The sequence below is a fragment of the Elgaria multicarinata genome, chromosome 19, assembly GCF_023053635.1.
Source record: "Elgaria multicarinata webbii isolate HBS135686 ecotype San Diego chromosome 19, rElgMul1.1.pri, whole genome shotgun sequence".
NCBI lineage: Eukaryota > Metazoa > Chordata > Lepidosauria > Squamata > Anguidae > Elgaria > Elgaria multicarinata.
The window spans coordinates 2,332,272-2,476,450 of record NC_086189.1 but is presented as its reverse complement, the minus strand read 5'-3'; the positions used below and the strand labels follow the sequence as shown (position 1 = coordinate 2,476,450).

General features: G+C 44.9%; 5 protein-coding genes across 5 annotated transcripts in view; 2 read left to right on the top strand and 3 right to left on the bottom strand.

The window, feature by feature from the left end:
* BSPRY (B-box and SPRY domain containing) overlaps window positions 1-6,217 on the top strand; it is a 7,945-nt gene extending 1,728 nt beyond the window's left edge. Inside the window, 5 exon segments of the mRNA XM_063144951.1 lie at window positions 1,997-2,227; window positions 3,161-3,186; window positions 4,486-4,610; window positions 5,540-5,828; window positions 5,830-6,217. Of these exon segments, the coding sequence (XP_063001021.1) occupies window positions 1,997-2,227; window positions 3,161-3,186; window positions 4,486-4,610; window positions 5,540-5,828; window positions 5,830-6,049 (891 nt within the window). The 3' untranslated portion in view covers window positions 6,050-6,217.
* A 2,636-nt stretch (window positions 6,218-8,853) lies between these two features.
* Window positions 8,854-9,750, bottom strand: HDHD3 (haloacid dehalogenase like hydrolase domain containing 3). Its single transcript, XM_063144635.1, has one exon. The coding sequence runs from the start codon at window positions 9,659-9,661 to the stop codon at window positions 8,939-8,941; it is 723 nt and encodes a 240-aa protein (XP_063000705.1). The 5' UTR covers window positions 9,662-9,750; the 3' UTR covers window positions 8,854-8,938.
* Window positions 9,751-30,657: 20,907 nt separating this feature from the next.
* ALAD (aminolevulinate dehydratase) lies at window positions 30,658-43,342 on the bottom strand. The gene is made up of 12 exons (XM_063144461.1): window positions 43,263-43,342; window positions 40,477-40,613; window positions 40,075-40,125; window positions 37,193-37,289; window positions 36,913-37,048; window positions 36,136-36,219; window positions 35,570-35,658; window positions 35,083-35,138; window positions 34,643-34,730; window positions 32,802-32,888; window positions 32,554-32,683; window positions 30,658-32,072 (listed from the first exon to the last, which is right to left on the bottom strand). The coding sequence occupies exons 2-12, from the start codon at window positions 40,587-40,589 to the stop codon at window positions 32,005-32,007; spliced, it is 999 nt and encodes a 332-aa protein (XP_063000531.1). The 5' UTR covers window positions 40,590-40,613; window positions 43,263-43,342; the 3' UTR covers window positions 30,658-32,004.
* A 4,017-nt stretch (window positions 43,343-47,359) lies between these two features.
* Window positions 47,360-55,717, bottom strand: POLE3 (DNA polymerase epsilon 3, accessory subunit). Its single transcript, XM_063144471.1, has 5 exons — window positions 55,621-55,717; window positions 54,387-54,461; window positions 53,178-53,263; window positions 52,183-52,301; window positions 47,360-48,195 (listed from the first exon to the last, which is right to left on the bottom strand). Exons 2-5 carry the CDS (start codon window positions 54,450-54,452, stop codon window positions 48,014-48,016), a joined length of 453 nt encoding a protein of 150 aa, XP_063000541.1. The 5' UTR covers window positions 54,453-54,461; window positions 55,621-55,717; the 3' UTR covers window positions 47,360-48,013.
* Window positions 55,718-55,845: 128 nt separating this feature from the next.
* On the top strand, window positions 55,846-126,615 carry C19H9orf43 (chromosome 19 C9orf43 homolog). Its single transcript, XM_063144637.1, has 12 exons — window positions 55,846-56,052; window positions 58,830-59,007; window positions 60,249-60,429; window positions 70,824-70,923; window positions 86,224-86,357; window positions 86,944-87,022; window positions 92,892-92,983; window positions 93,369-93,582; window positions 96,451-96,511; window positions 96,617-96,732; window positions 125,763-125,874; window positions 126,306-126,615. Exons 2-12 carry the CDS (start codon window positions 58,845-58,847, stop codon window positions 126,575-126,577), a joined length of 1,524 nt encoding a protein of 507 aa, XP_063000707.1. The 5' UTR covers window positions 55,846-56,052; window positions 58,830-58,844; the 3' UTR covers window positions 126,578-126,615.
* The last annotated feature ends 17,564 nt before the right edge of the window (window positions 126,616-144,179 follow it).

Here is a 144,179-nt window from a genome sequence, read left to right as displayed (position 1 = left end):
TTGCATATGGTCACCCTAGCCATATGGAAAGGAGAACAAGGCTCCTGCATCTTTAACAGTTGCATAGAAAAGGGAATTTCAGCAGGTGTCATTTGTATACATGCAAGCACCTGGTAAAATTCCATCTTCATCACAACAGTGAAAGCTGCAGGAGCTATACTAGAGTGACCACATTTAAAAGAGGGCAGGGCTCCTGCAGCTTTCACTGTTGTGATGAAGAGGGAATTTCACCAGGTTCTCAATATATACAAATGACACCTGCTGAAATTCCCTTTTCTATGCAACTGTTAAAGATACAGGAGCCCTGTCCTCTCCATATGGCTAGGGTGACCATATGAAAAGGAGGACAGGGCCCATGTATCTTTAACAGTGGGAACCCCACTATTGCGGCCTTGCTTCTGGGTGGAGCCGAGGGCTCAATTGAAACCCGGGCTTGCCGCCGATGGACCAGGTAAGTCGCGCCCCCCACCCTGGTCCCCGCTGCCATGCCTGGGCCTGCTGCCGCGGCAGCAGCTCCAGTCAAGCCCCCCCTTACCTTATCTGTCAAGGATGAGCACAGCCCCCCCCACTTACCTTATCTGTCGGGGATGAGACCCCCACTTACCTTATCTCTCCCTGCTTCTCCCCCCCCTCCCTCCAGGGAATCTGACGCTGATGCTCATGCGTTAACTTATCAGATTCCCCATAGGGAAACATGGGGATTTTTAAAAAAGGATTAAAAATTGATGGAATGGTCTTTTGAAAAAATAAAGGCCATTCCATCAATGGGGAATATAGGGCAATGCAATCCTACTAATGGATTGCATGGGGAGGCTTCCAATTTGGCGCTATAAGTGCGCAAAAAAAATGGTCGCCAACCTGGAAGTATGTCTGAACACTTTGAAACAGACATGCTTCCCCCCTTTTGTCCTTTGAACTCCCATCCAGCCCTCAATATTTCACCAATCTTCCTGAAACGCACAAGGTATGTAAAACCAGCATTTCTTTCTGGCAGTACTGCGTTTCAGAAAGATTGCTGAAATATTTTTCATTTTAGGCTGCTAGGTTGACCCACCCCCCAGTAACTCCATTTAACATGGTGGAATGCTCGTTTTACTGACCATCCTTAACTACAGGGAACATAACTGTGTTCCCTGTAATGTCACAGTAGCCTGGCAGTGCTCCCCATGCCTTTAACAGCTGATCTGCAAATAGAACTGCAACAGGTGCAGCTTGAACTAGTTGTGCTACAGGTGATGCTGCTATTAGAAATATGGATCTCTTCCCTTTGAGTCTCTCAGGTTGCCGATTCAAACTGGCCCTCCATTTGGAAATAAGTCTGGCTAAATTTCCCATTGGAATCCCACCCCTGGACACTTTGGCTAACTTTGAGAGAGACTTCTTGCCCTCACCCACCTGGTTCCTATGGCTATAAGAACAGACTGATGCATAGAAATCTAACTGGTGGGCAGAAGCTGGCGATGGGCAGCTGGCTCATTTCTGGGGGATCCCCCAGTAAAAGCAGGTTGCTGGGATCCTTGCAAACACTGCTGTGCCCGGTGGGTCTTGAGCAAAAGGAACCAGCAAAAATCTGATAAAGTGTGTCAGTTTAGGAACACCAAACAGTTTAGGCAGAAGGAATTGTGTATGTTTAAACCGTGTGGGTGGACTAGGGCTGTCCCTCTCAAAAAGGAACTCAATCATGCGAGGATGAAGCCAGACTGTCTCCTCGCTTGGTGTGATTGCAGCTTTTGAAATCTTTGAATTTCCCACAGGAAGTTTAATTTGGGACAAGTGGAGCCCTGATGGGTGTCAACCCCCAGGAAAGGCAGTTGCTTGCTTGCCTGCAAGAGGTCCTTGATCCAGTCCCCAGCAGCATCTCCAGGGGGTGGGGAGCGGTGTTAAGGAGGCCCCTTCTCAGCCTGAGACCTGGGAGGCCATTGTGCATTAGGCAGGACTGGGCCAGGTTGACAAAGTTTGATGCTTATAGTGCAGCTTTCATCTTATACATGGTCAGAGTACAGCCAGCAATGCCCGTGAGGTCCTGATCCAGCGCCTGAACCTCGTGAGGAGCGTGTGTGAGAGCGAGGAACAGCAGCTGCTGGAGGTGGCACACACTGAGGAGGAGCGTGCCCATCAAAACCTGCTAACCCAGCAGGTCCACTGGAGCGAGTTGCTGCAGAAACTGGATTCCCTCCGGACTTACTTGGTGGCTATGATCACCACCACAGATGACCACAGCCTCGTGGTAAGGACTGGAGGTTTGTTGCAAGCGGTGGCTCATTCAGCGGTGGCTTTGACCCACTGCAGGCTGATTATCTTATCTCTGTTGTGGAAGGGGCTGCAGTGGAGCAATTTGTTTAGGGAAGGGGGTGTCTTTAGCAGAGGGGGCTACAGCAGCCTTGTTTATTGGGACCATTAGTCTTAGGTAAGATTGCTGTACCATTGTTCTGCAAGTAGAGCAGCTCTGCAACAACCTAAGAATTCAGTACAATAGCAGCAAAAGTAATAATTTCACTAATATCAGTTGTAAAACAATACAGTCTAAAAGCTGCAACTAACTTGGAACAGCAGCAAGATTATCATATTTTGCAAAGGTTTTCATGCCAGCTTAAGAGGTGGGGAGGGGGCTGCAGAAGGATTGCAGGCACCTGCTCCAGTTAGGCAGAGCACCTCGTCCAAGGCTGATGTGTCTGTTGCCCATTTGGTGTCAACCAAGGTTTACTCAGCTAATTCCAAACTTGGTTTCAGATCCTGGTTAGTGGTAATGCTGGCTAACGTTGGTGCAGATGGGATGATTAAGTGTGGTTAGGCGCAGGGGGAGGGAATGGCACTTCTGCATCGGTCTTCCACTTCCTGCCCTGCTTGTACTGAGATGTGCTATGTGCAAACCTTGAGATTGCCTGCTTAGTCAGAGCATTGTTGCCTCTTGTCTTCTCTCCAGGCTCTCAGGAAGCGTGATAGGATCTTCCTCATCACCTTCAAACCACTCCACTTTGAACTGGAGATCCCAGGATTTAACTGGGACTCTTCTGTCGGCAAAGCAGGTGCTCTCAGCCTGAGCTCTGAGCCCTCCTGCGATTTGCTGGGGCTTTCCAAGGGATCGACACCCACTTTGCACACGTAATGCTAAGCTGCCAGGTCTTCATCTTTTGTAACTGTCTCTCTCTTTTGGGTCTAGCAAGCAGAGGAGGAAATATTTGAGAGGTGAGTCCTAGAGTGGATTGATCTTTGGTCCCTTCGCCAGGCTGCACATGTTCTGCTTCCACCTTCTGCCCCTGCAGGCCCCACGAACGTAAGAAGAGCAAGAGCTGGTAGTGAAGTCAGCGTTTGACTCTGTGCCTTGTAAACAACTGGGGTGCTGTGGGGGCTGAGAGCGACTCGGGAAATTGCCCCATGCCGGGTGCCTGAGTGTTGCTCGCAACCTCTTTGCCCTTGCCCTATCTGCGGTCTGGGTGTAATATTGTTGACCTACCTTAGAAGGCCATGATCACTGCGGTCAATATGCCTTAGTCCTTAGAGAAGGTGTTGCATAGAATACCAGGTACCCAAAGATCCACTAAACATGTGTAATGTTTCAGGTTTTATAACTTGAATGAAGAGGGGCAGATTACAATCACTCTAGAGACAAATAATATATTACAAAGTTAACTTTAAAAAAGTTTAGGGAATAATAACATGAAGAACACAATACAATCAACGATATCTAATTCTCTTTTTAACCTGCAGTTCTCTGTGAAGTGCAGTGTTAGGTTTATTGGTCTAATAACAGTTGTTTATTCTCTGGTTGATTGTCACTCCGTGTGAAGGTGCACTCTTCACTAAATTGCAGACTGTCTCTCTTTCTCACGATGCTGCCAATTTCTCTTTTCTTTTTCTCTTTCAACTCACTCTTTCTGCCTCCTCTCTTTTCAGCTCTCTTTTTCTCTTCTACTCTTCTCTTCAACCGACATTTTGCGCTCTCTTCATTCTATTCTATGTTTTATTTATTTATTTATTTAAGGATTTTTATGCCGCCATTCAGCCAAAAAAAGGCTCTCACGGCGGCTTACAAAAGTATTTCTTGACAGTCCCTGCCCACAGGCTTACAATCTAAAAGACATGACACAAAAGGAAAGGGGATTGGGAGGGAGGAGGAGGAGGGGGAAAAGGAAAGCAAATTCAGGCACTACAATCTTAGTTGGAAAGTTCAGCAGTTACAGGTGACAGCAGGAGGGAGGGGGCTCTCAGCTGGAGCTGGACCCAGGCACGGTGGAGAGGTGCCTGGCTGCTGCTTCCTCCCTCACTGGTGGCCTCTGCAGAGACAGTTGGTAGCAGGAGGGAGGGGGCTCTCAGCTGGAGCTGGACCCAGGCACAGTGGAGAGGTGCCTGGCTGCTGCTTCCTCCCTCACTGGTGGCCTCTGCAGAGACAGTTGGTTCCTCCCACTTTACTCTAAAAACAAGCATTACACATGATTTTCTCCATAAAACGCTAAGCCTGGTTGTGTCTGTTGTTGCATTGACTAGGACAGAGGAAGCAGAGGGCATCTTGATGCCACAGGAATCGGAGAGGCTAAACTTTAATTCACGGTGCATCCAGAGTCCATTGCTGAGCCGGTTATGGGCTGCAGCTGTTCTCTGCTGGGCCTCAGGTCAGTGTTGGGTCCAGCGCTGTTGTCTGAACGCCCTCCACCACCCAGCCTCTGCAGCTTCACCCCAAGCTCTCAATGCACACCCAAGGTGGAACTTTGCAGAAAGTGGAATCTGGGATATCAAAACATTTACATGTGGCTTTTAAATTTTGATTTAAATATTGAAGGCAAATGACTTTCCTCAGGTGACATCCCTTTTTAGGTTGCATTCCTAGGGACGCTTACTATGGAGTAAGCCCCAAGGAACATAGTGGGATTACTTCTGCGTAAAGAGCCATAGGATTGCACTGCTTGTTGGCTTGTGCATTGACCCGCTTTGTGAGTCGGTTCTGAGTCCCAGGTGATGCCCAGCCCTTGCAAGGAGGCCTGGGGGAGGAAGGCTCTTCTCTGACCAGAAGGCCCCGGGGATCCCGTGCTGCTGCTGCTGCCCGTCCGAGCAGAGCTAGAGGCACCATCGGTCTGATTCAGCTGCAGGTGCCACTTCCTAGGCTCAGTGGTGCCGAAGCGAAGAGCAGACTGTGATGAGGGTGGGCAGGTGGAGGCCGACACGACCCCTGTCTGCAAGAGTGAAGGGAAGGCCTCTTCTCATGGGGCTCTTTCTCAAGCGTTCGTATTTTTAAAAGTAACAAATGCTAGTTTCAAAATCTGTTGGATTTATGGGAGGTGCTTAACCCTAACCCTGATCAAAATGAGCGTCAGGCTGCAAGCCATCCATGCTTTCCTGTGAGACTGACATAGGAATTGCACTGTTAGTTGGTTAATCAGTTGATTGACTTAATGTTGGAGCCCTTTTTACTGAAGACAATACAAAATACCAGCTGGCAAATATTTCACACTCTGGCATCAAAATGACTAGTTGGGGCCCTGATCCCTGCTGAAACCTCTCTGCTGGGCATGCGCTAACCGATTTGTTTTTTCCACCTGCACAGATGAAGTCCACGTTGACGAGAAAACCATCAACCCCCTCTTGGTGCTCTCGGAAGACAAGAGAACATTGACCTTCAGCCCCAAGAAAGACAGGACTACTCTGGATGGCCCTGCGAGGTTTGACCACTGGCCCAACGCCTTGGCGACAGAATCCTTCTGCGCCGGCATTCATGCCTGGAGAGTCGGCGTGGCCAAAAGCTGCGCTTACAAATTGGGGGTCTCATACTCCTCTCTGCAGCGTAAGGGCTCAGGCCCTGAAGCCCGCCTGGGTTGCAACCCTGTCTCCTGGGTTCGATAAGGAGTTCCAGTTTTCACATAACGACCACCATCAGACGGTGCAGCTGCTCAAGTGCCCGGCAGAAATTGGGGTCCTGGTTGACTTGGACGCAGGAGAGCTGTTGTTTTACGACCCCGAATCCTGTGCTGTTCTCTACACACACCATGAAGCCTTCACCAGCCCCATCTACCCGGCCTTGGCTGTGGCGGATCAAAGTATTTCTCTGATGTGGTGAGAGTGAGACCTGGCTGGTGTGTGGGGAGTCCCATCAGGGTGCATTTCTCTTCTTAAAGCTGCAAAGCTGTTATTTCCTAAAAATGCACAGGGCCGAATTATCCTACAGAGTAATAGATGGCATTATGGTTCCTTACAATTCAGTACACCACACATCTCACCTGATATGTTGAGAAATCCTCTTTCATGTGCAATCCTTCTCTCTCGGGGTGGATAGCTCGCTCTGGAGTAGAGTGATTGCCTGTATGGGTTTTATGTCTGCGCATGTGTCAGCATCAGGAATTAGTTTGCTAAGAAGGACCTCCAGTGCATGGCAGTGATTGACTGATAAAGACTTGTGAGAACTGATTTAGCAATACTACCACAAGTCTGTTGAAAAAGGACAAGCATGGGGGGAAAGGAGAATAGCCAGTGCTAAGACAAAAGATAATTCTGCACTCAGGAAAGACAGATTTTGCATTATGTAAATATAGCAAATAGGCATACAAATCTTGATTTGTCATAATTTAATTTGGAGTTCTTATTTCATATTGTTCTAGTTTTTGTAGCCATTACGAAGGGCCAGGAGTCCCACTCCTAACCACTGAAAATCACTACAGCACATACCTTTGCACCAATATGGGCTAGAAACTTGTTTACAAAAATATATGAGATTTTTAGGAAGTTGGATTCTGCACTTTTTTCTCTTGTTTACCTGCTGAAGCATGGGACATACATAATTCTCGGCAAGATCAGTTCAAGAGCGGACCAGTCAGCATCTAAAACATATGCTAAATTAAATGACTCACATGTTAACAAAACTGGCCAGGAAATGGGGCAGAAGTTCAGGGTCAGAGCTGCCATTGAGGTGGGCACATTCACACTACTCACCATTTCAAGTGTCTTGTTGGTCCTGGGAATAATGGTGTGTCTAGAGCAGTGTAAAGACTCCACAATGGAGGTGTGATGTGTTAGCAAGAGGCAATGTGGCACAGTGGTTAGATGGCATCAGGGTAGGACTGGGGAGAACAGATTTCAAATCCTCCCCTCCTTTACCCAGTTACAGTCTCTCAGCCTGGGCTGGCCTACTTTTCTTCACGAGGGTTGGCGTGAGGCTAAAACAGGTGTGCGTGTGGGGTATACAGCTTAGAGCTAGGTGGAGGTAGGATGGGACAGAACTAGCATCAATAAAAAAGCAAACAGCAGAGAATCCTTCCCAACAAGCTTGTTTAGTGCTGCAAACATTTTCTGAAAAATAGGCCCAAGTGTGAGGCTGGGACCCCTAAGTTTAATAAAGGCAGCCTTTCCTTCCTGGGGTGATGCTGGCTTCTTCCTGCTGTGTGGGTACAGTTCTGGGGTATACCATCCACCTGTACTTTGGAATCAGATTCCCTAACCCTGCTGGCCATCTTCTTTGGCCTGCTAATGACCTCACTGCCTCTTTTAGGTTCATTTCCATTCCCCCACCCTGTGATGGAAGACCCGTGTTCAAGTCCTACCACCACCTGTTGCATGGACTTGTGGTGTGGCCCTGGGCAGGCCCTTCCCCACCTCCTGCTTCCACCACGTTGGCAAACTGGGAGAGCTTTTATGGGAAGTACCGAATTTCTTCGATTCTAAGATGCCATCAATTGTAAGACGCACTCTAATTTTAGTACCACCAACAGAAAAAAAGCTTTGATTCTAAGAAATAATAAACGCACCCGCGATTCTAAGACGCACCCCATTTTCAGAGATGTTTATATGGGAAAAAACGTGCATCTTAGAATCAAAAAAATATGGTATTACTGCCAGGAACCACTTTGCAAGCTAACCAATAAGTGTTTATTTAAATGAAAATTGTATTTCCCTGTGGAGAACACAAATTCTGTGGGGAAGAAGAAGGACCGAGGGGACAGGAGCAGGCAGAAGTAACATCGGGGCCTGCTCCTGCTGGACTCTTCCCCCCCCCCCCCCCACATGGCAAACTGCCATCTTGGCCCTGTGGGGAAGAAGAAGGACCGAGGGGACAGGAGCAGGCAGAAGTAACATCGGGGCCTGCTCCTGCTGGACTCTTCCCCCCCCCCCCCACAGGGCAAACTGCCATCTTGGCCCTGTGGGGAAGAAGAAGGACCGAGGGGACAGGAGCAGGCAGAAGTAACATCGGGGCCTGCTCCTGCTGGACTCTTCCCCCCCCCCCAGGGCAAACTGCCATCTTGGCCCTGTGGGGAAGAAGAAGGACCGAGGGGACAGGAGCAGGCAGAAGTAACATCGGGGCCTGCTCCTGCTGGACTCTTCCCCCCCCACACAGGGCAAACTGCCATCTTGGCCCTGTGGGGAAGAAGAAGGACCGAGGGGACAGGAGCAGGCAGAAGTAACATCGGGGCCTGCTCCTGCTGGACACTCTCTCTCTCTCTCTCTCTCTCTCTCCTCCCTCCCTCCTTCCTTGACTCCTTTTCCTTGTGTGTCATGTCTTTATTAGATTGTAAGCCTGAGGGCAGGGACTGTCTTTTTTGCTAAGTGTAAGCTGCTCCGAGAGCCTTTTTTGGCTGAGGAGCGGGGTATAAGTATGATAAATAAATAAATAAATAAATAAATAAATTCTGCTATACTGGATCCATTTTTCTACCATGATGCAGGCATAAGGTTTCCCTTCTCTTTCCCTGCATCTCTCCAGCAAGACATTTAGAGCTGTACCACATGCTGCAAGTGTGTGTGCAGGAAATCGGGGTGTGTGGGTGATTAAATTTCATTTTAATGCTCTTCCAAGGGCCCGGTCCTTTCTCCCTGATATGGTAGCTTTCTTTATGCACGGAGGCTGTATTTTGTTGTGATTGTTTTAATGTAAAACCCCTCCCTGCAACACCATAAGTGGATCTGTCAAGAAACAACCAGCCAGTGAGCTTGCAGAGCTCTAATCAAAGTCCTTCTCTTAGCCTTTCTCTATAAGAGACAGCAGGTGCGGAAGAGATGCCAGGACGTGCTCTTTTGGCACCTCCGCATCCCACTCAGCAGGCTGGCCAGCTGTCTTAACGAGGAAGCTGTGCATTCCTGCCTGCCTTGCAGCCCTGTAGTCATTCACGTAGTGGTCCCCCACGTGTGCAGCCAGCCAGGGGGGTACACCAGAGATGCGGAGGGCTTCCAGGAAAATTCGCCTGTCTGGCTTGGCAAAACCCACCTCTTCAGAGCTCAAGACAAACTCAAAGTGCTGCTGGAGTTTGCACTGGGTCAGAATCTCCAGCAGCCTCCGGTCAAAGTTGGAGACCACGGCCAGGGAGATGCCCAACTGGCAGCACTGCTGGAGTGTCTCACTGGCCCCTGGGAGCAGCTCCCAGTTGCGGGCACTGCTGTAATCCTGGTAGAGCTTCTCTGCAATGGGCCGGAGGACACTGTCATCGTGGACTCCGGAGAGACGGAAGGTCTCCATGACTACGTGCAACCACCACTGCTTGGAGCTGAGGCCTTGCTCTAGGCCATAGTTGGGCAAATGCTGGCATTGGACCTTGTAGGCCTGAGAGAAAGATTGAGTAAGCACTTCGACTGGCACGTGGAGGCCATGGGCCCGGGCCTCAGCAGAATAGCTCTCACCCACTGGGAGCCGGAGGCGAAGAAGGGTGTCCTTCATGTCCCACGTCAGAAGTCGGAGCCTCAGCATCACGTTGGCAAAGTGGTCAGTTGACGCACACCTGGAAGGAGGAAGCCAGGATGAGGAAAGGAAGCAAGGGCTCCACCTCCCTCTGTTTATTGACTTATTTACTCAGTTTGCTCTATTGACCCATCCCCAGTCGAGCAATTGACTCCATTCTAGCAGCTCGGTCTGCGTTGTACCACCAGAGCTGTGATGTGGTTTCTCTACAAGCTGTGGGGGGGAATGGCCCTTTGTAGCCTTGCTCTGCACCAAGAAAGAGGATTTTGCTCGGCAGGATGGGCACTCTCACAGAGGTGCCCAGCTTAAAGCCCCTTGAATCTTTGCCAAGATATTAGCATTCAAAAACGGTGAAATGCAAATGAGAACTGCAATCTTTCACCAGACCGGTTTACGTTGCACAGGCCACTTCTGTGGGGGGTGTTAATAATTGCTTAATGACAAACCCATGACGGTTTCAGATGACAGAACACAATGAGGAGGCTACATCCGGGGAGACCGATTTTGATTGATTTAAAAGATTTTGAATCTTGCCTTTCAGCCAAAGCTTCCAATACTAAAAATATACAACATTAAATTTAAATCACTTGAACCTTAACAAAAAAATAAAAGCAGAAAATCGGGCAAGAATTTCTCCTACAGAAAGTGGAGGAAGGAACTAGAGGATCGGCAATCCTTGACTTGATATTAACCAATGGGGATGACTTAGTGGATAAAGTGGCAGTTACGGGAACTCTGGGGGAAAGTGACCACATCATACTTGAATTCTTGATTATGAAGGAGACAAAAGTTGAGTGTAGCCATACACATACTCTGGATTTTAGGAAAGCTGATTTTAATAAACTCAGAACCATGATAAGTAAGGCCCCATGGCAAGTGAGCCTAATGAGAAAAGGAGTGCAGGATGGGTGGGAGTATTTAAAAAAGGAAATTTTAAAGGCACAGTTACAAACAATTCCAACGAGAAAAGATAGAAGACAACAGAGGAAACCAATGTGGCTCCACAAAAAGCTTAGAGATGACCTGAAAACAAAAAGGGATACATATAGGAAGTGGAAGGAAGGCCAGGCTACAAAAGAAGAGTACAGACAGGTGGCGCAGAAGTGCCGAAATGGCGTCAGGAAGGCTAAAGCTCAGAATGAGCTGAGATTAGCGAGGGATGCTAAAAGCAATAAAAAGGCTTTCTTCAGATATGTGAGTAGTAAAAGACAGAGGAAAGAAATGGTGGTTCAACTGCTTAATGAGGATGGCAAATTCATAGAATCATAGAATCATAGAATAGCAGAGTTGGAAGGGGCCTACAAGGCCATCGAGTCCAACCCCCTGCTCAATGCAGGAATCCACCCTAAAGCATCCCTGACAGATGCTTGTCCAGCTGCCTCTTGAAGGCCTCTAGTGTGGGAGAGCCCACAACCTCCCTAGGTAGCTGATTCCACCGTCGCACTGCTCTAACAGTCAGGAAGTTTTTACTGATGTCCAGCCGGAATCTGGCTTCCTTTAACTTGAGCCCGTTATTCCATGTCCTGCTCTCTGGGAGGATCGAGAAGAGATCCTGGCCCTCCTCTGTGTGACAAGCTTTTAAGTATTTGAAGAGTGCTCTCATGTCTCCCCTCAATCTTCTCTTCTCCAAGCTAAACAGGCCCAGTTCTTTCAGTCTCTCTAATTTTTTTTTTTGTTAATGTTTTTTTATTTTCTACATTACTTAAACATATATTACAATAATTAAAAAAAAAGAAAACATCAAACAACTGATACATGCATATTGAATAAACGTTGAATACATATATGTTGAATAGATATTACCTATATATTATCATACTACAACGTAATCATTCTTAACATAAAAGTGCACCCCCCACCTCGGGATCTATTCCTGATTCCAAAATCTTATCATTTCTTCTACTGGTGGTTTCCCACTTCCCTTAGTAAACACAAATATTAGGAACTGTTTCCAGATTCCTTCAAACTCATTTATTTTAGTTATACCTTTTCTCCACTTAATATTACAAGTCAGTTTATCATTAATAGCTATATCCCACACTTCTTTATACCATTCTTCAATAAAATATTCCCCTTGAATCTTCCAGTTCCTAGCTACCATCAATCGTGCTGCAGTCAGCAAACTCGATATCAGCTCTTTAGTTTCTTTTCCACATTTTACATCTTCAAATAGTGACAGTAATGCAATCTTTGGTGTTTGTTCTATTTTCATTCCCACTATTTCTTCAATTTCTAAAAACACCATCTTCCATAATCTTTGTACATATTTGCATTCCCACCACATATGTAAATACGTTCCTTTTCCCCCACAACCTCTCCAACAATTTGCTGAATGCTGATCATTTATCTTATTCAATCTTATCGGGGTTAGGTACCACCTCCACAAAATTTTAAAATAATTCTCCTTTATTCTCACTGACATACTTCTCAACACTCTTTGTTTCCATAGTCCCTCCCAACTCTGTCGCCCTATTTGTACCTTCAAATCTGTCTCCCATACCATTTTCCCTATACTATCCTTTAACTCCTTTTCCAACGGTATTTTATATATTTCACTCATTAATCCTTTTAAAACTATACTACCTCCTTTACCTTTTTCCTTATTTACTATTAACTCTTCAAACTTCGTCAACCCTCTGCAAACTCTATTATCTTTAATCCACTTTTTATTCCATTGTTCTAATTGCCCATACTCTAACCAAAATAATTTTTTCTCCTTTAACAAATTTTCCATATCTTCTCTTGTTTTTATATCTCTTAACCAATCCTTTAATTTCATTTTATTTTTCTCTTTTAATATTTTACTTAATCTACCCTTCAGATCCTCTGGGAAATTCTTTAACATTATTACTGGTGCTAAGGGAGAGTTGCTCGGAAGCAGCTTCCCTTTAAATTTACTCCAAATTTCCCATTGAGTCCTCAGGAGTGGATTATCTATACTTCCAACCCACTTTCTCCCCCCTTCCTTAAAAAAGACATTTTCCAAACTCATCTCTACATTACTTGTAGTATTTTCTTCCATCCAATGTAAATCTCCTTCTCCTATAATTGCTTCTACAATATGTCTTAATCTATTTGCTACATAGTATAATGTTATATTTGGGAGACCTAATCCACCCTTTTTTTGGCTTAGATACCAATTATTCTTATTTACCCTCGCTTTCTTTTCTCCATTACAATATTTATTAATAATATTTTGCCAACTTTTTATCTCAGTTTCTGAAATTTTTATTGGTAACATCCTAAACACAAAATTAATTTTAGCTAAAATCTTCATTTTTATTAATGCTATTCTTCCAAACCAAGATAAATTTAATCTTTTATATTTTCCAATTTTTCTAATACCTCTTTCTTTAACCTTATTAAATTCTCCTTTTCTAAATCCTCTAGGTTTTTTGTGAGTTTAATTCCCAAATATTTAATCTCCTCCTTAACTCTCATTTCTATTCCTTTATGTTCCCATTCCTTTTCTTCTTTCTTAGTATAATTAAACAACATCATCTCTGATTTAGACCAATTTATTCTTAACCCTGTAACTTCTTCAAATTCCCTCAATTGATATTTAATTCTTTCTATTTTTCTTATTGGGTTCCTAATAGTCAATAAGGTGTCATCCGCAAACATATTCAACTTTATTTCCCTTACCTCTCCAATTCCTTCTATCTCTTCATCATCCCTTAATGCATTCGCCAATACTTCCATAACCATTTCAAACAGGACCGGGGAGAGCGGACATCCTTGTCTTGTACCTCTGGCTAGTCGTATCTTTTCGGTGAGTCCATCGTTTACCACCACTACAGCTGTATTTTGGGAATATAACTGTTCTATTATATTTTTAAATTTATTTCCAAATCCCATTTTATCTACAATAATCTTTAATGCCTGCCAGCTCACACAATCAAAAGCTTTAAAAATATCTAATGCCAAAATTCCTGCCTTGGTATTTGACTTTTTTATTACATTTATTACATTTAAAACTCTTCCCACTAAACTATGCATCTGCCTTCCTGCCACAAATCCACATTGATCTTCTCCTATATATTCTGATATAAATTTAAACCTTTAGCCATAATAGATGAAAAATTTTTGGCATCCTGATTTATTAGTGAGATAGGTCTATAAGAATCAGGACTAGTCAAATCTTTATCTGGTTTTGGAATTAATATTATCAATGAATGTTCCCATGATTCAGGTATCTTCTCTCCTAATAATATAGCATTATAAAAATTCACTAATTTCGGGACTAAAAATTCTTTAAAAACTTTATAGTATTCTGATCCTAAACCATCTGCTCCAGGTGATTTACCAACTTTCAAATTGACGATTACATCTTCAACTTCTCTTTGAGTTATCACCTTCTCCATTTGCTCTTTATGTACTGTTTTTATTTCCTTCTTTATAAACCTTCCGATATATTCCTCCACCTTCTCTTGTTGAATTTCTTTACCGTTATATAATTCCTGATAAAATTTCTGAAAATTTTTTATTTTATCTTTTATTGTATGGCAATAATTCCCTCGATTATCCTTCAATGCTTCTATCCCATTTCTCCCTTTTTCTTTTTGTGTGAGTCTGGCAAGCAATCTCGAATTCCTATTGCTATTTTCAAAATATTCCCTTTTCATATATATTAAATTTTTTTGAACCTCCTCCAAATTTAAATTTTCTAATTGCTTCTTCTTAGCTTGTATTTCTACTAATTTATATTTATTCTTACCTTGCCAATATTCTTCCTCCAAACTTCTAATTTCTGTCTCAAGCTTTTCCTGCTCTGCATGGTGTTGTCTTTTTAAACTGCACATTTCTCTAATACAAATTCCTCTAACTACAGCCTTCATGGTGTCCCAAACGATTGACCCAACTGTTCCTCCCTTTTCATTAATTTCCCATGACTCCGACAATTCCTTCTGAATTTTTTCTACCACTTTATTATATTTCAATATTTTTGTATTCAATTTCCATCTATACGCCTCTTTATATTTCTTCTTAACTGCAAATTCTAAACTTAACAAAGCGTGATCAGTTACCTTTATTACCTGCATGTCCATTTTACAAACCTTTGTTGCAAAATCTTTTGAGACAAAAATATGATCTATCCTGGAGTATGTATGATGAACTGGGGAAAAATATGAAAACCCAGGCTTAACCCCGTTAAGTAAACGCCAAGAATCTAAATAATCATTTTCTTTCACTAATTTATTCAAGATAGTTATATTAATCCTCTTTTCAACATTAGTGGGGTTCGACCTGTCCCATCTATTATCCATAACCATATTAAAGTCCCCAGCTAAAATAACATACCCCTCCTTAAATTCTTCTATTTCTTTAAATAATTTTATAAAAAACTCTCTATGTCTCTCATTTGGGGCATACACATTAATTAACGTATATGCCTTTCCTTCAATTTTACCTTTTATCATAAGATATCTACCACTTTCATCCTTTTTTATGTTTTCTAATATAAATCCACTTTTTTTTAAAATCAAAGTGGCCACTCCATTTTTTTTGAAGTCCCTAACGACTTTTCATAATAAGCTAGCCACTTTAATTTTATCATATTCGCATTCTCGAAGCCTTGATGTGTTTCTTGCAATATTATAATATCAGATCCTTCTTTATTAAACATTTGTTCTATTCTCCTCCTTTTCACGACTGCCCCCAAACCTTTAACATTGAGTGTTGATACTTTTATCCTTTTATCCATATTCACCCTTTTGGAGTCTCTTTCGATCCCTTGTGCTCAAAAACTCAAATTTACATACATAAAAACATGAACTCCATACTACACCCCCCTTTCAGTCTCTCTTCATAGGGCTTTGTTTCTAGACCTCTGATCATCCTGGTTGCCCTCTTCTGAACACGCTCCAGCTTGTCTGCGTCCTTCTTGAATTGTGGAGCCCAGAACTGGACGCAATACTCTAGATGAGGCCTAACCAGGGCCGAATAGAGAGGAACCAGTACCTCACGTGATTTGGAAGCTATACTTCTATTAATGCAGCCCAAAATAGCATTTGCCTTTCTTGCAGCCATATCGCACTGTTGGCTCATATTCAGCTTGTGATCTACAACAATTCCAAGATCTTTCTCGTTTGTAGTATTGCTGAGCCAAGTGTCCCCCATCTTGTAACTGTGCCTTTGGTTTCTATTCCCTAAATGTAGAACTTGGCATTTATCCCTATTAAATTTCATTCTGTTGTTTTCAGCCCAGCACTCCAGCCTATCAAGATCACTTTGAAGTTTGTTTCTGTCTTCCAGGGTATTAGCTATCCCACCCAATTTTGTGTCATCTGCAAATTTGATCAGCGTTCCCTGCACCTCCTCGTCCAAATCATTAATAAAAATGTTGAAGAGCACTGGGCCCAGGACTGAGCCCTGCGGCACCCCACTCGTTGCCTCTCCCCAGTTTGAGAAGGTTCCATTGATAAGTACTCTTTGAGTCCGATTCTGTAGCCAACTGTGGATCCACCTAATAGTTGTTCCATCTAGCCCACTTTTAGCTAGTTTGTTAATCAGAATGTCACGTGGTACTTTGTCAAAAGCTTTGCTGAAGTCAAGATATATGACATCCACAGCATTCCCACAGTCCACAAGGGAGGTTATCCTATCAAAAAATGAGATCAAATTAGTCTGACAGGATTTGTTCCTGACAAATCCATGTTGGCTTCTAGTAATCACTGCATTGATTTCAAGGTGTTTACAGATTGACTTCTTTATAATCTGCTCCAGAATTTTCCCAGGGATGGATGTCAGACTGACTGGTCTGTAGTTCCCAGGTTCCTCCTTTTTGCCCTTTTTGAAGATAGGGACAACGTTAGCCCTCCTCCAGTCGTCCGGCACCTCACCCGTCTTCCATGATTTTGCAAAGATAATAAACAAAGGTTCTGAGAGTTCTTCCGCTAGCTCCTTCATTACTCTTGGATGCAGTTCATCGGGCCCTGGAGATTTGAACTCATTCAAGGAAATTAGGTGTTCTTTGACCATTTGTTTATCAATCTCAAACTGCAATCCTGCCCCCTCAACTTCTGCTTCACTTTTTCCAGGGCGGTCATAGAACCGCTTTTGGGAGAAGACCGAGGCAAAGTAGGAATTGAGCACTTCAGACTTTTGTTTGTCGTCTGTTATCAATTTGCCATTCTCATTAAGCAGTTGAACCACCATTTATTTCCTCTGCCTTTTACTACTCACGTATCTGAAGAAAGCCTTTTTATTGCTTTTAGCAACCCTCGCTAATCTCAGCTCATTCACAGCTTTAGCCTTCCTGACGCCATTTCGGCACTTCTGCGCCACCTGTCTGTACTCTTCTTTTGTAGCCTGGCCTTCCTTCCACTTCCTATATGTATCCCTTTTTGTTTTCAGTTCATCAATAAGCTTTTTGTGGAGCCACATTGGTTTCCTCTGTTGTCTTCTATCTTTTCTCCTTGTTGGAATTGTTTGTAACTGTGCCTTTAAAATTTCATTTTTTAGATACTCCCACCCATCCTGCACTCCTTTTCTTTTTAGGCTTCCTTGCCACGGGACCTTACTTATTATAGTTCTGAGTTTATTAAAATCAGCTTTCCTAAAATCCAGAGTACGTGTATGGCTATGCTCGACTTTTGTCTCCTTCATAATCAAGAATTCAAGTATGACGTGGTCACTTTCCCCCAGAGTTCCTGTAACTGCCACTTTATCCACTAAGTCATCCCTATTGGTCAATAACAAGTCAAGGATTGCCGATCCTCTAGTTCCTTCCTCCACTTTCTGTAGGAGAAAGTTATCACCCATACATGTCAGGAATTTCTTGGAAGGGCCGCTTTTGGCAGTAATGGTCTCCCAACAGATATCAGGGTAATTGAAGTCCCCCATCACTACTACATCACACTTCCTTGAAACACTGGCAATTTGTTTCTCAAAAGTTTCGTCCTCGTCTTCTCCTTGATTGGGTGGTCGGTAGTAGACTCCGATTATCATATTCTTTTTATTCCTAGCCTCATTTATTTTAATCCAGACGCTCTCAACGGGGCTCCCAATCTCATCCGCCTGTAGTTCTGTGCAGGGATAGATATTTTTAACATATAGTGCAACTCCACCTCCCTTTCTATTTCTTTTGTTCTTTTTGAACAAGTTATATCCTTCAATTGCTATATTCCAGTCATGGGAGTCATCCCACCAAGTTTCAGTTATACCTACCAAGTCGTATTTGCCTTCATGTAATAAGAGTTCAAGTTCATTCTGTTTGTTTCCCATGCTCTGGGCATTAGTATATAGACATCGAAGACCATGTGTTTTATAGTCTGGCTTTGTTCCTACCTTGTTGCAGACACTATTTTGGGACTCTGTTAGAGCTGTTCTCTGTACTGTGGTGCATTGGCCTTCATCCATTGTTGCCTCAAAATTTACGTCTCCCACCCCCGCAAGATTCAGTTTAAAGCCCTCCTGATGAAGTTCTTCATGCTGTGGCCGAACTCATTCTTTCCAGCCCTTGTGAGGTGCAACCCATCCCTTGCCAGCAGTCCATGTTCCAAGTAGCGTAGCCCGTGGTCCCAGAATCCAAAACTCTCACGACGGCACCACCTTCGAAGCCAGTCGTTCATCCGGAGTATTTTTCTTTCCCTTTCTAATCCTCTTCCAAGAACCGGGAGGATGGATAAGAAAACTACCTGGGCCCCAAAGTTCTTCAGTTTCCTTCCCAGAACTTCAAAGTCTGAAATGATTTCTTCGTAGCTCTGCTTGGCGACATCATTTGTTCCCACATGGATGAGAAGAAAGGGGTATGTGTCCGTGGGCTTTATGAGCTTCGGTAACCCTTCAGTCACATCTCTAATCTGTGCTCCAGGGAGACAGCACACATGGCGAGTCCATGGGTCTTCACGACATACTTGGGTTTCAATCTCACGCAGCAGGGAGTCTCCCACAACGACTACTTATTTATTTATTTATTTATTTATTACATTTCTATACCGCCCAACAGCCGAAGCTCTCTGGGCGGTTCACTACTCTTCGCTTCTTCTTGGTTGACCTACCTTCTGTCTCTTGGTCACTGTTGCATGGTGTCTCCTGTACTTCTTCCTCTGCAAACTGTCCTTCAGTCTCATTCTCCAGAAGCTGAAAGCGGTTGCTTAACTGCAATGGCTCCACCGGTGCAGAACGCCCTCTAATTCCTCCTCTCCTAACTGTCACTCTTTTCCAGGGAGTTTCCTCTTCATTGGCTTTCCTCCCCTCAGCATACTCCACTTCTGCTTCAGCTGGCTGTTGTTCTTCAACCTCATGTGCTTCTTGTTGCTGTTGCAGTTCCACCGTTCGGTCTAAGAACTCCTCGACTTCTCTTATTCCTTGGAGGGTGGACACTCGCTGCTCAAGTCCTCTCACTTTTTCTTCCAAAAGTGCCACCAGCTTGCACTTGTTGCAGGTATACGCCATGTTGAGCTCAGGCAGAAACACGAACATTGCACACCCTTTGCAGGTCACCACCTCTAGGGACTCCTTTCCATCCATATTGTCGATTTCTGCTTTGTTTTCTCCTTTTTGATTATAGTGGAATTGCCTTTGCTTTGTTGTGTCCTCTCTGAAGGTACACAACTATATGAGGATGTCTTAAGGGAAAGTAATCTTTTGGGTTTTTTTTTTTCGCTTTTGTTTGGTGGTGTTTTGTGGGGGGGTTTTCTCTTTATGTTTTTCTTTTTTTCCCCCACCTCTTTTTTTTTTTTTTTTAGAGGCCTCCCCTGCCGAACTCCCCCTGTCAAACTCCTGTTTGCTCTTCCTGTTAGCTCGCTCCCTGGGAATCTGGCTTACTTTTATAGCTCCTACTTGAGCTGGGCCAGCTGCTCTTCCCTGCTTCTGCTTAGCTCCAAGTCAGGAACCAGAATGATAACAGATTGATAACAGATGACAAAGAAAAGGCTGAAGTGCTCAATTCCTACTTTGCCTCAGTCTTCTCCCAAAAGCGGGTCTATGACTCCCCTGGAAAAAGTGAAGCAGAAGTTGAGGGGGCAGGATTGAAGTTTGAGATTGATAAACAAATGGTCAAAGAACACCTAATTTCCTTGAATGAGTTCAAATCTCCAGGGCCTGATGAACTGCATCCTAATGAAGGAGCTAGCGGAAGAACTCTCAGAACCTTTGTCTATTATCTTTGCAAAATCATGGAAGACGGGTGAGGTGCCGGATGACTGGAGGAGGGCTAACATTGTCCCTATCTTCAAAAAGGGCAAAAAGGAGGAACCTAGGAACTACAGACCAGTCAGTCTGACATCTATCCCTGGAAAAATTCTGAAGCAGATTATAAAGAAGTCAATCTGTAAACACCCTGAAATCAATGCAGTGATTACTAGAAGCCAACATGGATTTGTCAGGAACAAATCCTGTCAGACTAATTTGATCTAATTTTTTGATTGGGTAACCTCCCTTGTGGACTGTGGGAATACTGTGGACATAATATATCTTGACTTCAGCAAAGCTTTTGACAAAGTGCCCCTTGATATTCTGATTAACAAACTAGCTAAAAGTGGGCTAGATGGAAGAACTATTAGGTGGATTCACAGTTGGCTACAGAATTGGTCTCAAAGAGTACTTATCAATCATAGACTCATAGAATAGCAGAGTTGGAAGGGGCCTACAAGGCCATCGAGTCCAACCCCCTGCTCAATGCAGGAATCCACCCTAAAGCATCCCCGAAAGATGCTTGTCCAGCTGCCTCTTGAAGGCCTCTAGTGTGGGAACCTTCTCAAACTGGGAAGAGGCAACGAGTGGGGTACCGCAGGGCTCAGTCCTGGGCCCAGTGCTCTTCAACATTTTTATTAATTGTTTGGATGAGGAGGTGCTGGGAATGCTTATCAAATTTGCAGATGACACAAAATTGGGTGGGATTACTAATACCCTGAAAGACAGAAACAAACTTCAAAGTGATCTTGATAGGCTGAAAACAACAGAATGAAATTTAATTGGGATAAATGCCAAGTTCTACATTTAGGAAATAGAAACCAAATGCACAGTTACAATAGTAGTCGTTGTGGGAGACTCCCTGCTGCGTGGGATTGAAACCCAAGTATGTCGTGAAGACCCATGGACTCGCCAGGTGTGCTGTCTCCCTGGAGCACAGATTAGAGATGTGACTGAAGGGTTACCGAAGCTCATAAAGCCCACGGACACATACCCCTTTCTTCTCATCCATGTGGGAACAAATGATGTCGCCAAGCAGAGCTACGAAGAAATCATTTCAGACTTTGAAGTTCTGGGAAGTAAACTGAAGAACTTTGGGGCCCAGGTAGTTTTCTCATCCATCCTCCTGGTTCTTGGAAGAGGATTAGAAAGGGAAAGAAAAATACTCCGGATTAACGACTGGCTTCGAAGGTGGTGCCGTCGTGAGAGTTTTGGATTCTGGGACCACGGGCTACGCTACTTGGAACATGGACTGCTGGCAAGGGATGGGTTGCACCTCACAAGGGCTGGAAAGAATGAGTTCGGCCACAGCTTGAAGAACTTCATCAGGAGGGCTTTAAACTGAATCTTACGTAGGTGGGAGACGTAAATTTTGAGGCAACAATGGATGAAGGCCAATGCACCACAGTACAGAGAACAGCTCTAACAGAGTCCCAAAATAGTGTCTGCAACAAGGTAGGAACAAAGCCAGACTATAAAACACATGGTCTTCGATGTCTATATACTAATGCCCAGAGCATGGGAAACAAACAGAATGAACTTGAACTCTTATTACATGAAGGCAAATACGACTTGATAGGTATAACTGAAACTTGGTGGGATGACTCCCATGACTGGAATATAACAATTGAAGGATATAACTTGTTCAAAAAGAACAGAAGAAATAGAAAGGGAGGTGGAGTTGCACTATATGTTAAAAATACCTATCCCTGCACAGAACTACAGGCGGATGAGATTGGGAGCCCCGTTGAGAGCGTCTGGATTAAAATAAATGGGGCTAGGAATAAAAAGAATATGATAATCGGAGTCTACTACCGACCACCCAATCAAGGAGAAGACGAGGACGAAACTTTTGAGAAACAAATTGCCAGTGTTTCAAGGAAGTGTGATGTAGTAGTGATGGGGGACTTCAATTACCCTGATATCTGTTGGGAGTCCATTACTGCCAAAAGCGGCCCTTCCAAGAAATTCCTGACATGTATGGGTGATAACTTTCTCCTACAGAAAGTGGTGGAAGGAACTAGAGGATCGGCAATCCTTGACTTGTTATTGACCAATAGGGATGACTTAGTGGAAAAAGTGGCAGTTACGGGAACTCTGGGGGAAAGTGACCACGTCATACTTGAATTCTTGATTATGAAGGAGACAAAAGTCGAGCGTAGCCATACACGTACTCTGGATTTTAGGAAAGCTGATTTTAATAAACTCAGAACTATAATAAGTAAGGTCCCGTGGCAAGGGAGCCTAAAGAGAAAAGGAGTGCAGGATGGGTGGGAGTATCTAAAAAATGAAATTTTAAAGGCACAGTTACAAACAATTCCAACAAGGAGAAAAGATAGAAGACAACAGAGGAAACCAATGTGGCTCCACAAAAAGCTTATTGATGAACTGAAAACAAAAAGGGATACATATAGGAAGTGGAAGGAAGGCCAGGCTACAAAAGAAGAGTACAGACAGGTGGCGCAGAAGTGCCGAAATGGCGTCAGGAAGGCTAAAGCTGAGAATGAGCTGAGGTTAGCGAGGGATGCTAAAAGCAATAAAAAGGCTTTCTTCAGATACGTGAGTAGTAAAAGACAGAGGAAAGAAATGGTGGTTCAACTGCTTAATGAGGATGGCAAATTGATAACAGACGACAAAGAAAAGGCTGAAGTGCTCAATTCCTACTTTGCCTCGGTCTTCTTCCAAAAGCGGGTCTATGACCCCCCCTGGAAAAAGTGAAGCAGACGTTGAGGGGGCAGGATTGCAGTTTGAGATTGATAAACAAAGGTCAAAGAACACCTAATTTCCTTGAATGAGTTCAAATCTCCAGGGCCCGATGAACTGCATCCAAGAGTAATGAAGGAGCTAGCGGAAGAACTCTCAGAACCTTTGTTTATTATCTTTGCAAAATCATGGAAGACGGGTGAGGTGCCGGACGACTGGAGGAGGGCTAACGTTGTCCCTATCTTCAAAAAGGGCAAAAAGGAGGAACCTGGGAACTACAGACCAGTCAGTCTGACATCCATCCCTGGGAAAATTCTGGAGCAGATTATAAAGAAGTCAATCTGTAAACACCTTGAAATCAATGCAGTGATTAATAGAAGCCAACATGGATTTGTCAAGAACAAATCCTGTCAGACTAATTTGATCTCATTTTTTGATAGGATAACCTCCCTTGTGGACTGTGGGAATCCTGTGGATATCATATATCTTGACTTCAGCAAAGCTTTTGACAAAGTACCACATGACATTCTGATTAACAAACTAGCTAAAAGTGGGCTAGATGGAACAACTATTAGGTGGATCCACAGTTGGCTACAGAATCGGACTCAAAGAGTACTTATCAATGGAACCTTCTCATACTGGGGAGAGGCAACGTGTGGGGTGCCGCAGGGCTCAGTCCTGGGCCCAGTGCTCTTCAACATTTTTATTAATGATTTGGACGAGGAGGTGCAGGGAACGCTGATCAAATTTGCAGATGACACAAAATTGGGTGGGATAGCTAATACCCTGGAAGACAGAAACAAACTTCAAAGTGATCTTGATAGGCTGGAGTGCTGGGCTGAAAACAACAGAATGAAATTTAATAGCGATAAATGCCAAGTTCTACATTTAGGGAATAGAAACCAAATGCACAGTTACAAGATGGGGAACACTTGGCTCAGCAATACTACAAACGAGAAAGATCTTGGAATTGTTGTAGATCACAAGCTAAATATGAGCCAACAGTGCGATATGGCTGCAAGAAAGGCCAATGCTATTTTGGGCTGCATTAATAGAAGTATAGCTTCCAAATCACGTGAGGTACTGGTTCCTCTCTATTCGGCCCTGGTTAGGCCTCATCTAGAGTATTGCGTCCAGTTCTGGGCTCCACAATTCAAGGACGCAGACAAGCTGGAGCGTGTTCAGAAGAGGGCAACCAAGATGATCAGGGGTCTAGAAACAAAGCCCTATGAAGAGAGACTGAAAGAACTGGGCATGTTTAGCCTGGAGAAGAGAAGATTGAGGGGAGACATGATAGCACTCTTCAAATACTTAAAAGGTTGTCACACAGAGGAGGGCCAGGATCTCTTCTCGATCCTCCCAGAGAGCAGGACACGGAATAACGGGCTCAAGTTAAAGGAAGCCAGATTCCGGCTGGACATCAGGAAAAACTTCCTGACTGTTAGAGCAGTGCGACGGTGAAATCAGCTACCTAGGGAGGTTGTGGGCTCTCCCACACTAGAGGCATTCAAGAGGCAGCTGGACAACCATCTGTCAGGGATGCTTTAGGGTGGATTCCTGCATTGAGCAGGGGGTTGGACTCGATGGCCTTGTAGGCCCCTTCCAACTCTGCTATTCTATGATTCTAAGATGGGGGATACTTGGGTCAGCAACACTACAAACTAGAAGGATCTTGGAGTTGTTGTAGATCACAAGCTGAATATGAGCCAACAGTGCGATGCGGCTGCAAGAAAGGCCAATGCTATTTTGGGCTGCATTAATAGAAGTATAGCTTCCAAATCACGTGAGGTACTGGTTCCTCTCTATTCTGCCCAAATTAGGCCTCATCTAGAGTATTGCGTCCAGTTCTGGGCTCCACAATTCAAGAAGGACGCAGACAAGCTGGAGCGTGTTCAGAGGAGGGCAACCAGGATGATCAGGGGTCTGGAAACAAAGCCCTATGAAGAGAGACTGAAAGAACTGGGCATGTTTAGCCTGGAGAAGAGAAGATTGAGGGGAGACATGATAGCACTCTTCAAATACTTAAAAGGTTGTCACACAGAGAAAGGCCAGGATCTCTTCTCGATCCTCCCAGAATGCAGGACATGGAATAACAGGCTCAAGTTAAAGGAAGCCAGATTCCGGCTGGACATAGAGCAGTACAACAATGGAATCAGTTACCTAGGGAGGTTGTGGGCTCTCCCACACTAGAGGCCTTCAAGAGGCAGCTGGACAACCATCTGTCAGGGATGCTTTAGGGTAGATTCCGGCATTGAGCAGGGGGTTGGACTCAATGGCCTTGTAGGCCCCTTCCAAGTCTGCTATTCTATGATTCTAAACCAAAGCTTGAGTGCATAAAGTTCTCTTCGCCTGTCACAGAAAATTTAGAGTCAGCACTGGTTGAGCATCTTCAGAGAGGATTCCACAGCCAGGAGACCACAACTGAAAAGTCCCCCTCCTCAGTTCCTCCTGAAGGTGGTGACAACCAGAGCAGGGCTTCAACCACAGGCTAGGAAGAGAGGCTGGGTCCACATGGGAGCAGGTGCAGGCTTCCCAACCTCCAGATGGACTACAACTCCCAGCATGCTTGAACATTGGCCATGCTAGCTGGGACAGATGGAAGTTGTAGACCAAAACATCTGGAGGGCACCAGGTTGGGGCATATATCCAGGGCCTTGCTGAATCAGTACTCCACCACCACCACCTCAGTGTCTGAGGTGGCTTGGGTCCTCTGTGAAGTGCCACAGAGGTCAATGAGCCTAGAAGGAGCCTGGCGGAGGTCAGGTTTCTATTGAAAACAGGGTTGAGAAAAGCAGTGTAGTAACATGTAGCACAAATAATAAAACCTGAGCCAAATGTATTTTGACACATTCTTCATCAGCAGAATTTCATGAGTAACATCAGATGTATAAAAACTAAAAAGAGCATTTCCAAAAGAAAAACAATACATTCAAATAAGCAAACATGACAATAGGATGTTTGTTTGTGTTACTAGTAGATTTTGTAATGAAGGATCTTGAATGTAGTTTTTGGTTGGATAGGTTTTTGGGAAGGAATATTTGGTGCCTTTTGCCCTTTCCAGGTTTCTCAGAGTACTTTCTTATGCACGACTTCTCTGAAGTAAGCTTATTCCCTGGTCAATGGCTGCAGTCCTGGGGCGGAAGAGCGGAAAGGGAGCATACTGTGGCAGAGGGTCACGGGGGAAGCTTCACCCCGCTTCCCAGGAAGAACACAGATTTGAGGGGGAGACCAACCCGACCCCCACCCATCAGCCAGAGAAGGAGCCATTGCAGAAAGCTCACTCGCCCACCCCCTACCCCAGGCAAGGGAACAAGAGCCACCCATTCCAACAAGCACACCAGGAAGGGGACATCAGCCTGGCCCAAAGAGCATTTCATGGTGCCTTGGCCTGGGAAAGCAAATCTCACTTGGGTTCCTCTCCCCTCCAAGCCCCTTCCTTTGCACATCCTGCCGTTTTGCTGCCTGAGTCTGATGGCCACTCTCTTTCTATGGACGTGAGCTGCTTTGGGAGACAGTAATTATCAGTAATTCTGTACAGCATCATGAAAACTTGATGGCGCTATATAAATAAATAATAAAGAGTGGGAGAAAATTGCAGTGCAGTGCACAAATAAATAGTAACAACAGGATTGCAGCATAAATGTGTTTACGCCAGGGACATTTCAGGTCTCCTGCAATAGATCCTGAGCCCTCCTGCTCTCCGTCCAGACAGGCCACAGCAGATTAATGAATATTCCTTTCCACACTTGAGGCAGCCAAACCAGTTGGGCAGAAGGGCGAGGCGAGGCAGGGGCCTCAGCGTTGGCACAGGGATGAAGTTGCACAAGCAACCCACCAAACCAGTCACTCTCCTGCTCCAGGCACTGCCAGTTGCATGGCTGTGGCAGGGATGGGAGGGCAGCACCTCCCAGCCCGAGATCCCTGGTTCCATTACCATCTGGAGCAGCTCCCAGCTTCCCACCTTGGCCAACTGGATGCCTCCAGGGAAGGGGGTGGCAGCGGCAGGCCTGAGCTGCCCTTGGCTGAGCAGGGAGATTCCAGTCTGGGGCCCATGGCCAATTCCAGATTCCTCCATGGATCTGCATGAGAGAGACTGAATCCACATTGAGCACCCTGGCTCCATGGTTCACAGCTAGCTAGAAAGGGGCTCCTGCTCACGCTGGCAGGCGTCTCGAGGGGGCGCCTGCCTGGCTCTGTCCTGGGCCCGGTATTCATTTCTCTTTTATTCATTCATGGTATTTACAGGCTGCCCTCAGAGCAGCTCCAAAGTAGAAATGACACCATTTAAAATGCAGTAACAATAAAAGTATAAATACAGCAAACAATAGTCACAGAGAGGAAAAACAACGGAAAGCCAAGGATCCCTGCACTCACTTTGAGAGCATTACTATCTATTTATTTCAGAATCTCGATATACCACCTCAAATCACAGAGCAGTGTACAAAACGCATTAAAGCACTAAGTAAAACAAAAGGCTAGGCACTGAAACCAACAAAGAGTTGGGCGTGTGGGGGGGGGCGGTGTTAAGAGTGACCCCCCCCTTAGGGGCCACCGCGGAAAAGGGCCTGCCCCTTGGTGTCCCTCAGGCGGGGACCAGAGCTTGTTACCTAAACATTAGGACACATACAGTGGTGCCCCTGGCCACGTGCAGAGTGCCTGCCCTCTTCTTCAGACTTCATCCTCGGGATTCAGCGAGCAGTGAAGACGCCTAGCAAAGCCAGAACTGCACCAGGCCTCGGAGCCAGAAAAGTGCCTCTGCGCATGTGCACGGGAGTAGCGGAGTAGCAATACGCACGGCGTGCTGGTGTATGCACGTGTGAAAGGGCAAGAGGGGAGAATGGAGGGCCGCCTAGGAGGTGGGGACGCGTCGTCCTTACCTATTCATCAAGATCTGGACTGAGTGGGCATGCTCGGTTCAGCGGAGCATGCTCAGTGAGTGCCTGTGAAGCCAATTCCGCCCTCGCTCTGATCGCAAATGCTCCGACCGAATTGTTGCCAACTTCAAGGATTGTGTTCTGCGCCTTTAACAGCAGCGAGGCAGGCAAAAGTTCTTTAGGTGCACCTCTGCATATCCATGAAGGGGAATTTTTTTTTTGCACGTCAAAACGCATTTTACTCATTTAAAAGGTTTTATTAGCAGCCTTAAATGTTCTGGGCGGTTCGCGAAGGAGCATTAAAATGCAATCACGGCTTGATTTGAGGCCTGGAGGCGACACCAAATAATTCAAGGACTGGGTTTTCCTGAGGATGCGCAGAGTGTGTTTTCCTCGACTGATGTTCCCCACGCCCCCAAACTGCCAGGATTCCTGTCTCTTTAAGGGCCGCATGTCAGCCAGAAATACAACAGGCAAAGCATCCCATCTCAAGACGCAGAGGCACTGAGATGGAAAACTAGGTCCGCGACGTTTCTGCCTCTTGGGGAGCTGTTCGAAGCCCTGGCTGGTGGGCTGGTTCTAGGAGGTATCCTGCCGCACTTCCAAAAATGTAACAATCCTCCCTCCTGCCAAAGTGTTTTCAGTAGGGCTGTGCACAGACACCCACCCACCCCGCCCCCAATCTGCTTCGGATCCCAATCCGCAACTTCCGGATGGGGTCCGCTTTACTCCACTTCAATCCGCCAGTAGTCCGCTTCGCTTCACTGCAGAGCTCCAGATCCAAACCAGAGCTCCGTTTCCACCTCCCCCCCCCCATAGACTTGCATTGCAATCCAAATGCCTATAACTTTTTTTCTGTAAATGTTAGAAACCTCAAAATCGGCGCTATGAGAGCTTATCCAAGTATCCACCTTCATGCCCAGTTGGAAGTTAATCCGAGGCTCTAGTGATTTTGGGGGGATTTTTGAAATCCCTCACCTCATTTTCAGAAATCCAAATATCTCGGGGATTTTTAAAGCTAAATGGACAGCTAAATAGGCTTTCCTTATTCATGGCCATTTGAAATGAAATCCGCACATGCCATGAATTGGGTAGTATTTAAAGACAAACCTTATGAATCTTCTTCCAAACTTCAAAAATTTACTTGGAACTTCACAAAGTGTAAGCAGGGTGAGCGCAGGAAGGACTAACGCCCTGAGTCAGAGCAAAACACACACAAACCGTCCCTGTGAGGCAGGCACAGAAGAGGAGAGGCAGCAGCAGGCGGGGGTTATGCCCTGGCCTGAAGCACTGGGAGCAAGCATGCAAGCAGCTTGTGGGGTTGATCCACACAGCCCATCTACATCTCCAGGCACCAGGAGGGCAGAGAGGTGCTACACACACGCCATAGATCTATGGGGAAGTAAGTCCCAGGCAGCAGATCCCAATATCCCACGACAACAGCACCCAGGCAGAGGCAGCAGACATTTCTGGGGGCACAAGTAAGTGAGCCAAATTGATTCCACTTTCCAGGCCATCAAAGCCAGTAATGCAAACCAGCCCTTTGAGGCGGGAACAGCACAGAGATGCCTTTTGCATCCCATAACTAATAGGGAGTTAGGAGGATAAGAGTAAACCTTTGTCTTCCTTGCTTCAGAGTTGATTGACTGCACTGTGATCACATAGCCATTAGTAAACAATATTAATAATAGCAGTACTAGTAATATTAATAATAATAAAAAATAAGATGTTGAACCACAATGAAAGCCTGCCTGACTTCACCGAAGAGGGAAAGCCAGGAGAGCTTTGGCTATGGGGTGGTATATAAATTTAATTAATAAATAAATAAACACAGCAGGGGTGGAATTTAAAGCAGCAGTGTTGCTGAATCACAAGACATTTTTTTTAAAGGCTATGTCTGTCTTTTACCAGTAAGAGGAAAGTGGATGTGCCCAGGGGGAGGGGGAACTGTGCTAATTTGACTGGTGCTGTCTAGGTACCAGTCTTTCAGAAGCTACCGCACACTTCAACTCATGACAGGCATATTAGCTTCACTGGCTAATCTTTGGAGGGTTCTGATGACCCTCCAAGGGCAGGACTGGGCACTGGGCATGTCCACATGCCCTATGGACATCATCCCCTTGCACCACATCTATTCAGTTGTTCACCAAGGTTAGGGTGGGTAGCAGTGCGGGGTTTCCGATCTATTATTTATTTACTTAGTATATGATTTAAGGCTGTGTTTGTGCGTTTGGTGGGGCTACTGCTTCAAAAAATACTGGAAAAAGTCTGTTCAGACAAAGAAAAAAAAGTTACCTAGTATCCCAAGTTACTAAGTATCCCATTTTGCTTATTCCCCCCCTCCAACATTGGGATTGGAGGATGCTTCATCAGGTGATCACGACTAGGAGTTGAATCTGCCTCTCATCGCTTAAAAAAAACCCTTACCCCCTCCCGCTTTAAGCCATTCTAAACAAATTAATAGCAAGCAAATCGCAGGACGAAAAAGTCTGAACATCTCCACAAAATGATCCCCAACCACCACTCTCTAAGCACAGCAAGTTTCAGGGATGTGGGTTTCAAAACAAAAAAGTTATATGCTAATCTTTTCCGCAATGCAATCCTATGGGGAAAAATATCCAAAATGGCAGGCGGAGCGCTTCACGAAGAGGATCGATTCGCTTATGGCCGCTTCTCTTCGCAATGCTTCGCTAGCCCCCCCCCCGACTTGCTTCTCCTCTGCCTATAACACAGGTGAAGCTCCCCGCTTTGCTATTGCTCCTCCGAACCGAAGAGAAAGCGGATCACAGCCCTACTTTTCAGATCTTCCAATTTCTACTTCCATTGTGACGCAATAGATTGGTGGGGGCATGAGGAAATGTTGCTCAAATCCCCACTGAATTAGAAAGCTCCCGTACCAGCCTGATGTGCCTCCGAGGGCTGCTGTGAAGACAAAATGAGGGCACCTTGGGGCAAGTGTTGGATGAAAATAAGCACCGTTTCTGCTGCACAGCACTTCAAAGATTATGGGCTGTCTTCTAATCTGCACAGGCTCTTGGGCCTACTACACACACAGCTCTTCCCTGCCCATGGAAGGGGGCAGTTCATCCATTTATCAAAGCCACTCAGAAAGGATAAACTGGAAGAGATGAGCAGCTTTCTCATTTCCACACACAAGCCAGCAGCTGCCCTCCAGCCCACACAGCACTTCTACTACCCAGCCTCACATTCCTACCACCCCCACTGGAAAGTCCCCATTCCTCCTGTAGTCAGAAAATATATATATACATATATGGATCTTATATGAAATCATTTCATTTTCAGAAAATATTAAGACTTTTATTCTATATCCAGAAGGCTGGAGTTTGGCTCCTTCAAAGGGCAGGGCTTCAAGAATTCTCATTTCCTCAGCAAAAATGAAGTGTTGGTTTAAAGGAAGGCAGCCAGGCAGCCGAGGAGGGCTTGGGAAAAACCATGAAGATGCAAGGATAGAAGTTTCGGCCCCAGGAGGTGTAAATCTGGTAAACTTCCAACTTCACATGTCAAAATTGAAAGGGTTGCCACCCTTTTTAACAGACTCTGTTGCTGTGCCATTATGAGCAGTTTGATACAAAAAGTGGTGATAGAGACAAACATTACATCATGAAATCCTTCATCAGTTTCCCATGTACCAAGCACAGTAGTAGACCAGAACACGTTTTTCCCTGCGCAGCTGGCAATCCAAAATGTCTCAACTCCCCCAGTGTTGCAGTCTACTGCATGGCGTGGTGATGAACTAGCGCACTAAAGACAGGGTGATGCCTGACTTTCTTCCTGCGCAGGCTAAGGGGCCCACCTGAGTCTTTCCCAGTGAGAGAAGCCAACTACTAGAGGATTGCCACTTTTGTTTTAAACTGGTCTTGCTTTAGTGGCATTTAAAGGCAAGCTGACATGCAGAACTCAAATGAAGCTGGGCCCAAGCGTGGAAAGAAGTGAGACCTTTGCCTAATTCTTGCATCAAGCTCATACTCAACGCCGTAAGAGCCAGACCCGTATTTTAAAAATACTAACCTACTTGAAAAGAGCTCATCATTTAAAAACAGGGTTCTCCCCAAACCCTTCCCCCACCCCCAGCAGGGCTCCTGCACCCTTAACAGCTGCATGACCTGTAAAAACCCCCCAACATTCCCAGCATGGAAATATAGCAATCGGAAAAGATTTACACCTCTTTAAAATTTAGACTGCACTGTTTCTGTGACTGCATCCGCGTTACACAGGTTGTATGTAGCCTTATGGGTACCAGAGAAGCTTTCACAGTCACGGCTGGCCACTAGCAATACTACAGCTGGAGTGGGCAGCTCTGGGCTTTCTTGTAGCAAAGAATGCGAACAATTTCTTGGCTGCAAGATCTTTAGAGAAACCACCCAAGGTTTAAAAAGTGTCCCAGTAAAGACAGCATGCAAGTTGCAGCCCCAGGCTGAAGATTCAATAAGCACCTTCCTTGAAAAGGGGCTGGTCCATCAGGGGCATTTAAAAAAGGCGGGAGAGGGAGGGGCATCAGTTTGAACAAGGGCCATGATGCTAGAGCCCCTAACGGCCCCCTGGACACATTCCACTGCTTTCCAGCCTCTTCCGGAGTTTCTTCTGCCTTTCCTCATTCCCAAGCAAAGCATACACACCTCACGCCCTGTCTGCCTTCAGCCACTGCAGGAGCTGAGGCACATAGTACGTAATGATGATGTCTGCCCCTGCAAAAGAAGTATTTTTATGCCACTCCAAAAGGTACATTTTTTTAGTGCCCTGACCTTTTATTTTCATATCCCTGCCCTGACTTAAGAAGACTTTTTCTTGCCTCCCACATTTTTTTTTAGACCTTTAATATTGCTTTCATTCCCTCTGTTTATTCCTTGTATTCCATCTTCCCCTCCACTTTTCCTTTATTCTCGGTCTTCTTCCTCTTGCTTTAAGTTGCACCACCATTTCTGAACAGGCCATATTTTTATTGCCCATCCAGAACTAAGCATATTTAATTTAGCTACTTCAGTACAATCCGATGAAGCCCTGAAGGCCGTGGGTGGAGCGTTTCAAGGCCTGTGTAGCATCTGTGATGCCAGCAACACGGAAGAGAATGAATCCATCAGCACAAATGGAAACACCCCTTTGTCACCAGGGTCACTGTGGCGCTGCAGCCCACCCCCACCCCTCCACCTATACTCCTTCCTTGCTCACCTGCTCGCCTGAACCCAGCCATGACCTCCATCACCACAGCCTTCAGGTCAAAGGCCCCAGCTTGTGCTCCGTGCCACAGCATGGCAAACTCTCCTGAGACGTGGTAGATGGCCAGCGGGTGGTGGGGATGCTGAAAAACACCCCTGGCCCATTAATACTTTGACCAGGGCAGGTTTTCGTTGCTCTGCTGCTGCTGAGCAGCTGCAAAGGGCAGACAATGCCACCCCCACCCCATTCTGGCAGCTTACTTTGTCCTTCACTTCCCGCACAAGGTCAAGGTAGGGCATTCCCGGCTTCACCATCAGCATGTCTGCTCCTTCCCGCACGTCCCGGTCCTGCAGGGTGAGAAAACACAGAACAAAAAAACATGGTAGGCTATGAGCAGAGAAAAGGAAACCAGCTGCCTTGGACACCCAGCCCAGTATCGGTCTCCTTTGAGTGGCTCCTCCAGGTCCACGTTGGGGAAGGGGGGCTCTTTCTGGTCACCTGCACCCAGATCCTTTCATCTGGAGATGCTGCTGCCATCCTCACTGGAACCAGAGGCTGAACTGCTCCGCTATGGCGCCTGCCCTCGAAGTGCAGCAACAGCATTGGCACATGAGAAAGACTTTGCTCAAGCAACTCACAGTGGAACACCCATTGCCTGGCTCCCAGGCATGTGGCCCTGTGGACCTGGCCACCTGCTGGTTACTTTCTGGGGATGGACACTGAAAAGATTCTGACTTCTTTGTTGCCCTGCCCGCTTGGGCCCATGCCCAGGATGTTGGGTGGTGCAGAGTTGCACCAACATTTCCTTATTACTGGGTAAAAGGAGGGGAACCCAGTGTCCTATACCTGAAAAATCCCACAGACCCTCAGTATCGCTCCCAAGCCATAGCTGAAGCCCGTTCCTGTTAAAATGCATCTTCACTATCTATTTCTTTTGGTGTGACTCAACTGGTCACTTATGGTGAACAAGAATCACCTGTGGGTGACCAGGCAGAGCATCTCTCTCTACGAAGAGCTCTGGCTGGAGCAGACCAAAGGGAGTCCCGAGGCCTGCAGGCATCAGCTACCTCCACTCTTGCCACCCCCACCCCCAGCATCTGGTATTCAGCGGTATCCTGCTCCTGGACCTGGAAGTTGCAGCTTGCCATTGTTGATTTGAATGTTTTTATGCTGCTCAGGGATAAAAACCATGTCATCCTCACGGAGAACTTTCTGTTACGGAGTGGACTAAAAGTGTAACAAAATAAAGGCAGCTCTCAGAGTTGTAATATCAAGTACGAGAAAACAAAGCCACCACCATGTACTGACTCAAACATAGACCAGCCAGCCACAACAAACATCCTACAAAGTAACAAGCGGGGGCCGTTTAACAGCCCAGCCCAGCAAGCATCAGAGCCGCTTGTCTCTCTCCAACCCTTTGGCTCTGGGCAAGTCAGGCCAGGAGGCTCTTGGGAGAGCGGCTTGCTTGGGCTGGCTGAGGCCAGACCACCTTTGGCAAGCTGTGCGTAAGGTGACAGAGGCTGGGACAGAACTGCTGGCTTCACCCCTGGGACTGTCAGCTCCAGGCCCAAAGAAAGCAAGGCTCTCAGGAGAGGAGTGCAGGCGCGTCGCATCAGACCTACTCCAATGGCCTTTCCCCCCCCCCCACAGAAGTTTTCCAGGGCCACTGCCAGAGTTGCTGCAAGTGGAAATCCCACGGATCCCGTAATGTGTAAAGCATGTGCTCCACCGCAACAGTTTTTCAGACTCCCGCTGAAGAGCCCACAAAGGCCTGGTCCTGCCACCACAGCACTGGCTCCTCAGTGGGGCAGGCCAGAAGTGGGGAGGGAAGGAAAGAGAGACAGGGCCCTTTCAAGGTTGCAGGAGCCGAGCCAGTGACCCCTGGCCAGCAGGCTCAGCCTTAATCTCCAATCCCAGACATGCTAAATCCACTAAGAGGATCTCTGTTCTGTGCCGCAGGGTGGAGGATTTCCATGGGCTCCCTGGCACCCCAGAGCACCAGGCCCTCCCCCTCGGCTGCTTCCACTGCTGTAAGCCAAGAGGACTCGGGAGGGAGGACAGGCCTCCCTTCTCAGGTGGAACAGGGCCAGGCAGGACTTACCACTGCCCGCAGAGCCAGCCCCCGAGATCCTGGAGGGAGCTGGTAACACCGCCGGTCTCCAAACGCAGGCTTGGACAAGGCTGCATCCCTAGAGAAACCAGAGAGACAGGAGGACATTATAAGAAGGCGAGACTCGCTCGGGAGCTTTTGCATGATGTCTTCTCCACAGCCTTGTCTCCCAGGACTGTGGAGACAGGCAAGCAGGCAGGCGAAGGACGACTGAGGCCTTGCTTACACCCTCGAGACTCAGAGCTCGTCCTAGCTGGGAAGATCCAATGGCCCTCGTCTCCCAGCTGCCGCCCCCTGCCCATCCCCAACCTGAGGCTGACCACCCAAGGTCAGCAACTCAGGCCAGGTGCTGCATCACTGCCCAGCTCACAAGGCCATTCAGAGACCCTCCTTGCCCGGAGGCCTGGAAGAGCCAACTGGACCCTCCTCACCTGAAAGGGCCGTAGAAGCAGGAAGCAAACTTCGCGCTGTAGCTCATGACCGACACCTGCAGATGCAAGAAAGAGGTGAGGGGCGCCAGGCTTGGCTGAGGCTTGGAAGGCCCACCAGGCTCCTGGGGTGGGTTTCTTAAAAGATTCACATGGGGAGGGGGGCTGCAAACCCTCCCTTGACGTTGAAAATGCCACGGGTCACGCGGCCACAATGCAGCCCCATCAAGGCAGGAGAAAGTAGGTGCTCAAAGGGCTCCATGCCACAGGATGGCTGGCAAGAGGGGGAGGCGCAAGCTGGCCTGGCAATGACACCACAACTGTGACGAAGAGTCAACTGCAGGACGGCTGTGGGGAGGCCACGTTCACGGACACCCCTGCAGAGAAAGGCATTCCAGGGGCTCTACGAGGGTCTGGCATGAAGCTTGGGGGAGTTCATTTGGTGGCCTCAAAATGACACCGCCACCTCCTCCTCCTCCTCCTCACCCACCTTATTGCCCAGGTCGTTGGAGATGAGGGCCTCCTTGATTGCTCGGATGCGCCCGTCCATCATATCTGAGGGGGCCACGATGTGGCAGCCTGGAGGAAGGTGACACCGGTGGGGGGTCAGGTCACGTGGCAGAGGACAGTGGAGGGCAGGTGAGCAGGCAGCCATTTGCTGTCTCGCGGCCTGCAGGCCATGCTCAAAACCCCAGGAAGCTGCCCAGTCCCAACAGGCTGAGCCAAGCAATGCATGAGCAGCCCTGTGCCACTGGATCCGTCCACAACTGAGTCCCTGCAGCCCATCATCCTGCCTCTCCCAGTGGCCGCCACATACAGAGGCCCCACATGGGACTTCAGAGCCTTACTGAGGTGCCACCACTGACAGCCGCTCGGAGACACCTAGCCCTCTTTTTCAAAAAGCCGCCTCAGCCAAGGGGCATCTTGTAGCAGCGACTTCCATAATCTAATTCTGCACCGTGCAGCAGAGATGCCCTTTCTTTGGTCAGCTGCTCATCAGTTTAGCTTCACTGGATACTCCAGCAGGATGGTGGCCCAGCAAGGATCGCCGCTCACCTGCCTTGGCGTAGGCCAGCGCCACCTCAGCTAGCCTCTGGCAGCTGGCCTCATTCTGGAGGGTCCCATCTCGCTGCAGGATGCCTGGAACAGGAAGGACAACAGTCAAAACGCAAAGGGCCACTGGCACATCATCACCAAACTCAGGAGGGATTCATTCCGACACTGGTGTTTGCTCTTTCCCACCCAGTCCCAAATCCAGGGTTCCAGCTAGGCCTCTTTGAACCAAATGCAAGAACAAGGTAACCCCCAATTGCCCATGCAATATGTGGGCTTGTTACTAGGCCATTTCCACATGCTGGAAAAAAATAAAAACAAGCTTCTAGTCCTTAAGAACGTTCAGAACAGCCATGTCAAATTGGACCAAAGGCCTCTCTAGTCCAGCATTCTGTTCATACAGTGGCCAGCCAGCTGCCTGTGGGAAGCCCACAAGCTGGAAAGGAGCACAAGGGCACCCTCCGTCATGTTTCCCAGGAGCTGCCATACAGAAGCAGCCCACCTCCAATACTGGAGGCAATATAGAGCCATCAGGACTAGTAGCCACTGACAGCCTTATCAAAATGTGCATGGGAAATACCCTAGAAGCCAGGGCCAGGCATAAAGCTGGGCCAGGACTGCCAGGGGTCAGGAGGTTGGACAGGCCTCGGGCCTTCCCCAGGACCGACAACTTCTGCAGAATAGGGCTATCTGTAGCATGTAAGATACACTGCAGACTCAAAGGGTGCGTGTGTGAAGAATTCCCATAGCTCATCTGTGCCCTCGCCCAGCAGGACTTACCACAGTGTCCGTGGGAGGTGTACGGGCACAGACAGATGTCACAGGCTGTCAATAGCGCAGGGAACACAGAGCGGATCGTCTGGACAGCTTGGATCACTGGTGTGTCTTTCGCGTCGGCTGCAGAGCCACGGTCGTCCTGTGGAGCGGGGAAGAGAGAGAAACTAACCTCTGGTCTGGCAAAAGCCACAGTGGGAGCTGGAACAAGACTGTGGCTCAGCAGCAGAGTGCATGTTTCGTCCACAGAAGGCCCCAGGATTGAGTCACCCCACCCCTTCCGCACCTTGACAGCATTGCTTGGGACCCCAAAAATCAGCACGCACTTCAGTCCATCGGCCACCAGGGGGCGCAGCATCTCCTCCAGTTTGTTGATGCCATACCTGGGAGAGGGGAGGGCCATGAGCAGAGCAGAGAAGAGCGGGGGTGGGGAGGTCAGGAGGCATTAGGAACTGGCCACAGGTAAGGGACCCAACAGAAAGCCAAAAACTCACAGGGTGGCCTGCATCAAACCAGCCGCCTTCCCCAACCTGGTACCCTCCAGGTATTTTAGACTTCAATTCCTATCATCCCCAGCCAGCATGGCCAATGGCCAGGAGCGCTGGATGTTGTAGTCCAAAATGACTCCAGGCAAAATGCCTCTAATCCATCACCCTGCTTCCCACAGACGCCAAACAGAGGCCCCCAGGGAGCCCACAAGAGGACTGGGAGGGGGCAAACCCACCCCCCGCTCTTTCCCTCCATCACCTGATATTCAGAGGTATGCTGCTTCTGTGTGTGGAAGTCTCTACTTCATATTGATTAGACACGATGGCCCATCCAGTCAGCAAATCCAGCCTGCCACAGTGGGCTACTGGTTGCCTCCTAATCCCCTCTATTTGTTAGGAAGTAGAAGAGGGCTGTAGAATCTTTTCCAGGTCAAGGCAAGCCAAGGGCCCAACTCAGGGAGTGCCCTGTCCTATCTGACACCCCAGTCGGTGGGCTGGGACCTTCCCAAGCACATTATCTCCCATCTCCAAGACGCAGCCTGCCACAACAGGGCCTTTATCTCAGGAGCTCTCACGGAGAAGACAGTGATGCCCAGCAGCTCCACCCATAAGGAATCCTTTATCTTGCAGGCCTCAGAGGAAAAGCCCCGGACAGGGCCCAGTGGAAAGGCAGCTGGCAACCTTGGGGTGTTACACACACACACACACAAGTTCAAACTTCTCATGATGCTCAACATGTCTTTCCACCCTCCACACACACAGCCCGACTGGGATTCTCATTCTCTTTAAAAAATCAAAAACAGAAACAGAACCCTAAGAGCACGCTTGGAGGGTGAGATTTGGATCATTGTATGGGGGGAAAGGGAAGCTAAACCCTGTCCCAACGAAAATCCCACCCACCCCAGAAGCTTTTAAAATTGCTTTATGGAGTAATTTTCAATGGATTGAAAATAATGCGGGAGGAAACAGTGAAGCCACCTGCTCACCCCCGCAGTACGGCATTCCTGATCTGGATTTCTCTCCACCGTAAAAAAAAAGAAAAAAAAAAGCCTGCTGCTAGTTTAAAAGAGAGAGAGAGAATATGAATCCCAGAGACACAATTCAGAGATCTGCTTGGCATCACATTCAAGCCCTGGGAAAACAAGGCCATTTCACCTATGCCACCAAGCATAACCCTCTCCATAGATTTAGAAATGAAAGCAAACTCCCAACTGGATCTTGACCTTCTCCATTCTGCTCCTACCCAAAGGACAAAGACCCTGCCCCCCGCTCCACCACCAGCACCACTTTCTCCAGCTCACGTCACAACCCGATCAGCTCCCCCATCCTGAATGACGCACCCCAAATCTACTCATTGCCCAACATAGGTGTATGCAGCACATTTCATTACGGTGTGCACTCAGGGATTTATTCATTTTTAAAAGGTGAACATTTATTGAATTCTTAATCATAAAGGACATTATTTTTATTCATTTATTTGTTAAACACTGTAGACACTGATGCCCTACTCCGTGTTCAGCTTGACTGACCATGGGAGGCCCATTGCAGATGGGGTGGGGGGGCTTGTGGTAACACTGGCCAGAGGAAAGTCTCACAAGGTGTTACTAGCTTTCAGAGGCCCTCCTCCTGGCCACTTTAAAATGCGGCTCCCAGCAGAATGATTCCTTTTTACTCCAGCTTCTGGGAGTAACGGCACGCTGTCAGGGGTGGTGGCAGCAGAGAAGCTGGAGGGCTGTCCCCACTGCGCCTGGATCCCCGTGGCTCCCTACTCAACGACCCTCTCAATTTGGTGTTTATTGCTTGAGACATTAGGGTGTGCCTAGGCACGCCCAGCACATCCTTTGCGCACACCTATGTTGCCCAACCAATCTTAAAAGCCTGAGGAATGAAAAAACTCTGTTGGGGCTGCAGTGAGGCTTGAAAGGAAGAAAGCAGGTAGCAGGGGGCTGGTCAGAGGGACACGTCAATGTTACTGGCCCCTACTGGACCTGGCTTAGTCGCTTGCGTCTCTTCATGAACCCCGGCTATGGCCAGGGTTAGTTGTGCATTTAACTAAACTGGAGAAAGAACAAGATGGCCCTTCAATGGGCATTAATGGCTAGGACATGCTTGCTTGCTCGCTGGTGGCTCCTAGCCCCTGAACACTCCTACCAGCCAAACTGGGGCTGAAACCAGTCTTTAGCAGGTGATAGGGGGTGGGTGGGCAGAGGAACAGAGAGAAACAGTTCTGAATTGGATTATAGCCAATGAAAGAGGCAGAAATCTACATTTTGCAGCTCACTGCAATAACAAGCCCAGCATGCATGCTTTGGGAAGTTGGTGGTGTTTTTACAGAGTGGAGCTCCTTCCTGCTTTTGCAGATTTGTAAGCAGAAGGACAACCAGAAGTAAAGGGGCCCAGTCAAAGGGTGCAAAGACTTCCTACTGCTCAAGGAAACTGGGCAGTCACAAAAAGACAGCATTGGGAAGCATGGGAGGAAGCTGTGTGGAAACCACCCACTCCCCACTCACACGAAGAGGCCTTGCCTTTGAAACCCCAGGGCCAGAGCTCCAGAGCATAGCAGAAGGACTCCATCTCCAGTGGCATCTACAAGCAAGGGGTTCTCTAGAAAGGGCTCCTTTTCCAGAAAGCCCTTGCACCAGTCAGCACTGGTCAGGATAAGATCAAGATGATCCCTTACCGGGCTTGGCCAGGGAGGCTGGCGATGGGCTCCACGGCATCCGGGCTGTCTCTGGAAGAGTTGAGAGATGAGGGAAGTGTCAAAGGAGCCTGGCACAAGGGGGATGCTGCTGGCAGAGGCTGAAAGCGAGGCACTGAGGAGCCAAAACCGGTAGCCCAGCAGAGCCAGAGGCAGGCAGGTGGGCTTGGAGCCAGGGAAAAGGAGCCTGACCACACAGCCCCCACAGGAACTCAGGCGGAACGGGCTGTGGTGGGCAGGACGGGACAGGATCCCTGCCTGCAATGCTCTAGCACTGGGGATCTAAAGCTGAGCCCGTCAAGGCCAGATCTTGCCTCCCACCATGGATGACCAGGCGCCTCCGGGAAGCCTCCATGCAGGACCTGAAGGCAGGAAGACACTCACGTGACAAAGATGGGGTAGACGAGATGGCTGGGGTCCAAGGCGGCAGCTGTTGCCTGCCAGGAACGAAGCACAGGGTGGAAATAGCCGCTGTGCAAGAGAGACTCCATCTGCATCGTACAGCCTCTCACGTCTTCACCCTGAGAGAAGAGACATACACAGGCAGCAGCTTTTAGAAGAGCCCTCTCAAAAGGCCCAGGGCGTTTCCACATTGTTGGCTTGTGTTCCGCTGAGGAATCCCGGGCGCCTCCCATGGAGACTTCTCACAGCGCAAAGGCTTCTGGGACACACCCCTGAGCGTGCACCATTGTGCGTGGGGTGCTGGCCCTGTGTGGACATTTGGGACTCCCCCAAACTCTCCCTTGCAGCAACACAGAGAGGAGATGGGCAGCCGCGGGTAGGAAAGTTAGCCCTCCATTGCTGGTCTCCATGGGAGGAGGCCCCTGAGGAGTGCTGTGTAGAAGCCACTGCTAAAGAGATAAGAGTCACTCTCCGGCTCCCAAAATTGTACAAACAATAGGGAACAATAGTGGCTCTAGGACTGTGCAGAGGGCTTTCCCCTCACTGCTGAGAGAGTATCCCCAGCATTCAGGGTTGAGATTCAATCCAGACAAGGTGGAGGTACTGTTAGTGGGTGGTTCACTTGTCTGGCTAGGTGATGTTCGCCCTGTTCTGGATGGGGTTGCACTCCCCCTACAGGATCGGGTTCATAGTTTGGGGATGCTCTTAGATCCAGTATTGTCACTTGAGGCACAGGTGAACTCAGTGGCAAAGAGCACCTTTTATCAGCTTAGGCTGATATACCAACTGCGCCCTTATCTGAACAGAGATAGCCTAGCTACAGTTATTCATGCTCTTGTCTGGATTACTGCAATGCATTATACGTGGGGCTGCCTTTGAAAATGGTCCTGAAACTTCAGCTGGTACAAAACAGGGCAGCACATTTGCTAACAGGGACTGGCCAGGGAGACCACATCATGCCAGTCTGTTTCCAGCTTCATTGGTTGTCAGTCCAGGTCCGGGTCCGATTCAAAGTGCTGGTATTAACATTTAAAGCCCTAAAAGGCTTGGGGCCAGGCTATCTAAAGGAATGCCGCCTCCCATATGTACCTGCCTGGACCCGAAGGTCATCCTCAGGGGTCCTTCTGTGTGAGCCCCTGCCAAAGGAAGTGAGGCTGGTGGCTACCAGGAGGAGGGCCTTCTCTGCTGTGGCACCCCGGCTGTGGAATGAGCTCCCTAAGGAAGTTCGCCTTGCACCTACACTATAGTCTTTCAGACGCAATAATATGCTTATTCTCTAAGCATTTTAACAGTCTATTAACTTAATTTTAACTTTGCTGTTTTAATTTTTTATTTTAAACCTGTATTAAATTCTGCATTGTTGCTCGATTTTATCTGGGTTGTGTTTTTATACTGTATTTTATATTATGCTTTTAGTTTGTGTTGTTTTTTGAACGGTTTCCATTGTTTTAATTTTTGTACACTGCCCAGAGGCTATTGGGCAGTATAAAAGTGCAATAAATAAATAAATTTAGAAGAGATGTCCTGGGGTGTGCGTGCAGCAAGACCCTGACCAGTCCAGCTCAAAGGCCCTTGGCTGGACAAGCCCCCCCCCCCCCCCCGCACATCTATCACCCTGAGAAGGGGATGCCCCCATCAGAGTAAAGAGCAGGCCAACCTAAATGGGCCGGTGCTAATTAGAGATGTTCAGGCTGAAGCCCTGGGGGCTTTAATTTAGAGGAAATTAGCAATGGCCAATTACTGGGGAAGGGGGCTTGTATCCCCCCCCCCGCCGCCCCATGATGCTGCATGCAAGACAGGGCTTAATTCCAGAACCTGTGCTCTGCAGTAGGGCTCAGTTCACACCACTGTAACAGCTCTTTTAAGCATGTGTAGAGTGCTCCCCCCACCTCCTTGCACTGAGTAGTCACTCTAGACATGCCCGACAGAAGGCACAAGAGCTGCCAAAGGAAAGAAGGAAGGAAGGGATCCCTTCAAGGCACCTTTGAGGCCTGGTGACTTAGGAAGTCAACCTCTGCCCTCGACCCTCCCCTGCCGCTGCCGCCACGGGGACTTTGGCCAAGAAGGACACGGAGCGGCTCCTTACGCGCTGAGAGCCGCAGAACGACCGGCGCGGGAACAGACGAGGCAGTGAACTCCCCCCTGCCCACCCCCGGCGGCAACGGGAGGTGGTGGCGGCGGCAGCCCCGGCGCCGGGGCACTCAGGGTGTTTGGGCTCCTCCGCCCGGGAAGTGGGCGGCGGGGCGGCTCCCAGGCATCAGCCGGGCGGCCGGCGCTGGGGGAGGCGCCCGACCGGCCGCCCCATGGAGCCAAAGCCGCCCCCAGGCAGCCCCGCCGGGCGCGCGGCCAGGGCGGAGGACCCCGGCGTCTCCTTCTCTGGAGGCCGAGTGCGGGCCCAGCCGGGGGCGATAGGCCGGGCAGCTGGAGCGCTGCGCCGCCGCTCCCCCGAAGAAAGTCCGCCAAGCTCCGCCGCAAGCGATGGAGAGGGTCGGGGGGCGCCACCGCCTCTGCCGCCCAAGTCCCGCCCCCCTAAATTCAAACTGGGGAAGAGGGCAGGAAATTGGGGGTACGAGGAAGAGGCGCTCCAAATCCTTCGCCGCCTGCGCCCCCCAAGCCCGTAGCGCGAGGGAGGGAGGAGCCGCGGCGTTTCCCTTGGGGGATCCCACCCGGAGCACGTGCGGCGTGGGGGGAGGACCGGGGCCACCCCCTGCCTCCGCCGGGCACGGGGGCACCGCCGCCCTCCAGCCGCCGGAAGGCCTCCGACTCACCGCTGGCGCCGACGCTCTCGCTCACCGTGAGCTCGCACGGCCGAAGGAGCAGCAGGCAGTTTAGCAGGAGGCCGCTTCCCCAGCAGCCCCGCCCCTCATCTGCATGGCCACGCCCTTCCGCCCCCGCGAGATATCTTAGCTTACAACCCTGCGGGAGATGCACTCTGTATCTGCTCAGAGGGACACTTATTTGAATTTATCGTCACGTTTTCCCTCTGCAAAGCTCAGGCAGGGTACAGCCCTGTGAGGTAGGTGAAGGCTTTGAAAGAGGGAGAAGTCTAAGGCTACCAGCGAGCTGCATGGCTGAGGGGATTCGAACCCACATCTGCCTGGGCTTCTTTTGCCCTTGCTTCAGATGTCTGGGAGATCCAGGACAAATAAAATGAAGTACTTCTTCATACAGCACATAGTTAAATTATGGAACTCACTACCACAAGATGTAGTGATGGCCACCAATCTGGATGGATTTAAAAGGGGATTGGATAAATTTATGGAGGCAAAGACTATCAATGGCTACTAGCTCTGATCATTGTGTGCTACCTCCAGTATTCGAGGCAATAAGCCTGTGTGCACCAGTTGCTAGGGAACATGGGTGTGAGAGTGCTGTTGCACCATACCCTGCTTGTTCATCCCTGGCCGATGGCTGGTTGGCCACTGTGCAAACAAAGTGCTGGACTAGATGGACCCTTGGTCTGATCCAGCATGGCTGTTCTTATGTTCTTATGTCCTAGGCTTCGAGCAGAGCCATGAAGAGTTCTGCCATTTGCCTTGCTTGTATGTTTAATGGATTGCTACATTGCAAGCAGCTTTGAACATGGTAGTTGATAGAAAGATGGGCTATTGATTAACTGAGCTCTGCCAAAAAACTAGATATTGGAGCCATCCCATGGGCCTCATAAAAGGGAGAGAGAAATTCACAGTAGCTATTGCAGCCATAAGGCTAGATCTAGAATCCTTGGACCAGAGGGGAAGGCCCCACGCTCATGGCCTACCTCTAGGTAGCCTACAAAAAATGTGCATGAACAGACAGGCCAGTAGTTTAGTCTCTCTATCCATCACAACTTTTGGGACCTGGAGGACTAGTCTCACTAGCAACCAAAGGTCTAACATAAACTTGTGTTCATTTGTCTTTAGCCATGGGGATTGTATTTCCCAAATGCATTCAGGTTCAGCTCCCTTGGCTGTCTGGGCAGCAGAGTGTCTCTGAGCACATACAGAGTACCTTTGCTTTCTAACATCCCCTCCAAAGATGGGTGACAAGCTCTCAGGAACATCATATGCAAAGCTGCTTCAGCCACCAGACTCCACGCAGTCACTTCAGCTTTCAGGAGAACCTGTACATACAAATCTATGGGCCCCGCCATGGCTATTCAGAGCACCAGTTTGCCACCTGTTAGAACACCTCCTGTTCACAAAAGCGTCTCCTCTGCCTAAGATACACCAATGACATCTTGATCACCTGGACTGGCCAAAAGAGCTTCCACTAGGTCTCTCCCCAACCTTCAACCTGCGCCTCAGCCAGCCCGCTTTCTGGACACTACCATGCAACATAACGGGCACCACCTTAAATGGTAAACCTATTGATGGTGCGCGCGCACACACACACACATTTGCCTAGGTATACAATCAGAACCCATCATGCATCCATTGTCTATATCCAAATCCCACAATGCAATCACCTGTTCTGATTCACCGGATAGTCTTGAAACGTAAGGATTTTAAATCAGGCGTTTCTCAGACTGCAGCACCCACCCAGTGAAGAAGCAAATTGGCAAGGTTTTCTTGAGTCTTCACAGGCTTTATTCTGGGCTTCTCTCTTTAGTCTGGCCAAGACTGATGGCCCAGCTGACCTTTGAGATGTGGCTTGTTCTTCACTGTTGACTATCTCAACTGCAACCTAATTAGCAGGCTGGCTATTTCCTCAAGGCTAAATTTGAACTATGGCACTTATGCTTTGTGTAAGTCCACTAAACCAAGGGGCATTCACATAGGGCTGAGCTGCATGAAGGGGGGCATCTTTTACGGCCACATGGTTTTGTAATGCAGTCATGAGGCCAAGTTGCAGTGCCAGGGCATCTAAATCTGCACAGGCACAACACTCTCACTTGGGTTTTGGCTCTTACAATCTTTCTCATGGGCCCGGTGTTTTGAACATTCCGCCACAATAGCAATATATCACAAATGCAAAACGAGGTGTATCATGGGGAATCCAAAGCAAATGTCTCACTAATTACTTCTAATGGACTGGATTGCACAGTCATCCTTTTTGCGTAATTGGGACAGTTGGGATTTTTAAATTATGGTTTATTGGTTAACTTGTCACTGGCAGGTAGTTTTCTTATAAAGGTGTTATAGAAATGTGCCATAAATAAATTAGAGGCAGGGTAAGCCTAGCTACAGAAGCCTATTCTGAACACCAGGCTTCACCTAACATAGGGTGACCCTATGAAAAGGAGGACAGGGCTCCTGTATCTTTAACAGTTGTATTGAAAAGGGAATTTCAGCAGGTGTCATTTGTATCTAAAATTCCCTCTTCATCACAACAGTTAAAGCTGGTCACTCTACCTAATATCACATAAAGCAACAGTGCTCCTGGGCATGTGCAAATGGCTCCGAATGCAAAAAAGAACAAACAGCCAGCCTTAAGACTTCTGCAGTTATATGGAGCACAGTCCTCAGATCTGGCCTTGGTCTCTTCGTTTAAGTTAAGCGACAAACACACGTGTACCTCTTTTCAAATGCTGATGGCTAATGCTAATGGAGCAACAGACCATGTTCAAATTCTCTGGCCAGCACATCATGTGCTCTGAAGCCAGACATTCCCCTTACCCAAGCTCAATTGCATTACAAGCTCAGGTGAGGCAAAAGGCCAGTGAAAGTACCAGTCACTTTCACCATCTCTTCCCACGCACTGCGCTCATCCCATCTCATCCCCCACCCCCAGGCAAATGTTGCTTCAGCTGCAGAGCTGGCTGGCTAGCTTCCTATCAGCTCCCACTCAGGCTCAAAGTTGGGGTCAGGATGGAATTTTCACCTGTCCTCAATCAGAAAACACCTCCCTTTAGCAAAGGTCCTGGATATTTTGACATTGCTTATGATCTATAGGCACATTTAAAAAGTCCACCCACTCTTAATGGCACACAAGATTGATCTTTGAGGCAGGTGGTGAAGTTCCTTGCCTTATTGGCAAGGCACTTTTTAAGAGCTGCTCCACCCTGCCTTTTGCGTGTTCCTAATACTTGGATCATGCAGTGAAACTGGTTGGAAAAAGTTAAGTACAGACAGGATTTTGTAACGCATAGTTAACATATGTAATTAAGTTCTACAAGGTATCCACTGATTTAGATGACTTTTTTAAAAAATCAGAGAAGGCCCATCAAGAGCTCTTAGCCATAGCAACTAAAAGGATCTTCTAGGTACAGGAACAGTATACTGCTGAGTAAAAGATTCTGATGACGCATCACAGGGGTTTTCTGCAGGTATGTAGCTGAGAAGTGAGATGCTGGACTAGATGGACTCTGGGCCTGATCAAGGTTTCTCCCCCACCCCCTTTTAAAAAACCAACAAAAAAACCATTCCTGTTTTTATATTCTTCAGCATGCCTAAATTAGATAGTATGCCCCCCATTACATTATTGAGTGTGGGGGGTTGGGAGAGAGAAGTCATTTCTAACAAGCAGTCTCCCTGGCCCCTCCCTGCATTTTAAGAGGAGAAAGACAAATCCATGAGAGGACTGTTCCAGCCTATTTTAATTGCATTTTAGTTCAAATTGGTTTCCTTTGACTTAGCATTTCCTCCCCATGCCAAAATTTAAAATATAATTTCTAAACAGGGATTTGTTCTTCAGCTTACGTTACGCTGTAAAACACAATGAGTCTTTAATAAGGACCGAGCCAACCAGCAAGAGTCCCAAACCCTTCATTTCAAATGTAATTTTGGCACTCTTGCACCCCCACCTCAAGTGTCAAAGGTACTCTCTGCAACCTAAACATTAGTGGTCTAGCAGTGGTTTGAAGGCTGCTCACTCTATAGACATGTGACTGGAACAAAGATTACCCCATCCCACGGTGTATAAACTGGTCAAGACCCTAAGCAGGTTTGCATGTATGTGTTTTTTAATGAAATTCTGCTAAATTGAGTGCTTAAGAAGAACAAAAAGACACACTTTGGACATCTAAGTACCCTCAAAATTGAAGCAGAAATTGAGAGAACCACCAGAGCGAGAGGAAAGATGAACTCTGAGTGAAACTAAACAGCCTCCTCATATTAAAAGAGAAGTCACCACTGGAGTGAAGGAAACCAAAGAGCAAAGGCGTGTACAAGCCAAGAACCGCCTCACTACTCTCTTACACAAATTCTCTTCCCTGTTGACAGCTATACTTTACACCCCAAATCTGAACAGGACCAGCCAGGGGTGCACCAAAGTTGACCTCAGCCACTGTTAGCCAAGCCAGCTCATTTCATTTATGTCCATTTCATCTAGTTGAGTGGGCATCTTGAGATTTCACCTTTTCTCCCCCCAATACCAAAGGCACTACAGTTAATAAGCTTCCTGGGACATTTTAGAAGGAAGGGTGGGGACTTTTGCAGCATCACAGGCAATTTGTTCCAATTGGGGGGAATTCAGCTTTGCACTGACAGCCTGATATTTTCATTGGGGTGCCTCAAGCGCCAACATCACACTTTGCTGCGGAAAGAGAGGCAGCAGCATTTCCTTCCATGCGCAAAGTATGCCCAGGCCTAGCAGCAGCTCAACTATCCACCTCCTCTTCCTCCTCCTCCTCTTCATTTTGTTCCTCCTCTTCCATCCTTTCCTCTTCCTCATTCTCATCCTCTCGGTTCTTGTCGGGATCTTCAGACTCTTCCTTCTTGTCTTTATCTTTTTTCTTTAGCTCCAAAGCTCCCCGTTTGCCTTTCTGCTCCCACCTGTAAGCTAGAAGAACAAGCACACATCAGAGTTAGACTATGATCAACTTTGTTGTCACCCCATAGACAGGGTTCAGTGTCCTTGGGCCCATCGCCAAGTCCTGCCTGCAGCCCAAGATGCCAGCCCCTCCACCACCACATACCCCAGGCCAATCTTCCTGGGCTTGGGCCAGAAATGGAGGTCAACCAGCCAGTGATGAGGGTGCAAACATGCTCTTTAACGGCAGGTGTCAGTAAATCCAGGCTGGGTCTGTGTGCTGCCATCAAGTGAGCAGCCAGGGCACACAGTGCAAGGAGAGAAGAGCAGCCTCCAAGAAAGGAGAGGTGAGCAAACTGCATCATCGTTACTGAAGTGGTCCCCTGCCTCTGTCCCAAAACAGGGTAAACAAATTAACAGTGCAACCCTACAGGTGCTCATTCAAAAGTAACTCCCCCTCACTATGGCCAAAGGGACTGACTCCCAGGCCTTCATCGCTCTGCAAGCACTTCCAGCCCAACCATCCAAACCCATTGTAAAGTTAGCCCTGAAATGCAATTAAATTCAGTATCAATCTGCTGTAGAAAATGTTTTTGTCTAGTGTAGAATCTTGTTTTTCTAAACGAGAAGAGAAAGAACTGTTACAGCACAGAGCTCAGAATGTCAGACCAAGGTGAGATGAGGAGACCAAGGTTAAACCATTGCTCAGCTATCAAGCTCTTTGGGTGACCTAGCATGCCTCACAGGGATGTTGTGAAGGTAACAGGGACAGAAAGTAATGTTGAATTGTTTGGGAAAATATGAGATATAACTGTAATAAGTATTTTTAGAGGCTCACGGTCCATCTCCGTGATCTCCTGCCAAAGGAAGTGAGGTAGATGGCTACTAGGAGGAGGGCCTTTTCTGCTGTGGCACCCCAGCTTTGAAAATGAGCTCCCTAGAGAGGTTTCTCTGACACCAATGTTATACTCTTTCCGGAAACAGGTGAGGAGCTTTTTTATTTTCCCAGTATTTTAGCAATTTACTGTGCTAGTCTTTTAATTCTGCTATTTTAAATCTCTGCATTTTTGCTCTGTTTTATTCTGGTTGTGCAGACCAGTCAGTCTGACATCCATCCCTAAGAAAATTTTGAAGCAGATTATAAAGAAGTCAGTCTGTAAGCACCTTGAAAATAATGCAGTGATTACTAGAAGCCACCATGGATTTGTCCAGAACAAATCCTGTCAGACTGATTTGATCTCATTTTTTTTAATTGGGTAACCTCCCTTGTGGACTGTGGGAATGCTGTGGACATCATATATCTTGACTTCAGCAAAGCTTTTGACAAAGTGCCCCATGATATTCTGATTAACAAACTAGCTAAAAGTGGGCTAGATGGAATAACTATTAGGTAGATCCACAGTTGGCTACAGATTCGGACTCAAAGAGTGCTTATCATCGGTACCTTCTCAAACTGGGGGGAGGTAACGAGTAGGGTACCGCAGGGCTCAGTCCTGGGCCCAGTGCTCTTCAACATTTTTATTAATGATTTGGACAAGGAGGTGCAGGGAACGCTTATCAAATTTGCAGATGACACAAAATTGGGTGGGATAGCTAATATCCTGGAAGAGAGAAACGAACTTCAAAGTGATCTTGATAGGCTGGAGTGCTGGGCTGAAAACAACAGAATGAAATTTAATAGGGATAAATGCCAAATTCTACACCTAGGAAAAACAAACCAAATGCACAGTTACAAGACGGGGGATACTTGGCTCAGCAATACTACAAGCGAAAAGGATCATGGAATTGTTGTAGATCACAAGCTGAATATGAGCCAACAGTGTGCTGTGGCTGCAAGAAAAGCAAATGCTGTTTTGGGCTGCATTAATAGAAATATAGCTTCCAAATCATGTGAGGTACTTGGCAGTGGTTAGGCCTCATCTTGAGTATTGCGTCCAGTTCTCGGCACCACACTTCAAGAAGGATGCAGACAAGGGCAACGAGGATGATCAGGGGTCTGGAAACAAAGCCCTATGAGGAGAGACTGAAAGAACTTGGATATATTTAGCCTTGAGAAGAGAAGGCTGAGTGGAGACATGATAGCACTCTTCAAATACGTGAAAGGTTGTCACACAGAGGAGGGCCAGGATCTCTTCTGGCTCATTCTAGAGTGCAGGACACAAAATAAGGGGTTCAAGTTAGAGGAAGCCAGATTCCAACTGGATATCAGGAAAAATTTCTTGTGTTAGAGCACTACGAAAATGGAACCATTCAAGAAGTAGCTGGACAGCCATCTGTCAGGTATGCTTTAAGGTAGATTCCTGCAATCAGCAGGGGGTTGGACTTGATGGCCTTATAGGCCCCTTCCAACTCTACTATTCTATGATTCTATTTTGTATTGTGGTTTTATGATTTCCTATTATATTTTACGCTATATTTATTTATTTTATTTTATTTTATTACATTTATATACCGCCCCACAGCCGAAGCTCTCTAGGCGGTTTACAACAATTAAAAATAGTAAACATTAAAAGTATACAAACATTTAAAAAACATAAAAACAGTATAAAAACTACAGTATTTATGGTTTTAACTTTTGTGTACCGCCCAAAGAGCTTCAGCTATTGGGTGGTATAGAAATGAAATGAATAAATTTTGTTCTTGGGATAGAGTTTGAATACAAAGCTCCTTGAATAGAGGTTATATAAACAGTAAAGTTTAGTGAAACATTTAGGGAGCCTTATATTGGAAGAATAACTAACTCATCCAAAGTATTCAATGGTCAAAGTGTCCAACTTTACTTGGAGAAGTTCAACCTAGACTTTTGCTCTGCCAGCATAGTCATGTCTTGACCTTGAAGAAATCATGATCTCTCAGCCCAAGTTCTCCAGCTGTAATCATCATCCTATTATACTAACAGCAAACCCTTCATCTGAGTGTGGATCTTTATGTAGCCCAAATGGCACCATGTGTACCAAAGAGGGAGGTATCAGCAGGTTCTGGGAGGTTTGCAGTAGCACAAGGAAGTGTCACAGTAGCACCTTCCTTAGGCTGGAGTCAGAGAATAGGTTGGTACGGGAATTAACAATAGTTTCAAAAGGCTCAGCTTGTTGTGATATAAGCCAATTTCTTTTATCCTCTTGTCATCTCCCAAGTACATGTTACAGACTTTTGAAACAATTCAAACAGTTGCAAAACCTGTTCACCAGAAGTTAAAGTGGGATGAGTTTATGCCTTATAAGCAGTGATTCCTCATCTGAACTCTGGGGAGAAAGGATTGCCCATCCCCATCTCTGTTAGATACTGAATACTGCTTATGTCTTGCTTGCGCAACAACAGCCAAGGCGAGCAATGCATTGTAAAACAATGTAAGCACTATGTATATTTCTCACATATGCTTGCCACTAGTTCCACATAGATCTCACCAAAGGAACATGGAAAATTGCCAAAGATGGAAAGTGGTCTTGTGAATCTACCCTTACTTAGTTCTAATGGACCTGCACTATATATAAGTACCTATTGCAGCTGATTTATTGTTGCTTGAAAAAGACGAAGTGTTTCAGCTGCATGCAGCTAGACATGTAGAATTTGCAGAAATGTTGAAGCCATGTGGGGAGAGGGAGGTGAATGACACCTTTAAGGATGCACAAGTCACCTTGCTCTTTTGTTGCAATACATAAGAGTCTGCATTCTGTATGAACGTGGAGAGGTGGGAAGGAGAAGAATGAGTTTATTCTGGCTATGATATTTATGTATATGTATATTTACAAATAAAATAAAAAATAAGAGGCAATGAGCAAAATGCAAACTTGTATTTTTTTCTTGCAATAGGGAGTTAGCATGTGGCTTTAGCTTCAGGAGGGGGGAGAGCTTCAAAGCCCAAAGAGGGAATGGGGCCTTGCCAGAGGGTGCCCACTGACACTCTGTCGCTCACAAACACCTGGAGCTGGCCCTGTATTGCAAGATGAAAGAGCCAGGGCTAAACAGGTCAAAGCAAATCCATTTTCTAGGGCAGCCCAGAAATCACAGGGATGTTACCTTCTAATGATTCCTTTAAAGGGCCTACGAATCGCTGGAACTCCATCTCCTCCATGGCTGAGAGAACATCTCCAGCATTCAGTGTTTTCCTCTTCCCCTTCATTGCAAAATTATTGGCGCTAATCAAGGAGACAGAGGCAAAGGAAAAGCAAGTGAAATTTATTCCACATCAACACTGAAAATCTTCCCCTACTGTATTTTGCCCCAGGAAAATGTCTTGAGTTCTAAACACACACACACACACACACACACACACACACACCTTGATTACTAGCAATATGAAAGGAAACCAGATCAGTCTAGCTGGACAGTTACAAAGCTGTAACTACTATCTACTTTTTCTTTCAGGTGACTATTCCTAGAAAGCACAATATTAAAACTATTTTTGCTGAAAGTTGTATGTTAATATTTTCAGCAACTTTTAAAAAAACTTTTTAAAAAACTTTAAAAAGTTTTTTTTAACTTTTTCTTACCACTTAAGGATGTGTGTGCTATGGAGCTATCCCATCTTAAACATTAAAATGGCATACTTGTTCATTTTATTTTACTCAATGCAAGTCAAAGAAACATGCTAAACTTGGTTGGGCATTAGAAATTTGGAGATTTCAGGGCATGGGCGGGGGGGGGGGGGGAATCAACTTGCAACCAGGACAGAGGCTGATGCAGATGTAGCATTGCCCCCAGTTCTGGTCGCAAGCTGATTTTTAAAATAAATAAATATCTGAGCAGGATTCTTATCAATGCCATATAAATTACAGCTCAATGTGGAAAACATCAGCAGGCTAGGTTATACAATTGTGAAGGGAGAGTCTGGGGATCTATTATATTGTGTAGGCTGACATAATACTAACTTTTTTCAACAAAAATGCTACTCAATAGAAGTACAAACGTACCACTAGTAAAAGGCCAAGACGGGAGAGTAAAAATTGTTAAAGTCTAGTTAGGTCTGCAAGACAACTTCCAGATTTCCAGATCTTGCCAGCGATGACACTCACCATGATGTGGCATACAGCACAAACACACTAGCAGCTCGAGATATTGCACTCCGGGCTTCTTTGGAAATGTTCACTCCATCAGGAAGCTTGTGGGGGAGAGATGCACATTAGCCCGGGTAGAGATGTAAAATTTCCGGAAATTTTGAAGCCATGGAAAAAAACGGCTTTTTTCCGGGGGAAATGGAAATTTTCAGAAAAATTAAAATAATGCAATATTAGCACTTTTTACAGAGTCACTTTGCTACTTTAGTAACATAAAATGTAATTATGTCCAAGTTGGTTTGGCATAAAATTATTACATTTGATATATTAAAAGTACAGTGTATTCAAACAATTATTACAAATTTAACTATTTTACTTTTTAAACTTTTTTTGGTAACAAATGGAGCTATAAGCTCCTGAACTGTTAGGAACCTCTTTGGTTCTGCCAGTTTATGAGGAGCAGGCAAAAACATCATTTTTTTTTAAAAAAGAAGAAACCACCAACATTAGTAACAAAGTTTTTTTTATTTCCGCTAGTCCTCCAGTGTCAAGACATAAAGCACCCATTTCCATAAAAAGAACTGAGAAAAAAGGGGGAACCAAGATTCAATGAATATGCATGAAATTTAATCAGACTCATTTTCTGACCTATAGCTATCACTATTAGTTTCAGTCTCTGCTTCAATGGCAGTGTCCCCTAGAGGCAGAAATGCATCTTGCTCTTGCATTTGAGAGTTGTAGTCTCAGTTTGCAGCTCAGGACTTGCTTGTCCTTGGTGCACAGACATTGTAATAATCTGATACCGTACACTTTTTAGAAATCATTTGGAGAAGTAAATATCTGAACAGCTTGTCTTAAACATTTTATTCATCACGCTAAAATAAAACATCCCATAATCCGTTTTTTCTTTATTTTTTTCAATTTTTCCCGTTTTTCGGAAAAACCCATTTCCCCCCTGAATTTTTCAGGTTTTTTTCCCCAGGCCTTCACATCTCTAAGCCTGGGAAAATACAGAGACTTTGATCCTTAGAATTTCCTGCATAGTGATCCGCCCTTAACGCTTTTCTGTCCAACTGCCATTTAAGCCACCACTGGCATTGCACTTCTAACACTACCCAAGATGGCCTCTCTTTCTCTCTCTTTTGCACAAAGATGACTGTCAGGTGTCCCTGGCTTCACAGAATGGAAGGATCCACAGCATACATACCCCCCCATCCCCTTACTCACTGCTTCCTTGATGATGCGGGTTATGACAGCATTGGGTAGGTTCAGGTCTTCCGGCCGTTCAGCCATCGTGTGCACCTGGAGTCAAGAGCGGAAGAAAGGTTAAATGATAACAGACCATTCTGAGAAGCCCTATACAAGACACAAAGGACACACTAAAGGATCAGCTGCCACCCTTTGCTTGCGGGGGGTGGGGTGGGGTTCTGCAGCCTCTGGTGGGTGTACTTTTAAGCTTAAGCCTAATATGGATGCATTAGTGCTGCACCCGATCCATTTACTGCAAGCGACCAAAGCGATCCATTATTCCTCACCTTTTCCCCAACCTTTCACTGACAAAAGGGGTTGTCATCCTTTAAAATCCATTTTTTTCTATCCATGTTCATTTTTTAAAGTTTCACTTGTTTCATTTTATTTTCCATTTGTTTGAATTTGCATTTGTTACTTTTCAATCCAGTTCAGTGGGAAAACCAGCCAGCCACTCTCAAATCACATGCAAATATTACATTTTTATACCGCCCAATAGTATAAATATTACATTGTGAACTGCCCAGAAGATCTCTGGGCAGTTCACAAAAGTTGACTATCTGCTCCCCCAGACAGCCTGGACACCCCTCCCTTTTGAGAAGCACTTTCCATCGCAGTTGCCTGAACGAAACAGAGTTTTCCAGTACCAATGACACCGCCCTCCTGTCCTCCCCGCCCCGAGCCCGTGGTGTGAACTGTAAGCAGCTACCCAGGCCTTTTCTTCAATGCAAAACCGTGGATCCAGGGAAAAGCAGCGCCAGCCTGCAAATGGAGCTCCTGGGAGGAGGGGAAGTGCCCCCGGTAAAGGAGAAAGGCAGGGGGCAGGTTTTCTCAGGGCTGTCCTGAGGGTGGAAATGGGTTGGAGGAGTGGGCGAGAGAAACCGTGTATTCCAGCCTGAGCGACCGGGTTAGAAAGGGGGGGAGAGAAGGGGCTGCTCGTCTAATGCAGCTCATGGAAGGTGAGGAAGCCCCTCCCTCCGCCTTGAGAGAAGAGAAAGAAGGAGCCTCTGAACATACACAAAAGGCACCCTGGGAGAACCAACAAAACCTTGCGAACGCTGGGGGGGGGGGGCGTTTCTTCTTCCTCCTCCCTGCCTCCGAAATGCCCCACGTTTAGAGGGTACTGAGGGACCCCTCCGAGCATGCACAGAGTGCCCTCCTTCCCCCGGATGGGGAAGCGAGAAGAAAGAGAGTCGCGTCGCCCAACTCTCACTGTTCTGTGTCCGCCTGGGCCGGGCCCGTCTCTCGGTCCCTCGAAAGGCGCGCGAAGGCACGCGAGTGGCTGCTTGGCCTTAGCGTCCCGCTCGGCCCCGCCCACGGCGCCTGCCCCAACATGCCCCGCGCGAGCCTAGTCCAAGGGACACACTTCCGGTCCCTCCTCTTCCTCCTGCTCGCGAAGACAGACATATGCGGGGCGCATCCCAGCGCTCAGGGCTGTTCTAGGCCGGCGCGGGAGAAGGCAGAGGCAAACGGAGGGCTCCTCGCGCGCTACCGTTACGGCCTCCCTCTATGAATTCTACGACACGTTTAGCGTCATAGCGCGGTGCACTCTGGGAAGAGGGAGAAATCACTGCGGGGAGGGCGGGAGCGCGAGCAGAGCGGCAGGCGTTGCATAGCAACCCACGTCGGCACGGCCTAGGCTGAGGTGGGCGTGAGGCCGTTTATGATGTCTCTGTCCATGAGGGAATTTCGACCCGAACCCCAACCCTCCCCCGCTACTCCTTCTCTTCACGGCGCCCCGGAACCTTTCCTCATAGACTCCCGGCCCTTAATTAAAATGAAGTGGTTCGGAAGAGTGTCCCAACATGCACAGAGTGCTTCCGGTCCTCCACTCAATTTAACATTTGAAAATGCGGGCGGGGCCCCTGTTGTTATTTACAAATTCTTTCCTTACCTCTAGTTTTTGAAAATCAGCATTTATGTATTATATTTTCATTCTTTCCTTGTCTGTTTGTGTGTGACTGTCGTCTCCTGCCTTTCCGTATAAAATGTTCCATTACTCCTTTCTTTCCTGCCCTCAATATAAAGTATTTCCCGGAGTGGTTCATGGCTACAGCATCCTCCTTAATTTATTACTAAATTAAATGTATAACCCCCACACGCATTTCTAGCCCAGAAGCTCAGGGTACAATACATGGTCTCTCTTGCCCAGCCCTTTAACTCATTTTCACCCTCACAACAGCCCTACGAGGGATCCGAATGATTAGGCTGAGAGACCGGCTCATGGGAGTCACGCCAAAAGCCTCTGTGTGTGTGTTAGAGCTGGGTCTCCCCAGTCCTGGTCCCAACCCTCTAACCAGTGATTCTTGAGTGGGGCTATGTACACATCTTGTGGGGTGTTAGGGATTTTAAGTGGCGCCTTCTGCCCTCTTGCAAAGGCTTATGACAGGCTGTGGAGGATGGTTGTTGTCTCCTAACATCGGGGCCTGCTCCTGCTGGACTCTTCCCCCCCCCCCCACAGGGCAAACTGCCATCTTGGCCCTGTGGGGAAGAAGAAGGACCGAGGGGACAGGAGCAGGCAGAAGTAACATCGGGGCCTGCTCCTGCTGGACTCTTCCCCCCCCCCCCCACAGGGCAAACTGCCATCTTGGCCCTGTGGGGAAGAAGAAGGACCGAGGGGACAGGAGCAGGCAGAAGTAACATCGGGGCCTGCTCCTGCTGGACTCTCTCTCTCTCTCTCCTCCCTCCCTCCTTGACTCCTTTTCCTTGTGTGTCATGTCTTTATTAGATTGTAAGCCTGAGGGCAGGGACTGTCTTTTTTGCTAAGTGTAAGCCGCTCCGAGAGCCTTTTTTGCTGAGGAGCGGGGTATAAGTATGATAAATAAATAATAAATAATTGTCTCCTGCCTTCCCCACCTTGAAGATAAAATTCCAGTGCCTTGATTTCTCTGCCAGGCCTTAAAAAAGAGGTGCAGAGCAAAGACAACCAAACAGGAATGCCAAGAACACCCCTAAATAAGACTCCTCCATGTAATGAGTTTCAAGAACAAAAACAAGATAAGGGGCAAAGAGAGGGAACAGCAAAAAAAACCAAAAAAACAAGTTCCAATCTGTATCAAATACACAACGGAGAATTAATGGAGAACCTTTTTCAAATTATGGTCTTCCAGAACTTGCTGCCTCATATTCCATCTTTCCCTTCCTCTACAAAATTCATAATGTTAAAATTAAAAAGTGCTATGATACTATTGTGTATTTGGTGGGTAGCAGAGGGTTGCAGGTTAAGTACCATGGCTCTAACTACTGCTGGCTTTCATAATGATATTGTGACACAAATACTCAAAATTTAGAACATTAAATAAAAACTAGCAGCAGTAAACATCAACACAGGCTAACTGGTAAGACAATAATCCTTAACCTCTAAAAGTGTGTGGGAGGAGAGATAGTTTGTTACGTGTATTTTTAAAATATATCAAGGATGGCTACCTCCAAGAAGCTCAGGGTAGCATGCATGGATTTTCCCCATCTACAAACAAATACACACACACTTTTATCCTCACAACAAAGGGCCAAGTTGGAAACCACCCCCACCACCCCCACACACAGGGCTAATGGTCATCTTGACCCTGGGGAGAATAAGGAGCAGTTGGTCTGCCCTCCATTGGGAGATGAGAGGGGGGAAGCAAGGCCTTCCTCTCAGTCCTGCTAAACAGTCTCCTTAATTTCTTTTTCCCCATACCCTTTTCCTCCTATGCCATGTCTTTTTTTTTTTTTAGAATGTAAGCCTGAGGGCAGGGACGGTCTTCTTTACTGTTTTATTGTAAGCCACTCCTGGAGCCTTTTTGGCTGAGGTGCGGGATAAAAATACTCTAAATAAATTAATAATAATAATAACCTTGTGATGTAGGTTGGGCCAGGGTGAGGAGCCAGATCCCTAGAATGTGGGAGAGGGTGGTCTGCTTCTTCCACACCACATATCCAGCAGATGTTGTGATTTACAGGCAAGGCCTTCAGTCCTAGTATACCTTGTTTCAGAAAGCTAGGCACACCATGGGCACCAGTGACTACCGTGCTCCCTTCAGCTCACTTAAAAAGTAATATTTGTAAGGCTTGGTTCTTACCAGACTGCAGAGGGGGTCCCACGTAGAAAATCTCCTTACAAAAAATCCTTTGTGTCTGAATATACTGTATATGTGTATACACGTATATATGTATATCATGTCATGGTTTTTTTTTAATGAGGACTGTTCTGTCACGTGAAGCTCCGCCTGCAGTCTGAAGTGGTAAAGTTTAGTCAAGAGTTTCCCACTGTGCCCTAAGAGTTTTTAAGTTGATATTCATCCCTTGAATTGTGTCCAGAAAGAACAAAGAGCTAGCACAGTTCTAACCAGCACTGGAGCAGTTACTGATCAGTTATCCTATCCCTCCAGGAAATTATTTTCAATTATTACTGTGTCTTATTGCTTGCATCCCTTAATCCAGGAAGTTGCTGCCAGGATGGTGACCGTTAGTGCAGGTCAGTGGGATGAGACCATTTGTAATATGGTTGCTTGCCAACACCCACCCTGCTGGGAGGCGATGCGGAGGATTGAAAGTGGGCATCCCCGAATCCTGTTAAGAGCCCTTGATTCCTCTGAGAAAGATTCCTCGGAATCCGAAGGTAAGCAGCCGTTCTGTTGAAAAAGAAACACCTGCTTGCAGGATGCCCTCATCTTCCAGTAGCAGTCAGTTGCAGAGCCACTTAGCCTGAACCCTACAGCAGTTGCAAACATGTTCAGCGTAGATGCAAAAATAAACAGGAGGTATTGGGAATGGAGGTATTTGGGAAACAGCTCATGTAAGTGTAGGGATAATGTGGTAAAGAGCGCTCGGCAGTACCGTAGCTGTTGCTGATGTGTCTGTTACACAAATGCTTGCCATTCTTTTACCTCCTGCTGTCTTTTACCTCCTCCATTGGATCTGTGGGGTGGGATGCTTCCAAGGAAGGTTGCTCTTTCCTGCACCACAGAGGCCCAAAATGGGCAGATGCACCACTTACATTGGTCAAGGGAGAAGGCAGCTCCATCAACACCCCTCCTGGTGAGAAGGTGGAATATACATCTGTTAAATAAAACATGAGGTTTTATTTTGAAAAATATTGACCTTTGTAGGACCTGGCAGATTAAGAGTGCAGCTTGGGAGAATGTTGAGGTAACAGGTGGGACCCAAGGTTTGATCAAATTTGGTATTTACTGCCAAATACACAAGGTTTGATCAAATTTGGTATTTACTGCTTTTATAGCAGTATTGATTACCTGGCAGTGTATAATTTTATTGCTTAAACCAGTAAAATACTAGCCTGTTGGAGACATGACAGACACTATAATCATACCCGCCTAGGCTTCTGTGGTTAGTAATTATTACACCTGGGTGATTGGACAGGGAAACTTTATCCCATCCTTCCTCCAAGGGTCACAGGGCAGCATACCTGACCACTTCCACTTCTCCTTGCTGCAACCTTGTGAGATAGGTTCCAGTGAGCTTCATAGCTGAGTAGGGATTTGAACTTGGGTCTCCCTAATCCTAATTGATGTATCAGCTGTTGTTAGTTTTTGCTTTGTGTTTGGGCAGCAGCACCAATGACAAACTAGCTGTGTTTCAAAACCTCTTGGTACTTATGTTTTAGAGAGGTACTTAGGAATAGCAGGCATGATTCTCATTGTGGCTTTCCTCTGTCACTCAAAAGGGAGATTTTTCTTAAACTGTTTATTCATTGCATGGGAAGAATTAGGAGCAAATAGAAGCAAGTTTAAAAAGAGGGTTTTGCGATGATACTTGAAACAGATACAAGCAATGGCTCCCCTTCTTTCTATGGCTAGAGAACTGTTCTTTGTGTTTTACAGTCATTTTTCCACATTTCAGATGAACTGCCAACACTGAAGATCCTGAACCTTCCCCTCAATTATTCTCAGAGAGAGAGGTTCAAATGTGTTGAAAGTTTTGGTTCCATCTCCAAGACCATCTCCAGTATCAAAGATGCTAAAAGTTATTTTTCGAATACTACCTTGAATGATACTGTGATGCACCCCATCTCAGTAATGAGGTCAGTCAATTTAGATCTCATACATATGTGCTTCTGGAAATGCAGATGGGGTATTTATTATTTAATAAATCCTTTTGTGCTGTTGCACAATAACTCTCTCAATAAATTAGATCCTGTTTGCAGAGCCCTCTGAATACCTTTTGGTGCCTGAGGCACCCCTTCATACACCTACACACACACATGCACACCTAGGAAGCTTGTCTGCATAAACACCATTGAAACAAACTCAAGTGCAAAAACAGGGTAAAAAGGATCTCTCTAAACTGTGAGAATGGGTGTCCAAATGGCAAATGTTGTTCAATGTAAGCAAACATAAAGTAATGCACATTGGGGCAAAAAATCCCAACTTCAGGTATAACCTGATGGGATCTGAGCTATCTGTGACCAACCAAGAAAGAAATCTTAGGGTTGTGGTGGACAGCTCAATAAAAACATCAACCCTGCTGTAAAAAAAAGACAAACTCTTTGTTAGGCACAATTAGGAAAGAATTAAAAATAAAACTGCCAATATTGTAGTGCCCTTATACAAATCTATAGTGTGATCACACTTGGAATGCTGTGTACAGTTCTCATCACTGCACCTAAAAAAGGATATTGTAGAGTTAGTAAAAGTGCGGAAAAGGTCAATTAAAATGATTTAAGGGGCTGGAATAATTCTCCTATGAGTAAAGGTTAAACAGATGGGACTATTTAGCTTGGAAAAAAGGCAAGGAAGGGGAGACATGACAGAGGTGTACAAAATTATGTATAGTGTGGAGAATGTGGATAGGGAGACATTTTTCTCCCTCTCATAATACTAGAACTCAATGAGGTCATTCCAAGAGGCTGATTGATGGTAGATTTAGGATAGGTAAAATGAAGTACTTTAAAAGAGGATTGGACAAATTCATGGAGAAAAGGTATCGATGGTATGCAGAACTTTCCAACTGCCTCCTAGCGGACTCAGGTCCCCAGCAAAGAGCCATCCCACTCCAAGCTGCAACAACTTTTGGGGACTGGGAACGTAAAAGGCAGGCTCCCACTACCTAGGATACTGTCCATCTGATCCAGCCAGGAGAGGAAGCACTGCAAAGCAAGTGGCCAATCAGCGGCTGCTGTTTACTACCTTGTGGGGGTTTACCTGGTCTAAGGAACTTTCCAACTGCCTCCTAGCAGATTCAGGTCCCCAGCAAAGAGCCATCCCACCCCCAGCTGAGAGAGGGTGCAACAACAGGGTTTGGCTGTCCCCAAACTTTCCCCCAACTCAAATAACCTGAATGGCCCTGGCAACAGAAACCCTGGGTTGAAATTGCTACTGGTGAACACCAGGTCAATTAACTGGAAAACAACTGCTATCCAAGATATGCTGACCCGTCCTGAATCACAGAGACCTGGTTGGATGAAGCTGGGGGAGTTAGCCTTTGGGGGCGGGAAGGTGGAGTGACAAGGTGCCCTGTTCCACAGTCTGCAGTGTCCGAACGTGTGTATCTGAAGATGAATGCCCGGGACAGAATAGGGATTGTTGAACCTTGCTGTTCAACGTTATCTCTTCCTGAGCTAGCCAGGGTAGTCTCAGGGTTGGTGCTGGAGTCCACCCAGCTTGTTGTTCTGGGGGATTTCAATATTCATGCTGAGGCTGCCCTGCTGGGAGTGGCTCAGGACTTCATGTCCGCCATGACAACCATGGGTCTGTCCCAAATATTATCTGCTGCTGGGCACACTTTGGACCTTGTTTTCTGTGTTGGATGGGGTGACAGATCTGAGAGTGGAGGGACTTTCTATAGTTCCATTTGTTAAGTATATGAAAAGAAATACTTGCTTAGTCATTAAAATTGTGTGTGTATGGCTATCTCAGGGTTAAACAGAGAAAGACTATCTGTGGGTAATTACCTTGAGATAGAGGCTGTTCTGGGAACCTTGCCAAGATTCTAAGTTAGCCTCATCACAGCTGTATGTAATGTAGATAAGAATTGTGTAAGATGTGTATATAGTTTCTCACTTGTGTAAAATGGAAATGATCACTGCTTACTGATCACTGCTCTATGATCACTGCTCTCTGTGCATGCCTCAGTGTGCTGATCTGAACTGATCTGAATTGAACTGCACAGAAGCCTGAAGGAAATAAACCAGCTCTGCTGTGTAAGACCTGTGTGATGTGTGTTTGTTTCTGAGCACAAACAGAGTTCCAGAAGGAGAAAAGTTCTGGCAATAACCCAACAAAGGTTATGGGCCCAGTCCAGTCCAGGAAGCCTACGCCAGCCTAACCCAGGCAGAAGAACTAGAACTTGGTGGGAACGGTGCAGTATCAGAACCAGAACCAGGAGTCTGCTAAAACAGAAAACTGTTGATGAAGGAAGACATCAAGCTAAAGCCAGTGCTGCAAAGTGAGGAAAAATCTCAGTCGGCTGACTCTGAGGAGGACTCTGAGCAGGAGGACGGTGAGATACAAATTCCTAAAGCAGAGGGAATGGCAGGAGCTAATATGTCTGGTTTGCATCAATTGTTGGAAAAGCTGAATGACTCTAACTATGCATTATGGTCTTACAAAATGCAAATGTATCTGATTCAGGCTGAACTGTGGTATGTAGTCACAGAGGATCCACCAGATAGAGCAAATCCACAGAATGCTAAATGGTTTAAGGATGATGCAGAAGCAATGGCAGTTATTGCATTAGCTGTGGAAGACTCTCAAATTTCCTTCATTCAGTTTTTGAATACATCAAAAGAGTGCTGGAATGCGCTACAAGCTGTATATCAAAGAGAAACAGCGGGCAGTAAAATAATTCTAACCCGGAAGCTGTATGGAATGAAGCTGAAACCAGGGGAGTCTATGTCAAACCATTTGAAAAGCATGAGAGAAATCTTCAATCAACTCAGGGCACGAGGGATGGAGTTTACAACTATACACCAAGTCTATGTGATTTTGTCAAGTCTTGATTCATCGTATGACGCGGTTGTCACCATGATGGAAAGTCAAGAGGAGAAAAATTTAACCCTCGAGTATGTAGCTGGAAAACTACTGGAAACCTATGAAAGAAGACAAGCTTCAAAACAACAGAGCCTTAAACTTCCTGTGGCTGAATTTCAACAAAGCCATAAATCTTCTGATGTGGTGGCTGCATTAAAGGCAAGGAAATGCTTTAATTGTGGTTCCACAGAACATTTATGGCGGGATTGCAACAACAACAAGAAGAAAAAGCAGTCGACAGCAAAGTGGAGAGAAGAAAACAACATGAATGAAGCTGAATCAACAAAGAAGTGTCTTCTAGCAAGAGTCAAAGAGACAATGAATCCTTGGTTTTTGGACTCTGGGGCTTCAATAAGTATGGCAAAAGACAAACTTTCATTTGTTACCTTGGAAACTTCTACTTCAGAGCAAAAGTGTGTTACCCTTGCAAATGGAACAAAAATCCAGATTTGTGGTGTGGGTAATGTATATTTTGATTGTCTGGGAGTTGAACTACAAAGTGTTTTATATGTACCAGAATTAGAAACAAACCTTCTAAGTGTGTTTCAGTTAACAGAAATGGGATATGAGGTTTGTTTTACTGAAGAAAATTGTACTATAAAACAGGGAAACAAGGTGTGTGTGCAGGGAATAATGAAAGATTCTTTGTATGTGATTAATACTTGTACAAAAAATGAAGTTGTAGCCAGCAAAGTCACAACAAAAACAATAGCCAATTGCAAACCACACCAAGAGTGTATCCATTTAACTCATAAAAGGTTTGGTCACGCCAACTATAAAACAATTTCTAAGATTCCAGAATTGTGTGAAGGGGTGAAAATCAAACCATGTTCTAACTATGTAGAATGTAATGTATGCAGTGAAACCAAGTGTCATAAGTCAAACATTCCAAAACATAGTGAGAAAACAACAAAAAGAATTTTTGAATTAATTCATGCAGATCTTGCAGGTCCTTTTGAGACAAGTCAAGGAGGAAACAGATTTTTCTTGTCTATTGTTGATGATTACAGTAGATTTGGATTTGTGTATGTGTTAAAACAGAAGAGTGAAACTTTTGGAAAGTTCAAAGCGTTTGTTAAGTGGAGTAAAAATAGATTTAAAGAACCTATAGCTAATCTAAGAACGGACCGGGGAGGTGAATTTCTTAGCAACCAATTTAAAAAATTCCTCAGTGATGAAGGTATACAACATGACCTTACTGCTCCATATTCACCATTTCAAAATGGAGTTGCAGAAAGGAAAAACAGAACCTTGCAGAACATGTTAAGAGCTCTATTGAAAGAGTCAGGATTGTCTAACCTGTTCTGGGCAGAAGCTTTGTCCACCTCAAATTATTTGTTAAACAGGCTTTACCACTCTGTACATGAAAAAACCCCATATGAAATGTTTTACAAAAGAAAACCTAGAGTGTCACATATACGGGTTTTTGGAAGTAAATGTTTTGCTCATGTTCAGAAAGAAAACAGACCAGGAAAATTAGCTCAAAGAGTTTTGGAATGTAAACTGTTGGGATATGATACACAAACAAAAGGCTATCGTTTGTGGTCTCCATATCACAAAAGTGTAATTGTGAGCAGAGATGTAGTTTTTCATGAACAAATGCAGGAAACAAAACAGTATGTAAGTTTGCCTGTGGAACAGAAAGCTGTAGAAATAGAAGAAATTCCTGAACAATCTCAGCAAGAGAGGGAGGGGGAAGAAACTGTAGAGGAGGAAACTATGCCTGTAACTATGCCAAGACGATCAGAAAGGGAACGCAAAGCTCCAATTCGTTACTCAGATGAATACCAAAGCAAACAGGTTTCTCATAGAGCTTTACTAATAGCCTATGAACCTACTTCATTTGAGGAAATTCAGGAAATGGAACCTACAGAAGCTCAGGGCTGGCATGAAGCAATGTCAGAGGAAATCAGAGCAATGGAAAAAAATGAAACGTGGGAGCTAGTACCTTTACCTGAAGGTCGTAAAGCTATTAACAGTAAATGGGTATTCAAAGTAAAACAAAATGAGGAAGGACAGGTGGAACGTTCAATGGTAAAACACAAAGAGATGCTTTTAAAGCTGGGTCTCAGATTGTAACACAATTTAAACAACATGCGCAAGAGGAGGACTGTTAAGTATATGAAAAGAAATACTTGCTTAGTCATTAAAATTGTGTGTGTATGGCTATCTCAGGGTTAAACAGAGAAAGACTATCTGTGGGTAATTACCTTGAGATAGAGGCTGTTCTGGGAACCTTGCCAAGATTCTAAGTTAGCCTCATCACAGCTGTATGTAATGTAGATAAGAATTGTGTAAGATGTGTATATAGTTTCTCACTTGTGTAAAATGGAAATGATCACTGCTTACTGATCACTGCTCTATGATCACTGCTCTCTGTGCATGCCTCAGTGTGCTGATCTGAACTGATCTGAATTGAACTGCACAGAAGCCTGAAGGAAATAAACCAGCTCTGCTGTGTAAGACCTGTGTGATGTGTGTTTGTTTCTGAGCACAAACAGAGTTCCAGAAGGAGAAAAGTTCTGGCAATAACCCAACACCATTGTCATGGATAGATCACTACCTGGTGGGGTTTAGACTTGCTGGCACTCAAAACCTCTGCAGGGGTGGAGACCCGATTAAGATGGTCTGCTTCAGGAGGCTTGTGGATCCGAACGGTTTCCTGATGGCTCTTGGGGATTTTCTTGTTGCCTCAGCAGGTGATTCTGTCGAAGCCCTAGTTGATCTCTGGAATGGAGAAATGGCCAGGGTGGTGGACACGATTGCTCCTAAGCGTCCTCTCTCACGATGTGGAGCCACATCAGCCCCCTCCTTTTCCAATGCACTAGCAGCAACGAAACAAGTTTTACAGTGGCTCCATTCCTTCCTGGAGGGGTGGTGGTGCTGGGGGACCCCCATTTGACTCCTTGAACATTGGCCTGTGGAGTCCCACAGGGCTCTGTTTTGTCCCCCATGCTATTTAACATATACAAGAAACCATTGGTTGTCCAGAGTTTTGGGGTGCGGTGCCACCAGTACGCTGATGACACCCAACTCTACTCCTTTCTACCCAATTCCAAGGAAGCAGTTTCTGTGCTAAACCGGTGTCTGTTGGCAGTAGAGGATTGGATGAGGGCGAACAAATTGAAGCTTAATCCAGACAAGACAGAGGTGCTCCTGGTCAATTGAAAGGCAGATCAAGGAATAGGGATATAGCTTATTGTGCTGAATGGGGTTACACTCCCATTGAACGCACCGGTCTGCAGCTTGGGTGTACTTCTGGATTCAGCCCTGAGCCTGGATGCCCAGGTTTCGGTGGTGGCCAGGAGTGCATTTGCACAGTTAAAGCTAGTGCACCAGCTGCACCCATTCCTAGAGATGTCGGACCTGGCCACAGTGACACATGCCTTAGTTACAGCCCGATGCTCTACGTGGGGCTGCCTTTAAAGAGTGTTCAGAAACTTTCAGCTGGTTCAAAGAGCTGCAGCCAGATTGTTGACCAGGGCTGGTTACAGGGAGCAGACAACTCCCCTGTTAAAACAGCTCCACTGGCTTCCAGTCTGTTTCCAGGCACAATTCAAAGTGCTGGTTATGACCTATAAAGCCCTATATGGCTCGGGTCCAGGTTATCTGAAAGACCGTATTCTCCCTTATGAGCCTGCACGTGTTTTGAGATCTTCTGGAGAAGCCCTTCTTTCAGTCTCACCATCTTCACAGGCACACCTGGTGGGAACATGGGAGAGGGCCTTCTCGGTGGCTGCTCCAGTGCTGTGGAACTCTCTTCCCGGGTAAGCTAGACTGGCTTCCTCCTTGATGTGCTTTCGGAAGCAGGCAAAAACTTCTTTGTTCTGGCAGGCCTTCGGTGAATAATCTGGGCCTCCGTCTATGCTAAGGACTTATAAAATTGTCATGTATTATAATACTACTACTACTAATAATAATAATAATAATAATATAATATTTATTTATTTCTTACCCGCCTCTCCCTTTGGATCAAGGCGGTGAACAACATTAGTACAGAATCAATACATCTTAAAAATTCTTGATTTTACATTGATCTGGATAGGCCTGCCGGAAAAGGACCCAAACCATTTAGGGCTTTAAAGGTAATAACCAACACTTTGTACTTTGCCTGGAAACTAATTGGCAGCCAGTGGAGTGACTTAATGTTGGGTTAATATGCTCACCAGACCAACCTGGCTGCCATATTTTGAACTAGTTGAAGTTTCCGAACTAGGTACAATGGTAGCCCTATGTAGAGCGCATTGCAGAAGTCAAGCCTTGAGGTTACCAGCGCGTGCACTACTGTCTTTAGGTCTTCCGACTCTAAGAAGGGGCGCAACTGGCGTATCAGCCGAAGCTGATAGTAGGCACTCTTGGCCGTCGCATCTATCTGGGCTGTCATTTGGAGCGACGGATCCAGGAGCACCCCCAAACTGCGAACACAGTCTTTCAGGGGGAGTGTAGCCCCATCCAGACCTGGTTGACACATCTCAGAGCCCTTGACAGCAAGCACCTCTGTTTTGTCTGGATTCAGCTTCAGTTTGTTTTCCCTCATCCAGCCCATTACCGCCTCCAAGTATTAATTCAGAGGAGACACACTATCCTTTGCTGATGCTGTTATTGAAGGCATAGAGAAATATATTTTGGTGTCATCAGCATACTGATAGCACCCCGCCCCATGCCTCTGGATGATCTCTCCCAGCGGTTTCATGTAGATGTTAAACAGCATTGGGGATAGGATGGCACCTTGTGGTACGCCATACAACGTACCACAATCCTTTTTTGAGGAGCAACTATCCCCAAGCATCACCATCTGGAATCTACCTGAGAGGTAGGACCGGAACCACCGGAGCACAGTGACCCCGATTCCCAAACCCCTCAGGCATTCCAGAAGGATACCATGGTTGATGGTATCGAAAGCTGTTGAAAGGTCCAAAAGTACCAGCAGGGACACATTCCTTCTGTCAATACTTATGCAGAGATCGTCCACTAAGGCGATCATAGCTGTCTCAACTCCGTATCCTGCCCTAAAGCCAGTTTGATGGGTCTAGATAATCTGTATCATCCAAGACTGCTTGGAGTTGGAAGGCAACTGCCCTCTCAACCACCTTTACCAAAAATGGAAGATTTTATACCAGTCTGTAATTATTAAGGTCCAGGGGGTCCAGGGAGGGCTTTTTGAGAAGTGGCCGTACCACTGCTTCTTTTAAACATGGTGGAAAACTCCCCTCCCTGAGAGATAAATTAATAATATGTTGTAGTTGTAGTCTAACTGCATCTCCTCCCTGGGCGACCAGCCAAGAAAGACAGGGAGCAAGAGGACAAGTTGTCTTCCTTACTCATCCAAGCAGCTTGTCCACATCATCAGTACTCACCAACTGAAACTGATCCAGTGTAATCCTACTCACGGAGTTGTTGGACACTTCATCTTCAGCTTCTCTTATAACAATGGCATCTAAATTGGCTCTTATCTGAAAGATTTTATCTGTGAAATGATCATTAAATGCATCACAGCGAACTACTGAAGGTTTTAAAACTGAGTTCAGGGGAGGAGGTGCCTGAATTAGACCCCTCACCACCCTGAACAGTTCTGCTGGACACGAATTCGCAGATGCAATGCGGTCAGAGAAGAAAGCCTTCTTCGCTGCACGTATTCCCACCCCATAGGAACAAAGATGTTCTCTAAGACGTGCCTTGTCGGATATGAGACGGGTTTTCTACCATCGTGCTCCAGCCGTCGACCTTCCCGCTTCAACTTCCTGAGATCTTCTGTGTACCAAGGTGCCCGATTGGAAGCAGGTCGGAGAGGACGTTTGGGAACAATCGTGTCGATAGCCCTAGCTAGGTCTTGATTCCATCTATTGACCAGGGCTTCAACAGGATCGTCGACAATACCAGCCATAGCACCCTCTAAGGCTTTCTGGAATCCAAGAGGATCCATCAGCCTTCGAGGGCGGACCATCTTAATAGGTCCGCCACCCCTGCAGGGGCGGATGGTAGCCATGATATTAACCCTGACTAGAAAATGGTCTGTCCATGACAACACAGAGGTATTTATCACCTTCGCCCACAGATCTGTCTGTTCGGAACTAAAAACAGCATCGAGGGTGCGACCTGCTGAATGTGTGGGTCCAGAGACAAATTGGGATAGGCCCATGTTTGTCATGGATGCCATGAACTCCCGAGCTGCACCTGACAAACCACTCCCAAATGGGATGTTGAAGTCACCCAGGACCAAAAGCCTGGGCGACTCCAACTCCGACACCAGTTCCGTGAGCTTGGCCAGGGAGTCTGATAGGCAGCGGGGTGGCTGGTACACCAACAGAATCCCCAGTCTATTCCTGGTCTTTAGACTCAGGTACACACACTCAATGTGATTCAATTCCCGGACAGGAAGTCTGGTCAGGTTGAGATTATCCTTATAGACCACAGCTACTCTGCCCCCACCCACCCCGCCCACTTTTCCTCACCTGCTTGATAACACAGTACCCAGCTGGGAGGGCCTGGGCCCATGTTGGGCCACTGTCATCTCCCAGCCAGATCTCTGTGAAACATGCCAGGTCGGCCTCCTCATCTGTGAGGAGACCATAAATTGTATTTGTTTTGTTTTTAACTGACCCAGCATTGCATAGGAGCAAGGAGAGGTTCTGTGGGTGGCTTGGTTCGTTCCCCAAGTTCCCCAGAGTGGCAGGGCGACCAGAAGGAAAGATGGGTGTTAAATATCTATCTCTCCTTCCCCTGTAATGGCACTTCGCCCTGCCATCACCATATCTCCCTTTGCCCTGCACAACTTGTATTGTTGCCTCCTTTCCATTATACATTATACATCTACAATAACATCACAATAGCAAATTAACAAGAGTACAAGATTACACAATTAACAGGGAAATTAACAGTTAGTTAGCTCAATTTTAAATGTTTAATGTTTTAATATTGTAATATATTTAATATATTTTTAACTTTTGTATATTTCTTTTCATAGGTTTTAAAATGTATATGTTTTAAATTTTGTAAGGCCGCCTTGAGGCCCAGTATTGGGCAAAAGGCGGGATACAAATAAATATCATCATCATCATTATCATCATCCTGATGACTATGTGTTACCTCCAGTATCAGAAACAGTAAGCCTATATACACCATTTGCTGGAGAACATGGGTGGGAGGGTGCTATTGCACTCATGTCCTGTTTGTGGATTTCCTATGGGCAGCTGGTTGGCCACTGTGTGAACAGAATGCTATAGACCCTTGGTTTGATCCATCATCAGAGCTCTTCTTATGTTCTTGGGATACATTTAAGCCAGGCTTGTGCTGTTGAACTTGAGGGATTCCCAACCATATTAATAAATGTTCATGGGCATAACTCCTATAGTAGTGACTAGTTATTAGACTGAAGTGCCTTGCCTTGCCTTGCCCATGGCCTCTTGGCCCTTTCCAATGTAGTTTTCAGTCTGTGTGTACATTCCAGTTCCGAACGGAATCCCTTCCCAGGACTGAACTCCAGGATGGATTCTCAGACTCCTCACTTCACACCGCTAAGTTTCACCTGCTTGAGGCAAGCTGAGAAGGTAAGTGAGTTCAATGAATTGTTAGGAAGTGGGGATGGGTGTAACTCTTGATCATCCCAAAATTGTCAATAATTCCTCTCTTAGCCTTCAAGGAATAACCCTGCCATATTCTGTGGTTTTCATTCCCCCACCCCCAATGGTAATCATTCAATTCCCCAAAGGAAATATAAGGTGGCTAAAGCTCATCAAAACAGCAATGAAATCTTAGTGAAACTCATAAATGGGGCTTGAGGGTCCTGCTGGCTTTGTTTTCCTGCCTGTTGGTCATTTTAACAACCACTAAAAATACTTCCAGGAAGAGGCTGTTTCCCACCCTACCCCCACCAGTTATTTGGTGATCTGAGGTTGCCTCCACTTTAGGGCTCTTTAGTGTTGCTGAGACATTGCTTTTCCACAGTCAATTGGAAGCCAAATTTGTGGTAAATAACTGGCAAGGAGTCCAACTGCATGAAGATGAGGCATCCCAAACAGGCGGCCCCGTCCTGGTTTTTATTAAGAACTAAGTGGTTACATTTCTTGTGTACAAGCTATGATTGGTTGTTAAGTACAGCATGTTAAATGCATGATTACCTCGTGCACAGGAGGTGTTGGTTAGTGTGTGTTCAGCATGAATATACCATATAAGGGTTAAGGAAATACGTGATCATAGCATAGTGTCTTCAATACTGTATTGTATTCTGTGGCTTTTGCGTCAGCACATTCCAAGGCATGGCCAGCAAGTGCCAAGACGTTTCTTAGCAAGGCTTTATCTTAAAACTGTTATCCTTGTGTTCCAGCACATCTCAGTATGGTATGCCAATACTGAATGTGTGCCAGAGAGGGATAACAATTTCCCCTACAAAATTAATATGGCTATTCCACAAGGCACTTCATTGTATTCCTCATAACAATCCCAGTAGTGCCCTTCCCCATGGGCAAGATCCAAATATATGTTTGCAACCGGCCATTGGGTTGTAATAATAATAATATACCCGCCTCTCCCTCTGGATTGAGGCAAGGTGCAACACAAATAAAAACTCCATAAAATACATACAACTAATTGAAACGTTTAAAACCAGTGCATCATTAAAAGCAGCACACCATTAAAAAGACATCTTAAAATTCAACTGGGTAGGCCAGTAAAGATCAGTCTTTATGGCTTTCTTAAATTCTGGAAGACTGTTAAGTTGACGATGTTGTTGTTTTCTCTTTCCCCATTCCCTCTACCTGGCCCTTTAATTAATAATAGCCTGGTAGTTTCCAGGCACAAATCGTGCTTTGATTAGCTATTTTCTGTTCGCAAACTATTGGGTTTTAAATTTATTTTTCATTATTATTGCAGTTATTCAGTGAACTTCTTAATGATTCATATTTTAATTGCCTTTAAGTTGCAGATCAATAGATTAAAATGTACATCGAACAAAAGTGGTTTTCATTGATTAATGAACTAATGTTCATTACTTGGACAGCAACTTGTAGTGCTGTTGAAGCTGAATCCAGACAAGACGGAGGTGCTTGCTGTCAAAGGCCACAACCTGGGTTTGGAGATGTGTCAACCAGTTCTGGATGGGGTTACACTCACCCTGTAAGACTGTGTTCGCAGCTTGGGGGTGCTTCTGGATCCATCACTTCAAATGACAGCTCAGATAGATGCGACGCCCAGGAGTGCCTACTATCTGCTTCAGCTGATATGCCAGCTGTACCCCTTCCTAGAGTTGGAAGACCTAAAGATGGTAGTGCACACGCTGGTAACTTTGAGGCTCAACTTCTGCAATGCGCTCTACATAGGGCTACCTTTGTGCCTAGTCCGGAAACTTCAATTAGTTCAAAATATGGCAGCCAGTTTGGTCACTGGTACACCTAGGAGTGACCACATTACACCAGTTTTAAAATCTCTTCACTGGCTGCCAATTAGTTTCCGGGCAAAGTATAAAATGTTGGTTATTACCTTTAAAGCCCTACATGGTTTGGGTCCATGCTACCTGCAGGATCGCCTTCTCTGTACAATCTGCACTGCACACTCAGGTCCTCTGGGAAGAATCTATTTCAAACTGCCAAAATTAGGCTGACAAGTATTACCCAGAGGACCGTCTCTTCTGCTGCACCCAAACTGTGGAATGGCCTGCTGGACTTGTCAACTTAACAGTCTCTTAGCATTTAAGAAAGCTATAAAGACTGATCTATTCCGGCAGGCCTATGGAATTTTAGGATGTTAGGATGTTTTAATAATGTATACTATGTTTTTAATTCAGTTTTATGTATTTTATACTTGTTCCCCGCCTCGATTCAGACAGAGAGGCGAGTAAGAAATAAATTTATTGTTGTTGTAATTTCTTCGTCGTGATCTCTATGCATCACACATATGGGCTCTGCGCCTGCGCGAAGCCCCGCTTCGGGAATTTTCTATAACTAAGAGCCATTTTGGGCAGGAACCCCTCTGCACATGCGCAGTAGATGGGGAGGGGTTCCCACCCAGATTCCCCAGTTCTTCTTCGACCGTCATCATGACAGCCTCATCGGGACCATCTCTGTAAAACAAACAAACAAATAGCTAAGACTTACCTCCTTTTTTCATCTTATATTTCCTCTCTTTCACTCCTTTCAGCCTTCTCTTCTCTATAAAAATAAATAAAAATCCTTTTACCTCATCCTTCACTGTCTTACTCTACTCTGGTCCGCGTGGGCCCCAAGTCCCCATTTAAAAAGTGTGCCCATTGCGGCACAAAGCTCCCGCCCTCGGACGGACACAATTTTTGTGTCATCTGCCTCAGAGAGGGACATAAAGTAGACATCTGTCCCCATTGCCAGGCCTTTTCAAAGCTCACAAGGTGGCATAGAGCGGATAAACTGCGGGCCGAGCTGTGGGAGAGGGCACTTGCAGCAGTAGATAAACCTGCTACGGCTTCACAAAACGAGCCTTTAGTGCCTCCAGCTCCTGTCGAGACATCAACAAGTCGGGCTGACAGACCCCACCAGGATATCCCTGCAACGCCAGGGCGATCCCTAACTGCCTCGGTAGCAAAGATGCTATCTAAAAAGGCAAGGACGCCGAAATCCTCTGAAAACGCAAAGCACAAGAAGAAGACCAAATCGTGCAATAAACACGACGCTCATAAAAGCAAGGCATCGACGTCAACAGCATTACCGATGTCCGATACAGCACCATTATCGACAATACAACCGACACCAATATCAACCGCCCAGCTGGCTTCGGTGATCGACCCGATAACGACCGCATCATTATCGAAGGGTGAAATTAGAGACACTGCATCCCTTCGTAGCAGGGACCCAATACGTCTACCTAGAGGATCGAGCAGAAGCTCGCCTTCAAGACACTTACCTGCTATTGACGAACGCAGACCCGAATATCGACGATTGATTACCGCCACTCTCCTGACTCAATCCACTCCATCAACACTCGATATCAAGAATCTGACCGTTACTACTATCAAAGAGACTATCACTCTAGATCTCCTGTAAGGGATTGGGAAAGACAATCACAATGGTCCCTTCCACCAAGACCTACTTATTATTATGGAGATTGGCATGACATCCAGGATCGATATCAATGTCACACTCGAGCGTCACCACCTCGACGTCGACAAACTTCGGCAACGATTACGACCCCTCAAAGAACCGTTGAAGCACAACCAGCTCAAACAGTCAGCCTACCAATAGATAATATACCTCACTCAATTCAACGTGAGGAAACAACACTTCCTAATTCACAGCAAACTGAGGAAATTCAAACCATCCAGATCCCTTCTGCCCCCCAATCGGTGGAAGACTACTGCTCAGATTCTGCATCTTGTACCTCAGCGGCCCCATCGATACCATCCCCTGACTCGATAGTGGAGGCACAGGGCTCTGTTTCTCCATCTGAAGGACTAGGACACTTTGCCGACCTCATCCAAAGAATGGCACAAGCATTAGGAATAGAAACAAGACAAACTATAGAGAAGTTAGTAGACCCTGTCTTTGATGCTATATACACAGAGGCAACAACTCCAGTCACTATTCTCTTTCTACCAACTTTAACAAGAGCAGTAAAAGACTCCTGGAAAGACCCCGCAGCATTTCAACCATCATCAAAGCGCCTCGACAATATGTATAGGGTTTTGAATAAGGATGTGGAATTTCTCTTCACGCACCCCCAACCAAACTCAATAATAGTGGAATCCGCAGAGGGCCGCTCACACAGAGTGCACACTGCATCAGTGGACAAGGAGGGTCGACGTCTAGACCTAATGGGATGTAGATTTTATTCAACAGCATCCCTAAGCCTAAAGGTATCGAACTACCAGGCTAAGATGTATAGATACCAACTTTTCCTGTGGGACAAGATGATGTCACTATGTGACAACTTGGGAGACGACCAGAGGGAGTTAGCTAGAGTTTTCCACGCCGAAGCCACCAAAATGGCACACCAGCAGATAGCCACAGGAAAAAACCCGGCAGACTGCGGAGCAAAAACCATGGTGGGAGCAGTGGCTATGAGGAGACATGCTTGGCTGAGATCGGCGGGTCTATCACAAGAAGCCAGAACCCTCATCGAGAGCCTTCCCTTTGATGGCACAGACCTCTTTAACTCCACAAGTGATGAGGCTATGGACACTGTCCAGAAGGCTAGGGTTACAGCAAGGAAGATGGGGATAGGTGCAACCCAATAACAACAATTCAAGCCTAGAAGATGGTACAGGCAACCAGGGACCAGCACAGTAAGATACCAACCTGATAGGCAACATTTCAAACAACCATCGCTACCTCAGCAGGGAAAAAGACAATTTCCGACGTCGAAACCCAGGTTTCAACACCGTAAACCGGACTATCCGCAAAATCGACGCCTTTGACTCCCCTACTCTAAACAACTTGAGCACCCCCTTTGGCGACCGCCTCTCGATATCGAAAGAGGCTTGGAACCGAATTACCTCAGACAAGTGGGTGCTCTCCATCATCGAAAGAGGTTACAGAATAGAATTTGATTCCTTACCACCCTTGGGAGTCCTAAAAAGAACTACACCATCCCTACCACTCCAACAAGAGGTCCGTTCACTACTAAAGAAGGGAGCAATACAATCAGTACCGAAACAACAACTAATAGAGGGATTTTACTCCCACTATTTCACTGTCCCGAAGACCGATGGAGGCATTCGTCCCATATTAGACCTACAAGACGTAATCACCTTTATTCCACCAAGAAAGTTTCGTATGGTCTCCCTTCCCACAATACTACCACTGCTCACAGAGAAGTCATGGTTCGCCTCCATCGACCTAAAAGACGCTTATTTCCATATAGCCATTCATCACGACAGCCAACGCTACCTGCGCTTCGCCATCGGCAATCAAGCCTTCCAATTCCGAGTACTACCCTTCGGACTTTCGACAGCTCCCAGGGTATTCACAAAGTGTATTGCGGCCACCTGAGGTGGGTTTGCGCCCACCTGAGAAACCGGGGGATACAGATCCATCCTTACATAGACAATTGGCTTTTGGTAGCAAATGTGAAACATACCCTTCAACAACATATACATTATGTACGCGACCTCATGCTGCAACTAGGACTCCTAATAAATGCAAAGAAATCAATTCTCTGTCCAACCAGAACTATAAAGTTCGTAGGGGCAATCTTGGATTCACAAACCACCAAAGCATTCCTGCCTGTAGACAGGGCTCTTGTCATCCAGAACCTAGCAAGGGATATCATGAAACAACAAATAACAGCTTATACAATACAAAGACTACTAGGATTGATGGCATCCACAACCATGGTTGTTCCTTTTGCAAGGCTCAAAATGAGACGATTGCAGCTCTGGTTCAACAAGTTCTTCAACCCTTTACAGAACGCCAGACGTATCCTCCTCACCCTGCCATCAAATGTCACCAAATCCCTGAAGTGGTGGACGATCCGTCACAATCTAATGAAGGGAATACCTTTCACACCTTTGATGCCAACCAAGTCGATCACGACGGATGCTTCATGCAATGGATGGGGGGCTCATCTCGATTGTTTAACGGTGCAGGGACTCTGGTCAATGAAAGAAAAGAAAGCGCACATCAACTACCTCGAATTACTAGCAGTCCAAAAAGCACTCAAAGCGTTCGAGACAGAAATATACAGCTGCCATGTCCAAGTGACTTCAGACAACACGACAGTCGTGTTCTACCTCAACAAACAAGGGGGAACGAAATCCACACCTTTAATAAAACTTACCATACACATATGGGAGTGGTGCATTTGACACGGAGTATTCATCACCGCAGTTCATATAGCGGGATTAGACAACACACTAGCGGACACCCTCAGCAGGCATGCATCGATAGTCCACGAATGGAGAATCCACCCCATGGTCATCAGGAAAGTGTTCCACCTCTGGGGACAACCAGAAATAGATCTTTTTGCAACGGAGGACAACACAGTGTGCAACCGATTCTGCAGCAGGGCGGGAATAGGAAGGAGATCATTAGGAGATGCATTTCTCCACAAGTGGAACCACTCCTTCCTGTACATATTCCCCCTCTTTCCTCTAATAATGAGGATACTAGCCAAGATTATTCAGGACAACGCAGATTGCATAATCCTAACACCCTGGTGGCCCAGACAGAATTGGTTCGCGACACTGCTAAACAGGTCGCAAGGTCTCTACATGAGACTGCCAATGAGACGGGACCTTCTGTTCCAACATCGAGGTCGGATATGTCATCCAGACCTAGACACTCTACACATGACCGCATGGAGACTAACCCCTCAATAGCGGACAATGCTTTGACGGTCCAGATCCAAACGGTTTTGGATGCAGCGCTGAAACCGTCGACACGGATAAACTATAATAGGAAATGGTCTACATTTACTGCCTTTGCATCTGAACGAGGGTTTTCACCCTCAAGCTGCCCTGTTCATCAAATCTTGTCCTTTTTATTAGTTCTAGTTGACAGGGGCCTGAAAGTTTCCTCTTTAAAGGTATATTTGGCAGCTATTTCTTTCTTTCATGACTATGTTGATGGATTTAGAGTTTTTTCCCATCCTACAGTTAAGCGGTTTTTAAAGGGCTTAGTGAATTTAAACCCACCAGTAAGGATTTTTTCACCATCGTGGAGTCTATCAGTAGTTCTACATGCACTCTCAATGGCACCTTTCGAACCATTGGCAACCACTGACTTGCGTCTCCTCACGTTAAAAATGGTATTTCGAGTGGCAATGACGTCTGCAAGACGCGCAAGTGTACTATGTGCACTAAGAATAGATGAACCTTACCTGGTTTTCCACCTTGATAAGGTGGTACTTCGTCCAGATATTCAATTTTTGCCAAAAGTTGTCTCTAGTTTCCATGTTAACCAAGACATCATCCTACCAACTTTCTTTCCCTCCCCTTCTTCTCCCTTGGAAAAGACGTTACATTCTCTAGATGTTAGAAGGGCTTTGGCTTTCTACGAGGATCGCACTGCTCACTTTCGCCAATCGCAGCGTCTTTTTCTGTGTCATGGACAGAACAAGAGGGGCCTACCAGTGTCACCTCAGAGACTCTCTTCGTGGCTGGTACAATGTATTATTCTGGCCTACCAGCTACAGAAATTGGAACCCCTGACGTCAGTCAAAGGGCATTCCACTAGAGCTGTCTCCACATCATCTGCCTTTCACCGTGGCATCATTGTCCCAGAGATATGCAAGGCAGCTACGTGGGCTCGACCAATGACGTTTGTGTCACACTACAAACTAGACATCAGGTCGAGATCTGACTACTCCTTTGGCAGGGCAGTACTGTCATCCATATTCACCTAAGGACACCAAACCTCCTCCGGTGAGTAAAGCTTGCTAATTGCCCATATGTGTGATGCACAGAGACCACGAAGAAGGACAGGTTGCTTACCTGTAACTGTGGTTCTTCGAGTGGTCATCTGTGCAGTCACACAACTCACCCACCATACTCCCCACTTGGTGTCCATCATTTATTACTAATGTTTCTTCTAGTAGTTTTTTCAGATACACCTACAGGTGTCTATATTCCTCAGACGAGGCCTTCAGGTCTCAGAAGAACTGGGGAATCTGGGCAGGAAGCCCTCTGTGCATTCACAGTAGAGGGGGAGGAGTTCCCACCCAAAATGGCTCTTAGCTATAGAAAATTCCTGAAGCAGGGCTTCGCGCAGGCGCAGAGCCCATATGTGTGACTGCACAGATGACCACTCGAAGAACCACAGTTACAAGTAAGCAACCTGTCCTTTCTCACGACGCTCAGGACCGACAAGCCAACATGAGATGTCACGCTCTCCTCATGCTGACTGGGAGAGAGGATCAAACCTGCTCCATCCCAATCGCCATATGGATGGGGCTATTGGGAGTACTGTAGACCAGTGGTTCACAATTAGCTAAGTACTGCGGACCCATTGTTTTTCAAATGCCAAGCCATGGCCCCCCTACTTTTGAAAAAATTGTTATCTTACCTGTGCGAAGCAATTTTTTTAGAGAAAATAAGGGTTATATAATAAGCAAAGGATTTTAGGTATACTAAAAAAAAGATCATAAAATTTGTGATATTTGTGTTATTACCACACAAAAATGACAATGATTTAGTTAGGAATATAAAGATGAATTTAATTTTAATAGCATATAGTTTATAATTGAACAAATTATGACTGGTCTAGCAGCTACTAAACTGAAATGTGATGGGAGAAATCATGCCTCTTTTTGTCTCGAACAATCCCTTCCACATCCAGTTCAATATTTCCTACTTTTAATCTCAAATCTGGATCAACATCGAGCCGATTTCTATGCTTGTTCTTCATATAACAAAATGTCGAAAATGTTTGTTCACAAAGATATGTGGAACAAAAGGGAACTCGATGTTTCAAAGCTTTTTCACCTAACTTCTTATAATCAGGAAAAACCTTTACCCAGAATTGGTCCAGTCTATATTCTTTGAAAAATGATTTCAATGAAACATCACAAGTCACATCAACAAGTACATCTTGCTCTTCCACAGATAAAGTTGTTAGTTGTACATCACCACATTCAAAAGGATTCCTTATCCATGAGTTTTCAGGATTAGGTGCAGGGAAGTGATCTCTGAAGCTAATCGCTAAATCACGCAGGTGCTCAGCAATGTTATTATTTACTTCTGGTAGGAATTTGTCATCCATGGACTCCAGAAATGAATGGTGAATATGTGAATGGTGCTACAGACCCCCTGGGTGGGCTATGTGGACCCCCTGGGGTCTGCAGACCACCAATTGGGAACCACTGCTGTAGACAGTACAATTGTCTTTTCCATGGAGACTACCAGTATCGATACCGTAGACCACCTGAGGATTTCTTCATGCTACCACCCCCACTGGTATCGAGGAATTTTCCGGCTCCAATACCAACACAAGCATCAGTGCCCCCATCCCCGGCGCAGTCAGGATATAGGGAATGGCACCCTTCGGCCCAGCCTGCAGGCCCCTTCCAAACACCATCTCGACACTCTTGGAATTCATTACGGTCACCACAAGAAATGCAATCACGCCAGAGAACAGAGTTTCTCCTGATGAGAACTATCGGTCTGATTCTCTCTCACTGTTATCGGTAGCACCCTCGATACCCTCCCCCGATGGGGTAGTAGGATCCTTAGACCCATCCTCTCCATCAGAGGATATGGGACATTTTTTGAAGCACGTCCTGAGGATGGTGCAGTCCTTGGGTCTAGAAACCCAACAACCAGTAGAGAAGCCCAAGGATCCTGTTTTCGATGTCCTCCACACTGAAACTAATGCAGCAGTGGCCATCTCTTTTCTGCCCACGATGCTACAGACTGTACAGCATTCATGGAAGGCTCCATCCCCCACAGCCCCAACCTCAAAGCGATGGGAATCTATGTATTGTACTCAGTATAAGTACGCTACATAGATTGCAGCACCCCAAACCGAACTTGATAGTGGTCGAGTCGTCACAAGGGAAATCTCAGAGAATCCACTCAGCACCAGTTGACAAAGAAGGTAGAAGACTAGATCTCATGGGTCATTGGATCTACTCCTCTACCTCTCCTGATTTGTGGGTCATGAATTATCAAGTGACGATGGCCCGCTACTATTTCTCTGGGAAAAGATCAGCTCCCTTGCCAGATGATAGGAGGGAGCTGGCAAGGGTCTTCCAAGCAGAGGCAATGACAATTGCCCGACAGGAAATTAACACTGCAAGACACCAAGCGGACTGTCATTCTAAAGCTATGATAAGAGCTGTCGCGTTAAGGAGGCACGCGTGCCTTAGGTCTGCTGGGCTTAGTCAAGAGACTAGATCGAGAATAGAAGACCTCCCCTTCGACGGGGAGGGCCTTTTCAATTCAGATGAAGCCATGGATAATATCCATAAGATGTGTACGACTGCAAAGGGAATGGGTTTTCAACCCAACAACAGCACACTTACAAACCGAGGAGTTGGAATAAGAACCCCAATTTCCAGCAACCAAGATTTCAACCTGACCGTCAACCTAGGCAGCAACAACAGCTGCAAAGGAAATGGCAATACCTGTTTTCATCAAGATATCAGCAAGCTTGTCGTCAGCCCGACTTCAGAAAAAAGCATCGCCTTTGACTCTCCTGGGACCACCATCTGATTGTCATTCTTTACCGACCAGCTACAGACCTTTATCCATGAATGGGAAAACATCACTACCGACTCATGGGTTCTGAGCATCGTGCAATACGGCTACAGGATTTAACTTGACACCCTCCCACTTTTTTTGGGAACCACAGTAACGGCCCCATCTATACCGCTATTGGCAAAAATAGATTCTCTTGTCCTAAAAGGAGCAATTCAGCATGTACCAACACCCAAGATGGGAAGAGTTTTGTATTCCCATTACTTTGCTGTCCCAAAAAAGGAAGGAGGACTCCGTTCGATCCTGGACCTATGAGGGGTGAACCTCTTTATTACCACCAAGAAGTTCCGGATGATTACTGTTACATCCATTCTCCAGCTGCTGCACAGGAATGACTGGTTTGTTGTGATCGACTTGAAGGATGCATACTTCCATATCTCCATAGAGGCATCCAGCCACAAATTCCTACAATTCATGATTGGAGATCAAACATTCCAGTTCTCTGTCTTTCCATTCGGCCTTGCTACAGCCTCTTGAGTCTTCACAAAATCCATGACAGTGGTGTGTGCCCACCTAAGGAGGGGAGGAGTGCACATTTCCTCGTACGTCAACAACTGGCTCCTGGTGTCAGACTCATACACTCAACTTAAAGGAGAAGTGAACTGTTGACCACACTAGGTTTATGTGTCAATCTCGAGAAATCGAAACTTGTGCCTTGCCGAAGGATGGACTTCATTGGAGTCACTCTGGACTCAATACAAGGGACGGCCTTCCTTCCCTCTGACAGAGCTTACATTCTTATCCAACTTGCCAGCAACATCAGAACTCTCAGTGCGAGTGAGATCCATGCAAAAACTTCTTGGCCTCATGGCTGCGACCACGTCTGTGGTCCAATTTGCTCGCCTCCACATGTGGATACTGCAAAACTGGTTCCTGAGGTCCTTCGACCTAGGGAAAGATGTGACTGCAGTCACGTTAACTTTACCACCTCAGGTCAGATCTTCACTGATTTGGTGGTCAACAAAAGGCAATCTAGCTGCTGGCATGCCTTTTCTACAATCACCTCCGTCCAGACTGGTGACAACGGATGCGTCATTGACAGGTTGGGGTGCACACTACAATTTGTGAACCGCCCAGAGAGCTTTGGCTATTGGGCGGTATAAAAATGTAATAAATAAATAAATAAATTCCCTACTGAATCAAGGATGATGGACAGGAAAACAAGCCAAAGAGCATATAAACGTACTCAAGTTGAGAGCGGTGGAGAATGCACTGAAGGCCTTTGCAGTACCAATAAGGGCGCACCACGTGCAACTCGCTATGGACAACACAACAGTGGTGTTCCATCTGAACATAAAGTAAAATAGAAGGCAGTGGTTGAAAATAACAATAGTACAATAGGAGTGATAACACTCAACTACAAAGGTACTAAGAAAATTTTATAGATGAATAATTCAAAAGATATCACAGATGTACAAAAGACAGGCATATAGATAACATTTACAAGATGTTCATCAAACATTCATAATGAAGCCTACAAAAAGTTGGCATCCATTAAACATTCATGACAAGAATCAATGATATCATAAATATGCGTCTAAAATAATTTCATAAAGCATCTAATAAACAGCAGTCCAGTACAAGTTCTGTTTCGAGAATTCTTCGTCAGTAGGACGCAACTGGTTCACAAAAGGAGCCGCAGCTATACATTTTGAATATATTGAGAGCATTATCTGATGGCTTGAATACGTGAAAATGATATGGTGATAAACCTTGGAGGGCTCCACTCTAAATGTATATTATTTATTAGACGCATATTTATGAGATCATTGATTCTTGTCATGAATGTTTAATGGATGCCAACTTTTTGTAGGCTTCATTATGAATGTTTGATGAACATCTTGTAAATGTTATCTATATGCCTGTCTTGTACATTTGTGATATCTTGAATTATTCGTCTACAAAACTTTCTTAGTACCTTTGTGGTTGAGTGTTATCACTCCTATTGTACTATTGTTCCATCTGAACAAGCAGGGAGGGACAAGTTCCCTTCCATTAATCCACCTGTTACGCATCTGGGATTGGTGCATTCAGAACAGGGTCTTCCTAACTGCAATTCACTGGGCGGGCAAGGACAACACTCTCACAGATGCCCTCAGCTGGACGTATCAGACCTCACACGAATGGGAACTGGACCCAGAAACGCAATGAACCATATTTCATCAGTGGGGGTACCTGACCATCAACCTATTCATGACCGAGAACAATACTACTTGCCAGCGGTTTTGCAGCAGGGTAGGCAGGAGATGTGCATCTCGGCGATGCATTTGCGAGGACTTAGAATGGGGAATTCCTTTACCTTTTTCTGCCGCTCCAGCTGCTGTCCAGGGTGGTATCTAAAATAGGGGTCGACAGGTCCGACTGCATACTGATTGCCCCCTGGTGGCCACGGCAACTGTGGTTCACCCATTTTCTCCTATTGTTGAGTGGATAGCACCGTCTCCCATCGATACCGACGCTTCTTATCAGAGAACACAGCAAGGTGAGCCATGCTGAAGTGGAGACTCTGCACCTCACCATTTGGTGGGTGGCCCAATAATCCTGTGAACGCATACTTACCAACCTGTCGGTCTACAGGACCAGGACCTACCCATTGTCATACGAGCTATCGCCCCGCTCGGGCTCTCCGCTCCTCTGATGCCATGCTTCTCGCCTGCCCAAGGACCTCCACTTCCCTTACTCGGCTTCGTCCTTTTTCTTCTGCTGCCCCTTACGCCTGGAACGCTCTTCCAGAACACTTGAGAACTACAAACTCAATCACTGCTTTTAAGACTCAGCTCAAAACTTTTCTTTTCCCTATAGCCTTCAAATATTGAGTTTGTTCTGACTTTACACTGTTGGTTTTGCCCTACCCTGTGCCTGTTTACACTTCCCTGTGCCTGTTTGCATTCTCCTCCCCTCTTTATTGTTTACTACAACTTATTAGATTGTAAGCCTATGCGGCAGGGTCTTGCTATTTACTGTGTTATCTGTACAGCACCATGTACATTGATGGTGCTATATAAATAAATAATAATAATAAATAATAATAATCCACCAGACTTTCATATTATAAATGAAATTGATTCATCACCTTTGCTAAGGGAAACAACTTTGATCTGGTACATAGCCCAATTGATAGGATATTGGACTACCTTCTCCATCTCCATAATGAGGGCTTGAAATTTTCATCCATTATCCTCCTACAAGGGACAATCTATATTATTTCACCCTTTGCTGAAAAAGTTTCTTCGGGGCCTTAGGAACATAGCCCCTCCAATGAGAACTTTAGTGCTAGTGTGGAGTCTTTCCGTAATCCTTCATGCACTTACGAAACAGCCATTTGAACCACTCATGACAGTGGATTTAAGGCTCCTTTCAGTGAAAGTGGCATTCCTAATAGCTGTGACCTGCTAGGAGCTCTAACGAACTTAAGGCATTACAGGTGGACTCTCTTTACCTGATGTTTCATAAGGACAAAGTGGTCCTGAGACCTGACATAACCTTTTGACCCAAGGTCATGTCAGACTTCCATACCACACAGGACATTGTCCTTACAGCATTCTTCCCAGATCTGACTCAAATCTATATTGCATATGCTCGATGTGAGGAGGGCTCTTTCCTTTTATAAGGCTAGAACAGAGCAATTTAGGAAGTCTCAACAGTTATTTGTGTGCTATGGACAACCTTGGAAGGGACACGCTGTGTCTTCTCAAAGACTAGCACATTGGATAACACAATTGAGCTAGCTTATTCCTTAGCAGGACTGCAGCTCTTACAATCAGTGAAAGCTCATTCAACGAGAGGGATGGCTACCTCTGTAGGGTTTGGCAGAGGAGTTCCCATACAAGACATCTGTAAAGCAGCGACGTGGTCTACCCTATCCACATTTGTACAGAATTACAGATTGGATGTTAGAGTGAGAGGTGACTGCTCCTTCGGTAGAGCAGTTTTGTCGAGGTCCTCCGTTGATACACCTACCCACCTCCAGGTATGTGAGCTTGATACTCGCCCATATGTATGATGCATAGAGACCATGAAGAAAGTCAGGTTGCTTACCTGTAACTGAAGTCCTTCAAGTGGTCATCTATGCATTCACACAACCCACCCTCTATCCCTGCTTGGTGTATAGTTTATTGGTTACATCGTGGGAGACTACCCAGTGATTAAAGGGGGCTGAGGATTGGGCAGGAACCGTTGCACTTGCGCAGTAGCACTGGGGGAGGTTTTCACGCCAAAAAAGTTTCCTTTAGCTTTGGAAGTACCCGATATGAGCTCTGCACAGGCGCGGAGGAGCCCATATGTGTGAAAGCATAGATGACCACTTGAAGAACTTCAGTTACAGGTAAGCAACCTGATAATGTTATCATTTCCCCCTGCAAAGGCTCTGCTGTGCATTACCACCTTCTCCAACCTCCTAAAACATTAATTAAATTATACAGTCGTAGGGAAGGTTTGTGTTGCTCATTGCTAGTTGCATTGCAAAAATAAACTTGCAGTACCTGTGGCACTCATCCAGATATCACATAAATTCACAAAAGCAGCCAGGTGAACAATATGTGTCTTCAAGAACCAAATATTTATCTTTGAGTATTTGAAAAATCATTCTTCTGATTCTCTTGTGACCTTTGCAAGCTTTTGAGGGACCTTTGCATGCTCTTTGGCTAAAGGTTTCTTTCATCAAGTCTCTCATTCTCCCCCATGTACATGGTAGATACAGGTGACAGATCTTGGTGAATTTGCTGTACACAGATTGGGTTACCAGCCAGCCTATGAAAACTTGATTGTCAGGTGGGTTCCGGACATACGGCACAGACATATGCGACTTGAGAAGCCAGCCTCAAGAGGGTAAGTAGTGTGGTGTGTGTAAGTTAACATGAAATTTAACAGTGTGCATTTAACACAGCTTCCCATCATTCTGGGGTGAACGGACAGCCACAGGCTGGAGAATGTTTCCCTCTATTGGCAATAAATAAGGCACATCGCAGCTGACTCCCTCAGGCAGTTACCCAAGGCAGAGCCTGAGGGCTTTACCCTGCTCATTACTCATGGGAGTGCTTTGTGCTTGCTTATTTCATTGATGCTGTGTTCATTCCCTTTTTTATTTTAGCCAAACATTGACACCCAAAGCATCTCATGGTTATTGCAAAATGCTCTAGAGGGAGGAGGGGATTCTTATCCCACTTAGAGATATTTTTAAGTATGGTAAGGGGGATATATATCTATTAAATAAACTAAATAAATTATGGAGGGGTGGTTTAGGGTTAGGGTTGTTGCTGCTGCCACTTTGGCAGTCATAGTTGGTAGCTGAAGGAAGACTGGATCCAGTCTTCTCTACTGGATCCAGGTGTGGTGGAGGGGTGCCTTGCTGCCACAGCCCCTCTCTCTGTTTTTAAATGGCATCATAAACATGATGCAGTTTCTCTTTGTTTAGAGTGACACCTACTCAAAGGATGTGCGTGAAAGATCTTGCTTTGGAAAGCATGCTCTCTTTTAAGGAAAAGAAAGAGACAGTGAGTTTTCTTTTTGCCTTGCCTTTTTTGCTGCCTTTTTTTTTTTGGTCTATCTAACATCAGCCCAAAATGCAGAAATCTAGCACATGAACAATTTCGTGGTATAGAGAACAGGTGCCAGGGAAAACTTTGCCTGCCAAGTTTCTGTAGGTTGCTAATGAATGCAAAGGTTCAGAGCTTCCTGCAAAGTAGAGAAAGAGGTCCAACAGTTCTACATCCAACCTGAAATGTCAGTGGGTTGGGAGAACATCCAGCATTCTGAGTTCTATGGCAGGTGCTGAGTGACAAGGCTGGGCAAGGCAGCCTTGGGGACACAGAGTGCCTAAAACCCAGCTTGCCCATTTTGAAGCATCTGCATGAAAGATGAGTACCAGATGCCAGTGGCTCCTCTGCATTGCAATGGTTAGATCTACATTTGGGGGCGGGTGCCACGACACAGGCTCTGAACACTAGACTTCACGTCGGCCACCACTTATTATGGGGCAACACAGGCTCTGAACAACAGACCTAGCCGAGGCTATTCCCTGCTCAAGCCAAGCACCACGGCTTGATACGCCTGAGGCAAGGGATAAAGCCCACCTTCCTCCAAACTATGTGGAAAAAGGGGTTTAAAATGGAGAAGGATTTAATATATATATAATAATGCGCTGTGAGTTATATCTGTTGAGGTGAATTATTGTCAGAGTGGGTGCTGAATGTGTAAACTTAAGATGATAAATGCCAAACAGACACGTGGGATTTTCGTGGTAGTTTTTAAAATAAACAATCAAAATTTATTTTTAAAAGTTCATAAGCTTTGTTTCTAATAACAACATTTAAAAACCTTTTTGAAACCATCCATACAATCCTGTCACCCTCACATTCGCGCTTTCCTTTCACTCACACAATCACTCTTGAACTTTCTTTATTATCAGTATTGAATTATATACTTCCACTACGTGCACACCACACTCTAAAGACACCACTCACTACACTGACTCTCAAATTTCCCAGAAGTTAAGTACCATAAATACAGAGAGCACTACAGACTCTAAGAGTACCTAATAAGTCTCCCTGGAAAGAACAGAACAAGAACAGAACAAGACTCTCCATCCCCTCCGTCCTTCCCTTATATATCACTCCTCCCCCCTCCCAAGACATTCTAACTCCGCCCACTCAGGCCAACATTCTACAAACCACAGACTTACAAACTGCAGGCATACCTTTGGGAATTGACTTGTGGGGTGTAACGCCACATATTCCCCCCCCCCTTTTTTTAAAAAAAACCCGAGTATGGGGCTGGTTTAATACCTGGACCTGTACATAGGGTTTGGGGAAATAAAATGGTTAAACATTTATAATTACATAATAATTAATAGCACTAACAATATATGTACACATACAAATCTTTTATTTATTTTATTTATTTATTTATTTATTACATTTTTATACCGCCCAATAGCCGAAGCTCTCTGGGCGGTTCACAAAAATTAAAACCACAGTAAAACACCCAACAGTTTAAAACACAATTACGAAATACAGTATAAAAAGCGCAACAGTATAAAAAGCGCAGAGTTCCAACTGAAGCAGTATAAAAAGCGCAACATCAACATTAAAAGAACCACATTTTTATTAGTCCATTTCTTTTTGGCTCCAATTTTAAAAGTCCAGGAGCATCACAATGTCCACAACAAAGTCTCACGTTATTGGTGAATTGGACAATTCTTGGTGAGACAGTCCATCTGTGATGATGTTCTCCCGACTTGCCACATGCTGGATCTTTATGTTGAAACTCCGGATCCACCACGACCACTGCTGCAAAAGTTGGTTGTGGCCTTCCATGAGTTGCAGCCACAACAGCGCTCGAAGATAGGCTCGCATGATGAACCGCTGTCCCTCCGCGCATGCCCCGACTCTGTCCATAGCCTACACAATGGCCAGACACTTCTCTTGGACAGCAAATCAGCCTCTTTTTCTCTCTGCTAACCCTCCGCTGGAACAGACTACGAGATGCTCCACACCGTCCACTGTCCGCCACAGCTCCGCTCCATCTCTGAAGCGTCTGAGGCCAGAACAAACTTTCTTCTGACTGCCTCCAACATTGCCCTATTCACTCCATCAGCAGACGATTTAATAGGGGAATGGGCTCTAGTCTTATTTTGAATAATATAAGGTCTCTCCCAAACAGCCTCAAACTGATTATTCTTTTTGGGAAAGAAGACCCTGACTTTAACTTCTAATCCAAAGTTCTGGTCTCTAGCCTTTCCACTACACCAAGTTTTCTGCCTGGTTTGGGCTCCAGCCAAACCTGTGTGTGCCAGCTCTATAACTTCTTTCTTGTCATTGAATTTTTCAACTAGCCCATTTGTTTGGGGGTGGAAAGCAGTGGATGTTATATATTTGATACTGCAACACCTCCACAAACATCTCATTATATCCCAGAGAAAAGCTGAGCTTTGATCACTCCAAATTTTATGGATAAAACCCAAGCGACAAAAGATTTTTAATAGGGCTTCTGCCACTGACAAGACATCAACTTTTTGAAGGGCTTCAGCATTCGGGAACTTTGTGGCAAAATATATTATGGTCACTTGAAACTTTTTCCTCGTCTGTGTAGGTCTAGGGAAGGGTCTTACCAGGTCCAGTCTTATTTTTTAAAAGGGTTGGTTGGTAAGTGGTAAGGGATTTAGGGGAGCCTTGACTTTGTCCCTACTTTTCCCCACCCTCTGGTAACTCTCACAGGACTTGTAAAACTCTGTGCCTTCCCTAAAAATATTTGGTAAGTAATAATTAGTCATCAATCTTTTCTGGGTTTTATCTATCTCCAAGTGCCCTGCTAAAAAGGAGTCGTGAGCTAATTTCAGCAACTGGTCCCTATATGGTATTGGTACCATAAGCTGCTTTTCAGCCCCCCAACTTCCTTGTTTTTTCTTGGGCAACCACTTTTGGTATAGGAGTCCCTGATCCCAGAAAACCTGTTCTTTCTGAATGTCACTAAAAGAGGTTTCTTGTGCTTCAGCTTTGGATCTTAAAACTTCCAAGCTGGGATCATTTCCTGTGTGTAAAGCAAACGTGGTATCAGTTTTTGCAACTATGTTTCTTGACACAGCAATTCCTTCAGCTGGGTTGCTAGGCAACTGCAGAGGCATGCCTTCAGCATTCCCAGACTTGCTACAATTCTCTGACAAGCCCTCCACTGCTGCTTGTGAGCATGTAATAATAAAAACTTTTCTACCTTCTAACCCCATGATATCAGTACCTAGGATTAGAGGTTTTCCTGACAGGAATTAACACCTAAAATACATTTCCCTGTGACTCCCCTCCATGTAACCTCCATCTCGGCTACTGGAATTTCAATTATAGGCCCTGTCACAGGTTTGATGTTAATTTTTCTGTGAGGAATAATCTCCTCCCTCCTCACAAGGTCTGCTCTAATCAGAGACAAACAAGCTCCAGTATCTAGAACAGCTCTATGCTTCTTTCCATTTATTAAAACATTTTCCCACACTAATGTGTAACACTTGGAACTTTGGGTATGTTCAGCATCTTTATTTATATCCACTCTCCTTACTGAGGTACTTTTCTCTTCCCTCAGCCTGGGACAGTGTGGTCTAATATGCCCCACCATCCCACAATGATGGCATGTGAGGTCTGTATTTCCAAACATAGGTTTGGTGGTGTTTCCCGCCTTTTCTGTTGCCAACTGATTTTTATTTACTTCAGCTTCCTTTTTACTCCCATTAGGTTTATACCCTGGTTTAATATTATTTTCTTTAGGAGACTTGCTGGTCATATGATAGCCCCGGTTTAAGGAAAATTGATCAGCCAGGGAAGCTGCATCTTGATATGTTTTTGGGTCTCTATCTCTCACCAGCAATCTTATATCTTGAGGGATTTGAAAAATTAATTGATCTTTAATCATCAGACCAACTAAATCTGGTTTGGTTTTCACCTCAGCGCAGGTGATCCATTTCTCAAAATGATCTGCTAATTTATGTCCCAACTCCACAAAAGATTTGGATGACACAGCATTAAGGCTTCTAAATTTCTTCCGGAAATACTCAGGCCCATAGCGAAATCTTTTATAAACTGCTGTTTTAAATGAGGCGAAATCTAAAGCTTCCCCCACAGGAAAACTGTTATAAATTTCAGCCAGGTCTCCCTTGATCAAGTTAGGGATAAACTTCATATAATCTTGTGGCTTTACTTCCCACATCATGGCTGCCTTTTCAAAGGTATTGAAGAAAATTTGGGGATCTTGCCCCTCAACATAAGGGGTAAAGTCTTTAGGAGATAGTTTGGGTGGTCTAGCCCCTTCCTCAATTCTCCTCTGATCTTCCCGCTCAAATTTTCTCTTTTCCAAAGCAAGACGTTCTAGCTCCAGCTCCCTATCTTTTTCTCTTAATCTTATTTCTGCTTCACTCAGCCTTTCTTGTTGTTCCAACTCTCTATCTCTTTGCTTTATCTTTTCTAATTCAATTTTCAATTTCTCTTTTTCTAGCTCCAAGTATTGAGGAGACATCTCTACAGGCACTTGCCTCAGAGGATTTACCTCAGTTTCAACTGCAGCATGAACTCTGTAATATTCTATAAGAGCCCATTTCATCTCATCAACCGATTTTCCCTCAGTTGGCAAATTTAAACTTTTACATCTGTCTGATAGGGCCTCCTTCTTTAACCCTAAAACCTCTATGGCTATCAGACAGAGACTTAACCTTAATAAATAAAATGGTACTGGGAGTTTCCAATTGAGATCAGGAGTGGTAAACTTGATATTTTATAATATGTATCTCACCACAGACAAAAATATCCTGTCAGAGAATTGTATCAGCGCAACCTCTGACTTAGGTAATATGTAACTTTCACAGCTAAGGACCTCCGAGGTGCTTTACAGTAACCACCCTCTGTCCTGTTCACAAATAAAATCCTTTTTGACTTCTGTCACTATAAATGAACAGAGTCTACTTCGGATCCCACCGCTGCCACCACCTTTTATGCCACGACACCGGCTCTGAACACCACACCTCATGTCGGCCACCACTTATTATGGGGCAACACAGGCTCTGAACAACAGACCTAGCCGAGGCTACTCCCTGCTCAAGCCAAGCACCACGGCTTGATACGCCTGAGGCAAGGGATAAAGCCCACCTTCCTCCAAACTATGTGGAGAAAGGGGTTTAAAATGGAGAAGGATTTAATATATATATAATAATGCGCTGTGAGTTATATCTGTTGAGGTGAATTATTGTCAGAGTGGGTGCTGAATGTGTAAACTTAAGATGATAAATGCCAAACAGACACGTGGGATTTTCGTGGTAGTTTTTAAAATAAACAATCAAAATTTATTTTTAAAAGTTCATAAGCTTTGTTTCTAATAACAACATTTAAAAACCTTTTTGAAACCATCCATACAATCCTGTCACCCTCACATTGCGCTTTCCTTTCACTCACACAATCACTCTTGAACTTTCTTTATTATCAGTATTGAATTATATACTTCCACTACGTGCACACCACACTCTAAAGACACCACTCACTACACTGACCCTCAAATTTCCCAGAAATTAAGTACCATAAATACAGAGAGCACTACAGACTCTAAGAGTCCCTAACAAGTCTCCCTGGAAAGAACAGAACAAGAACAGAACAAGACTCTCCATCCCCTCCGTCCTTCCCTTATATATCACTCCTCCCCCCTCCCAAGACATTCTAACTCCGCCCACTCAGGCCAACATTCTACAAACCACAGACTTACAAACTGCAGGCATACCTTTGGGAATTGACTTGTGGGGTGTAACGCCACAGCGGGGGCTTGTCGGGGCAGAGGTAGCATGAGCAGGGTGTTTGAGGGTGAATGTGTGTTTCTCACTGGGATGATCTTGTTCCATAGAAAAGAAAGAGGTCAAATAAAGTTCCTACGGGAGGCCAGCCTTACCTCCTTCATCTAAGGAGGAGCCAAAAAATTCCTGACAGCATATCAAGGTCAGTTACAAATGACAACTTTCCTAAGTCAAGGAACCTGGCCTGCTTCCTGACTCATTATGTTTTGTGTGACCCCATCCCCACCCACCCCAAACAAAACAAAAGAACAGGGAGATTTTGGCTTACAATGTGACACCATTCTCCTCCAAGACTTTGGCACATTGTACCAAATTCTGATGAAAATGCAGGCATTACAGTTACATACTTTGCGGGAGTGGAGAAAGGGTGATCCCAGTTCTGTCCTAATTTTTACCACAGAGCCATGAGAGCTGGTTAGCCACTGTGTGAACAGAGTGCTGGACTAGATGGACCCTTGGTCTGATGCAGCATCACAGTTCTTCTTATATTCTTATAGAAGCACCCTGTTTTTGTTTCTCTGAAACAGTCTAGTAGGCAAAGCAAGGAATCCCAAGCAAAGCCCCATCCAGAAGAGGCCATTCTCCCCATGCCACATGCACCTGGCTCCTATCATACCACCGCAAAATGAGGGCACCCTTTATCTGGAGAACAGAAGAGGAGTGTTGCCAGAGAACAAGGAGAAACTGGCACCCCCATTTACCGTACAGAAGGCACCCAGTTTATACAGATTCGAAACTAAGGTAACCAGAACCTGGAAGGAGTGTGTGTGTGTTGTGTGATTTTTTTATAGGGTTGGGGCAAGTAAGGGCTTGCTTTGTCTTCTAGACCAAGGGTCCAGAATTGCAATTTAATTTTTTAAAATAAATAAATCCTAGAGATCTAATTAAAGTGACCTGCCCTTTAATTTTGTGTACATTTTCTGAAGCCTGGTGAGGCTCAAGATGCCCCTTGGACTACCTCTGTGAGACTGGCTGCTCATGCAAGCTGCCAAGACCACTTGCAGGTTCCTTTGACAGAGGTACTGGAGACTTGTTCCAGACCCACTTTCAGAGGAGGCTGCAAAGCCAGAGAGTAAATGCCTCACTCACACTGCTGGTTAGGTAGGCTGAAATGGAACTCCACCTTGCCACTTTCCTGTTGTGCCTTCCGCCAATGTCTCAGTCCCTGCTAGGAGAGCCAGCTGTCTCTGCATACATAGAAGCCCTCTGTCTCACAATGCTTTTCAGTTGGCATTGTGCTCAGCAGGGATGGGGAGTGTGCTATTTTCCTTTGTGACTCCCCAACATTTTCCTGGAAAAGGGGGAGCTGCCTTTAAATGATAACGGTAGTGATATTTTAAAGTTTTCTTGAGAATACAGAGTTATATAGAATAGGAAAAGCCATGAGCAGAATCTGCAGGCACTCGAAAGATAAGGTTATAACCATATGAATGGCTGCTTAATAGGTGGCAGCTTAATCTCTCCTGCTGCCATTACCCCCAGCCTAGCATGTGATTTTGGCTGGTGGTCCTGGGCACTCCTGCCCTTTTCCACATTGTGCTGCGTAGTTTGTTTCCTAGAGCAGCCTGCATGTTGTTATGAGTGTGTATGTGTATGTAAGTGACCTAATAAGAAATTGTTTGTATTTATTTATTGGCATAGACATTTTTAGTGCGCTATTATGCATGTTTATTCAGAAGTGCGTCATTGATTTCAATGGGGCTTACACCCAAGTAAATGTGCTCAGGATTGGTAGAGCTTCCTAAAGTTGTGACAAGGAAAGAAAATTGCCAGGGAACATGGGTGGGAGAGAGCGCTGCACCCATGTCCTTCTTATCATAGAATTGTTGAGTTGGAAAGGACCACAAGGATCATCTAGTCAGGAAAACCAATTAAACCCTCCATGAGAGGTGACTGTTCAGCTTCTTCTTAAAAGACTCCAGAGATGGAAAACCCACAACCTCCATAGGAAAACCCACAACCTCCACTGTTGTGCGGATCTTTCCATCAGGAGGTTTTTCCTTATATTTAATCAGAATCTAGGTAGCTGTGACTTATACCCATTATTTGGGGTGCTAATATCTGTGGTCATGGAAAATAGTTCTTGATTCTGTAGCATCCTTTTATGTACCTGAACACTGCTAACATGTTTCCCCTCAATCTTCTTTTCTCGAAACTACTTGTGGGTCCTTGGTCAACAGCTGGTTGGCCACTGTGTTAACAGAATGCTGAAATAGATGGATCCTTGGAATGATCCAGCATCAGGGCTCTTTTTATTTTCTTATGTGTGAAGATGACCATGGGGATGGAGTTAATATTTATGGATTTAAAAACATTTATACCATGCCATTTCTCCATTCAAGGTGGCTTGAAACAGCAATAATAAAAATAGTAATTGAACAAATACAAAATGTAAAGATTAAAAGCATCCATTCAGTAAATGCTAATGATTAAAACAGCCGTAAAAAATAACACAAAAGTAACCCAAATATTCAAAAAATAGACAGATTTAAAAGATCAAGTTAAAATTACATACCCAAATTCTTCCTAAAAAGAATTCCACTGACTCTCTAAAAATGTTGCAGTATTGCTAAGAAAAAATAATCACAATGGGAAATTATTATTTAGTTATTTAGTTAAGAGTATTTTTATCTTGCACCTCAGCCAAAAAGGCTCCTGGAGCAGCTTACAATTGATCAATAAAGAAGACACTCCCTGCCCTCAGGCTTTCATTCTAAAAAAGACATGAATCACAAGGAAAAGGGGATGGGGAGGGAAGAGGGAGAAAATAAAAAGAAATTCAGGCTGGTGGGAAGGCCCTGTTCTCCCCTCTCATATCCCAATGGAGGGGCAGACGAACAGCTCCTTCTTCTTCCCCACAGGGTCAAGATGACAGCCGTGTGTGTGTGTGTGTGTGTGTGTGTGTGTGTGTGAGAGAGAGAGAGAGTTTTCCAACTGAAGCAGGCTCTGATGGTCTCTGCCTGCTCCTGTCTCCCTTGCTTCTTCTTCCCCACAGGGTCAAGATGAGAGTTAGCCTGGGGCGGGGAGTGGGGTGGGGTTCCAACTGAAGCAGGCTCTGTTTGTCTCTGCTAGATTCCAGGAAGCCAGATTCCAGCTGGACATCAGGAAAAACTTCCTGACAGTTAGAGCAGTACGACAATGGAATCCGTTACCTAGGGAGGTTGTGGGCTCTCCCACACTAGAGGCATTCAAGAAGCAGCTGGACAAGCATCTGTCAGGGATGCTTTAGGGTGGATTCCTGCATTGAGCAGGGGGTTGGACTCGATGGCCTCCAACTCTGCTATTTATGATTCTACTTAGAGACTTTCTATCTCCAGTGCACTTGTAACGTGAAGTCACAAAAATCACAAAAAGTTTATTCAAATTGGAGGTTGGTTTGCACACCATGCTAGGCTAAAAAAGCCAGTTTAGTTTCTGTTCTATCCTATTACTGAGTGGGCTTGAAGCATTCTGGTTTGCAGCCTTAGAACCAGGTTCCATCTGTCATGGTTTTCCTTGCCACAGATGATGTTGTAGTTGGCTTTCAAGGAAAGCATTCAGAGTAATGATTGGCTCTAAATTGCATTTCCTCCCTCCTCCCCACCCCCATATTCCCGCTTCTTTGTTTAGATTCCCATGAAAGGAAGAGGTTTAAGAAGAACCCCCGGCCAACTGAAGTTTGCCTTAGGAGGTTTGGATATTGTAATTCTAGCTGTAGGTACTGCCTGACTCCAGCTGGAGAAGCATCCAGAAGATTTTCCAGGAAAGGCTGACTTACCTGTTTCAACCTCTTTAGGCTCAGAGGTCTTCAGGCGCCCGATGCCAAGTAGAACAGAGCAGCTGAATGCTGCTGATGCCCAATGCCATACAGGAGGGGGACTGCCAGAAAAATCCCAGCAGCCACAGAAAGCTGTAAGTGCTGCAGAAGCAGGACCAGTTCATTCAGCTGGGTGGGAGGGAATCATAACATCTCATTAGAGGAGTTTATTAGCTTCTCTTCTGACAAAGCTCCAAGAAAGCAGATTTCAGAAATAAAATGATAAAATAATAGCAAATGTTAAACAGGAAAACTTACTGAAATAGAGCACATACAATCTCAGCATAATATAAAATGCCAGTAAGTGAAAACACCTGGTCAAATAAAGCAAGTTCTTCTTTGTGGTCTCTGTGCATCACACATATGGGCTCTGCGCCTGCGCGGAGTCTCATTTGGGAAGTTTCTATAGCTGATAGAGATTTTGGCGGACACCCTCTCCCAACGTCCTACTGCACATGCCTAGGAGGGTCCCCGCCTACCTCCTCAGTTCCTTTTCGAACGCCATTGCAGCTACATCATGAGGGAGTTTCGCTTGTCCTCAGACACGTTCGTTAGCTGATTCTTCTATATTTCTTATAGGGTTAGGGTTAGGGTCTTGTAGTTTTTCTTCTCTTCTTTTTCTTCATCCTTTCCTAAATATATATATAATTTTTTTAAAAAATCTATCTTTCCTACTCTTTGTTGTTAGCATTCTTTATTGCACCCCACGTTGGGGCGTATGGCCCTCCGGGCACCCTTTAGAAAGTGCTCAAGCTGTGGCAGCAAATTGCCGCCCTCAGATGGTCATCGTCTGTGCCTCTTCTGTTTTGGTGAAAGTCATAAAGTCAAGTTGTGCTCATTCTGTCAAGCATTTTCAAAACAGGTGCAACAACACCGAGCAGACCATCTTAAGATGGTTGTGGAGAAAGGCATTGGAGGCACTAAGAGTTCGGATATGCCTAGCTGAGTTATATCTGAGAAGTGTTACAAATCGGCCGAGAAGCCCTCGACACCAATGCAATCTTTGGCCACCACGGCTGCAAAAAAATTGTCCAAGAAGTCTCACACACCTTCTCAGATCAAACACAAGAAGAAAAAGAAAAGGAAGCAGGCAGATACATCTGCCAAGATTGCTCCTAAAATGCCTAAGTGCAATCCAACGCCCCCTCCGCTGTTAGACTCACCCATACCGGTGTTAAATCAACAGCAATTATCGGGTAATAATCCTGCTCAAACGGTCGATGACCTCTCCATCAGAACAGTCAACGTCGTCCCAATGGCATCGATCTCTGAGGGGGAGACACAGGACTCGTCTCCACATCCACCTATATTGATGGGACCTCAACGCACTCTCTATAGGGAACCAAGGCCTTCACAAGGCCGAGCCACACCACCTCCAAGGACTCGAGACCGGCAACGATATTATAGAGACTCTCCGGAGTCAAGTAGACACTCCCCTCGACACCGAGACTTCGAGCTGCGTCACCAACGCAGTCGATATTGATCGCCATCACCGGCTTCTGATTGGGACCGACACTCTGAGTGGTCTATGCCGCCAAGGCATACTGTGCCGCCAAGGTGTACTATTGGGCCTCCTATGATTCTGCACACTATACTTATCAGTATCCACCATCCCCTCGACACCGACGGGCCCCATCAGCATCGATCTCCTTATTGAGGGACCAACAGCCCTCAGCATCGCTATCACACCCACTGCAACCGACAAGGGCACCTAGACCTACGCCTCCACCACCAATACCGACTCAACTGCTGCCAGCATGCTCAACATCGAGGGTTCGGTTGACATCGAGAGGATCGCCTCAACATAGAGATACAGACACCGTTTCTCGTCCAGATCATGATTCACCATCTGATGGTTACGAACCTGACTCACCATTGTGTTCCTCAGTAGACACCCTTGTGGTTTCACAAGACCCAGCCTCTCCATCGGAAGACCTTGGGCATTTTTCTGACTTAATTCAAAGAATGGCGCAATCAAGAGGCAGCTGGACAACCATCTGTCAGGGATGCTTTAGGGTGGATTCCTGCGTGTGGTTTTTTTAAAAAATATTTTTATTTTTCGATACTTAAACATACATCAATACAATTAAAAAAAACACAACACAATACATTAATGTTAAATCACATTAATATCATATAGTCTCGCTTAATCTTTTTAACATAATCATACTTAACCTAAAAGTGCACCCCCCACCTCGGGATCTTATTCCTGTTTCCAAAATCTCATAGTTTCTTCTGCTGGTGGTTTCCCACTTCCCTTAGAAAACACAAATATTAGGAACTGTTTCCAAATTCCCTCAAAATCATTCGTTTTTGCTATACCTCTTCTCACTTTAATATTACATGTCAATTTATCATTAATAGCAATATCCCATACTTCTTTATACCATTCTTCAATACAGTAATCACCTTGAATCTTCCAGTTCCTAGCTAGAATTAACCTTGCTGCAGTCAGCAAATTTGTTAGCAATTCCTTAATTTCTTTTTTACATTTTAAATCTTCATATAGTGAGAGTAATGCAACTCTTGGTGTTTCTTCTATCTTCATTCCAACAATTTCTTCAATCTCAGAAAACACCATCTTCCACAACTTTTGCACATATTTACATTCCCACCACATATGTAAATACGTTCCCTTTTCCCCACAACCTCTCCAACAATTTGCTGAAAGCTGCTTATTTATCTTATTTAATCTAACCAAGGTTAGGTACCACCTCCATATAATTTTATAAAAATTCTCTTTTGTTCTCACTGACATATTTCTCAACACTTGTCTCCATAGTCCTTCCCAACTCTGCTGTCCTATCTGTACCTTCAAATCAGTCTCCCAAACCAATTTTCCCGAGCTATCCATCAACCCTTTCTCAAGCAATATTCTATATATTTCACTCATTAACCCTTTAGTCACAGTACATTCTCCCTTATCAATTTCTTTTTTAACTATTAATTCCTCAAACTTCGACAACTCTCTACAATCTCCATTTTCTCTTACCCAATTTTTAGTCCATTGTTCCAATTGCCAGTAATTTAACCAAGTTAGTTTTTTATCTTTTAAAATCTCTTCCAACTCCTCTCTTATGTTCATTCCTCTTAACCATTCCCTTAATTTCATTTTATTTTTCTCTATTAGAACTTTGCTTAATCTACTCTTTAAATTCCCAGGGAAATTCTTTAACATTATTACTGGTGATAAAGGGGAGCTGCTTGAGAGCAACTCCCCTTTATATTTACTCCTGATTTCCCAATGGAACTTCAAAAGTGGATTACCTATACTTCTTCATCGTGGTCTCTGTGCATCACACCAATGGGCTCTGCGCTCGCGTGGAGACCTCGTCTGGTAAACTTCTAAAGCTAATGGCGTTTCAGGTGGGGACCCCTCCCCCACGACCAAGGTCGCATGCACCAACGGTCCCCACCTTCCCCTCAGTCTCTCTTCAACCACCATAGCGGTGACCTCTTGAGAGGGGACTTCTGAGTATTTTAAACAGTATATTGTATATAGTTCGGCGTTTTTTAATTTAAATATTTCCAATTTTGTTTTGATTTCTTTATTTCAATAAATTTCTTATCACGATCATCCGATCGCCCCTTTAGGGGCGTATGGCTCTTAAAGAGCCATTTAGAAAGTGTACGAGCTGCGGCAGTAAGTTGCCTCCTTCAGACAAACATACTCTTTGCCTCCTGTGTTTAGGAGAGGGGCATAAAGTAGAATCTTACTTGAACTGCCAGGCATTTTCAAAGCAAACACGCCGTCACAGATCGGATCGGCTTAAGGCAATTCTGTGGAAACAGGCACTGGAATCGATTGGTCATAACACTAAGCAAATGGCTAGTGAAACAGTGCCTCAGGAAGATCCGGTCAAGCACGGATCTGAGTTAATAAGGGGAAATTCCCCAGAGCAAGTGAGCATAATGGATAGCAATCCGCTAACGCCAGGCCGTTCTCGTATTATATCAGCGGCAAAAAGGATTTCAAAGAAAGCTAAGTCATCTAAAAAATCTGGTGGTTCTGGAAAAGAACCTAAGAAAAAGAAAAGATCTGTGTCCAAAAGACAGGGAGAAAAAAGCAGATGATCTAACAATGTTGCGGCCGATCTCCGTGTTGACGGGAATGGTCGATGCCGAGGGACCTGCTTTACAGGCAATCAAAACTGAGGCTATAATTGGCGAGGGGCGGTACTTCTCCTCGGCGTCGATGCATGGAGTACCGCCGATGAGATCTCCGGTTCAGGCCGGATGGTCTCAGTTTGAACAGACTGAGCGAAGGCAGGCAATCGCTGCAAGTGGGGAAGATTTCAGAGACATCTCTTCACATGGCTATCGGTCACAGCACTTGTTAAGTGACCGGGAAAGTAGAGAGAGACGTAGAGGATCGCCAGAGACGGCGTCCTCAAGGAGATCTTGCTCTGTCATATTATCCGTACAGGGAGCGATCAAGATCACCTTATTATAGAGATAGACATTATGAGTGGCGACGTCCCTATTCTCCGTACCGTGCAGAGTGGGAAAGATATAATGCTTCAAGAGATTATTATCATTATGGTCGGCATCGATATGACGACCGACAGAGATTGTCAGTGGCAACGATGTCCAGACCTCCGCAGGAGGACGCACATTTTTTAATACCACCGCCACTTACAATAAGTGCTTCAGTACCGCCAGCGCAATTGGTTGCCGATGTGGCAGTCACTGCACCGAGAAATCCCTCGATACCGAGAGAGATTGAATTGCCTACTTGCCGGGAGACCGATAGGGTTTCCCAGTCTGAAGCGGTTTTGCGGGAGTTGATTCAACCTTCGGTGGGAACGGATCAACAGGAGAGGTAAATTATCCCGGAAAGGTCTCATGTGTCTGAGGGATATTTGTCAGACTCGACATAGCATTGTCATCGGGCCATCTTGCCATGCCGTCATCAGACGCGCGTGTAGAAGTGCAGAAAGCAATTTCCCCTTCTGAGGACTTGGGTCAATTTGCAGATCAAGTTTTGCGGATGGCACAAGCCTTGGGTTTGTCCACGCAGCAGGTGGCAGCCCCAGTACAAGATCCAGTGTTTGATGCTGTAACGTCAGAAGCATATAGACCTGTAGCAATTCCAATGTTGCCAGCTTTGCTGACAGTGATAAAGGGTTCATGGGAAAACTCCATCTACAATGCCTCCAACATCAAAGAGGCTTGAGGGATTGTATAGGGTGCAGGAACACGAGGCAGAATTTTTATTTCAGCATCCAGCACCAAATTCAATTGTAGTAGAGGCTGCAGTGGGAAAATCTCACAGGCAACATTCTGCTCTGGTTGATAAGGAGGGCAGAAGGTTAGTTGTGTAAGGAAGGCAGCTGTATTCATCAGCGTCGATGGGTTTAAAGGTAGCAAACTACCAGGCTGCTATGTCAGGTTATCAATTGTTATTGTGGGACAAGATGGGAACTTTAATTGATCATTTACCAGATGATAAGAAAAATATAGCAAGGGCGCTCCAAAAGGAGGCTTTGAAGTTATCACGTCAACAAATTCATACGAATAGACATCAAGTTAACTGCGATTCCAAGGTGTTAGCTGGGTCGATAGCTTTGTGTAGACATGCATGGCTAAGATCAGCAAGATTAACTCAGGAAGCACGATCGTGCATTGAGGATTTATCGTTTGATGGACAGGGTTTATTTAATGCTAAGACTGATGAGGCATTAGATTCTATTCAGAAGGTGCGTATTACAGTGCATAAGATGGGATTTGTGCAATATCAGAATCAATATCAGGGAAAGCAGAAATGATGGTACCGCAATCCTTCAACATATCAGTCTTATAACCAGGGGGCACAAAATAAACAGAAACAGCCCTATAAAAAACCTTATAACCAAAACAAGTTTAGAGGAAATCAGAGGAAGGATGACGCAGCAAATAAAAGGCATTTTTGACATGCCCCAAATAACACAGCAAGTGTTTTTCAAGGACAGATTACACATATAACAGCATGGACAGAAGTAATGAACGATTCTTGGGTAATATCAATCATCTCCCAGGGGTACAGAATAGAGTTGGAGACCCCCTCCCTCCGCTCGGTATTGTGAAGGTGACCATTCCTTCTGCCGTTTTATTAAAGGAAATCGAAACCCTCCTTCAGAAGGGTGCCATAGAAGCGGTGTTGCCATGCCAGTTGAGCAGAGGTTATTTTTCAAGGTACTTCACGATACCGAAAAAGAATGGGGGGTAGAGACCGATTTTAGACCTTCGGGGGCTAAACAGTTATATCGTTCCAAAGAAGTTCAGAATGATCTCATTGCAAACGATCACTCCACTGCCGTCAAGAGAAAGTTGGTTTGCATCCATAGATCTAAAGGACGCCTACTTTCATATATCCATTGCACAAAACCACAGAAAATGTCTTCGGTTTATGGTAGGCAATTTGGCGTTCCAGTTCTTCATCGTGGTCTCTATGCATCACACATATAGGCTTTGCGCCTGCGCAGAGACCGAACCGGAATCTTCTATAGCTAAGTGGAATGTTTTTGGCGGGAACCCCTCCCCCACGCTACTGCGCATGTCCCTGGGGTTCCCGCCCTTATCTCAGTTCTTCGTCGTCCGCCATTGTGCCTAGACCTGTAACCGAATCTCTAGCATTTGTTACCTATAATTCTTCTTAAACCTTTTCAATCTTCTTCTTTTCTTGACTTTCTCTCAAATTCTTCTCTTCTCTTCTAATCTATCTATCTATCTATATTAAAAAAAAATTATTCTTAGATAGATTTCTCTTCAGCGACTTCGGTCACGGGTGCCTGAGCCGCATGGCAGTGAAGGCCCCGTTCCGTAAGTGTGTTAAGTGTGGAGCTAAGCTTCCCCCTACGGACGGACACTCCCTGTGTGTTCTTTGCCTGGGCGAAGGCCACAAAGTAGTAGAGGCTTGCCACCATTGCATGGTATTTACCAAGCAAACCAGGAAGAATAGAGCCGACCGCCTTCGCGCCATCCTGTGGGGAAAAAGCCCTCAGGGCTACAGACACCGTGAAAATGGATAAAACGGCACCAAATAAGTCCGTTGTTGACTGTAGCACCGAAGTGTGCGAGGATTCCAGAGCGACTAGTGGGGCACTGATACCCCTCACGCCTGGATGGTCATTGGCGAGCTCCGCGGCCAAGAAAATCGCAAAAAAGGCCCGGACTCCCAAGTCCTCCTCCGAAATGGAGAAAAAGAAGAAAAAGAGGAAAGACATGGAAAAACCCTCTCTAGGGTCTTCCCGACCGTCTCAACTGCCTCGCAGCCAGTCAAGTCCTCCTACCATACCGACGACCGTTTCGGTACCGAGGCCTCGTTCGACGCCAAAATCTCAATCGGTACCGACGAGCACGTTACCGACACACCCTCCCAGCCTATCAGAGGGTGAGATACGTGACTCAGCCTCAGTGGCCTCATTTAGAGAGCCCGTAAGGCCTCAAGAGTCTCGGGAAATTATTCCTTTATCACAACCCTCGCCGAGACGTACACCGAGGTGTGAATGGGATAGGGCTTCCCAGTATTCTGAGCCCCAATCCAGACATGACTATTATGATTGGGATCGCTACCGACCACAGAGATATTTTCAAAGTGATCATGGCTACCAATACCCGCCTGAAGCGTATTTTGCCCAGCCTCCACCAACATCTAGGGTATGCCAGCTGCCACTAGCGCCACCTTCGGTTCGCCAAACTTCTCCAATGTCAACTCATCGACGCCAAGACCACTCTTCGATACCGGTGGCAGCAACAGCCTTGGTACCGACACAACACGAAGAGCTAGATCCTGCACACCAGCTCCAATTAGTTACCCTTCTGACTCCGAATCCGGACTGTCGGTTACACTGTCGGTACCGTCACCAGACAATGCCATACATGCACAAGACCCTTCGTCACCATCTGATGATATGGGCAGATTTTCCGATCATATGTTACGGATGGCACAAGCGCTTGGATTGGACGTTCAACAAGCAGATGTACCTGTGGACGATCCCATTTACGATGTATTCCACACTAAAACCAATTCAGCAATTGCTATCCCTCTTCCCCCTGCTCTGAAACAAACAGCGCAGCTATCGTGGAAGACACTGGCCGTTACGCAAGCTACATCAAGGAGATTGGAAACCCTCTATCGTATACAAGAAGGAGATGCAGGATTTTTGGTCCAACACCCAAAACCAAACTCTATTGTAGTGGAGTCAGCTCAAGGCCAGTCGCAAAAAGCCCATTCCGCCCCCGTGGATAAAGAGGGCAGGAAGTTAGACCTTACAGGCAGAAGGATTTACTCCTCGGCCTCCCTTGGTATCAGAGCATCAACTTACCAAGCAACCATGGCTCGGTATCCACTCTTCCTCTGGGACAAAGTTGGATCACTATGTGATTACCTCCTGGAGGATAAGAGAGAGCTGGCTAGGGTCTTTCAAGCTGAAGCCTCAGCCATAGCCAAACAACAACTGTCTACCGCGCGGCACCAGGTCGACTGTCACTCAAAAAGTATGATGGGTGCCATATCTTTGAGAAGACATGCTTGGCTAAGAACTGCCAAGCTGGCTTACGAGACCAAGTCCAGGATCGAAAACATGCCCTTCGATGGCGAGGGCTTGTTCAACAGCAAGACCGATGATACTTTAGACTCCATCTACAAAGCATGCACAATGGCAAAGAAAATGGGCTTCTCTGCTCCCTCTGGGCAGTACAAGCCGAGACGGTGGACAAGGCCACCTGTACAACAACTGCAACAGCGTCCTCATTATCAGGGACAGCCAAGACAGCAACAGCAACAGCTCCAAAGAAAGCGGCCATACCAAAGCCGTTTTCAGCAGGACAAGCGTCAGCCTGACTTCAATAAGAAGCAGCGGGTTTGACTCCTTCGCCCCAGACCCACCACCCTTTGCGAACCGCCTAGCACCTTTTTACCATCAATGGGAGTCAATAACATCAGACTCCTGGGTGCTCACTATCAAGTCGGGGTATGCCATCGAGCTCGATGTCCTCCCTCCTTCTTCGGGGGTGAAAGTAACAGCGCCGTCCCCTCCTCTGCTTCTCGAGGTACAAACCCTATTAGCGAAGGGAGCCATCTCTCCTGTACCCACAGAGGAACTCAACCTGGGGTTTTTCTCGCGCTACTTCACAGTCCCGAAGAAAGATGGAGGTCTTCGACCGATCATGGACTTAAGACAATTAAACAAGTACATCACCCCGAAAAAGTTCCGTATGATAACAGTTACTTCCATTCTACAACTGCTACACTAAGGGGTTTGGTTCGCTGTGGTGGATCTGAAGGATGCATACTTCCATATCTCCATCAGGAAGTTGCATCAAGCTTACCTGCGATTCTCAATCGGCGCGTCCCAGTTCCAGTTCAACGTTCTTCCCTTCGGACTTGCCACGGCACCGAGGGTCTTCACGAAGGTGATGGCGGTGGTGTGCGCCCATCTAAGACAGAAAGGGATTTACATATACCTGTACCTAGACGATTGGCTTCTGGTAGTGGACAGCAGTTGCACGCTCCAGAAGGATATACTAACTACTCTCAACCTGTTGGATTCGTTAGGCTTATGGGTCAACGAGGAAAAATCCATCTTGACTCCACATCAGAAGCTGAACTTTATAGGAGTAACCCTATCGTCGAAAGACGGTAGAGCATACCTGCCCTCGACCAGAGCAGACACCCTTCAGGATTTAGCTGTCGCTACCGAAGGCAGTCTAAAGGTCTCGGCATGGTCAATCCAAAGGTTACTTGGATTAATGGCAACAACCACCACAGTGATAAAGCTTGCAAGACTCAGGATGAGGATCTTGCAGGGCTGGTTTTTAAGAACGTTCGATCTTCGGCGCAATGCCCGCTGAACTTACCTGTCTATCCCGAGGCAAGTAAGAGCATCCCTGAAATGGTGGTTTTCGATGGCGAATCTCTTAAAAGGGATCCCGTTCCAACAAGAAACCCCTTCGGTAATGATCACGACGGATGCCTCATTGACTGGATGGGGGGCGCACTGCGATTCCCTCACGGCTCAAGGCCGCTGGCCTTCTTCCCAGAGAGAACATCATATCAATCACCTGGAACTTTTAGCGGTGGAGAATGCATTAAAGACCTTCGCACAAATTATCGAAGGCCGAAACATCCTGATCGCGATGGACAACATCACCGTAGTGGCATACATCAACAGACAGGGTGGAACAAGATCACACCCCCTGAACTGATCGGCACTCAGAATTTGGAACTGGTGCATAAAGAGAAATACTTACCTGACTGCAATCCACGTAGCGGGGAAAGAGAACACCATTGCAGACTCCCTCAGCAGATCCTTCCATGTTGACCACGAGTGGGAGCTCGACACCAAGACAAGAGAAGACCTCTTTCGGTACTGGGGGCGACCTGCTGTCGATGTCTTCGCTACCGAAGAAAACGCAGCCTGTTCCTGATTCTGCAGCAGAGCAGGGAAAGGAAGAAACTCTCTAGGAGACGCCTTCACCAGAACTTGGAAAGGAAAACTTCTTTACGTCTTTCCACCTTTTCCACTGTTGACGAAAGTACTAGCCAAGATCCAGACAGACAGGCCAGACTGCATCTTGATCACACCATGGTGGCCCCGACAGATGTGGTTCTCCCATGCCTTTCGACTATCAAATGGGAATTACATCAGACTCCCGTCGATACCGACGCTGCTGTCTCGACACCAGGGCAGGGTTCGACACGCAAATCTGTCGACCCTCAAGATGACGGCGTGGAGGATAACAACTACTCCTCCCCTCGTATAGAGAATTTAACTGTAGACCATATATTGTTGGCTTCATTAAAGCCTTCAACAAGAAAGTCTTCCATGGCGAAGTGGCAAAGATTCCAAAAGTTTGCCTTAGAGAATAATCAACCATCGGAATCTTGCCCTATATCACTGATTCTTCAATACTTATTGACACTTTATCAGCAGGGACTCAAACTCAGCTCAATCAGAGTCCACTTAGCTGCTATTACGGCCTATCATCGGGGCATGGATGGGTTTTCACCTTTTACACATCCAACATCCAGAAAATTCCTAAAAGGACTTAAGAATACGATACTGACAGTAAAGGGTATCGTTCCACCATGGAGCCTGTCAGTCGTATTACAATCACTGACAAGGAAACCCTTCGAGCCCATGGCCTCAACAGACCATAGGCTCTTAACATTCAAGACTGTCTTCTTAGTAGCCATTACATCGGCGAGACGTGCAAGTGAGCTTAGAGCTCTCAGGATAGATGCTCCTTACACTATCTTCCACAAGGACAAGGTTGTGCTGCACACAGATCCTGCCTTCCTGCCAAAGGTAGTGTCAACCTTTCATCTGTCCCAACATGTCACTCTACCAGCCTTCTTCCCAAATCCTGCAACACCTGTTGAGTCCTCATTACATACGCTCGATGTAAGAAGAGCCCTTGCTTTTTACAAGGCTAGGACAGAAAGTTTTAGGAAAACAAATCAGTTGTTTGTTTGTTATGGAGAGCCTTCTAAGGGACTCCCTGTGTCATGCCAGCGGTTATCGTGCTGGATAGTCGAGACAATTGAAATGGCCTATGCCCTCTCAAAGCTAGAGCTTTTGAAGCCTGTGACAGCTCACTCTACTAGAGCCGTTGCAACATCTGTTGCGTTCAGCAGAGGTGTGCCTTTAACAGACATTTGTAGAGCTGCAACGTGGTCCACTCCATCCACGTTTGTTAGACACTACAGTTTGGACACCCGTGCGAGACAAGACTGCTCGTTTGGGAGGACAGTGCTCTCGGAGATCCTCAGATGACGCACCAACTCACCTCCAAAGGTATGTCAGCTTGCTACTCGCCCATATGTGTGATGCATAGAGACCACGATGAAGAAATGCAGGTTGCTTACCTGTAACTGTAGTTCTTCGAGTGGTCATCTATGCATTCACACAACCCACCCACCATCCCCACTTGGTGGTGTGAAACTTACAAATGACACAGATATATATATTGGAATGTATTTTATTTTACACTCATGTTTATGGGGGCACAATGTCGGACTCCTGTAAACTGAGCTAAGGGCAGGAACCCCAGGGACATGCGCAGTAGCGTGGGGGAGGGGTTCCCGCCAAAAATGTTCCACTTAGTTATAGAAGATTCTGGTTCGGTCTCTGCGCAGGCGCAAAGCCCATATGTGTGAATGCATAGATGACCACTCGAAGAACTACAGTTACAGGTAAGCAACCTGCATTTCTGTGTCCTGTCATGCGGGTTGGCAACAGCCCCAAGGGTGTTCACAAAGTGCATGGCGGTAGTTTGCGCCCATTTACGCTTGCAGGGGATAGAGATTTTCCCGTACATAGACGACTGGCTTCTGGTGGCTACTACGGAGTCAGGTCTAAGGAAATCAGTAGAGACAACATGCATAGTTTTGGAAAGTTTAGGACTAGTAATAAACGAAACAAAGTCAAAATTGCTTCCACAGCAGGAGATAACATTCATAGGGGCACGACTCAATGCCAAGGAAGGAAGATCATATCTACCCAGGGATCGCTGTCAAGCTTTAATGTTGTTAACAGTAGAGATCTTTCAGATGGAAAGGGTGTCAGCATACAAGATTCAAAGATTGCTCAGCTTGATGTCGGCGACAACAGCAGTAGTAGAATATGCACGTCTCAAAATGAGGCCGCTATAAATGTGGTTCATTCATTGCTTCGACATCGAATGCAATGCACGGACGACTTACTTTCAGTTGCCAAGCGGAGTGAAACAATCACTGAGGTGGTGGATGGTCGAGGAGAATTTATTGAAGGGAATTCCTTTTGCATGCTCTGCCCCTTCCGAAATCCTGACCACAGATGCGTCGATGTCAGGTTGGGGAGCCCATTGTGGAGAACTCAGGGCGCATGGGATGTGGAGTACACAGGAGAGAATGTGCCACATCAACTATTTGGAATTGAAAGCAGTAGAGAAGGCATTAAGAAGTTTCAAGACTCATCTAAGTGCAAAGGTGATTCAGGTAGTGTCAGACAACACAACTGTTGTGGCATATCTGAACAAACAGGGAAGAACAAGATCCTTTCTGTTGCTGCAGTTGACAATTCAGATCCTGGACTGGTGTGTCGACAGAGACATCAGGATTGTGGCTATTCATGTAGCAGGAATGAAAAATATAGTGGCAGACAGATTGAGCAGAATGACGACAGTTACCCACGAGTGGGAGATACATGCTACGGTGCTGACCACCTTGTTTACTCGATGGGGAGTACCAAAGTTGGACTTGTTTGCAACAAAAAGCAACAAAGTTTGCCAAATGTATTGCAGCAGAGCAGGGAGAGGAATGGGATCGCAAGGCGATGCCTTCCTCTTGGAGTGGACAGGGGGTCTGATGTACATGTTTCCGCCTATTCCGCTAATAACCAAAGTGTTGGCAAAGATATTGAGGGACAAGGCAGATTGTATTCTACTCACCCCATGGTGGCCGAGACAGCCGTGGTTTGCGCCATTAATCAGGATGTCCAGGGGGGAGTACATCAGACTGTCAATGTTCCCAACATTGCTAACGCAGTGTCAGGGGAGGATACAGCATCCAGAGCTTCATACTCTAGGTATGACAGCGTGGAGAATTCGCTGCTAGATTGGAGTTTTCCATCTCCTGTATGGCGAATAATTGACGCTGCTCGCAAGCCATCCACTAAGAGAACTTATGAGGGAAAGTGGAAGATTTTTGAAAGGTTTGCACATGAGAATGCGTTTTTGCCACAGAAGTGCACGATTGAACAACTTTTACTATTTCTAAATACACTTCATGACAGAGGTTTAAAACTGTCATCAGTTCGTGTTTTTTTAGTGGCAATTTCTTCGTTTTGCCCAAGTTTTGAAGGTTATACCTTATTTTCTCATCCAGTTGTTAAGAAGTATTTGAAAGGTTTAAAAAAATTAACTATTTCAACAAGACCATTTATACCTACATGGAGTTTGTCAGTTGTGTTGAAAGTTTTGGCAGCAAAGCCCTTTGAACCGTTAGCCACTACTTCACTGCAATTGCTATCGTGGAAAGTGGCGTTTTTGGTTGCTATTACATCAGTGAGAAGGGCAAGTGAGTTGTGCGCTTTGAGAATAGATCACCCGTATCTAATTTTTCATAAGGATAAGGTGGTTCTGCATCCAGATTTGTCTTTTTTGCCTAAAGTGGTATCTGATTTTCACGTGAACCAAGATATTGTGTTACCAGTTTTTTTCCAGTCTCCAGTTACCCCAATGGAGTGTATGTTACATACTTTGGATGTAAGGAGAGCGCTAGCTTTCTATAAAGAAAGAACAAGTCCATTCCGCAAGTCAAATAAATTATTTATTTGTTATGGTGGCCAGAGAAAGGGTCAGCAATTATCGACTCAGAGGTTTTCGAAATGGGTGACGCAGACCATTCAATTGTCATATCAAGTGGCTGGTTTGACTCTGTCTGAACCAATAAGGGCACATTCCACTAGGGCAGTAGCAACCTCGACAGCTTTTCAGAGAGGTGTGCTAATACCGGACCTCTGCAGGGCAGCGACGTGGTCGACGCCATCAACATTCATTCGTCATTATCGTCTGGATGTTCGGGTGAGAGCTGATGCTGGGTTTGGAAGAGCAGTGCTTTCTTCAATATTCCAATGAGACACCTACCCTCTACTGGTGAGTAAGCTTGCTATTCGCCCATTGGTGTGATGCACAGAGACCACGATGAAGAAGAATAGGTTGCTTACCTGTAACTCTGGTTCTTCGAGTGGTCATCTGTGCAGTCACACAACCCTCCCTCCATCCCCTCTTTGGTGTCTTATTATGATACCGGAGAAGGAAGAGGCTGTACCTTCCGTACCTTGAGGGCTATGGCGGTCTTCGAGGACTGAGGGGAAGGTGGGGACCGTTGGTGCATGCGACCTTGGTCGTGGGGGAGGGGTCCCCACCTGAAACGCCGTTAGCTTTAGAAGTTTACCGGATGAGGTCTCTGCGTGAGCGCAGAGCCCATTGGTGTGACTGCACAGATGACCACTCGAAGAACCACAGTTACAGGTGAGCAACCTGTTCTTTCAGCCCATTTTTTACCTCCTTCCCTAAAAAAATACATTTTCCAGATTTAAATCTATATTACTTGTCGTTTTATCCTCCATCCAATCTAAATCTCCTACACCTAAAATTGCCTCTACAATATGTCTTAACCTATTAGCTACATAATATAAATTAATATTTGGGAAACCCAATCCTCCCTTTTTTTGGCTTAAATACCATTTATTCTTATTTATCCTCGCTTCCTTATCCCCATTACAATAATTATTTATAATATTCTGCCAACTTTTTAACTCTGATTCTGAAATTTTTATTGGTAACATCCTAAAAATAAAATTGATCTTTGCTAAAATCTTCATTTTAATTAATGCTATTCTTCCAAACCATGATAGATTCAATCTTTTATATTTTTCCAATTTTACTAAAATCTCTTTTTTCAAACTACTTAAATTTTCCTTCTCTAAACTCTCCAAATTTTTTGTAATTCTAATTCCCAAATATCTAATCTGTTCTTTAACTCTCGTTTCTATTTCTTTTCCTTCCCAATCCTTCTCTTCCTTTTTAGTATAATTAAATAACATCAACTCTGATTTTGACCAGTTTATTCTTAATCCAGTAATTTCTTCAAATTCTTTCAACTGCTGTTTAATTCTTTCCATCTTTCCTACTGGGTTTTTAATAGTTAACAAAGTATCATCCGCAAACATATTCAATTTTATCTTCTTAATAATGCCTATCCCTTCTATCTCCCCATCATCTCTTATTGCATTTGCCAATAATTCCATTACCATTACAAACAGGACAGGCGAGAGTGGACATCCTTGTCTTGTCCCTCTGGCTAGTCGTATCTTATCAGTAACTCCATCATTTACTACCACTACGGCTGTATTTTGAGAGTATAATTGTTCTATTATAGCTTTAAATTTGTTTCCAAATCCCATTTTATTTAAAACCATCTTTAATGCCTGCCAGCTCACACAATCGAAAGCCTTAAAAATATCCAACGCTAAAATTCCCGCTTTAGTCTTTGACTTCTTTATCACCTGTATTACATTTAAAACTCTTCCCACTAAATTATGCGTTTGTCTGCCTGCTACAAATCCACATTGGTCTTCCCCTATATATTTAGCTATAAATTTATTTAATCATTTTGCTAAAATAGTTGAAAAAAATTTAGCATCTTGATTTATTAACGAAATAGGTCTATATGAATCAGGGATAGTCAGATCCTTATTAAATTTAAAATTAAATTTATTAACGAATGTTCCCATGATTCTGGGATCCTCTCTCCTTCCAAAATGGCATTATATAATTTCAATAATTTTGGTACTAAAAACGTTTTTAAAACTTTATAATATTCCGGTCCTATACCATCTACTCCAGGTGATTTACCCATTTTCAAATTCTCTATAATCTCTTCAATTTCTCTTTGTGATATAGTCCTTTCCATTAACTCTTTATGTTCTATTTCCAATCCCTTCTTTATATACTTTTCCATATAAACTTCCATCTTCTTCTTTTGAGTGTCCTTTTCCTTATATAATTCTTGATAAAATTCTTGAATTTTTTTTATTTTACCCTTCATTATGTGACAATAATTCCCTTGTTTATCTTTCACTATTCCTATTCTTAGCTTTTTCCTTTTGTGTGAGTCTAGCTAGCATTCTAGAGTTTTTATTACTATTTTCAAAATACTCTTTTATATAAATTAATTTTTTCTGAACTTCCTCTAAATTTATGTTCTCTAATTCTTTTTTCTTTGCTTGTAATTCTATTAATTTATGTTTATTTTTAGATTGCCAATAATCTTTTTCCAAATTCTTTTTTATATTCTCCAAAGTAAATCCAATTCTTTTTGAAATCAAAATGGCCACTCCATTTTTTTTTGAAGTCCCTAATGACTTTTCATAATAGACTGACCATTTCAAACAAATTTCGTTTACCCCATCCTTAACTTGATGTGTTTCCTGCAAAAAATAATGTCAGATCCTTCTCTATTTAGCAATTGCTCAATTCTCCTCCTTTTCATGACTGCCCCCAGACCTTTGACATTGAGCGTTGATATCCTTATGTTCTTATCCATATTCAATTTTTTGATATTCTTTCCGATCCCTTGTGCTCTGCAACTAAAATTCACATACATAAAAACATAAAACCCCTTTCAAACCCCTCCCTCCCACCCAACCATAACCCTCCACCCCCACCTCTTTTCCCCCCACTAAATCCCCGTGAGTCTAACACTCCGGCCATTATTTTACCCTTGGGGGGGGAGATGAAGCGCACAGCCCTGAACCAGTAAGCCTTCTGTTTAAAATTACTTCTATATTATCATCTCATTATCAAAAGTGTCACATCTTGGATGCTCCAGCTCCTTCTTCCCCTCGAGGTGCTTTTTTTGGACTTGCGCCAGCATTCAAACCCAGACTTTTCAGCAACTCCTTGCCCTGATCCAAAGAGGTTACTCTGTGTTGCTTCCCACCATGCGTAAACCTCAAAAAAACAGGGTAGCCCCAGGAATAATTTATTGCATTCCTCTTAAGTGTTTCAGTAATTGATTTGATGCTGCGTCTCCAATTAATTGTTTGCTGACAGAGATCGTTGTAAATTTGAACTGGAAAGCCTTGAAATTGTATCAGAGCCAAAGACCTTAATTTCTTCATAATTTGCTCTTTTTTGAAATAATTACCAAATTTCATCAGGATATCTCTTGTTGCACTTCTGGATCTTATTCCTCCCACCCTGTGAACCCTATCCACTTCATAATCATTTATTTCCAAATCAGGCATCATTTCTTTAAACCAACAAAGAATTACTTTTCTCAAATCTTCTCCTGACATTTCCATAAAGTTTTTAATCCGAATCGTAGATCGTCGGTTCTGATCTTCTAATTGAATCAATCTTTTTCTCATGGGCGTTGAACTCCAGATTACATTTAAGTTCAAACAGCTCCTGTCGCTTCTCCAATGAATTTACTTCTGCTTTCAGTGATTTTATGCTCTTGTCATTTTGAACAGTCCTGTCAGCTAACTCATCCATTCTTTTCTCTGCCTTCACTGCATGGTCATCCATTTTTTTAAAAAAGGACAGCGTTGTTGCTACGAATAAACTCCTTGATTTCATCCATGGTAGCTGGCTGCCTGCCAGATTTTGCCGCCATGTTCATGCCGCCATCGGAATCTTCCTCCGAAGACAAAGACAGTTTCACAAGCCTAGCCGCACTATGATTGGAGGGACGATTGTGCCTTTGCTAGGTAAACTTATCTGGTTTCTTTTTTGATTTCCTAATATTCGGCATAAGGCATAAATCAACGTTTATTTAATGTTCCAGGCAAGGATCAAAACAACTTTCAAGTCCTTCAGAATAAAAAACAGACTTCTCTCTCCCTGCTTCCCGGTGTTAGATTTATTGCCAATTACTTGAGCAGCACTGATAAGGTGAAATAACAGCAGCTTAAACTCAGTTGTCGATGGAAGAGATCCAACAAAATACAGCTCAAACTCTTTCCTCTCCACTCTGACAAGCTGTTTTACTGCGTCCTGCCAGGCCGCGTTATTTACACCGCTCCGTATACGAGCTATGCTATCACAAACATCTCCAATTCTTTCCCACCATTAGCCAAGAGAGTCATAAACAAGTATGTTACAAATTCTTGCCCATTTAATTGAGATAATTATGATTTCGGCTTCCCAATCCGGGAGCCTAAGAAGAGTTCCTACCGGTGCATTTGGCTGTCAGGCTCCGCCCCCGGATTCCTGCGTTGAGCAGGGGGTTGGACTCAATGGCCTTGTAGGCCCCTTCCAACTCTGCTATTCTATGATTCTACGATTAGGCATGGCGACTCGTGGCTCAATACAGAAAATCACAGACCCAGTTTTCAATGCCATGCACTCAGAAGCTGTGATGCCTGTAGCAATATCTTTGCTTCCTACATTACAACAAACAATACAACAAGTGTGGAAATCATCTGCAACTCTACCACCTGCTTCTAAGAGGCTAGAAAACATGTATAAGGATGCGGAAATTTTATTCGTCCATCCACAACCAAACTCCACAGTGGTCAAATCAGTGCAGGGGCGCTTGCAACACGCTCATGCTGTCCCAGTGGATAAGGAGGGTCATTGCCTTGATTTAATGGGTCAGAGAATGTACTCTTCCATATCCCTAACTTTGAAAGTAGCCAATTATCAGGCCACAGTGGCCAGATATCAGCTCTTCCTATGGGAGAAAATGAGCTCTTTAATTGATCATCTGGGTGAAGACCACAGAGAACTAGCTCGAATTTTCCACACTGAAGCAGTGCGTTTAGCCAAGAAATAAATTAACACCACCTGACACCAGACGGACTATGGAGCAAAGTCCATGGTGAGTGCTGTGGCACTTAGACGCTTCACATAAGGTCTTTGGGTCTTTCGCAGGAGGCAAGATCACGCATTGAGTATCTCCCATTTGACGGCATAGGATTATTCAGTGCCGAAACAGACGAAGCTATGGACTCCGTCTAAAAGGCCAGAATGACTGCAAAGAAGATGGGCCTAGCATACCCTCCTCAACAAATTAAACAAAAGAGGTGGTATTGCAACCAACCATACTCTTGCTTCCAAACTGGCCAGCCAATTTTTAAGCAAAACCAACAGTTCCACACTCAAGCCAAATGTCAACCTCCATATAAATACCTTGCTCAGTGCCGCAAGGCTGATGGCAGTGACAAACATTGACTTTGACTTCCCATATTTTCAGAACACTATGACGCCTTTCAGACACACTCCCCTTTCTTTTTGGCATGGTACCAAATAACATCCGACTCTTGGGTACTCAAAATCGTAGTGGTGAGGTATCGTGTAGAATTCCTGTCCACCACTGGGACAGATACGGTTTATCCAGCCATCAACAGCCCTTCAGGAGGAAATATTGACCCTCTTGCAGAAGGGAACGATTGTGCACGTACCTCAAAACCTTGTTCAGGACGGTTTTTACTCCCACTATTTCACCATGCTAAAAAGAGATGGGGGTCTATGTCCCATTTTAGATTTAAGGAACTTAAACTTTTTCATAAGGACTACAAAGTTCAGAGTGGCTTATTCTTCCACTCCTCACTGAAGGAGCGTGGTTTGCATCCATCGAACTTCGGGATGCCTATTTCCATATCAACATCCACGAGTCCTGTCAAAAGTTCCTCCAGTTTGGGATGGGAGATCACTTCTTCCAATTCAGGGTCTATCCCTTCAGCCTATCTACTGCACCACACGTTTTTACCAAATGCATGGCAGTGGTGTGCGCACACCTGAGGCAGATGGGGATCCAGTTGTACCCTTACATCGACAATTGGCTTGTCGTGGGAAGGTCCAGAAGGATCCTTGCACAGCAGGTTGGGACGATCTGAAGCTTGTTAACTGACCGTGGTCTGTGCCTCAACAAAGAGAAGTCAAACTTTATCCCTTTGCGCTTGATAAAATTTATAGGAGCCATTCTCGATGCCGACACTGCTCAAGCATACTTACCTCAAGACAGAGCTGCTACTCTCATCAAGTTGGCAAGGCACGTCATCCAACAATGGAGCGTTTACTATCCAAAGACACTTAGGTATGATGGCAGCCACCATGGCAGTCATACCCTTCACACGCCTCAAGATGCGCCATCTCCAACTGTGGTTTGTCAGAGCCTTCTACCCTGCATCGAATGCGAGGAGATCAACTCTTCGACTACCAACCAGGGTAGTGACATCCTTGGTGTGGTGGACTCGGCTGGATTATCTCTTACTAGGGATACTCTTACATCACAGTCCTCCTACGATTGTGTTAACAGTGGATGCATCACTCCTAGGTTAGGGTGCTCACTGCAAGAACCTAACAGTTCAAGGTGCTTGGTCGAGCAGTCAGAGAGACAATCATATCAACATCCTAGAACTCCTTGCATTTCAAAGAGCCCTCAAGTCTTTTGTATCAATATTCAAGGGCAATCATATTCAGGTCACCTCCGACAATACCACGGTGATCTTCCACCTCAACAAACGGGGGGATGGGGATGAGATCAATCTGACTAGTCAATTTGACAGTGCAGATCTTGGAGTGGTGTCTGCAACACAGCATCACAATCACAGCAGTTCACATAGCGGGCAAGGACAACAAATTGGCAGATCAACTCAGCAGAACTGTCTCAACATCACAAGAGTGGTAACTCCACCAACAAGTTGTTCATGCCATTTTCTGGCGTTGGGGAACACCAACCACCGACCTCTTTGCAACACAGGAGAACTCCATGTGCGACCGTTTTTGCAGCACAGCAGGTCTGGGACGATATTCCAAGGGGGATGCCTTTCTCCTGACCTAGTCTCACGAACTTCACTTCCTCTTTCCACCATTTCCTCTGCTGACCAAGGTGTTGGGAAAGATCACAATGGACAATGCAGACTGCATATTGGTGACACCATGGTGGCCCAGGCAGGGCTGGTTTGCCCCACTTCTCATCAGATCTCGGGGACGGTATTACTGCCTCCCAAGACGTCCAGACTTACTGCATTGACAAAAGGGTCGTATTTGTCAGGTTTTTGTGTTAACTTTAACAGTAATTATTGGCAGATTATTGGAAGAGACTTGCAAACTCAGAACACCTGTTGGTGATTGGGTGAAGTAAGTAAAAGGCTCGCTCTTTCACAGGAGTATGTGGGGTGTGGTGTAGGCTGCTGCTGCCAGAGGAGGGAGTATGCTGTTTTGATGTGAAGGAGGACTTATCAAAGAGAACTGTAAAGCTGTTATGCTTACTTATGTGATTTAGGGTAAGACAGTTACTTTGTTATTATTTGACACTACCAGCCTGGTCTTTTGTTTTTGGAAGACTTCTCTAAATAAATGCATTGAGGACTCAACGCCCAAGCTTTCTTTTGTTTGCGAACTGCTAGGAGGAATTTGTACCACACTACTAATTCCCCCAACATCTGGTTATGGGCCCAGGAGAAGAGTTTTGAACCTTTGATGCAGTACCAGAGAGGCTTCAGGATGGCGGAGTGAATTTGTTTAGACAACGTGAGTGCTGGACATTTGGCTGCTCTTCTGCCTACTGTTGCGTGATTGCTGGCTGTTGCATGATTGCTGGCTGTTGAAGCAAGGCTCAATGGCGGAACATAAAGACAATGGCTTTTATTTCCCTCAGCTAGATGACTCCAATTTTTCTATTTGGTGTTACCGGATGGAGGCATTTCTGGTGAAAGAAAAAGTTTGGAGAGTCATAGCGGAAGATCCTCCCGCTCCTATTATGCAGGCATGGAATAATAATGACACCAAAGCAAAGACTCTAATTACTTTGGCTGTCTCAGACCAACAATTGGTTAATATCCATGGAAAACAAACTGCAAAACCAATGTGGACAGCATTGGAGACAATTCATCTTCATCGTGGAACCGGGTCGACCATCGTGTATTTTAAACAAATGTATCGGGCTGAACTTGCTCCAGATGGTGACCTAGCTGAACATCTGAGGAATTTATGGTCGCTCCAAGACAAGTTATTATGATGTGATGTTGAAATTCCTGGCCTGCAATTCTGCTACGTTGTGTTGAGCAGTTTAAATAAAAGTTATGAAAGTATCGCTGCTCAACTAGCTGCTTTGCCCCCAGCACAGCTGACTCTTGAACTTATTCAAGCAAGGCTCATGTCTGAATTAGATAGGCGTGTGGCTTCTAGATACAATGATGAAGCTGCCCCTTCACAAAGGCATATGCCGAACAGCAGGGGTAATTTAACTGCTGAGAGTGAGAAGATAGCAGCACTGAAAGTACATCGTTGTCTTTCTTGTGGAGAAACAGGGCATCTACATAAAGATTATAAAAAGAAGAAACAAGGACAAGGACAACAGCAAGGGGTGTTTAAGCGACAAGTTAAAGTGCTTATTGCTGTGTCCATTCCAACGAAAAGGTGGGACCATTTTGTTATAGACAGTGGTGCTACCCACAATATGTGCAAAGATAAGAGTTTGTTTACAGGTTTAACTAAACAAAAGGGGAAAATCCATCTTGCCAATGGGAAAGTAATTAAGAATAAAGGGCTTGGAACTGTGTTCCTTAAAAGCCTAAATGCATCAATTAAGAATGTACTATATGCTCCTGAGTTATCTGAAAAATTATTGAATGTGTCATAATTAACAGCAAAATGTTGTTGTTAAATTCTCGAAGTTCAAACGTGAATTGATAAAAAACAACAAAGTGATCTTGTATGCTAAAAAAAGAAATGGGCTGTTTCTCTTATCATACCGGAATGAAAAAGAGGAAAATGATAGTGTTGTGAGGTTAAAACTTTGAAATCAAAGTCAAATGCTCAATTACATGATAATTGTATTCACTCTTATCATAGGCTGTTTGGTTGTCTAAATTTTAAAGCAGTATCTAAAATGCAGCCTATAGGCTGAAACTAAAAAGTTGTAAGTACCACATGAAATGTGTATCTTGTGCAAAACATAAGGCAAAGCAAATCCCTAAAGGAAAAATCACAAGTAGAAAGGCTGAAAAGCCGTTTCAGTTTGTTCATGGAGATCTTGTTGGTCCCCTTAAGGTTTCCAGAGGAGGAGCACATTTTTTTACAGTGCTCATAGATCAATATACGAGATAGTCTTTTGTATATATGCTTCAGAAGAAAAATGAGGCATTTGAAAGGTTTAAATCATTTTGTGCTTGGGTTAATATATAATAGGCATAATACCCAAATTGCCTGGTTTTTTTACTGACAGAGGTGGAGAATTCTGCTCTGCGGAGTTTGAAGGTTTCCTTACGCAGCATGGCATTGAGCACATGGCTGCCACTCCACGTTCTCCATGGCAGAACAGTTTGTGTGAAAGAATGAACCAAACCCTGTTGCAGGGGTTAAAAACACTTCTGCACAATGCCAACTTAGGAGAGGAGTTCTGGGCTGAGGCACTGAACTGTTTTAACTATGTACATAATAGAAGCATAAGTTCAGTATTGAAGTGCACTCTTTATCAAAAATTATATAACAAAAAACCTTCTGTGAGCCATTTTAGGATTTTCGGATCTGTCATGTGGGTGCATACACCCCAGAGTCAGAAATTACAAGAAAAGGGGCAACATGGAATATTTCTTGGATACGAAAAAGGGTCATATAGCGTGCTTATGTCAAGTACTCAAAATGTAAGTTTAACAAGGAGTGTTGATTATAATGTTAATTGGGAATGAGTTGTAATCTTCCAATCCACTCCTGTTAACGAAAGTGAAACAGAAAGTGATTATAGTGATAGTGATGAAAATGATGATAGCAATAGTGAAAGGGACATTTTAAAACAATCAGAAGAATCTGGGAGGGATGCAGAAAATAAGAAACCACTGCATACTATGGATGCAGTGCAAAAAGACAGTGGTTCTGATAGTTCTGAGGATGAGCATGCTGCAGTGCGTAAGTCGGAACGTTCTACCAAAGGTATACCCCCTATGAGATACCAGGATGAATTTGCTGGTAGAGCCATTTATGAACCTCAAAGTTATAAAGATGTACAGAAACTGTCTGAAGAAGTTTCTTCAGCTTCTTGCTATACAAACTCATTAGATAAGAACAAAACATGGAGGTTGGTTAAAAAACAACCTTTCATGGAACTCATTGACAGCAGGTGGATTTTTAAAGTGAAAACTGATCAATTTGGAAAAATAGTACGCCACAAAGCAAGGTTAGTTGCTCATGGTTTCGCCCAAATACAAGGGCAAGATTTTCATGAGATTTTTACACCCACAATACACTTTGAAAGCATAAGGATGATGTTTAAACTTGCTGCACAAAAAATATGCAAGTATCACATCAAGATGTAACAACAGCATATTTAAATGCAAAACTAGATGAAGATATTTACGTGTTACCACCTGAAGGTTTTAAGGCCGACAAAGACATTGTATGCAAACTTGAAAAATGTCTATATGGTTTAAAACAGTCTGCAAGAGCGTGGAATGCTAAGTTGTCAAAAACACTCAAGAGATATGGGATTTAAATAAGGGCAGGCAGATCAATGTTTATTTGTTAAACATGAAAAAGAGCAGAAGTTGTATGTATTGTGTTACGTTGATGATTTGTTAATATTTTGGTCTGATAAAGAAAAATATAACAGGTTTGTACAAAATTTAAAAGAACAGTTTGAGTTAAAAGACCTGGGTAATGTAACTAATTATCTTTCTTTAGAGGTAGAAAAAAACCAAGAGGGCAATTTTTATTTGCATCAAACAAAAAAGATAAATGATGTGATTGACAAACTTAATTTGCAGAATGCTAATTCCATTGATACTACAATGGTACAGAATTTCCAAGCAGATAGTCAAAGTAAACATTTTGAAAATGCTACATTGTACAGAAGTATACTAGAGCAACTAAGTTTTATTGCCAATGCTACCCGACCAGATATTTCTGTGAGTGTAAATTTATTCAGCAGATAAACTGCTAAACCCACAGAACATACTTGGAAAGCTATAAAGCGAATAGCACGTTATTTAAAGGGCACTTTGAACTACAGGTTGAAGTTCACAAAGGAATGTACTGGAGGGTTAGAAATTCATGCTGATGCTAGTTTTGGAGATGATATAAATGATAGAAAAAGTACATCTGGTGTTTCTTACATGTTAAATCACAGTTTATTCGATTGGGCCTGTAAAAAACAGTCTACAGTTTTGTTACGTTCCTGTGAAGCGGAACTGAATGTATTTAACTTTGCCATTGTGAACATTGAATGGTTATTGCAATTGTTAAAGGATGCCGAGACTGATGTACCAAAACCTGTTATTGTTTATCAAGACAATCAAGCATTTCTGTCTTAAAAACTGAACAAAGTTCAGTTGTAAACAAAGAACCAAATATCTACAAATCAAATTGTGCCATGCAAAGGAGTATATAAGAAATGGCTTGTTACAAATTCAGTATTTAGTCGGAAAAGACATCCCTGCGGATCTGTTGTCTAAACCTATAAGTAAAGAACAACATCAGAAATTGACAAAATATTTGCAATTATATTAAATAAGGTAATTACTGTATCAGTGTACACAAAAAGCAGGAGGATGTCAGGTTTTCGTGTTAACTTTAATAGTAATTATTGGCAGAGACTTGGTGATTGGGTGAAGAAAGTAAAAGTCTCGCTCTTTCACAGGAGTGTGTGGGGTGTGGCGTAGGCTGCTGCTGCCAGAGGAGGGAGTATGCTGTTTTGATGTGAAGGGAGGACTTATCAAAGAGAACCGTAAAGCTGTTATGCTTACTTATATGATTTAGGGTAAGACAGTTACTTTGTTATTATTTGATGCTACCAGCCTGGTCTTTTGTTTTTGGAAGACTTCTCTAAATAAATGCATTGAGGACTCAACGCTCACTCTTCCGTTTATTTGCGAACTGCTAGGAGGAATTTGTACCACACTACTAATTCACCCAACAATATTTACCACCCAGAAATCGACACCTTGCGTCTGACAGCCTGGAGACTACTTCCTTGCAAACTTAAACTGACGTCTAAGATACAGGAAGTTCTCGATGCCGCATTGAAGCCATCTACACATTCCTCTTAAGAAAATGGTTAAAGTTTAAAGAGTTCGCTTTAGCTAAGCAGTTTGAACCACTTCATCCATTCAACAAGTTTTATCCTTTTTGTTGATGTTAGGAGATAAGGGTCTCCAATTCTCCTCGTTAAAAGTTTATTTGGCTGCCATATCGGTATACCATGATCCTGTAGAGGGGTGTTTTTCCCATCCATTGGTCTGCCAATTTCTGAAGGGACTACGGAACATGAAGCCACCCACTAGAACGCCCATGCCATCCTGGAATCGGTCAGTGGTGCTGCACATTCTCTCTGCCAAGCCATTCAAACCTATGGCTACATCAGACCTTAATCTTTTGACTTGAAAAGTAGTTTTTCTTGTAGCCATAACTTCCGCAAGACGTGCAAGTGAACTTGCAGCCTTATGTGTGGACGAACCTTTTCTCGTTTTCAACCATGACAAAGTAGTGTTGCGCCCTGATACACAGTTCTTGCTGAAGGTAGTCTTAGATTTCCATGTAAACCAGGACCTAGTACTACCAACCTTCCCATCTCCTTCTACACCTCTCGAATCCACACTGCACACATTAGATGTTAGATGTGCATTAGCTTTCTACAAAGCCCACACAGAGAACTTCCGTTTGTCAACCCGTTCGTTTGTCTGTAATGGACACCATAAGAAGGGCCACCCAGTATCCACACAAAGACTTTCTGCTTGGATGGTACAGACAATTTGCCTGCCCTATAGATTGGCTAATATTGATTTGCCTAACACAGAGCACACTCCACTAGGGCTGTCTCCACATTAACGTGGAGGTTTCTCTATTCAAGCTGTGTTGTGCTGTAACATGGTCTAACCCAATGACATTCATCAGGCATTACAGACTGGATGTACGTTCCAGAGCAGACTGCTCTTCTGGAAGGGCTGTCCTCTCGGCCATTCTGCAATAAAACACTGACCCACCACCGGTAAGTCAGCTTGCTAGTCGCCCATATGTGTGATGCACAGAGACCACGAAGAAGGACAGGTTGCTTACTTGTAACTGTGGTTCTTCGAGTGGTCATCTGTGCCATCACACAACCCACCCACCTTCCCCTCTAGGTGTCTGTCCTTTTGGGCACTCTCTGGGGACTTCTTCAATCCAGGGGCCACAATGTCAGTCTCTAGGGATCTGAGGAGCTAGGTGGGGACCCTCCTAAGCATGCGCAGTAGGACGTTGGGGGTGGGTTCCTGCCAAAATCTCTTATCAGCTATAGAAACTTCCCGAACGAGACTCCATGCAGGCGCAGAGCCCATATGTGTGACTGCACAGATGACCACTCGAAGAACCACAGTTACAGGTAAGCAACCTGTCCTTTTCACCTGGCACCAAAAATAATACAATGATGATGCTAGATGATCCTTCTTGGGGAAGGGATTCCAAAGGATCAGGGGTAATGATTGAAAAGGCCCTGCCTCTGGTCACACACACCACCTTTCTTTCCATGGCTGTAGGCAAGGGAGTCCTGAAGCAGGGTTTGGGAGGCCAATCTTAATATCTGAGCAGGTTCTGCACTCCTGTCCTGAAGTCTAAGTGTACTCTCTTCTCTGGATGGTAACCACAGAAACTGTCCTGCATGAATTGAACAAGAGCTAGGAGTCCACTGGAAGTGGAGGGCCAGTTGCCATCTGCATCCTGCCCTGTATCTGGTGGACCTCCTGTAGCTTAGGCCAATTCACAAAACAACCAGGCTGGCTTGCAGCCACTCCCTGCTTGTAGCAAGCAGGTTGCATGTTTGTGGGTTACCAAAGGCAGTATTGCCCACCGTCACTGCCCCAAAATGCTGAGGGAAGCAGCAAGGGCTTGTAATGGTCATTGCCCCAGTCCCTTCCCCACTCTGATTCCAGCAGGATCAGCAGCAGGCAGCCCCATGACATGGGATGCAACCTTTCCATTGGCCTGTCCATCATTGTCTATTCACCTTGGCCTCCCCCAGTTGATTCTCCTTCCCTTCTACCCTCCTTCCTTTTCCTCCCATATGTGTTATGCCTCTGCCTTTAAAGTCAGGGCTTGGGTGATTTCTAAATTTTTTACATCAACTAGCATTTTTAAGCACAGCAGCAGCAGCATTGCTTCCAGGGCGTATGAAATGATAAAATATTATGAAACGTATAGCTGTTTTACGTTTCATAATATTTTATCATTTCATGATAAAAGTGATACATAGATTTCATAATACTATGATTTCATGATACATAGAAGTGTAACTGCTGTGGCACTCCAAGTAATTGTTGTGTGGTATGGGTGCTGATAATTCTCTATGAGCGTTTGATTCCTGCCCTCCCCTACTCAGAGGATGACGGTTCCCTGATTTCCTGGGGAGAGAAAACTACTCTCTTTAAATTTGTAATGTAGACATAATACCTTTAAAACAATGCTTCTGAGCTGTGCAACTTTGGGGTGCTTCTAGAATCTGCCTCAGAGTACACCACAATTATGTTTTCAGGATTTTGTTTGGAAAGTAAATATATATTTAAAGCAGGAATTAAAAATTCTTTATTGTTCAGCATACATTTTGGGTGCCTAGCTAAAATGTTTTGAGCCATTTTGGGCAAACAACTAGATATCCCTAGTTGCCGCTTATTCTCCCTAGTCTGCTGCAGATGACTGCAGCCCCCTGATGCTGCTCATGACTGCTGCTAGGAGGAAGTCTTCTGTGAAGTTCATGGAGTACAAAAGCAATTTGGCCAATGTGAGCACGGAAGGTGAGTGCAACGGGTGTCTGCTTTCAGGCTTCACCATGTGCTGTCACCAAAGCCTGTGGATTGAAAGGGCAAAGGTGGCTGAGTGGAATGTGGGGTGGGCAAGTAGAGGCACAGGGCCTCTGAATAGGCCAGGAGAAGACCAGGACCAACCGGCTGCCCATTTGATTAGCTTGGGGGGGAAAGTTTGGCAAAACAAGGCCAGCGCTGTTAGACTCTTGACTTGTTGAGGCTAATCCACTTATTAGGGTGTTTATTTATAATAGCAATATAAACCATCAAATAACAACAATAGAGATGGCCCAATAACTCTGAAATCCAAATATTGATTCTCTGGTTTTTCTATTGATTCCCTAGTTTTCCTATTTCAAGCACACTTTTCTTGCCAATGGCACCTCTGTTCCTGTATCTTATTTTGATTTGATTTTGTTTAGGGTACGATAACTGTATTCCCCGAATGTCGAGAACAGAGTCCAAGTACAACCAGTACTGCAAGCAGCTCACAGGCCGGAAGGAGGCCACCCTGGCTCAGGCCAGTGATCCATCAGCAGTCGGCAGGGAGCCCTGGCCCAAAGAAGCAGCTCAAAATACCCCTGAGGAGAATTTCCTGCCGCCACTGGGGTTCACTAATCCCCCTCCCCCTCCGCCCTCCCCACTCATCTCTGAGAGCAGTGATAATCCTTCTCTAGATCTGACTTTAAGCTGAAAGAGATGTGTGTGTGCAGGCAACAGTCTTCTCCAAGGATGGTCACTTCGTTTTGTATGGGGGAGGTTTTTCTTACAGTCATTAAAATTCCTTTTCTTCAGTTTGCTGCTTGTGTGACCCTTCTCTCCAAAGGAAAGTTCCATAAGAAGAGATTCTTTTAACAACACAAAGGTCTTGTGCTTTAACAGGTGCATGTGGTAGTTAGTAAGTAGACAAAGACATATCTGGTTTGAGGCCCACTGTGGAGAATAAACCCATGATTACCATCTGAGAATGAGTGGTAATTGGCATGCAAAGCACATCCTTTTGCTGAAGCACAGTTTGCTTTTGTAGTGAGAGAAATGGCAAAGCCCTCCATTAGTAAGCCTCCTGTAATAGTCCTTTTCTACTAGCTCAGCAAACAAGTCTACAAAAGTTGCTAGTCCATAGAAAATGTTACTAGTTCTGCCTGCCCCCACATACCTGTTTTAGTCATTTTTGGCATATAGATGGCTTGAAAGAAAGAAAAGAACCAACTCTCCTCTTTTCTCATCCATCCTCCCGGTTCTTGGAAGAGGATTAGAAAGGGAAAGAAAAATACTCCGGATGAACGACTGGCTTCGAAAGTGGTGCCGTCGTGAGAGTTTTGGATTCTGGGACCACGGGCTACGCTACTTGGAACATGGACTGCTGGCAAGGGATGGGTTGCACCTCACAAGGGCTGGAAAGAATGAGTTCGGCCACAGCATGAAGAACTTCATCAGGAGGGCTTTAAACTGAATCTTGCGGGGGTGGGAGACGTAAATTTTGAGGCAACAATGGATGAAGGCCAATGCACCACAGTACAGAGAACAGCTCCAACAGAGTCCCAAAATAGTGTCTGCAACAAGGTAGGAACAAAGCCAGACTATAAAACACATGGTCTTCGATGTCTATATACTAATGCCCAGAGCATGGGAAACAAACAGAATGAACTTGAACTCTTATTACATGAAGGCAAATACGACTTGATAGGTATAACTGAAACTTGGTGGGATGACTCCCATGACTGGAATATAGCAATTGAAGGATATAACTTGTTCAAAAAGAACAGAAGAAATAGAAAGGGAGGTGGAGTTGCACTATATGTTAAAAATACCTATCCCTGCACAGAAATACAGGCGGATGAGATTGGGAGCCCCGTCGAGAGCATCTGGATTAAAATAAATGGGGCTAGGAATAAAAAGAATATGATAATCGGAGTCTACTACCGACCACCCAATCAAGGAGAAGACGAGGACGAAACTTTTGAGAAACAAATTGCCAGTGTTTCAAGGAAGTGTGATGTAGTAGTGATGGGGGACTTCAATTACCCTGATATCTGTTGGGAGACCATTACTGCCAAAAGCGGCCCTTCCAAGAAATTCCTGACATGTATGGGTGATAACTTTCTCCTACAGAAAGTGGTGGAAGGAACTAGAGGGTCAGCAATCCTTGACTTGTTATTGACCAATAGGGATGACTTAGTGGATAAAGTGGCAGTTACGGGAACTCTGGGGGAAAGTGACCACGTCATACTTGAATTCTTGATTATGAAGGAGACAAAAGTCGAGCGTAGCCATACACGTACTCTGGATTTTAGGAAAGCTGATTTTAATAAACTCAGAACTATAATAAGTAAGGTCCCGTGGCAAGGGAGCCTAAAAAGAAAAGGAGTGCAGGATGGGTGGGAGTATCTAAAAAATGAAATTTTAAAGGCACAGTTACAAACAATTCCAACAAGGAGAAAAGATAGAAGACAACAGAGGAAACCAATGTGGCTTATTGATGAACTGAAAACAAAAAGGGATACATATAGGAAGTGGAAGGAAGGCCAGGCTACAAAAGAAGAGTACAGACAAGTGGCGCAAAAGTGCCGAAATGGCGTCAGGAAGGCTAAAGCTGTGAATGAGCTGAGATTAGCGAGGGATGCTAAAAGCAATAAAAAGGCTTTCTTCAGATACGTGAGTAGTAAAAGACAGAGGAAAGAAATGGTGGTTCAACTGCTTAATGAGGATGGCAAATTGATAACAGACGACAAACAAAAGGCTGAAGTGCTCAATTCCTACTTTGCCTCGGTCTTCTCCCAAAAGCGGATCTATGACCCCCCTGGAAAAAGTGAAGCAGAAGTTGAGGGGGCAGGATTGCAGTTTGAGATTGATAAACAAATGGTCAAAGAACACCTAATTTCCTTGAATGAGTTCAAATCCCCAGGGCCCGATGAACTGCATCCAAGAGTAATGAAGGAGCTAGCGGAAGAACTCTCAGAACCTTTGTCTATTATCTTTGCAAAATCATGGAAGACGGGTGAGGTGCCGGACGACTGGAGGAGGGCTAACGTTGTCCCTATCTTCAAAAAGGGCAAAAAGGAGGAACCTGGGAACTACAGACCAGTCAGCCTGACATCCATCCCTGGGAAAATTCTGGAGCAGATTATAAAGAAGTCAATCTGTAAACACCTTGAAATCAATGCAGTGATTACTAGAAGCCAACATGGATTTGTCAGGAACAAATCCTGTCAGACTAATTTGATCTCATTTTTTGATAGGATAACCTCCCTTGTGGACTGTGGGAATGCTGTGGATGACATATATCTTGACTTCAGCAAAGCTTTTGACAAAGTACCACATGACATTCTGATTAACAAACTAGCTAAAAGTGGGCTAGATGGAACAACTATTAGGTGGATCCACAGTTGGCTACAGAATCGGACTCAAAGAGTACTTATCAATGGAACCTTCTCAAACTGGGGAGAGGCAACGAGTGGGGTGCCGCAGGGCTCAGTCCTGGGCCCAGTGCTCTTCAACATTTTTATTAATGATTTGGATGAGGAGGTGCAGGGAACGCTGATCAAATTTGCAGATGACACCAAATTGGGTGGGATAGCTAATACCCTGGAAGACAGAAACAAACTTCAAAGTGATCTTGATAGGCTGGAGTGCTGGGCTGAAAACAACAGAATGAAATTTAATAGGGATAAATGCCAAGTTCTACATTTAGGGAAGAGAAACCAAATGCACAGTTACAAGATGGGGGACACTTGGCTCAGCAATACTACAAATGAGAAAGATCTTGGAATTGTTGTAGATCACAAGCTGAATATGAGCCAACAGTGCGATATGGCTGCAAGAAAGGCAAATGCTATTTTGGGCTGCATTAATAGAAGTATAGCTTCCAAATCACGTGAGGTACTGGTTCCTCTCTATTCGGCCCTGGTTAGGCCTCATCTAGAGTATTGCGTCCAGTTCTGGGCTCCACAATTCAAGAAGGACGCAGACAAGCTGGAGCGTGTTCAGAAGAGGGCAACGAGGATGATCAGAGGTCTAGAAACAAAGCCCTATGAAGAGAGACTGAAAGAACTGGGCATGTTTAGCCTGGAGAAGAGAAGATTGAGGGGAGACATGATAGCTGTCTTCAAATACTTAAAAGGTTGTCACACAGAGGAGGGCCAGGATCTCTTCTCGATTCTCCCAGAGTGCAGGACACGGAATAACGGGCTCAAGTTAAAGGAAGCCAGATTCCGGCTGGACATCAGGAAAAACTTCCTGACTGTTAGAGCAGTGCGACAGTGGAATCAGCTACCTAGGGAGGTTGTGGGCTCTCCCACACTAGAGGCATTCAAGAGGCAGCTGGACAACCATCTGTCAGGGATGCTTTAGGGTGGATTCCTGCATTGAGCAGGGGGTTGGACTCGATGGCCTTGTAGGCCCCTTCCAACTCTGCTATTCTATGATTCTATGATTCTATGATTCTTCCATTTCTAAAAGTACCCCTGCCTGGGATATTGCCCACAGACAACCTGGGGAGCAGCTGTTTACAAACCTCATTGGTTCAGTTTAAGTTTGCCTTGCTGGGACATTCCTTGTGTAACTAAGCATCCAAAGCATTACAATTTAGGAGATGCGGGGACTGCAAAAACAGATTTGGGCTTGACACCTGTGAGTCTGGGATCAAGTTCATCCTCTTCTAGGGCCTCAATTTAACTTCAATTTTTTATTTATCATTAGAACTAATCATGTGTCTATGACCTACTGTGACTTTGTGCCCTCTCCAGCATTTGGGACTGTCATGCAGTTCTCCCAAGTCAGGCACATGCAGTGTTTGGGGGTCTTTGGGCAAGGTAGCTGCTTTCAAGCTGCCCCCTCACTGAGTGAGCCCATCTCCTCCTCCTCCCCACTGTGACCATTGCCCATTTGCTTCCTCTCCTGCTGGGCCTTCTCGAAAGAGTGGAATGAGCCTTCTTGCTCTCGGAGGGCCAAATGAGAAGAGGCACCATCCGCATAATTAACAATTGTGTGAATGGCTTTAAAAACATAAATAGCAGGCACGGGGCAGGGGGAACAATCCAGAGCAGGAGCCTGGCATAGGGGTTCAGAGGCTCTCACTCCTCCACCCACCTACCCCAGCTGTGGCCCTGTGCCTGCTGTTTGCTTTTGAAAAGCTCCTGACATGCTTGCTAATTACCTGAATAGCATCTCGTTTAATTTGGCCCCTGCCCTCAGAGGGGACAGGAGATGGGTTGTGACAAATTCCACGGTTCTGTGAAATCTTATAATGGATGTTGTCATTCCCACATATACATATGACCCAGTCGTAAGATTCTAGGATAATTTCATTTCCTTCATTTTGGGAACTTTCATTTCGGATTTACACAGAAGGTGCAAACAAGGAGACATTTACAGATATGACTGTATCCTGCAGATGATTGAAATTAAACAGTTACATTTCTGGGGACTGTACTTTGAATTCACAACTGCGCTTTTCTGTATTAAAAGACTTGGACTCCTTAAATTCTGTTAGTCTGGAACCACATGGGACAAAACAAACCTTTTCCAGGCCCCAGCCCTGTGTTTCACATACCATTAGTGTGTGCAGCAGGGACATGAGCTGCAAAATCAGCGTCACCATGTGGGCTTCATCCTTCACAGGGCAGGAGAGCAGGCAGGTCAGCAAGTGTGAGGATGTCCCTTCTGAAGAGGAGGAGGAAGAGGCTTCTCTGGGATTCATCCGTTGTTCTGGCTCTGTCTTTGAGAGAGGAGGGTCTCTTGGCTGCTGTCCAGAGTCCATGAAGCATTTTTTTCTTCCTCACTGCTCCTGTGTGGTTCTTGGGACACCTCCTGGCTCCACCCTCACACATCCCCAACCCCTCCGTTCCAACAGAAAGGGTGCGAGAGGGATGGAGTACTTCTTCACACGTGGCTTTTGAGGCATCTGCCACTGTCCTATTGCATCTCTCTTCCTGGCTGGCATTGGCCCAGCAAAGGGAGGACCTTATTTATTTATTTATTTATTTATTACATTTTTATACCGCCCAATAGCCGAAGCTCTCTAGGCGGTTCACAAAAATTAAAACCATCATAAAACAACCAACAGGTTAAAAGCACAAATACAAAATACAATATAAAAAGCACAACCAGGATAAAACCACGCAGCACAATTGATATAAAATTAAAATACAGAGTTAAAACAGTATAATTTAAATTTGAGTTAAAATTAAGTGTTAAAATACTGAGTGAATAAAAAGGTCTTCAGCTGGCGACGAAAGGAGTACAGTGTAGGAGCCAGGCGGACCTCTCTGGGGAGCTCATTCCACAACCGGGGTGCCACAGCGAAGAAAGCTGACCTTCACAGCGGACCTTCATGTGGAGTGGCTTCCAGAAGAGGTTTCCGCACCAGCAACAGTGTGTGGACTGGCATTTGCCACCTCAGGTGTGTCTGCCTTTTTTCATAGAATCAGAATAGCAGAGTTGGAAGGGGCCTACAAGGCCATCGAGTCCAACCCCCTGCTCAATGCAGGAATCCACCCTAAAGCATCCCCGACAGATAGTTGTCCAGCTGCCTCTTGAATGCCTCTAGTGTGGGAGAGCCCACAACCTCCCTAGGTAACTGATTCCATTGTCGTACTGCTCTAACAGTCAGGGAGTTTTTACTGATGTCCAGCTGGAATCTGGCTTCCTTTAACTTGAGCCCGTTATTCCGTGTCCTGTACTCTGGGAGGATTGAGAAGAGATCCTGGCCCTCCTCTGTGTGACAACCTTTTAAGTATTTGAAGAGTGCTCTCATGTCTCTCCTCAATCTTCTCTTCTCCAGGCTAAACATGCCCAGTTCTTTCAGTCTCTCTTCATAGGGCTTTGTTTCCAGACCCCTGATCATCCTGGTTGCCCTCCCCTGAACACGCTCCAGCTTGTCTGCGTCCTTCTTGAATTGTGGAGCCCAGAACTGGACGCAATACTCTAGATGAGGCCTAACCAGGGCCGAATAGAGAGGAACCAGTACCTCACGTTATTTGGAAGCTATACTTCTATTAATGCAGCCCAAAATAGCATTTGCCTTTCTTGCAGCCATATCACGCTGTTGGCTCCTATTCAGCTTGTGATCTACAACTATTCCAAGATCCTTCTCATTTGTAGTATTGCTGAGCCACGTATCCCCCATCTTGTAACTCTGCATTTGGTTTCTATTTCCTAGATTTTTTATTTATTTAATTATTTATTACAATTCTATACCGCCCAATAGCTGAAGCTCTCTGGGCGGTTCACAAAAATTAAAACCATAGTAAGACAACCAACAGGTTAAAAGCACAAATACAAAATACAATATAAAAAGCACAACCAGAATAAAAACCACGCGGCAAAATTGATATAAAATTAAAATACAGAGTTAAAATAGTAAAATTTAAATTAAGTTAAAATTAAGTGTTAAAATACTGAGAGAATAAAAAGGTCTTCAACTGGCGACGAAAGGAGTACAGTGTAGGCGCCAGGCAGACCTCTCTGGGGAGATCATTCCACATCCAGGGTGCCACAGTGGAGAAAGCCCTCCTCCTAGTAGCCACCTGCCTCACTTCTTTGGCAGGGGCTCATGGAGAAGGGCCCCTGTTGATGATCTTAAGGTCCGGGTAGGTACATATGGGAGGAGGCGTTCCTTCAAATAACCTGGCCCCAAACCGCTTATGGCTTTAAATGTCAATACCCGGACCTGGACTGGCAGCCAATGAAGTTGTGAAAGGACTGGCATAATATGATCTCGCCGGCCAGTCCCTGTTAGTAAACAGACTGCCCTGTTTTGTACCAGCTGAAGCTTCTGGATCGTTTTCAAAGGCAGCCCCACGTATAACGCATCGCAGTAATCCAAACGAGAGGTTATCAGAGCATGGATAACTGTAGGTAGGCTATCTCTGTCCAAATAAGGGCGTAGTTGGTATATCAACCTAAGCTGATAAAAGCTGCTCTTTGCCACTGAGTTCACCTGTGCCTCAAGTGACAGTTCTGGATCCAAGAGCACCCCCAAACTACGGACCCGATCCTTTAGGGAGAGTGCAACCCTGTCCAGGACAGGGCAAACATCACCTCGCCGGACAGATGAACCACCCGCTAACAGTACCTCCGTCTAGTCTGGATTGAGTCTCAGTTTGTTAGCCCTCATCCAATCCATTACCGTGCCCAGGCACTGGTTCAGAACAGTCACTGCCTCACCTGGGTTTGATGAAAAAGAAAGGTAGAGCTGGGTATCATCCGCATATTGATGACACCTCAGTCCACATCTCTGGATAACCTCCCCCAGCGGCTTCATGTATATGTTAAACAGCATAGGGGATAAGATAGAGCCCTGCGGAACCCCATGGCTTAGAAGCCACGGCACAGAGCAATAATCCCCCAGCACCACCTTCTGGAATCGGCCATCCAAGTAGGAGCAGAACCACTGCAATGCAGTACCTAGATGTAGAACTTGGCATTTGTCCCTATTAAATTTCATTCTGTTGTTTTCAGCCCAGCACTCCAGCCTATCAAGATCACTTTGAAGTTTGTTTCTGTCTTCCAGGGTATTAGCTATCCCACCCAATTTTGATGGGGGTCAAACCACCTTTCCTGCTAGGAGCAGAGCAACCCCCTCGCCCCATGTTGCCCTTCCAGCCTGTGCAGAGATCAATGGGGACCCCTTCCCCCCCTTGTCCTATGTCTGGGTTCAGAGAGAGAGAGAGGTGGCGAATCTCGGGGTCTTTTGTTGAATCCCACGAATGGCAGGGATGTGTCTTTTCCTCTGGCAAATGCAGGATGGAAAAAAACATAAGCCAAGGGGGAGAGGGAACACACCACTACCAATGCCTTCCTCCACTTCCTTCTGCTGTTCTCACTGTAGGCGTGAGCACAAGCAGGACTTCCTGGGGCTGCTCCCTCTAGGGTGGTCTCCGTTCCCTCTGCCAGCCACCCCAGCTCGGCTGCCCCTCATAAGGGCTGCTGCAGATCACTCTCAGTGTCTGAGGAGGAGGCATCAGAGTTATCCCTGGGAGATATCCCTGTCCCACATAATGAGAGGCGGATTCTTTCTCCAGTACTAAAGTCCTGCAGGAGGCCAAGATCCTGGACACTTCAGATGTTTTCCTTTTTATTACCTGATCTGCTCAATGTGATTTTACTTAATGAATGAAGTGGCTGTGCGCTACACCCAGCACCCACCCACCCACTTCCAAGGGAAGGGGGTGGAGTCCTTCCTTCACCACCCTCAAAGCTTCTGCTTCTTCCTCTCTCTCTCTCTCTCTCCACCCACCTGGCTGTCAGCCAGGAAAAGGAAGATCTGAAGGTGCTTTGGCTTCCTGTAGAGATTCCTTCTGCACAGTCCTTAGACAATCCTCTGACAGGAAGTGTGATGTTTCCCCTGCCCCTCTTACTCTTGGAGCCCATTCCTTCTGGCACAAGTTTCCATCGTTGGACCCAAGCCCTTGTCTTGGAAGTTCTTCCAGGCTCCAAATACCTGCAAAGGGGGAACAACTAGTTGTTCTGGGCAGCTAAATGCTATGGTGTCTATCCTGTCCTGATAGAGAGCAAGGAAAAGCAGAAGGCTGTGCCCACTCAGGCTACAAAGCCCAAGAAGAATGACTCTCTTCCTTTTCCTTCTACTAGAATTTCCACACATATAGAAACTCCAGATGTTCCAACCCCTCATGGTGAGGACTGTGCTAATCCCCTATGGTCTTGGAAATGGTGGTGGTTTTTCACCAGAGAGCCATGGGACACTTTAAAACCAGGGTTTCTGCAAGGTAAGGCTTCCAGCCCTGCAACTGATTAACTTAAGCAGAGGCAGAGGTGGGTTTTGCAATCTTATCCTGGAGCACAATCTTGGGGTTTGATTTTAGGGTCTTTCCAACAAAGACGTACCATGTAGGTGAGTGTATTTATTTATTTATTTATTTATTTACATTTATATACCGCCCCACAGCCGAAGCTCTCTGGGCGGTTTACAACAATTAAAAATAGTAAACATTAAAAGTATACAAAAATTTAAAAAACATAAAAACAGTATAAAAACAACAGTATCCATTTAAAAACAACAATTCTGGGGTCCATTAAAAACAAACTTAACATTGTTAAATGCTGTTAAAATGCCTGGGAGAAGAGAAAAGTCTTGACCTGGCGCCGAAAAGATAACAACGTTGGCGCCAGGCGAGCCTCATCAGGAAGATCATTCCACAGTCGGGGGGCAACCACTGAGAAGGCCCTCTCCCTTGTTGCCATCCTCCGAGCTTCCCTCGGAGGAGGACCTTAGATGTTGAGCGCAGTGTACAGGTCGGTTCATGTCGGGAGAGGCGTTCCATCAGGTATTGCGGTCCCAAGCCATGTAGGGCTTTATAGGTTAAGACCAGCACCTTGAATTGGGCTTGGAAACATATAGACAGCCAATGCAAGCGGGCTAGAATCGGTGTTATATGCTCAAACCTCCCTGTTCCAGCTATCAATCTGGCCGCCGCATTTTGCACAAGCTGCAGCTTCCGGACCATGTAGAGGGCATTGCAGTAATCTAATTTGGAAGTTACCAAAGTATGGACAACTGAAGCTAGGTTATCCCTGTCCAGATAGGGGCGTAGCTGGGCCACCAACCGAAGTTGGTAGAAAGCACTCCGTGCCACTGAGGCCACCTGAGCCTCAAGTGACAAAGATGGTTCTAGGAGAACCCCCAAGCTACGAACCTGCTCCTTCAGGGGGAGTGCAACCCCATCCAGAACCGGTTGGACACCCCCCATCCAATCAGATGAACCACCCACCAGCAGCATCTCAGTCTTGTCTGGATTGAGCTTCAGTTTATTAGCCCTCATCCAGTCCATTGTCACAGCCAAGCACCGGTTCAGCACATCCACACCTGATGAGGATGAAAAGGAGCAGTAGAGCTGCGTGTCATCAGTGTACTGATGACAGCGCACTCCAAAACTCCAGATGACCGCACCCAACGGTTTCATGTACATGTTAAATAGCATGGGGGATGGGGGCAGAGCTTGGCAGCCATGAAGCTGGTAAGGATTTTTTAATTCTCCAACCAGCCTTGCCGGGAAAATCAATTATCTCTTTTTATAAGGGCATAAATCTCAAGCAACATGATGGAAAAGGACTATGAATATTAAGTGTTTAAGTTGCTGATAACAGAGTAAAGTAAAGTTGAAAGGATTTAAAGGATTTAAAGTGAGATGGAACGTTTCTATGGTGTGTCTCTATGGAAATCGAAACCAACTGCTATTTATAGTATTTAATGGTTTGTTTTTGTTAGAGACGAGGACTTGATTTATGGCGAATCTCACTTTTTATTGGAGAGCGGAGAAGAGCTGTAAAATGGCTATATAAAGAGGAAAGCAACTCAGGCGCAGTTTGATCGATGGATGGTGTGCTAAATTGTGATTAAGGGGGGGGAGGTGAACTGCAGTTTGGAGCGATTGCAGCGTCGGAGGGGAGATGAAGTTTGGTGTTGCCGGGACTTTCGGGACTGTGTTTATGGCTTGTTTCAGTCTCCCCCAGTGAATGCTGTTTTGATATGCGGTGTAATTCCCCCCCACAGAGAAGAAAGAGTGATTAAGTAGTGGAAAGCACACAGAAGACATAATAAACTGCTAAGAAGGGGAGCCGGGAGTTAAGGAGGAGATTTATGACCCATGTTGGATATAAAAAGAAGGATTAAAAAAGAAATTGCAAAAGTTAAGTGGTCTAAGAAACGACCCAGTAACCATAATCTCCCCCATTTGGAAGAATTAATTTCCGAAGAAGAACAGGAAAGCACAGACCCAGCATCTGAAGATATAAAAATGGCTGAAGGTGGAAAAGCAGCTGGCAGCCAGCCAGCCACCTTAGCTGAAATCAAAACTGTTATTGCAGAAAATAACACAATCATTTTTTAAAAAATGGATCAGCAAACGGAAAACTTTAATCAACAGATGCATGTGATAGCTGATAAAATCTCGCAGAACGTTAAGGATATTAAGGATTTGGAGGCGGGAGCAAACCTGACCCAGAAGAAACAAGAGGCTTTTGAAAAATCAACTAATGTGCAGTTCCAAGACCACGAATTAAGGCTGATAGCTTTAGAAGACCAAAATCGCCGTTCAACGCTTCGAATAAAACATTTAATTCAAATACAAGGAGAAAACTTGAAAGAAATAATTTTGAATTGGTTTAAAGAGTTGATGCCTGATTTGCAAATTGAAGAATCTGAAATTGATCGAGTCCATAGAGTGGGGGGGCAAAACTATAAAGGGGCTACTAGAGATATCTTGGTGAAATTTGGTAATTATTATAAAAAAGAGCAAATCATGAAGAATCTGAGATCTATGGCCCAGATACAGTACAAAGGCAAATCAGTGCAAATTTATAATGATCTTTGTCAACATACATTGAATTGGAGACGCAGTGTTAAGCCAATAACTGAAATATTAGTGAAGAAAAAAATCACATATTCGTGGGGTTATCCTGTTTTTCTAAGATTTACATATGGAAAGGGGGAGCACAGAGTAACCTCTCTGGATCAGGGTAAGGAGTTACTGAAGAGCTTGGGTCTGTATGAGGAGGCAAGTGTGATTGGAACAGGTTGGGGGGAGATGAGGCTGGGGCATCTGGGGCGTAATAGAATTGTTAACTGTACTATGAGATAATTGTAGATTGAAAGGTTAAGCATAAGAGACCTTGCCGGCCAGGCGCAGCACTTCCTCCCCCCTCCCCCTAAAATAGATGGCTGGAGTATTAGACTTACGGGGATTTGGGGGGGGGAAAGAGGTGGGGGAAGGGGAGGGGGGAAGGGGGGATGGTAGGGGTTAGAGTAAGGGGATTGAGGGTTATGTTATGGTGTTTGTGTTTTTATGTATGTGAATTTGAGTTTCAGAGCACAAGGGATCGGAAGAGACTCCAAAAGGGTGAATATGGATAAAAAAATAAAAGTATCAACACTCAATGTTAAAGGTTTGGGGGCAGTCGTGAAAAGGAGGAGAATAGAACAAATGTTTAATAAAGAAGAATCTGACATTATAATGATGCAAGAAACACATCAAGGGTTCGAGAATGCAAATATGATAAAATTAAAGTGGCTAGTTTACTATGAAAAGTCATTGGGGACCTCAAAAAAAATGGAGTGGCCACTTTGATTTCTAAAAAAAGTGGTTTTATATTAGAAGCTACAAAAAAGGATGATAGTGGTAGATATCTTATGATAAAAGGTAAAATTGAAGGAAAGGTATATACATTAATTAATGTTTATGCCCCAAATGAGAGACATAGAGAGTTTTTTATAAAATTATTTAAAGAAATAGAAGAATTTAAGGAGGGGTATGTTATCTTAGCTGGGGATTTTAATATGGTTATGGATAATAGATGGGACAGGTCAAACCCCACTAATGTTGAAAAGAGAAATGATATCACTATATTGAATAAATTAGTAAAAGAGAATGATTATGTGGATTCTTGGCATTTACTTAATGGGGTTAAGCCTGGGTTTTCATATTACTCTCCAGTTCATCATACATACTCCAGGATAGATCATATATTTGTCTCAAAAGATTTTGCAACTAAGATTTGTAAAATGGAAATGGGGGTAATAAAGGTAACTGATCACGCACTGTTAAGTTTAGAATTTGCAATTAAGAATTATAAAGAGGCATATAGATGGAAATTGAACACAAAAATATTGAAATATAATAAAGTGGTAGAAAAAATTCAGAAGGAATTGTCAGAGTCATGGGAAATTAATGAAAAGGGAGGAACAGCTGGGTCAGTCGTTTGGGACACCATGAAGGCTGTAGTAAGAGGAATTTGTATTAGAGAAATGTGCAGTTTAAAAAGACAACAACATGCAGAGCAGGAGAAGCTAGAGACAGAAATTAGAAGTTTGGAGGAAGAATATTGGCAGAGCAAAAATAAATATAAATTAGTAGAAATACAAGCTAAGAAGAAGCAATTAGAAAATTTAAATTTAGAGGAGGTCCAAAAAAAATTTATATATATGAAAAGGGAGTATTTTGAAAATAGCAATAGGAATTCTAGATTGCTTGCCAGACTCACACAAAAGGAAAAGGGGAGAAACGGGATAGAAGCATTGAAGGATAATCAAGGGAATTATTGTTATACAATGAAGGATAAAATAAAAGTTTTTCAGAAATTTTATCAGGAATTATATGAGGGTAAAGAAATTCAAAAAGAAAAGTTGGAGGAATATATTGGAAGGTATATAAAGAAGGGAATAAAAATAATACATAAAGAGCAAATGGAGAAGGTAATAACTCAAAGAGAAGTAGAAGATGTAATTGATAATTTGAAAGTGGGTAAATCACCGGGAGCAGATGGTTTAGGATCAGAATATTATAAAGTTTTTAAGGAGTTTTTAGTTCCAAAATTAGTGAAACTTTATAACGCTATATTAATAGGAGAGAAGATACCAGAATCATGGGAACACTCATTGATAATATTAATTCCAAAACCAGATAAAGATTTGACTGTCCCTGATTCATATAGACCTATTTCATTAATAAATCAGGATGCAAAAATTTTTTCATCTATTTTGGCTAAACGGTTAAATAAATTTATATCAGAATATATAGGAGAAGATCAATGTGGATTTGTGGCAGGAAGGCAGATGCATAGTTTAGTGGGAAGAGTTTTAAACGCAATACATGCAATAAAAAAATCAAGCATCAAGGCAGGAATTTTGGCATTGGATAGTTTTAAGGCTTTTGATTGTGTGAGGTGGCAGGCATTAAAGATTATTGTAGATAAAATGGGATTTGGAAATAAAACAGTTATATTCCCAAAATACAGCTGTAGTGGTAGTAAACGATGGACTCACTGAAAAGATACGACTAGCCAGAGGTACAAGACAAGGATGTCCGCTCTCGCCGGTCCTGTTTGTAATGGTTACGAAGTATTGGCGAATGCATTAAGAGATGACAGAGAGATAGAAGGAATTGGAGAGGTAAGGGGAATAAAATTGAATATGTTTGCGGATGATACCCTACTGACTATCAAGAACCCAATAAGAAAAATAGATAGAATTAAATCTCAATTGAGAGAGTTTGAAGAAGCTACAGGGTTAAGAATAAATTGGTCCAAATCAGAGATGATTTTGTTTAATTATACTAAGAAGGAAGAAAAGGAATGGGAGTATAAGGGAATAGAAATGAGAGTTAAGGGGGAGATTAAATATTTGGGAATTAAAATTACAAAAAACCTAGATAATTTAGAAAAGGAGAATTTAACGAGGTTAAAGAAAGAGGTATTAGAAAAATTGGAAAAATATAAAAGATTAAATCTATCTTGGTTTGGAAGAATAGCACTAATAAAAATGAAGATTTTAGCTAAAATTAATTTTGTGCTTAGGATATTACCAATAAAAATTTCAGAAATTGAGATAAAAAGTTGGCAAAATATTATTAATAAATATTGTAACAGAGAAAAGAAAGCGAGGGTAAATAAGAATAAATGGTATTTAAGCCAAAAAAAAAGGAGGACTGGGTCTCCCAAATATAAAATTATACTATGTAGCAAATAGATTAAGACATATTGTAGAAGCAATTATAGGAGTAGGAGATTTAGATTGGATGGAGGATAAAACTACAAGTAATGTGGAGATGAGTTTGGAAAATGTCTTTTTTAAGGAAGGAGGGAGAAAGTGGGTTGAAAGTATAGATAATCCACTCCTGAGGTCTCAATGGGAAATTTGGAGTAAATTTAAAGGGAAGTTGCTTCCGAACAACTCTCCCTTATCACCGGTAATAATGTTAAAGAATTTCCCAGAGGAACTGAAGGGTAGATTAAGCAAAATATTAAAAGAGAAAAATAAACTGAAATTAAAGGATTGGTTAAGAGATATAAACACAAGAGAAGATATGGAAGATTTGTTAAAAGAGGAAAAATTATCTTGGTTAGAGTATGGGCAATTAGAACAATGGAATAAAAAGTGGATTAAAGATAATAGAGTTTGTAGAGAAATGACGAAGTATGAAGAGTTAATAGTAAATAAGGAAAAAGGAAAAGGAGGAAGTATAGTTTTAAAAGGGTTAATGAGCGAAATATATAAAATACTGTTAGAAAAGGAGTTAAGGGATAGCGCAGGCAAAATGGTATGGGAGACAGATTTGAAGGTACAAATAGGGCGACAGAGCTGGGAGGGACTGTGGAAACAAAGAGTGTTGAGAAGTATGTCAGTGAGAATAAAAGAGAATTACTTTAAAATTTTGTGGAGGTGGTACCTAACCCCGATTAGATTGAATAAGATAAATGAGCAGCATTCAGCAAATTGTTGGAGAGGTTGTGGGGAAAAAGGAACGTATTTACATATGTGGTGGGAATGCAAATATGTACAAAGATTATGGAAGATGGTGTTTTTGGAAATTGAAGAAATAGTGGGAATGAAAATAGAACAAACACCAAAGATTTCATTACTGTCACTATTTGAAGATTTAAAATGTGGAAAAGAAATTAAAGAATTGATTTCGAGTTTGCTGACTGCAGCACGATTGATGATAGCTAGGAACTGGAAGATTCAGGGGGAATATTCTATTGAAGAGTGGTATAGAGAAGTTTGGGATATAGCTATTAATGATAAATTGACTTGTAATATTAAGTGGAGGAAAGGCATAATTAAAATAAATGAGTTTGAAGGAATCTGGAAACAGTTCCTAATATTTGTGTTTACTAAGGGAAGTGGGAAACCGCCAGCGGAAGAAAATATGAGATTTTGGAAGCAGGAATAGATCCCGAGGTGGAGGGTGCACTTATATGTTTAGAATGATTATATATGTAATGATAGGATAGGTTATAGTTAATATTTATCTTATATATGCATTCAACATTTATTCAAAATGTATGTAATATGTTGTGTTGTTGTTTCTTTTTTGTAAGATGTTTATTTTGTGTGTTTTTTTTTTTTAAATAGCATGGGGGACAAGACCAACCCCTGCGGAAGCCCATATTGGAGAGTCCACGGGGCCGAGCAATGTCCCCCAAGCACCACCTTCTGGAGCTGTCCTGCTAAGTAGGAGCGGAACCACTGCAATGCAGTGCACCCCACTCCCAACTCAGCCAGACGTTCCAGAAGGATACCATGGTCGATGGTATTGAAAGCCGCTGAGAGATCAAGGAAAATCAACAGAGTCACACTCCCCCTGTCTTTCTCCTGACATAGGTCATCATACAGGGCGACCAAGGCTGTTTCCGTGCCAAAGCCTGGCCTGAAACCCGACTGAAATGGATTAAGATAATCAGTCCCATCCAAGAGTGCCTGGAGCTGGCCCGCCACCTCCCGCTCAAGGACCTTGCCCAGGAATGGAACATTTGCTATCGGCCTGTAGTTACTAAGATTTTCCGGGTCCAAGGAAGTTTTCTTCAGGAGTGGTCTCGCTACCGCCTCTTTCAGACGTTCTGGGACCACTCCCTCTCGAAGAGAGGCATTAATCACCTCCTTGGCCCAGCCGGCTGTTTCATCACTACTAGGTTTTATTAGCCAAGAGGGGCAAGGTATGTGTGTGCACATACACTTTTATTAGCGAAATGTATGTGCACACACATGGTGTCCTGAGTAGGTGTGTATGTAAAAGTATTTCATCCTCTTTCCTCTCCCCACACAAGGATTGCCAGCTTTTCAGTCAGTCATTGCAGAAGTGTTGTTAGCAGCTGTTTGATCCAAAGCCCCCCTCGAGGTGATTATGCTTATCTCCATCTGGTGAGAATCTTCACCTGCCGATTGCTGCACTTCCAGGTAATTGGTGTTTAATGGTGCAGAGCAGGTTGGATTTTTCTGGTAAGTTAGCAACCCAAGTGCAAGCAGCAGCCCAAATCTAAAACGGCTTCAATGCTTATTCCTGGGCCAATTCAGCTTTTGGATATAACCATATACAGGAGTAAGATCCTAAGAAGAAGGCCCAGGCCACAGTTCTCCTCTTGGTGATCCCCAACAAGGGGATGCAGGTATCCTGGCTCATTTAGCCATCATGTCTTCATCCTATAAGCTCATAGCAAACTCATTCTCTGGGTGTGGATCCCTATACAGATTAAACAGCACAATCCATGCACAAGAGGCAAGGTACAAGCAGCCTTGAAAGAACCCAAGCACCCCAAAAAAAATCTTTTAAGGGGGAGCCTTAAAAGGGAGCAAACAATCCATATCCTGGGAAAGGGCTGACATACTGAGCCACAGCCCTCCAGGCTGCCACATTTTGTTGTACTAAGCCATGGCTGCTTCGCTGTATTCTCCAAAAGTTTGTCTCATCCCCTTTTAAAGAGGAGATAGAATCCTACCCTTGTGCTGCTTTTTCTTCCTACCTATGCTTTCCTCTGCCACTGAGACCTAGCTCATTTGTGGGGCT

Coding starts and splice junctions, on each gene's coding strand:
- HDHD3 (XM_063144635.1), bottom strand. CDS start 9,661: ATGCTGAGGCTCCGACTTCTGACGTGGGACATGAAGGACACCCTTCTT.
- ALAD (XM_063144461.1), bottom strand. CDS start 40,589: ATGCAGATGGAGTCTCTCTTGCACAGCGGCTATTTCCACCCTGTGCTT. Junction 32,684..32,801: donor TGCGGGAAGTGAAGGACAAA/GTAAGCTGCCAG, acceptor GGTGTTTTTCAG/CATCCCCACCACCCGCTGGC. Junction 32,073..32,553: donor GGCTGGGTTCAGGCGAGCAG/GTGAGCAAGGAA, acceptor CTTCTTTTGCAG/GGGCAGACATCATCATTACG.
- POLE3 (XM_063144471.1), bottom strand. CDS start 54,452: ATGGCTGAACGGCCGGAAGACCTGAACCTACCCAATGCTGTCATAACC. Junction 53,264..54,386: donor CCCGCATCATCAAGGAAGCA/GTGAGTAAGGGG, acceptor CTCCCCCACAAG/CTTCCTGATGGAGTGAACAT. Junction 52,302..53,177: donor GTGCTGTATGCCACATCATG/GTGAGTGTCATC, acceptor CTCCTTGATTAG/CGCCAATAATTTTGCAATGA.
- C19H9orf43 (XM_063144637.1), top strand. CDS start 58,845: ATGGTGACCGTTAGTGCAGGTCAGTGGGATGAGACCATTTGTAATATG. Junction 59,008..60,248: donor AGATTCCTCGGAATCCGAAG/GTAAGCAGCCGT, acceptor TCCACATTTCAG/ATGAACTGCCAACACTGAAG. Junction 96,733..125,762: donor CCCAGCAGCCACAGAAAGCT/GTAAGTGCTGCA, acceptor TATTCTCCCTAG/TCTGCTGCAGATGACTGCAG.